Source organism: Raphanus sativus, chromosome 6 (assembly GCF_000801105.2).
Source record: "Raphanus sativus cultivar WK10039 chromosome 6, ASM80110v3, whole genome shotgun sequence".
NCBI classification, from domain to species: Eukaryota; Viridiplantae; Streptophyta; class Magnoliopsida; order Brassicales; family Brassicaceae; genus Raphanus; species Raphanus sativus.
In genome coordinates this window covers 27,079,630-27,213,837 of record NC_079516.1, presented here as the reverse complement: position 1 = coordinate 27,213,837, position 134,208 = coordinate 27,079,630, and the positions used below count along the sequence as shown (strand labels likewise).

Below are 134,208 nucleotides of genomic sequence, written 5' to 3'. Positions count from 1 at the left end.
TCAACAAGCTTTTATAGCCTCTTGCATTTTTGTTGTCTTTTTGGATTCTTCATTATATATTTTTACACAATCAATTATACTCGTTTATAATCACCTTTTTACAAAATCTGGTTTTTGTGGTTCGCACATGATTGACTCTGTTGATTCTCGTTAATCTCTCATGATTGCTCTGACAGAATCAAAGATAGATGAAAGTAAGAAATGCATAAGAAACGAACACTTGAAGAGGTGAACATCAGCCTCTACATGCAAGCTTACAAATCAACCAAATAAGAACATAGTACAACACATGGACAAACGATAAATATAAGAAAATGATTTTGGAATTCACTCAGAGTCAAAGTCACAGATTGTAATTGTATAATCATACAATTATACAAAAAAGCTAATCATAAAATTAATTATTAATGTATTAAAATATTCTTCATTCTTTCCTTAAATAAAAGTTACGAAATTACATAATATAACTAAAATATATATGACAATTAATTATTTTGAATACTAAATATTTGATAATAATTTATATATCCTCTATCATTTTTGTTTCATTTTATTTTATGTTATTTTATGTGGAAAAAACTCTTGAAATACCGAGATAAAGCAAAAGATTTTCATCGTATGGATGTAAGGAATGGGCGTGGTACTTCCTTCTGGTTTGATGCATGGTCAGACTTGGGACGTTTATATGAGGTCGTGGGAGCAAGGGCATGCATTGATATGGGAATCTCTCTGTCTGCAGCAGTAGAATTAATCTGCTACTAGATTTTGACCCGCACGCCCGTGCGGGTTTGTTTAATTTATATATACTCCCTCTGTTTCAAAAAGATAGATGTTTTAGAATTTTCACAATTTTTCGGGTAAAACATATTAAATCTTAGTTATAAATGCATCGTTTTCTGTAATTTTATATTTATTATACTTTTAAACCAATAAGATTTTACGAACTACAATTAATGTTTTTGAACTTTATAATTTTTCATTATTAGTTGAGAAAAATTGTATTGAAAATATAGAACACCTATTTTTTTTGAAACAAATTTTTTCTTTAGAGCATCTATCTTTTAGGAATAGAGGAAGTATGATTCTATCCTAAGAACGATGGTGTGTTTAGTGTGCTAATTAAATTTGTATTTAATAATTAGATTTTTCATTGATTGTAGGGATTATATATCTTGGAATCTTTTTGTAAGTTAGTAACTGGAAAGAAATTTTATAAAGCAATTTATAAAAACTGAGTGTATCGTGTTCCAAAAAGAAGAAAAAATGAGTGTATCACGTCAAATATATATGCTAGATTGTAGGTGTAAATATGTAAAGTATTTAATATTCCAGAGATTTCTATGAACAATCTATAATATTTTAAAATATTTTTATTGTTATTAAAAGCTCGAAAAATATGTGTGTTGTAGGTATATAGATATTGAGTTTTTATATACTGGTTTTGGGATATTTTTTATTAGATTATCAACATAATTAAATTTAGATTTTCATAAATATTTTAGATAGATATCTCAGTATACAAATTGTTTTTTTAATGGTTAGTACATACCATTATTTTGAATTGTACATCAAGTTTGTTGTGAAAACAATTCGTTTGCAATTAATAAACCGGTTTGATCATTGATAAGGTGTTAAAGTAGCAATTGCTAAACCAATTACTCTGTAAGCCATCAACTGATACTATACTTTATAGGCAACGTTTAACAAACAATGCTAAACCGTTTAATAGATTGTTGCAATTACGAAAATCAATTTTATAGAAAAATTAAACCAATTAATCTGCATTCCACAAAATGGATACTATAATCCCAGGCCTTGGATTTATTTTGAAAAACGTCATAATGCGTTATATATGATATGAGCACTTATCAATAATCAAAAGTTCAGAGTTAGACCACGTGTGTAATTGTTACATTCATAGTTTCCATAAATAAGGACCAAGTCCAAGAATGACATGGTTAGCATAGAAAAAAATAGTAAGAAATTAATGGGTTAGAAAAGATGTAAAACTACTGTGTTTTGATTAGTGGCATTTAGTTGTAATTTTTGTGCAAAACTAAGGGAACATATCTAAGTGTACTTCAGTTTTAATAGTTTAGATGTTGCGACGCTTTCGAAGACATAGATATGATCTTTACACTATGATTGAGGAGGCACTTAACAAACAACGGAGCAAGATGAGTGTGGATGAGGATATTGTGCTGTGGAAACATAATACAGATGTCTTCAAAAAAAAAATTGATACAGGAAGAACGTGGTCTCTTCTACAGACCGCAAAGCCGCAAGTTAATTGGCACACCAGCGTCTGGTTCTCTTTCTCAACCCCAAAGTATAGTTTCATGGTTTGGCTTGCTATACATAATCGACTATCCACTGGAGACAGAATGCTCCTCTGGGGTAACATAATTAATCCTGGATGCATCTTGTGCCAACATCAGCTTGAAACAAGAGAGGACCTTTTCTTTGACTGTAGATACTCCAATGAGATTTGGTTTAACTTGACTCGCAAGATCATACCCTCGAGAGCTTCGTCCCGATGGCAAGATATTAGTACCCTATTGACAGACAACTCTCTTCCGAAACTAGAACTCTATCTCCTCCGATACAGTTTTCAGGTGACTCTCTACTCAGTTTGGAGAGAACGCAACAATCGAAGGCACAGCACTCCTCCAACACCGGCCTCTTCAATGATCAAATTTATTGAAAGACAGATTCGAAATCAATGTCTCATATTGATCTCAAAAAGGACTCGACACAATCGAAAAAAAAAATAGAAAGTACTCAAACAATCGAAGTCTAAGAGAACATTTGCAACATATATATTTGGTTAAGTGAATGCAACAAACTGAAGGCTCGCTCTGAGGGACTTTCCTAAAATAGCTTTGAGGGTGATTCTGAAAGCGATTCTAGGGTTTTGAGTTTTCCTCGCATTGTGACGGCCTTAAGGCTCGCTCCATGGCGGCGCAGGTACCGGAGGGCTCTCCTCTGAAGGTTACGGATGATGTGCAGTTTGGTAAAAAGTCTTTTGTTAAAGCGGTTCAACAGAAGCATGTTCTGGTGAGCCATGGCGTAAGAGTTGAAGATGTAGACAGTACTCAAACGGTAGAAATACCTGACGATCTTCTCGTTAATAAAGTCCCCTTGTGAGAGGATTTTCTTGAAGGAAGGTTTCTGGATCCTGCTCGTCACGTGGCTAAGATCCATATCCTTGTTAACAAGATATGGCCTTTGGGAAACAAAAATATTAAGATCGATGTGTATGCCGTGAATGAACGAAACGGTGAAGTTTAGAATCTGTGACCAACAAACTAGGATCCGTGTCCTGCGACGTGGAGTGTGGAATATTACGGGTATCCCTATGATACTCTCTAAATGGGCTCATTTGTCAGAGAAAGAGAATGAAGAAACAGAGGTGAAGATTGTTCCCATGTGGGTTACAATGGAAAACGTTCCGCATAGCATGTATTCCTGGAAGGGACTTGGCTTTATAGCCAGCTCTGTAGGGAAACCGGTTAGATTACACCCGGAAACAGATTTATGTTCTAATTTCGAGGAGGCAAAGGTTTTTGTTAATTCTAATATGACAAAACCACTGCCTTCTGGCATTCGCTTCCGTTCCAAGACTGGGATCAATGCTAACATCAAGTTTTCTTATCCTTGGACTCCTACTAAGTGCTCTCTTTGCGCGAAATGGGGACATGAGGATAAAGAATGCGTCAAAAAAGTAATGAGTGAAACTAAAGAAATACTTGAACAGGGTAAGGAAACTGGTACCCATGAGCAAAGCTCAGTCGAGGAAGTGAGACTCCAAGGGGAAGAAACAGTTGAGGTGATGCACCCAACTAAGGTTATGGAGGAGGTGGTGACAGTTTCTGAGTCTGCCACAGAGAGTGAAGTTGGCAAACATTCAGAGGCATCAGTTGAGAAGGAGGCGCCTATTGTGGAAAAAAGTATAAACTCTGAAGTGCACAGGTGTCTACATGACCAAGCAACTACTAAGGCTGAAAAAAGAATAGAGACAAGAAAAGACTGGTCGAGTGTTTCACCGGGAAAAATTGGACGATCAGTAGAGAAGCAGGAAACTCAACCAGTAATCTCCCCATCCCGATTTCAGCTATTAGCAGAAGAGAGAGATGAGGATGCACAGAGCACGACTCAGGAAACAGAAGAGAAAGATTGTAATCTCTCTACTGGCAACATCATGGAAGATGCAGAGGAGGGAGAAATTCTACAGCATGATGGTGAAAGTAAGGAACTTAAAAAGGACGAGAAGGTATCAAAGCCAATCTGACCACCGAGAGTAACACTTCGTGTAAGCTCACAGTCTGCTGTGTCTAGGAATACAAAACCTAGTGGCACAAGCAGGAAACATTCCTCCAAAAAACACTGATATGTCGTGCTTCTTTTGGAATGTTCGTGGCTTAAATAAATCTATTAAGCATTCTGTAATAAAGAAGTGGTTGGAGGAGAGGCAGTTTTATTTTGGTTGTTTGATTGAAACAAAGGTAAAGGAAGGTAGAGTTCCACTTTTGGTGGGATCAATGTTTAGAGATTGGTCGATTCTGACAAACTATGAGCATCATCGTTTGGGTAGGATCTGGGTAGTATGGAAGAACAATGTGAGGCTCACTCCTTTTTTCAAGAGTAGTCAAGTGATCACTTGTTCAGTTAAGCTTGAATCGGTGCAGGAGGATATCTTTTGCTCCTTTGTTTATGCGTCGAACACCGCGGAAGAAAGGAAAGGATTGTGGAGATATTTATGTGATCATCATAACTCTCCAATCATCGGTCCTAAGCCTTGGATAATTTTAGGAGATTTTAATGAAACTTTGGATATGGCTGAGCATTCAAATTTTGATAGTTCTCCAGCAGTAACTTTAGGAATGAGAAGATTTCAGGACATGGTCAATCATTGTTCTTTGGTGGATATGGTGTACCATGGTCCTCTCTTTACGTGGAATAATAAAAGAGGTAATGATCTTATCTCGAAGAAACTAGATCGCGTTCTCGTTAATGATGCATGGAACCAGAGGTTTTCTCAGGCTTATTCTGTTTTTGAAGCTGGTGGCTGCTCTGACCACTTGTGATGTCGTATCCATCTCACAGTGCCAGAGAGTCAAACCAAACGAAAGCCTTTCAAGTTTGTGAATGCAGTCACTACTCTAGAAGAGTTCTTGCCCAAGGTGAAAATGTTCTGGGCAGAAACAGAACAAATATTCCTCTCAACATCATCCTTGTTTCGCTTTTCAAAGAAGCTCAAGGAATTGAAACCGGTAATCAGAACTCTGGCCAAAGAAAGAATGGGGAATTTGGTCAAAAAATCTAGAGAAGCTCATGAGGATCTTTGTAAAAAACAAGAGCTAAACCTTCAGTTCCCTGCGACCCAAAATCAGGAACTGGAAAGTGAAGATTTTGCAAGATGGGAATTTGTTGCTGGACTTGAAGAAAATTTTCTCAAGTAGAAGTCGAAACTACACTGGCTGAAAATTGGGGATCAGAATAACAAGACCTATCATAGAGCCATTGCCACTCGAGAAGCAGTTAATGGTATCAGAGAGATCGTTGTCGGGATGGAAGGTTGGTAAATGATGATAACGGCATCAAGGAGGAAGCAGAGAGTTTTTTTCCGAGAATTCCTCCAATATCAGCCTGAGGACTACACTGGTATGGGTGTCTCGCAGCTACAGGACCTCCTCTCCTTTAGATGCTCTGATCAAGACTCACAGAATCTAGTGCAACCAGTAACGCCACAAGAGATTAAAGATGTTCTCTTCGCTATGCCTAGCAATAAGTCGCCAGGACCGGACAGGTTCAACGCTGAGTTCTATAAAGCAACATGGGATATCATCGGCCCTGAGTTTGTTATCGCAGTTCAGGCATTCTTTGTGAAAAGATTTCTTCCAAAAGGAGTAAATTCAACCATATTAGCTTTGATTCCGAAAACAACTGAAGCCACTGAGATGAAGGACTATAGACCGATATCTTGCTGCAATGTGCTATACAAATTCATATCGAAACTTATTACGAATCGTCTAAAGCGTCTTCTTCCTCAGTTTATCTCTGCAAACCAGTCAGCCTTTGTTAGTGAGAGACTCTTGATTGAAAATCTCCTGCTCGCTACTGAAATCGTCAAGGATTACCACAAAGACAATATCTCATCTCGATGTGCCATCAAGATTGATATCTCCAAAGCCTTTGACTCTGTTCAATGGCCCTTCCTCCTTAATACTTTAAGCGCTATGAACTTTCCCCATAAGTTCATTCACTGCATATCAACACCATCTTTCTCAGTCCAAGTTGATGGCGAGCTGTCTGGTTATTTCCAAAGCAAGAGGGGATTGCGACAGGGATGTTCTCTCTCTCCGTACCTGTTTGTTATTGTAATGGATGTTCTGTCTAAACTTCTTGACAAGGCGGCACATGCTCAAAACTTTGGCTACCATCCTCGATTCAAAGGTCTGAGTCTAACCCATGATCTTATGGTGGTAACAGATGGGAAAGTGCGATCAGTGGAAGGCATAGTAGACGTGTTTGACAAGTTTGCAAAATACTCAGGTTCTAGAATTAGTATGGGAGGGGTAACAGAAGACATCCAGATGGAATTGGAAAATAAATTTCATTTCAAAACAGATCAACTACTGGTGCGCTACTTGGGGTTACCACCTCTGTTCAAAAACGCGGCCGCCTAACCGCCCCACTAATCGCAAACCGGACACTGCCCGCAACGATTTTAGCATAATCGGTCCACAAAATCAGGGACCAATTACTCGGCCCATTAGACTGATTACTCAGTCTATTTATCGACTAATCAGTTTATTAACCAACTAATCGGCCCAATTAAGGGGTAATGAGGCCTAAATTTAAATTTCAGTTAAAGCCCAATCACTTTGTCATAACCATTACATGTATGCTCTATATATAGAGGAGGATGTGGCCTCTCTTTTCCTAGCTTAGCGATGTGAGACTTTTTCCACTTTGCTATTGATCATGCGAATCCCTATTAATAAAAGATACTTTTTGAAGCTCCAGAGAGCGTCCACATCAGCGGAACATAATAACTCCTTTTTAGGACACGTGGCAGTAAAAATAAATAGAAGTAAAATAAACAAAAAAATAAAAAAAGGATGATATTAACAAAAATATCATGTCTGAAAATGTAAATATTTCCCAAATAAATATTTTTAAAAACGAAATTAATTGTACATATATAACTTAAACAGAAAAATCAATTTTAACATATGAAACTTCACTTAAAATGCTAATTATTAAAATTAAATGGAAAATTAGAAAAAGAAAAAATAACATTAAGAAAACCCTATTAATAAAAGGTACCTTTTGAAGCTCCAGAGAGCGTCCACATCATGGGAACATAATAACTCCTTTTTATGACACGTGGCAGTAAAAATAAATAGAAGTAAAATAGACAAAAAAATAAAGAAAGGATGATATTAACAAAAATATCATGTTTGAAAATGTAAATATTTCCAAAATAAATATTTTTAAAAACGAAACAAAAATATCATGTCTGAAAATGTAAATATTTCCCAAATAAATATTTTTAAAAACGAAATTAATTGTACATATATAACTTAAAAAGAAAAATCAATTTTAAGATATGAAACTTCACTTAAAATGCTAATTATTAAGATTAAATGGAAAATTAGAAAAACAAAAAAATAACATTAAGAAAACCCTATTAATAAAAGGTACTTTTTGAAGCTTGAGAGAGCGTCCACATCATGGGAACATAATAACTCATTTTTAGGACACGTGGCAGTAAAAATAAATAGAAGTAAAATAGACAAAAAATAAAGAAAAGATGATATTAACAAAAATATCATGTTTGAAAATGTAAATATTTCCAAAATAAATATTTTTAAAAACGAAATTAATTGTACATATATAACTTAAAACAGAAAAAATCAATTCTAACATATGAAACTTTACTTAAAATGCTAAATTATTAAAATAAAATGGAAAATTAGAAAAAGAAAAAATAAAATTAAAAAAAATATAATGTTTTTAAGTATAATATATCCAAAGTATATTAAAAGGATAAATTAATGTTAAAGTATATAAAAATAATGAAATTTTCTTCTTTTTATGCGCCTAAATCATGAAACTTTCTAATATATAAAATATTGGTATTATATAAATAGTCGTCAATTTTTTTATTTGTTTGTGACTAATGATGACTCTCTACAATAGATAAAATTATTATAATTCATATGATTATTCATGTTTCTTATTGGTTTTCTAGATTTTTCATATACAATGAAAGAAATGTAGTAATTGGCAGTATCAGAATGAGTAATAGATTGTTGTGTATTAGTTACAGTATATGCTGAGTATAGTAGGATCTTTGATATTTGAGTTAAGAGTTACATGTTAGTTATTTTAGAACTGTTTGGATTACAATGTAATAAAGCTTAGGTTAGACAACTTCTAAATAAGTTTCAAAGACATTATTTTCAGCGTTTCAAACCATGTGAAAGTCCACACAATTGGGAGTGAAATTACAGGCTGTGATATAAATCTGGAAATCTATACTAATAAAAGTCGACTCCAAAGAGCGTCCACATCAGCGGAAGAACTTCTCCTGAAAGATAACACATGACATTATTACCAAAAAATAGAAAAATAAATAAAAAGTAAATGTACAGTAGAGGAAAAATAAATAATAAGTAAATATAACATTTGAGAAATAGAAATATTACATTAAACGTATATCTTAACTGAAAATTAAAATAAATAATAAAAAAATATACAATATAAAAAATAGATAATAAGTAAATATACCATATAAGAAAAAGAAATATTAAATTAAATATCTATCTGAAAAATGTATAATAAATAAATATATAATATAAAAATAGAATTTCAATAAATATACGATAGAAGAAAAAAAGTAAATATACGATAGAAGAAAAAGTAAATATACAATTATTACCAAAGAAAAAAGTAAATATACGATTATTACCAAAAAAGTAAATATCGTGACATTATTACCAAAAAAAATTAAATATACGATAGAAGAAAAATAAATAATAATTAAATATACCATTTAAAAATTGAAATATTACACTAAACGTATATCTGTACTGCAAATTAAAATAAATAATAAAATAAATATACAATATAAGAAAAAATAGATAATAAGTAAATATACCATATAAGAAAAGAAGTATTACATTAAATATCTGAAAAGTGTATAATAAATAAATAAATATATAACATAAACATAGAAATATTACGTTAAATAAATATATAAGAAAAAATAGATAATAAGTAAATATACAATATAAGAAATATAAACATTCTATTAACATTTATAGCAATAATAGAATAACTAAATATACAATATATAAAAATAAAAATAATTAACTATATAATATAAGAAAAATAAATATTATATTAAACATCTAACGTAATATATCATTTGATATAAAATTAAAAAATAGATATATAAATATACAATATAAGAAAAATATAAAAGGTATATACAATATAATAAATAGAAAACAGAACTAAACATCTCTCTGAAAAATATATAGTAAAATAAATGATAAATAAATATACAATATAAAAAATATTAAAATATCTATTATAATAAAATAATAAATATAAAATATCATAAAAATAAATAACAAGTAAATAAACGATATAAGAAAAAAATTACATTAAACATCAATCTGTAAAATGTATGATAAAATAAATAAAAAGTAAATATACAATATAAGAAATAAATATTAATTTAAATGTAATATTACAACTCGATATGAAAACAAAACAAGTAGAATAAGTAAATAAACAATATAGAAATAGAAATACTATATTAAATATCTATCATAATATTATCATTTGATATAAATAATAAAATTAGAATAAATAAATATACAAGATAAGAAAAATTAAGAATAAGTAAATATACAGTAAGGAAATGAAAAAACTAAATTGAGCATCTCTCTGAAACATTTATCGTAAAATTATTAATAATAAATATAAAAAAGAAATAAAAATATTATATTAAGCATTTATCGTAAAATTATTTATAAAATAATATAAATTAAAGAAAAACTAAAAAATAAGTAAATATAATATAAGCAATAGAAACATTAGTTTAATCCTAGAGACTGCATTTTGAATAAAAATATATGGTTTCCAAATCAGTAAGATGGAGAGATTAGTCTGCGAAACATTATCGATTTTTTTACCATGCACATGATTGTTTTCAATTTTCTCCTTTCAGCTCATCACACAAATGAGCAAGAATCATTTTTCCACAAAAACAAAATTAAAAGAAAATATAACGAGTTACAACTTTTTAAAATGATGGTAAATAATATCGAACAATAACTAAAAAACCAAGTCCAGATCTATAATAAACAAACACACCAGCCATAAATACACACAAGTAATGGTAAGACACAACCAAATCTATCATAAATAATTGCAACAAAAAAGAGTCAGAGACACAACCAAATCTATCAAAAACAAATACATCAACCATAAACACAACCGCGATTAATATTTCAAGTTAAATAGCATACTATATTGATCTTCAAGATGTACACATAGTAGGATCTCAAAAGCAACAAAGGACCCCATTGTAACAAACCAGAACTTTAAAAGTTAAAAAACAACAGGATGCTAACAAAGAACAAATGTGATAACCACAAAAGATGTCATAAATGGAGCACGCAGCGAAATCTACTACGAGAAATCACAACACGAAACAGTTATAACGGTGTAAATATAAATATACAAAAATAGAGCCAAAGGATGATAAAAGGTTATACTTATGACATCGCTAAACACAGATCCAATTTTTAATGTTGTAGCCAAACTAAACTTAGTCAAAACTCAATATCACATGAACCTATCAACTGATTCAGATAATTATCCAACTTTAGCTATATAAAAGAGAAGTCAAGGCAGCAATTACGAAAAAGAAAGAAAGAAACTGATCACCATGATTGGGAAAGAACATGAACACACTTGAGAGCGAGAAGAAAGGTGAAGGAGAAGAGCAAACTATGCGCTGAAACCGCTTCCCTACACCAATATTTCTTAACCCTTAAGTCTCTAAATCAATTAGAGAGACCCTTTTTGACACAGTTGTGTATTAGAGATTTTTCGCGGAATTTTTCAAGAAGCAAACACATAAAATAAGAAAAAATGATTTGTTTTTGGAAAACAGTTTATTCGACTCTATCGACAGAGGATGAGTTTCCACGACAAAGGTAAATGATGACAAGTTTAGTTTACGATAATACACTTTTACTTCTTCTGTGTGACTGCGTATAAAAGTGAAGAGAAATTTGAAATTTTAACATTAGATTTATATTAAGGCTACAACTATTAGTTAGATATTTCTATGTTAAAAATAATAGAAGTAATATTGTTAAAAACTAAATTAGAAGAAATGTTTAAAAATAATTCTATTTTTGATTTGTAATTTATTTGTAAAACAATTTGATGTGATAAAAATATAAAGTTTAATTTAATTTTTATCTAGAATTAAATTAAACATTTTAAATATATTTAAATTATTTGTATATTTAAGTACTCGCCCGTAGGGCGGGTTTAACCCTAGTCTATACTAATAAAAATAGCCTTTTGAGGCTCCAGGGAACGTCCACATCAGCGAAAAAAACTTCTCCGAGAATATGACATGTGTCATTAGTACTAAAAAATAAAAAATAAATAAAAAGTAAATATACAATATAAGAAAAAATAAATAATAAGTAAATATACAATACAAAAATGTAAATATTACATTAAACATCTATATGAAAAATTTATAATAAAATAAATAAGAAGTAAATATACAATATAAAAATAGAAATAATACAATAAACATCTATCGTAATATTATAACTTCATCTAAAAGAAAAATAATTAGAATAAGTAATTATAAGATATAAGACAATATAATAAAAACAAGCATAGAGTATAAGAAATAAAAATATTACACTCAAAATATTATTATTTGATATAAAATAAAAATATAATAACTAAATATAAAATATTAGAAAAAATAAAAAATAAGTAAATATACAACTAAAAATGAAAAATAAATTAACATCTATCTAAAAATAAATAGTAGAATAAATAATAAGTAAATATAGAATATAAGAATAATAAAAATCACATTAAACATCTATCGTAATATTAGGATAAAAATAAATAATAAATAAATATACGATATAAGAAATAGAAAAGCTACATTAATCATCTATCTGAAAAGATATATAGTAAATAAATAATAAGTGAATATACAATATAAAAATAAAAATATTACATCAAACATTTATCATAATATTACCATTTAATATAAAAGAAACAAATAGAGTAACTATATATTCAATATAAGAAATGAAAAAACTACATTGAACATCTAAATGAAAAATGTATAGTTTTACATTTTTATTATTTCTAAATATTTTATAAGTAAATATACAATATAGGAAAAATAAATAATAAGTAAATATACAATATAAAAATAAAAAATATTATCTATCTTAATATTAGAATAAATAAATAAATATACAATATAAGAACAAATAAATAATAAGTAACTATAATATATAAGAAACAAAAATATTAGATTAAAGATCTTTCGTAATATTATCATTTGATATAAAAGAAAAAAAAATTAGAATAAGTAAACATACAAAATAAGAAAAATAAACAATAAGTAAACATACAATATAAAAATGGAAAAATTAAATTAAACATATATCTGAAAATATATAGTAAAATAAATAATAAGTAAATATATAATCTAAGAAATATAAATATTACATTAAACATCTATAATAATATTAGATAAGTAAATATATAATATAAGAAAGGAAAAATAATAAGTATGTATACAATATAACAATAGAAAAATTACATTAATCATCTATCTGAAAAATATATAGTAAAATAAATAATAATTAAATATACAACATAAGAAATATAAAAACTACATTAAAAATCTATCGCAATATTACCATTTAATATTAAAGCAAAAAAAATTAGAATAAATAAATATACTATATAAGAATAAAGAAAGAATAACTAAATATCCAATATAAGAAATTGAAATACTATATTAACCATCTATCTGAAAATGTATAGTTTTACATTTTTAATTAAATATACAATATAGGAAATGAAAATACTACATTAAACATATATCTGAAAAATTTATAGTTTTATATTTTTATTATTTTCAAACATTGTTTTGTGAAGAGACTATTTATCTCGCTCTCAACCACATCGTTGTAAATGTCGCTTTCACTCATATGAGAGAGAAACCATCGAAGGTGAAATAGTCACAGGTACACATACTGGTAAAAGATTCACATTCCAAAGAATCATTTTATCTCTAATAGTTTGAGACCATCCATTCAATACTTTAGAGAAGACAATTTCCAATAAGAGTATGGTATGCAATGACCATAAACAAAAGTCAAGGACAAAGCTTGAAATCAGTTATTCTATATTTGTCTAAACCAGTTTTTAGTTATGGCCAGTTATACATTGGTCTCTCAATAGTAATATCACGTGAAGGTTTTAGCATTTTACAAGAAAAAAAAAATCAGCAACTAGAGTGAATAACATTATCTACAAAGAAATCTTCAATAGCATCCCCATTAGTAAACAAATCTATTTATATATATACACAAAAATATTATACATGTATATTCACTTACAAGTTCCTAAATATGATGAGTAAAGGAGAAAATGACACCAACGAAGAAAAAATGAGAAAAAAACAAAATGCAGAGAAGCCCAATACGAAGAAGCCCAGATCTGCTGCGCGTGGCCACTGGTGGTTTAACACGGGGTGATCACCAGCCCTCCTAGATGCTTTAGGCTGGTTCTCTGGCGGGTAATGCCCAGATTTCCGAGACGGTCATTAGGCGCTAGTCGGATTCTTCTCGAGGCATTCAGATACCAGGGTCATCAAAAAAAAAAAAATGCAGAGATGAAAGAAATCTTCCTTTATAGAAGAAAATATTTTTGGACAAGTTCACATGTAAATAGTGAAAAACTAACTTACATGAAGTTTTTCCTATATGACTTCATCACTCATATGATGATAAATAGTATTGAACAATAACTAAGAAACTAAGTCTAGATCTATCATAAACAAACACACCATCCATAAACAAAACCGCGATTAATACTACAAGTTAAAGAGTATATCATATTGATCTTCAAGATGTATACAGAGCAGGATCTCAAAAACAACAAGTAGTGGTGTTGCCATCACATAATAAAAAGGAGCCCACTGCCACAAACCAGAACTCTAAAATTTACAAAATAACATGACGCTAACAAAGAGAAAAGGTGATAAACATAAAAGATGTCATAGATAGAACATGTAATGAAATATAGCACGAAACAGCCACAAGGGTGTAAATATAAATCTGCAAAAAAAGAAAAAAGTCAAAAGATGATAAACGCTTATACTTTATATATCACTAAAACGCAAAGATCCAATTTTTATAATTTGTACCCAATATATTTTTTGACACAGCTCACGATTCAAAATTTGATTGTGTGAAATTGAAGATTTTGCGCAGAAAATTTCAAGAGGCACACACATAAAAGAAGAGAAAATGATTTGTTCTTAGCAAAATATGGTTTTTTCAAGTGATGACAGATGAGGGAAAATGGCTTATTCCCCTACGAACTAGTTGTGTCCGGCTTTTTTACACACGAACTTTTAAGCCATGTCAAAAACCACACGAACAACGAAAATATTGATTATTCCGTTATAAACTAATTATTTCAAGCTTTTTCACACAAAAAATTTTAAACTTTGCCAAAAACCACATGAACTATACTATTTTTTGAATTACATACACAAACTATCAATTTTAAGCTAATTCCTCTAAAATCGTGAATTGTGTTATTTAAACATTAACTTATTTTATGACAGGTGGATAATCGGTTTAATTTGGGTTAATAAAAAAGGATGATACATCGTTTTGTTTTTTTCTTTTTCTTTTTCTTTTCGTCAACTGCTTTTCTTCTTCAAAAATCGCTTTACTCTTCATCATCAATTGGAAATAAAATTTATTATTTTGTAGAAGATTAAATGTTTTACATGATGCATAAAGAAAGAAGAGCAGCAACTACTAGTTTACCAATCCACTATGTTGTTGCTCTTCTTTTTTTATGCATCATATAAAACGTTTAATCTTTTACAAAATAATAAATTTTATTCCCAACTGATAAGAGTAAAACGATTTTTGAAGAAGAAGAGCAGTTGACAAAAAGAAAAAAAAAAGAACAAAACGATGTATTATCTTTTTTTATCAACCCAAATTAAATCGGCTATCCACCTGTCATAAACTAAGCTAATGTTTAAATAACACAATTTACGATTTTAGGGGAATTAGCTTAAAATTGATAGTTTGTGTATGTAATTCAAAAAATAGCGTAGTTCATGTAGTTTTTGGCAAAGTTTAAAAATTTATGTGTGAAAAAGCTGGAAATAATTAGTTCACAAGGAAATAAGCAATATTTCCGTTGTTCGTATAGTTTTTGGCATGGCTTAAAAGTTCGTGTGTGGAAAAGCCGGGAACAACTAGTTCGTAGGGGAATAAGCCATTTTCCCTGACAGATGATGACAAGCTTAATTTATAATAAAACTCTTTTACTTTTTGTGTGTAATTGAGTATAAAATTGAATGACAATTTTGAAATTAACATTAGATTTAGATTAGTGCTACAACTATTAGCTAGGTGTTTCTTTATTAAAAATAATCGAATTGACATATTATTAGAAGATAAACTATAACAAACTTAAAAAATATATTTTATGATTTGTAAAATAATTAGATTATTTTATCTAAGTTTATGATTTATAAAATAAATAGACAAATTTATGTAATAAAAACTTAATTTAATTTTTATCTAAAAATAAATTAAATATTTTAAATAATTTGTAAGTTTGTTTACCCGCCCGTGGGGCGGGTTTAATCCTAGTTAATAATTAAAAACGTAGTCAGGGGGCATCGAACAAGGGTTACTCACTGAAAGGGCAGATCACCTTGCCACTGGGAAAAATCAACTTCTTTGCATTATTACGCATATCTTGATATATATACATATATACATAGAATAAAAATTCAAAAACTAGTCTAGATAAATTTTTGTTTCAATTGTATTGCCAACAATTAAGTTTTATAAAACAAATAAATATAAATCTCTATTATAACATACAAAAACTATTAAATTCTAATATATTTTATATTCTATATTTAATTTATATATTATAATAAATAAAATAATAATTAAAACTAATCCCCGCATATACCCCGATTAATCCTCGATTTTTTGGTAACTCGTTAGGCCCGGGGTCGCCGCCCGACTAGCGCCTAGCGTAGTTTTGAACAGAGGTTACCACTAACCACTAAAATTATGAACAGCTCTGATTACCAACCTCTCATCGAGACAATAAGAACGCGATTAGGATCCTGGAAAACCGGTACCTCTCTTATGCCGGCAGACTTGAGCTCATATGGAGCATCTCCAGTTTCTGGTTATCAGCCTTTCGTCTACCAAAGGCGTGTATACGAGAAATTGACAAGATCTTTTCTGCTTTTTTATGGCCAGGAAGGGAGCTCAATCCACGTAAATCAAAGTTGTGTTGGGAAGAGGTTTGTCGACCTAGAGAAGAAGGTGGCCTTGGTCTTCGTTCGTTTCAAGAGATGAACAAGGTTACCATCTTAAAGCTTTTCTAGAGGTTAATCTCAAACAAAACATCGCTCTGGGTCAGATGGATGCACTCCACTCTTCTAAAGAATGAGTCTATTTGGGCTGCGAAAGAAAACGATCAAAAAGGTTCTTGGATGTGGCGGAAAATTTTGAAAATTAGAAATCTGGCTCGAGAATTTTGCAGAGTATATGTCCATAACGGGAAAGGGATGTCTTTTTGGTATGACAAATGGTCTCCTTTAGGCTGCTTGATGGATAAGTTGGGAACAAGGGGTCAGATTGATACGGGCATAAGGCAACATGATACGGTTCACACCGCCTGGACAAAAAGAAGACGAAGAATTCATCGCTCTGAGGGTCTTATTCAAGTTGAGAACCAGCTCCAGTCTTTATCTCGCTCTGATGAGGAGGACGTTGTTCTTTGGAAAGGGAAACATGACATTTACAAAGACCAGTTTATAACTTCAGAAACTTGGAATCACATAAGAACAAAAAGAGATACAGTCTCTTGGCACAGAGGAATCTGGTTCACGCATGCTACGCCGAAGCATATGTTCTGCACTTGGCTAGCTATCCATAACCGGCTCCCCACGGGAGATAGGATGGAGGCATGGAACACTGGGATAGACGGAAATTGTGTTCTGTGTATGCAGCAGTTGGAAACGGGGAACCATCTTTTCTTCAGCTGCACGTTTTCCTCATCACTATGGAACAAACTTATGAATGTACTTATGGGTAATGGTTATTCGGATGAGTGGATGGATGTTCTGTCCTTCATACAGAAGCCAAACCTAACTAGAACCAGGAGCTTCCTTGTTCGTTATGTTTTCCAAGCCACTATCTACATGATTTGGCGTGAAAGAAACTGTCGGAGGCATGGAGAGAGGCCTCGATCTCAAGAAGTTCTCTTTGCCATGATTGATAGACTGGTCAAAAACAGAGTTATGTCCATCAGAGCACAAGACCAGAGATTTGATCGTGCTTTCCAGTTATGGATCGAAACCGTACGAACATGATTCTTTATGTGGGTTTGTTCAGCAAATTAATTAGCTAAAGTGGCTCATACTGTAAACAATTACATTTTTCTTTTGAATCTAATTTAACATTTCATTTAAAAAAAAGGACTCGACACTATGGAGCTATTCTTCAAGTCTGGATAAATTCCAGTAGATCTGTCTGTAAAAAATATTTTTTTCTGAATAAATTTTACATATTATTCAAAAAAATAAAATAAATTAAAAATTGTTTTACCATAAAATAATTGTTAATAAATTACAATGATTTTTTTTATTTATATGCCTCACAAATTTAGTTATATACATAATAGTTACTGAGAGGCCTCTAAGTTATTTAATATATATTTATTATTTTCTTTTATTTTATAATATGTAAAATAATGTAAATAAATAATAGGACAAATAATTGTCAGCTACACTAAGAATACACCATCACATGGCTATACATTTCACAAAAATATTGTGACTAGAAATACAAAAACTATATGATTCGCTTGAAAAAATTCCATGAACTAATTATATGTTATGAGCAAGGCGTATGATAGGATCGAGTGGGATTTTATTAGAGCGTTTCTCAATAAAATGGGTTTTGACCCTCTTTGGATTAAACTTATGTTGGAGTGTGTATCGTCTGTACAATACCAAGTGTTACTTAATGGGCAGCCACAGGACTTATAATTCCCCAGAGGGGATTACGGCAAGGGGATCTGTTATCTCTGTACCTTTTTATTATGTGTACGGAAGCTCTGATTGCGAATATTAAAAAAGCGGAGAGAAATAAACAGTTGACTGGTATGAAGGTGGCGAGAGCATGTCCATCGATTTCACACTTGCTCTTTGCAGATGATAGTTTTTTCTTCTGTAGAGCACGCATTGAGGAGTGTCAAACCATTCTACGGATATTAAAGGAATATGAGGCTACTTCTGGTCAATTAATTAACTTTGAAAAGTCATCGATACAATTTGGCCATAAGATTGAGGAGTCAAGTCGACAAGAGTTGAGAGATATTTTGGGTATCCAAAATTTGGGAGGTATGGGATCATATTTGGGTTTGCCAGAGAATCTTGGGGGATCTAAAATCCAGGTGTTTAGTTTTCTCCAGGAACGGTATAACAACAGGATAAATGGCTGGACTTTTAAGTTTTTTACTAAGGAGGGTAAGGAAGTGATCATAAAGTCGGTGGCTACAGCTCTGCCTAATCATGTAATGTCTTGCTATCGATTACCGAAGGCGATAGTAAAGAAATTAACAAGTGTGGTTGCACAATTCTGGTGGAGTCCAGGAGGAAGTACTAGGGGTATGCACTGGCAATCTTGGGATAAGGTATGCATCAGTAAAGAGGAAGGTGGTCTGAGCTTTAAAGATATAATGGATTTCAATACAGCTATGCTCGGGAAGCAATTATGGCGATTGATAGAGAAACCTAATACACTCTTTTTACGAGTTTTTAAAGGACGGTATTTCAGGAATGCTTCACCCTTGGAACCGATCCGATCATATTCACCGTCATACGGCTGGCGGAGTATTATTTCAGCTAGATCTCTGGTTAGCAAAGGACTAATCAAAAGGGTAGGAGCAGGGTCATCCATATCAGTATGGAATGATCCCTGGCTCCCAACCACTCGCCCGAGACCAGCAAATAAAAATCATATTCTCAGTCACCCCGATCTTACGGTAGATCAACTTATTGATCCAGATCTGCATATCTGGAACTCACAGGCAATCAGGATCTTGGTGGATCCCAGGGATGTAAGTATTATTGAAAGCATACCATTGAGTAGGTTTCATAGTATAGACAGGGATGGATGGCATTTTACTCAGAACGGAAAATATTCAGTGAAATCTGGATATCAGGTCGAACGGGTTTATCCGGATAAGGGCAAGGCTTTACCAATTTTTGGTCCTACAGTGGATTCCCTTTAGGCACATTGCTGGAAAATTCGCTGCCCACCAAAAATTAAGCACTTCTTATGGCAAATAGTCTCAGGCTGCATTTCGGTGAGAAAGAATTTACACTCACGAGGATTATCAGGAGACTTATATTGTGATAGATGTGGTGCTCCACAGGAATCAATAAATCATGTATTTTTTGAATGTCCTCCAGCGCGTCAGGTTTGGGCACTATCCCAGATCCCATCAAATCACTCTTTCTTCCCCACAGAATCTATTTTTACTAATATGGATTATTTATTCTGGAGAGTTCTTCCGAAACTAGAGGACCATCAGTTTGTATGGATATTATGGTATATTTGGAAGGGAAGGAATAACAAAGTTTTTAGCAATTTGGATGTTGAACCTTTGGACACTTTAAAACTAGCGCAAGCAGAGTCAAGGCTTTGGAAAGAGGCACAAATTATCCCTACACCAGTAATAGGACAACAGAACTCGGATCTACCGTCCATTCCAGGACGGTGGTGCTTTATTGATGGATCTTGGAAGGATAAGGATATGTTCTCGGGACAGGGATGGTATAGTACCCTTGAAGGGTATGATGGACTTATGGGAGCACGGAATGTCAGAACTTCTCTATCTCCTCTTCACTCAGAGATAGAAGCATTAATTTGGGCAATGGAGTGTATGTGGAATCTGAGGCAGTACAGGGTTACATTTGCGACATATTGTTTTCAATTGGTGAAGATGGTTTCGGAACCAGAAGAATGGCCTGATTTTGCAACCTATTTAGCAGATATCGAGACTTTGAAAGGAAACTTTCATAGTTCAGATATTATTTACATATCTCGCACGAAGAATCAAAAGGCCGACAGCCTCGCTAGATGTGCTAGGAATCAACCGACCTTTGTCGTGCATATGGATGCGGAGTTACCAGTTTGGTTTACAGAGTCCTCTTGAATCTGTAAAGTCGATGACAAAAAATAATAATAATAATAATTTGTCGGATTTAGAATCCATCACCAACGTTTGACCACCAAACTCTTAGAAATGAACCATAATACACAGAAAAAAAGATCAGTAAACAAAAAAAAATACATAGATCAAACATTCAAATGCAATGTTATACAACTAAATTTTATTATAAATTGGTTACATTTGTTTAGATTCATTTCTAATTATTTAATTTTTATTTCAATTTATCAAATACCTTTTAAACAAGAAACATAATAATAATAATCTAAACTAATCATAAAAAAATAAATGTTTAGAAATTAAAAGTCAAATGTTATAAAACTAATACTCACTCTGTTTCTATATGATGTTTTAGAAGGTTTAAGGTTAAATTTAACTTTATTGTAAACTGTTTAACTAATTAGATTCTACAGTGTTTTTATAATTGGCTGTATGATTTTAAAACTATATCTTAAAAGTGTTTTTAGAAGAAAGTAAGTTTCTTAATTTGTGCACACTAATCCAAAACATAATATATTATAAAACGCAAGGAGTAAATAAAATCAATATGAACCCAAATCAAATAAACTAGTAAGATAAATTCCCTTATACTACTCACTAGTCATATAATCATGTAAAAAATTGATGTGAATCATGTATCAAGTTGTGTCGTGTCATCGTTGCTGCTACTAGCTTTATCCATTTGATCAAACCATATTTTTAGATGCTTACGATATAGAATTCTTAATTTTGTTTTCCAGACTAAATGTCCGCTTAATCACTGATCACAAGCTTGAATGTCTCTGGTTAAACAACTTTCGAGTGTATTTACGATACAAACCAAGATACCATGTTCTTGTGGGATATCCAACATTAATCAAATAATATTCTTCATTTTGCGGATGTGGAAGGAACAATAAGTCAATTTTTTTTTGTCTAAAGTTCTAGAAACACGAGAAAAATGAAACTAAAAGCAACCCATAAGAAACTAAAAACCAACAGCCAACCTAGAGATTCTGTAATCATAATGCAAATTGCATATATATATATATATATATATATATATATATATATATAGAGAGAGAGAGAGAGAGAGAGAGAGAGAGAGAGGGAGAGAGATAGTAATTTGACTTTAAGCTTTTCTCCAATCGCTGGAAACCCCAATTCTGGTGAAGCAACAGATTGAAGAAAAAGGAAGGTGATAACTTGATAAACAAATGGTAAGGAATAGATCGAGGAAGACAGAGGCGTGGGATAGTAGTAACTTTTTTTTAGAATTAGATAGTAATAAGGTTAATGAAAGTGTTTTGTGATTTTGTAAATAAATGAAGGGTGGTTTTGTCTTTTAGAATTTTTTTACAACAATAAACTAAACAAAGAAGATAAACCTCCTAATTCGGAAAGCCAAACTGGAGGTGAGCAATCAACATAAAGCACAGTTGAAGAAGAATTTTTCGGATTCTTGTGCAAGCTTATCCGGCAATGTATTTTGTACTCTTGAAATATGTTGAAACTTGAAAGTAGGGAAGTACGTCTTACTGCGTCATAATTATTCTAAATGCGTAGAGAATATGGCCATTTGTCTGGTGTCGACACCATCTTCACCAATTGAGAATATTTTGTTACGAAAACTATATCTGAGAACTAGAGGGTCTTCGTACATTCTATAGCCCAAATCAGAGCTTCATATTCAGCATGCAATAGTTATAGACTTCGCTGGAGATTCATCACCCCCATCATCATGTCTTCCGTTCCTAAGGTTATGCAAACCCAGCCCTGGACTGTGAACTGGTTTTGAGTCCTCCATGCACCATATACATAGAAAATTTTGGTATGCTCCAGATACCACTTACCAAACAAAGTGTCTCAGTTTCGAGGGACACTTCAGCTTCCATGAAAAAGCCAACATGGGCCTGATTTCTGGTCCATAATAGATCATCCTAGGCCCCTTATCCGCATATAGGTGCTTTGCTTTGTACCCTAATTTAACTGTATATTTACTAAACTTTGTAAACATCCAACCATATGTATCTGGTTTGTAATTCCTACTAGTCGCCATACCTTTAATGATCTTCACATCTTCCGGATGTATATATGTATTGAGCAAATTCACATTACAAGAATGATCTACCTGGTTAATCAGAGAGAGTAATTTGACTTAAGATTTTCGCCGTCGCTGAAAATCCCAACTCTGGTGAAGTCACATATTGAAGAGAAAGGAAGGTGATAAGTTGATAAATAAATAGTAAGGAATTGATTGAGGAAGATAGGCGTGGGATAGCAGTAACGCGTTTTTTTGAGAATTAGATAGTAGTAAGCTTAACAAAAGTGTTTTGTGGTTTTGTAGATAATCGAATTGTGGTTTTGTTTTTTTAGGTTTTTTTTTGAGACAGCAATAAATTAAACTACAAAGATAAACCTCTCAATTCAGAAAGCCAAGCTGGAGGTGAAGAATCAACATAAAGCACACCTGAAGTAGAACTACTCGCACCTCATGCAAGCTTGTCCACCAATGTGTTTTGTGCTCTTGAAATATGCTCAATCTTGAAACTAGGGAAGAAGCTCTTACTGCGTCAAAATTATTCCAAATGTGTAGAGAATGATGGCCATTCGTCTGGTGTCAATATTCTCTCCACTAATTTAGAACATTATATTGTGAAAACTACATCTGAGAACTTGAGGGTCTTTATAAATTTATAACCTAAATCAGAGCTTCACATTCAGCATGTAATAGTGATAGACTTAGCCGGAGATTCATCACCCCCATCATTGTGTCTTCCATTCCGAAGGTTCTGCAAACCTAACCCTGGCCTGTGAACTTGCCTTTATTCCTCCATGCACCATATAGCAAATTTTGGTATGGCTCAGAGATTGCAAGTCACTCCCTGTTTGCCTCATTGGGAGATTATCCTTAACCATAAGTTGCGCCTCAGTCGACAACGCCACTTGTATCTCAGCAATACACAAAATTTCCTGTGAATTCTCATTCTTATTCTTATAAATCTTTTCATTGCAATTCTTCCAAATGTACCACAATATCCAAGAGAAATAAATCATAATCTTTCGGAAGTCTCCAAGACAAATAATCAATACTTGCAAAGACCGAAGAAGATGGAAAAATTCCTGAGTTTGAGGAGACCCTTGAGAGTTCCCAAGTGTGAAGTACTGGTGGACATTCGCAGAGAACATGATGAATGGTCTCCTCCTCCGCCCCACAAATAATATACCTTAAATCATATTCGAGGGAATCCCTCGTACCCTAAGGTTTTTTTTGAAGCTGGTAAAATACCAAATACCACTTGCCAAACAAAGTGTCTCGGTTTCGGGAGACACTTCAGGTTCCATGAAAAAACCAACATGGTCTTGATGTCTGGTACATAATAGATCGTCCTAGGCCCCCTATCCATATATAGGTGCTTTGCTTTGTACCCTGATTTACCTGTATATTAATCAGACTCTGTAAACATCCAACCATACATATCTAGTTTGTAATTCCTACTAATCACCAGACCTTTAACGATCTTCACATCTTCCGGATGTATATATGAATCGAGCAAATTCACATTCCAAGAACAATCTATAGAGATAATAAGATGTTCCACCATTAAAAAATGATTAAGAAACTGATTGTAACTTTTTGGTAATGCTGACTTCATGTGAGTAGCAGGGGATCCAATGATTATTTTATACTGAAATGGGCTTCCATGTTCCTACTCTTTTGATTAGCCTTTTTTAACTAGAGATCTAGCTGAACAGATAATTTTCCAATCCAAAAGGATGCCTAAGATCTGAAATGATCCAGTGGATCAGAATTCCAAAAGTAGCTTTCATTAAATACTTTTGAGAACAAACATTCAGATTTGTCTATCAACCGCCAAAATTGTTTGGTCAATAAAATTGTATTAAAGATTTTTTTATGGCATGTTTTTGTTGCAACACTGAAATTTTCAGTGATCAAAAATTTAATCATGAAATGCTAGCGTCTTGTTGCCATGATTTACTACAAAACTCGCAACTGAAAAAACTAAAATCACCTCCAATAAAGAATTCTACCCATTGAAGATACTCTAAGGAAATCTTTAATGGGAAACTCTTCCCATAGTCTCTTAAACAAAAAAATTATTATATATATTAAAAGTATGAGAAAGAATAAATTTTTAAAGCAAACGTTTCTTCTTCAAGAAATTTTGAAAGATGAGGGGTACTGATTTTATAGATGTCATTATTTAAATGGCACAAATGGATTTTAACCATTTAATTTTAATATAAAATAAATTTTCTTAAAAATACAAATGAAATATTTCTTAGAAACTAATGTTGAGAAATTAATCACTAAAGATGCTCTAACAACGTTTAGTCACTGACGCTGGTGAAACAAACATTGCCTCTATCTTGTGAAGTCTTACAACTTAGGTGTTCCCTGAACACTGCAAAGTGTGGAACACTACCTTCTCATGATGAGATTTTGCAGTTAATTGTCTTTCTCCTTTTCGGATTCGTACTTGAAGTTTAGAAGTCCTTAACCCTCCTCCCCCTGTCCCTATGCCCCAATAAATTTTGTCTCCTTTTTATAATATTACAGCTAGAAAATTAACAAATTAACAATAACGCTTGTGCTCAGGGTTGCATATACTCCAGAATGCATTTTTTGTGGTTGTTAGCATTAACTATTTTTGGGCCTTGTAAATTCTAGTTGTAGGAAACAACTTTTCTTGGCAATTGATCTAGGATCGACACAACTGTCCCGGAAGAAAACGATTAGTTGACTCTAAACACAACTGTCGTAGTAAATAAGAAAATAAGGTTTTAAAGGTTAGAGTGTTATTGGGGAACTTCACATCCAAGGAAAAATACCCTGGACCATGTGCAATTGGGTAAAAATACCTCAACCTATTATCTTTCTTTGTCTCTTCTTTTTCTTTTGGTTTTTAGGTTTCATTATCATTGTGGCGTAAGTACAAGAATAAAATGACATGACTAATCACATGCTTTTCAAATTTATACTATATATAAATATATCTTAGATTCTTAGAGCTTTTCCAACTCATTTTTATTTTTATCTCTAATATAATATTTACAAGTGATATTACTCTAATTCACATATATTTCTTTTTCGTTAATAGAATATTTTCTATTTATAGAAAAAGGTAAAAATATTCTATTATATTTTAGAGAAATACACTAGAATATATTTATCTCTATTATAGAGGCTTTTTATTTTAGAACTGAAAATAGATTGGAGCTGGTTTTGACTCTTGATCACTAAAGAAAGAGAGCATGTGCATCTAGTGGGGGATAAAAACAATTAAGAAAAGAGTTTTCTTTGATAGTTTTCCTACCTGTCACTCATTTAATGATTAACATTCAAAATACAATAAATAAATACAACGTAAAAGATAATCCACATATTTAAATTGTTGAAGAACCACAAATCTGAAGTTTGAATGATATTTGTACGGTGGATGGTTCATGAACCTTTGGAGTATAATTCAGTGGTATTTTATGGGTTTAGAAGGATAGCATGCAAAAGATCCAACTTATGGGAACACGAAACTTGAGGAGACGTGAGTCAGCACTACATTCGGAACTGAAAGCACTAAAATAGGAATGGAGATTATGCTGCAACATTCGACATATCAGAGATTTGGTACAAATTGCAATGATCTAATATCAATGGTAACAGAACCACAAGCTTGGGCAAACTTCTCAATTGAGCTGGATGCTATTCAAATTTACAAGATGTGTTTTCCAGACTTCAAGATCTACTACATTCCAAGGGCTCAAAATAGAATTGTTGATTCGTGAACTAGATCGCTCGCACTTTTCATAGATCTTTTTGGTTTTTTTGTTGTTTTATTCCGATCTTATTATCCAAACCACCTCAAATATAAATAATACAATAGCCGTTTGATGTTAAAACAAAAAAAGATATTCAGACAAATTTCTCCCCAAAAATAGGTTTTTTGGGTAGAACTCTCCACTAGTGATGGTTTAAGATTAATATACCTTTAATCTATTATATTAAAAGAGAAGTCATGATTTCTTATTCATGTGTGATATTTTAGAAAATGGATTATCTACTAGAATTAGTCAAATTGTATTTTCAATCATTAATAACAAGTAGATTAAATAAAATAAAACACATATCATTAAATACACATATCGACATGTTCACAGATTGTTTGAGTAGCAAACAGACTTTAAACACCTTTGAAATGAAAACATGAACTTCATGTCAAGTTTTGACAGACGTCTTCACATATTATTTGACTAATAGTGTTTTCTTAGTATTGTTTTCCCCGTTCATAAAAGCAGAAGACAATATTTAAATTATGGTCATTTTATACAATTACACTAAGTTAGTCGCAAGTTTCGTTTACTAAAGATTATTTGAATCCAAGCTCCGAACATAATAATTTTTTATGGTCACTTTGATGCATTTTCAGAAGATGAAGTTGGTGCACTGTTCACATCGTTCATATTTTTTAGAATATCTACATTCAGTTGTTATAATAGATATCAAAATCTATCTATTATATTAAAATTTAAATAAATTAAAGATTAATCACTATTCTGTTTTTATAAAATCTAAGCAATATCTAATTTTATATATATTGTTTTCGTGTGTTTAATAAAATGAGGAATATTCTATGCAATGATTTTGAAATTTGGAGATCAAACTCACATATCTATTTTTGCCGTCATTTTCTCAAAATGTTCATCCTGTATTCTCGAAAATTATATATCTTTAAATTTACGTGTGTTTAACAAAATTAGGAGTATTCTATGAATATTCTAAATAATTAAACATTTACTTAGTATAACTTAAATATATATATTTTAATGATGTACTAATATACCTCCATATGTTAATTATTTAAATATTTCTCGATCTTAACTATTAAAATTATAAAAACAAATTAAATAAAAAAAATCATCATTATCTAATAATGATTAAACTATACTACTTTAAACCAATGAAAACAAATTTTAAACTATAAAGTTTATTTTAAAAGCTAAACAAAAATTAAAATTTTAATTATTTATTCGATAATATAAATCTAGGGAAACTAAAGTTTAATTTTTAAAAAACTTTATAAATATGTAAAATGTTAAATTATCTCTGAAGATGACAATAAAACAATATTTTACTAATATTTATATATATTTATGATTTCAATAATAAAATAATAATCGAAAAACATATATAAAAAAAGATACTAATACATGTGAAAGTTTGAAACATTCTATTCAAAGGAAAAAATACTATAAGACTATTATGTTTTAAAAATAAATGAAAACAAACATCCGCACGGTTGTGCGGATCGAGATCTAGTGATTTTTATGTAAATTGACTTCATTTCAGTGAAATATTTTATCAAAATTAGGTTTGACCCAATAGATTTCTGTTTTGAACTTTCAAATACAACCACAAATTCATAATATATCCGTTATATTAAGTTTTTTTGTTTGGACAACATCCGTTCCATTAAGTTTAAATACGTTATCTATAATGAAAATCATTTTCAGATCTGCCACTGTGAGCACCCTTGATTACGTTTCAGGAAGAGTAATTGGAACTCGAAGATTCAATAACATGTCATATAGAAAATATGATATTTGCAAGGTTTGCATACATGTGGATATACGTCTCTATAAATATCGTATGTGAAGAGAGTGAAAAACATATCAGAAATATCTACTTATCGCTCACTTCTTTGTTCTCTCATACTCTCTAATGGCTCATATAAAGCTTATTTACCATTACCTCACTACCCACTTTTCCAAGCTCTGCATGTTCCCGTTAACGGCACTTGTGGCCAGTAAAGCATCAAGCCTAAACCAAGAGGACTTTCAATACCTCTGGTACCATCTCCAACACAACCTCGTACCCCTAACCATTCTCTTTTCGTTCTGTCTATCGGGTCAGCCGTCTACTTCGTGACCCGACCTAGATCTGTTTACCTCGTTGACTACTCCTGCCATCTCCCTCCTGCGCAACAAAAGATTACAGTTCAAAAGATCATAGATAACGTCAAAAAGAATCAAGAAATGAACCAATCTATGCGTTCACTGGACGAAGGGTTGGACGAGGGGTCATCACTGAACTTCATTTTTAGGGTTTTGGAACGGTCCGGCCTGGGGGACGAAACCTACGTCCCAAAAGCAATACTAAACGTCCCACCACTTCAGAAAATGGCGGCTGCACGTGAGGAGACAGAAACAGTCATCTTCGACGCCATCGACAATCTCTTAGCCAACACCAAAGTCAACACACGTGAAATAGGTATAATCATCGTAAACTCAAGCATGTTTAACCCAACTCCTTCGCTTTCAGCGATGGTAGTTAACAAATACAAGCTTAGGAGCAACACCAAAAGCTTCAGCCTCGGCGGTATGGGTTGCAGCGCGGGCGTCATCGCTATGGATCTAGCCAACGACTTGTTGCAAGTTCATAAGAACACTTATGCTCTTGTAGTGAGCACGGAGAATCTCAGCCGCAGCATGTACATTGGTAGTAACAGATCTATGCTTCTCAGCAATTGCTTGTTCCGTGTTGGTGGAGCCGCAATCTTGCTTTCTAACAAGTCGTGTGACCGAAGACGTTCCAAGTACAAACTGCTCCACACGGTTCGTACTCATACAGGAGCAGACGACAGATCATATAGATGTGTGCAGCAAGAAGATGATGACAAGGGGATAACCGGGATCTCATTGACCAAAGATATAACCACTGTGGCTGCCAGAACCATTACCAAAAACATCGCTACTCTGGGTCCGTTGGTTCTTCCCGTGAGCGAAAAGCTTCTCTTTTTCATTTCTTACATCCGCAAGAAATTCTTTCACGACAAGATCAAGCTTTATGTTCCGGATTTCAAGTGTGCCATTGATCATTTCTGTATCCATGCGGGTGGGAGGGCACTGATCGATGAACTCGAGAAAAGCTTAGGGCTATCACCAATACATGTGGAGGCGTCGAGGTCAACTCTGCATAGGTTTGGGAATACCTCTTCGAGCTCTATTTGGTATGAGTTAGCTTATACGGAGGCTAAAGGTAGGATGAAGAAAGGAAACAAAGCTTGGCAGATTGCTTTGGGGTCAGGGTTTAAGTGTAACAGTGCGGTTTGGGTTGCATTACGTAATGTTGAGCCGTCTGTTAATAGTCCCTGGGAACATTGCGTTGACAAATACCCAGTGAAGCTTGAACTTTGATCTCTATCACCGTGTGGTCCGTCGGCATTTATGTATCCAAGATCTTCACTATGAACAATTTTATATTTGGTAGACATGTTATAGTTAATTAAAAAAGAGATAATAATTTTTTTCCAATAAATTTAACGACAACCGAAAACAGAACTAAGAACATCAATATCCCTAGGACTAATTTGGAGGCCCTTAGAGTATTTTAGTAGGTTAAGGGTCATATTAAAAATTAAGATTATTGGAGGGACTTGCAAATGTCCCTTAAGTTATTTTTTAAAGTAATTAAAAAAAAGAGTAGAGATTGAAAAAACACGAAACATTAATTTTTAATGGAAATACAAATTACAAAAAGGAAAAACAAATCACAAAGTTGAAATACAAATTACAAAAAGGAAAAACAAATTACAAAAAATGAAAAACAAATTACAAAATGGTAAAACAAATTACAAACATTTTATTGAAATCATGGAAGATGTCCAAATTTTTGCCAAATATGTTCGATCAAATCTTCTTTTAAATTTAGATGAATATTTGGATTCCGAACTTCTTTGCGAAGAGCAATTCTGCTGCCGTGTTTTGTGGTTTTTTTTATCACAAAAGTTTGATCGCCATCTTCAAATTCCTCGAGAGTGTTTGAATCTCGTTCATCTTCGACAATTATATTATGGAGAATGATACAAGCTCTCATAATATTTCCTATCTTGCTTTTATCCCATAATTTAGATGGATTTTTAACAATGGCGAACCTAGATTGGAGGACTCCAAAGGCACGTTCAACATCTTTTCGAACGGATTCTTGGGTTGTAGCAAATTTTGAATGTTTTGGAGTCTGTGGTAGTCGGATTGATTGAATAAAAGTCGCCCACTTTGGATAAATACCATCCGTCAGATAGTAAGCCAAATTGTACTCTCTTCCGTTGACATAGAAATTAACTTCGGGAGCTTCTCCGTTAATTATATCATCAAAAACAGGTGATCTATCAAGAATATTGAGATCGTTCATAGTACATGGAGCTCCAAAAAAAGAGTGCCATATCCAAAGGTCATACGAAGCAACCGCCTCCAACACAATTGTTGGTTTTCCGGATCCACGAGAATACATCCCTTTCCAAGCGGTGGGGCAGTTCTTCCACTCCCAATGCATACAGTCAATGCTTCCAATCATCCCGGGAAATCCACGTTCTTCACCCTTTAGCAGTAGTCTTTGTAGATCCTCCGGTGTGGGACGTCTTAGGTATTGATCGCCAAATAAGTCGATTATTCCGGCTGTGAAATTGTGCAAACAGTGTTGAGCCGTTGTTTCAGCAAGTCGTACATACTCGTCAACTGCATCAGAGGCACTACCATAGGCCAATTGACGAATTGCTGCGGTACATTTTTGGAGTGGAGTTAGACTCGATCGTCCGAGGGCATCTTCAGTTAGACGAAAATATTCAACTTCTGTAGAGAGACGATGCACAATTCTCAAGAACAAGCGCTTGTTCATTCGGAACCGTCGGCGGAATAAATTGTGCGGATATGTTGGAGTGTCTTTGAAATAATCATTCCAGAGTTTTTTGTGTCCTTCTTCCCGGTTTCTCTCAATATAGATACGTTTTTCCTCTCTTTTGGTTCCGGAATGAATTCGAGCTCTTCATAAAGATCATCAAAAACAGAATCAAATTCATCCTCCTCATCATTGTTGTGATAATGATAGTGAGAAGATGATGCCATGAAGCAATTCTGGATTTAAAAAAAAAGAAGGCTGGATAATGTTAAGAGAAGAGGGATACGTTGGATGTTTGAAATGAGAGAACAAGGATGTTATTACTTATTATATAGATAAGGAACATGTGAATTTGGTGAGATCATGTGACTTATTGGTAGAACTACAAAACATGTGTTTTTGGTGGGATGTCACTTATTGGTAGGAAGAAACTAAACTTGTGATTTGTTGGTAGAAAGGAAAAAAACATGTGAATTTGGTGAGATCATGTAACTTATTGGTACAAACTGAATAAAGAAATAAATGAAAGAATACAAATTACAAATACAAGAGTACAAATACAAGAGTACAGATTACAAAGTCAAGAATACAAATTACAAATTAATTACAAAGCCAAGAATACAAATTACAAATTACATGTCACAAAAATCACATGATCCGAGACATGTTAGGAAAACAAATTACATGTCACAAAAGTCCACTACATCCTATTACAACCTATTACAAAGCATCTCGACTACAATTAGACCACCATGGCTACCACAACCACAACAAGAAGCATGGCTATTACAAAGCACTGAAATCCATACTTCTCTAGGCTACTCAACCTCAGCTCTGATTTATCCACCACTATATCACCCACAGTCTTCTCTAGGCTACTCAACCTCTGGTCAGTCTCATAGTCAGGCAAAACAGTCAGATTATCTACCTTCTCAGCTAGCTGAAGCACGTGTCTATCTCTCGCTCTCATCTCCTCCATGATGGCCTCATCCCACCACTTCCAGACATGGCATTCGCCGTCGTCAACATTCGCGCAAGTGTAGTATAACCGACCTGTATCACATATACAATACTCATAACCTGTATCACATACCACCTACTCATTACCTGTATCACATATTCAATACTACACTTACCTGGATCAGTACGACTGTTGCGGATGAGTGGCTCAGAACCACAGTAGCAAACCTGTGGGCAGCCAAACTCAACCTCCGGTTGCAGAGGATACTGAACCTCTGAACGTCTTTCCAAGCTTAGCTCAGCTTGATCACGGCGTATTAAATCCTCCGTCTCACTGTAGTCACTGTCGTCATTGTTTCCAAATAAATCTTCCGACTGAGATGGCTGCGAATAGCTGTAAACTCCCATCGCTTATTAAACCTGCCATAAACTTCATTAGAGCAACATCATTTATTGAAAACACTAAAGATGACAGATACATAGAGCTACAACTAATTATAGCAACTTCATTTATTGAAAACACTAAAGCATTTCGATACATAGACCAACAACAAACATAAAGACAAGCATAGAGCAGATTTTTCAAACATACAGACAAGCATAAAGGCAACAAACAGCAAACATAAAAATAAAGACAAGCAGATTTTTCTTTCAGAAGTACTGGGCTAGTAGCTTATTCTTCACCGCTTCTTCCGCCTCAGTCAATGGTTGCACCTTGGCAAGTGCAATGAGACTGTCTAGTATACCTAGCTTCGATAGTGTCTCCTTCTTCTCCAAATCCACCTTCTTCATATCCCAAACGGCCGCATACTCAGCCACAAACTTCCCTTTAAGCGTGTTTCTTTTAGCCTTAGCAGCCTTGATCCCTTCTGGCCTGCGCTCAGGCTCAACGAGGCCTTGTGGCGTGCTCTCAGGTTCAACAAAACCTTCAGTGGTAGAACTTTGGGTACTTGTCTCAGTGTTCTTCCTCTTCGAACCTGGTTTAGGTGTGTTAAGACTCATCCACTTCTGTTCATACTTGAGCATACACCACGCGTGTTCAAGGGTGAACTTGTGTCCATGATCAGAGTGGAAAATGTCATGCGCCTTCTTCAGAACGTCAGTGTCACTCTCACCACTCCTCTGTTGTCTCTCTGCTGCCGCGTATGCGCCACAGAACTTGTTTATCTCATCATTGATTCTGTGCCACCTCTTCTTGCAATGAACCCACTCTCTCTCACCATCCTCTCTTCCGTGTGGACTTGATGCATAATAAGCAGCAACTCGGTTCCAGAAGGAACCCGCCTTCTGGTCATTTGACACTATAGGATCCTTAGAAGTGTTAAGCCAGCCACTTATCAGCACCTCGTCATCTGTTGGGTTCCATTTGCGTCTCACAGCACGGGCCACTGGTGTCTCTGGAGGTGCGTCTTGAGTTTGTTGAGAACTGAAAGCCGGGATAGGTTCGGAATCTCCAAAGTTAACACTAGAATGAAAACTTTCATAAGGAAAGTTTTCATTGAAAGCACTACCATCTTGACTGTTAAGCAGTCCTACGTAACTAGAGGATTGAGCATGATGATAATTTGGATCCATATCAGAAAGAAAAGAGATGAGAGATGTGAGAAAGTGGGTGTGTGTGTCTGTGTCTATTTAACCGAAGTGAGTTGGTGTTCAATACGCGGAAGTGAAGAGATATCAACCCACATAAATGACTAACCATTACCAAGAACTGTCTAATCTGAAGTAATTAAACACAACTTAAAGCTATCAACCACCACCTAAAGCTATCCACCACGACTTAAAGCTAACAATAACATTGATAATATAAAGCTATCAAGCACGACTTAAAGTTAACAATAACATTAATAACATTCAATCTCACTACAATGTAACTACAAGGAGTAACCATCACTTAAAGCTATCAACCAACAATACATCAGGACTTAAAGCTATCAACCAACAATACAATGAGGTCAACTCAGCTATATCAAACAAAGAATCATATAATCTATAGTCGGCAATATCAATACGAGCATATCAAACAAAGAATCATATAATCAAATCAAAATATGAACAAACTATAACACTATAACACAACCCTATCAAGCCACAAATCAAATCGAATTACTAGAGGACCAATATCAAAATATGATCAAACTATAACACAACCCTATCAAGCAAAGAATAATTACTGTCTTAGCACAAATCCTATCAGATTTTAATACCATACAAAGCAAATCAAAGGACGTGAAACACATACCTTGAGCTTTGGATTTTGAACTGGAGATGGAGCACTCGATCGAGACGAGAACGAAGTCGAGATGGAGCACTCGATTTCGTTCGAGAACGCCGAGACGAGAGCGAAATGGAAGAGCCTCGCCGAGATGGAGTTGAGCTCGAGATCAGGAGGACGAGAGCGAGATGGAAAGGACGAGATCGATATCGAGATGGAATCACCTTCTATCGCAACCGAACGAGATCGAGAATCGAAGACTTCGTCGCTTCTAGGGATGTTTGGAGAAGAGAGAAGAAGACGCCGATTGAGTTTTCGAGAACACAACGACTCGACGAGTCTTCGGTTTCATCTCCCTCTCCCGTGCTGCCACGTCGCATAGAGGACGATGAAGAAAAGCCCTTAGATAAGGCACTTTCGCGTCGTCCCCCCCTATTTTTCATTTAACTTCGACCCATTTAATTAGAAGGGCCGGGCCTAAGGGCCGGCGTTACTGATGCTCTAATACATTAAAATCCAAGTCTATAGCAAGGCTTAAATAGATAACGATTGGTAAGCGACTCTCAAAGTGTGGACGGAGCATAACGATTGGCTACAAGTTGTAGCCTACCACTATACTATTGAAACAAATTCTACACCTCTTATGCAAACGGGAATAATAATAATGGATGAGAATATATTACAAAACATTTTTGGTTTATTGCTTTTCAATTTAGAGATTTAATTTTCTACTTTATTATAACGAATATACTTAATTATTGTGGAGAAACTATATATGAGGAAAAGACTGAGCGTAGTAACACGCAACAAGAAAGTTGTTGCAAGAGTGGAAAAGAAACAAAAAGACGGCTGAGCTGAGCTCATAGCTAAGAGAGTGCACGACTATGAGCATGAGGCTAAGAGTAGACTTCCAAGTACTTTTTATGGGACAAAGAGGCCAGATCGCGAGAGGTGAAAACCTCATGACCTAAAGGCTTCTCAGGATGATAAAAAAAATGATGCTCAGTTTGGTTTCTAATATAATCAACCAATCAGCAAAAAATCTTCTCCAAAGCCACTACTAGAACAAGTTGAGAAGATGCAATTGGTCCTAGATATGTCAATGAACAAAGACTTGGAAAGATGGCTTCAATCTCCCAAAGAAGAGTCATCGTTCACTGCCAGAAGAACGGACAAAAAGAGAGAACCAGAACTGGTTACTCAGTGTCAAGAAGACTGAAAAGTTGAAACAGGAGGAGAATCAAGAAACTTTGAGTGATTATGTTTATGACCTAAAGTGTTTGATAAAACACATAGTTTGTGGCGCTTGCAACTGTGATTGAGCAAGATGGATTAATTATACCTTTTTCTTGTGGTTTACAAATTAAACCTCCGTATGTATTCAGTTCAGTCTCCTGGAACATATGAGGTACACTACAAAAAAAAACGTGGACATAACAACCACGTATTATGACTTCAATTGTGTAGTGGTAATTTTACATCGACCTAACGACAAACTGACTGACAAAATAGAAAATTGTCGTAAGTTTGATGTAAACAAGCCGTAAAGTAACGACTCCTTTACTTTACTACGACCGTTGCATTTCGTCGTAAAAAATTTGTTATTTTAGTACTATCTTACATCGATTATTTATCTAACTGATGACCCTTTTACAAAGTACTGTATGTAGTTGTAAATTAGCACTAATGTTTATGGTGTAGTAAATTCTTTGTAACATTCACATCTACCAAAATTGAAAATTTCTTATAAATATTTTTTCTATTCTCATTCTTAAGATGCACAAAAAAAAAGAAAAATAGTAAAAAAATATCTCAAAATATCTATGAATTTCGGAGTTGGATATATGCATATAATAAATTCTGCGGGAAGAATGACAAACGAATTTCTCAACAGAACAAAGATATTCATGTACCAGACTGGAAATGCGTCTCTCTTGCAAGAAATATATAAAATATTTTGTCCATGTCGTAAATGCAATAATACCAAGTTTTCTCCTAGTGAAATGGTTTGGAAACATATAGTAAATAGAGAATATACCCCACATTACTACATTTGGTTTCATCATGGAAAGGGTGATAGTAAGAATGAAGTTAGTAGTAGTAATCAGTTTGAAAATGTTCATAATAGAGATTAACCGAGTCATTTGCCTTCTGAAAGTTACACTCAGGAGGATCATATGGTAGATCATGATAGGATGCATGATATGGTTACAGATGAATTTCTTGAAATAACCTCAGTAGTAGAGGAAGTAGAAAATGTAGAAGGGCCTAACTTGGATGCAAAAAAAAATTATGAAATTCTAGCCGCAGCTAATCATCTAATTTATGAAGGTTGTAAAGAATGTCTTTCTAAATTATCACTGGCATCTAGGATGATGAATATCAAAATTGATCATAATTTACCTGAAGTTTGTATGGATGCATGAACTGAGTTGTTTAAAGAGTATTTGCCTGAAGATAATTTGTGTGATGAATCTTATAATGAGAATTAGAAACTGGTTCATAGTCCTGGCTTACCTTCAGAGATGATAGTTGTGTGTATAGATAACTGTATGATCTACTGGATGGACGAAGCAGAATTGTTGGAGTGTAAATTTTGGAAGAAACCACGATATAAACTGCAAGGACGTGGGCATAATAGGGTACCGTACCAGTGGATGTGGTACTTACCTATTAAGGATAAACTGAAGAGATTGTATAATTCTGAAAAGACTGCAACCGCGATGAAATTGCATTCATAACATACTCAGAAGAAAGGCAAGATCAATCATCCCTCATATGCAAAAGCGTGGAAACACTTGAATTCGGTGCAGCCTGATTTTGCAAGCAACATTCACAATGTTTATCTTGGCATGTGCACATATGGATTTAGTCTTTTTGGAATATTTGGAAGACAATACTCGCTTTGGCTAGTCATCCTAGTGCCATACAACCTTCCACCAGAGATGTGTGTGGAAAGGGAATTTCTTTTCATGAGTATATTGATACCTGGACTTAAACATCTGAAGCGGTCCCTCGATGTTTTCCTACAGCCTCTGATAGAAGAATTGAAGGAATTATAGTCAATTGGGGTGCATACATATGATTGTTCGAAGAGAACAAACTTTACAATGCGAACAACTCTTTTATGGACCATTAGTGACTTTCCTGCATATAAAATGTTATTAGGTTAGACTACGCATGGGAGACTAGCTTGTCCTTATTGTATGGGAAGCGCAGGTGCATTTCAGCTGAAGTATGGTAGTAAGACGTTTTGGTTTGATTGTCATCGGAGATTTCTTCCCATTAACAATCCAAACCGACGAAACAAGACATTATTTAGGTCAAAGGTGGTTGTACGGGACACCTCACCACCTTATTTGGTCAAAAGTGGTTGTACGGGACACCGCATCACCTTATTTATCTAGAGAATAAATCGAGAAGGATGTTGATTACTATGATGCAATATATACAATCAACAAATGGGGTAATTGGCATACTCCTGCAAATATGGCTGATGGTTACGGGACACAACATAGTTGGCACAAGAAGAGTATATTTTGGTAACTCCCATACTAGAAGGATCTACTTCTGCGACACAATCTTGATGTGATGCATATAGAGAAAAACTTCTTTGATAACATCATCAATACAATATTGAACGTCCCCAGAAAAACAAAAGATAATAAGAGCTCAAGGTTGGGTTTGCATGAGCTGCATATTAAAAACGATGAGAAAATTCCAGTTCACATATTGATTGTCGGTACGTAGAAGAAAAAGCGGCGTTGTTCAAGTGGTTGGCATCAGATGTGAAGTTTTCTGATCGATACGTTTCAAATCTATGAAGATGTGTTGAGCAGGGACAAAAATTTAGAGGGATGAAGAGTCATGACTGTCTTGTGTTTATGCAACGACTTCTACCATTTACATTTACGGATTTGCATTTACGGAGTTGCTTCCAAGAAAATGTTCACAAAGCACTTGCAGGTAACAAATTTACTTCTTAATGCATAAGATACTTATCGGATTTTGTTAAAAACATTTATCTTATTAATTCTGTTTGTACATTAATATTATTTGCAGGTATTAGAGTTTTTTTCAAAGATCTTAGCTCACGTACCTTAACTGAAGATGTCATTAAACAATTTGATGAGAATATCCCGATCTTAATGTGCAATTTGGAGAAAAATTTTCCTCCATCATTTTTTGATTTCGTGGAACATCTAGTTGTCTACATCCCTTACGAGGCATTTCTTCTTGGACCTATTCATAATGGATGAATGTATTCTTGTGAACGATCCATGAAACATTTGAAAGGGAAAGCAAAAAATCTTGCAAGGATGGAAGATTCAATAGTTGATGGGAGTTTGAATGAGGAAACATCTCACTTCACGACTTACTACTTCGGGTCACAATTCCGGACACGGAAAAGAGCTCCGAGTAGATATGATGATGGTTGTGTTATGCCGACATATGTTGTTGAAGATGTTTCACACATATTTTTCTCAGATAAGACGTGTAGGTGGGAAACTGAAAGAATTTTGGTTGTCAAGTACAAAAGACACTCATAGTGCCCACACATATATACTCCGTAACTGCAAGGAGATGCAATAATTTGAAAGGTAATTAAAATTATTTTCGCTATGAAATTTTACCTTGTATATAATTATTGCAATGTATTTAATTAATGATCATTTGCAAAAATAGCGATTTTGTTGCCCAAGTTGAAGAAACTATACCAGAAATATCAACTAATGATCTCAACAAAAGGAAAGACCAACACTTTGTGAAGTGGTTAAAAACACATATATAAATCACAATATAATAATTAATTATGTTAGTTATTTTAATATAATATTACATATTAATGAAGTTATATATAAATTACAGATTGATTATGATTATCATTTCTATAGTCAGTGGGTTCATGAATTAATACAAGGTCTGGTCGGTAAGATCACCATATAACCTATGTATTTCACACGAGGTTACATTTTTCACACTTACGAGTATGGAAGTCGTCGAGCAACGCTGAACTATGGAATATGTGTGAAAGGTGAAACATATTTCTATGGGATCTTACAAAAGATTATCAAAGTGAAATTCTCTGGTTTATTGAAGATGAAATGTGTCCTCTTCAAATATGACTGGTTCGACCCCACCGTCAATAGAGGTGTTAGGTATAGAAAGTTTGGAGTAGTGGATATCAATGCTACACGGAGGTACAACAAATTTGAACCCTACATATTCGCATCTCAAGGAGACCAAGTTTGTCTTATTCCATATTCGAGGATCAAACAATCTGGAATATCTTGGTTAGCCGCTATAAAAATACTTCGGGCCGAGTATTTAGTGATGAACAACCGCCTTTGTAGGAAGATGCCGAAAATGAAGTGGAAATACCTGAACAAGCTACAGATGAAATCTTACTTGTTGATCCGCAAAACCCGGGATATGAAGATTTTCCAGATGATATAACGGACGAAGCCAACAAAGATGAAATTGAAGAAAGTGATAACCCAAATGATGGTACTGATGACGAGTGTATTTATTTATGTTACAACTTAATTCATGTTTCATTTATTGTTAGTCTCATTGTATTGCATTTTTTTTTCTTTATCTTGCTCAAGTATGAACTTAATGATAAAAATATTTTACGTTAAAGCAAGTTATAAGACTTTGTAGTTTGGGGTTTAGAAGTGTATAATTTATGATGTTTGGGGTTTGAGGTTTCAGTTTTAGGGTATAAACACAAATTGTCTGTAAATCATCGTAACATAACAATCGTCGTAAATTTGAAGTAAACTTAGGACGACATAGGGTCAAAAATACACAAACGTCCCTATTTCGTCGTAATATGTTTTTAACCCTTTGTCGTTGTAAATTTACTTCGGCTTTACGACGATTACTAAGTTGAGTTGTTAATTCGTTTCAACATTTCCTATAACTATGCACCATTCTCATTCCAAAAATGCATAAGTAAAAATATAAAGAAAAGTTCTAAATCTCTTAGAGAGTTTTATCAGACGCCAGAGGATTCTTCCCAAGAAACTGGAGAAAATTTAGTTTCTTCGGGCAAATCCTCGGGGTTTGATAAATCTCTTTGAAGCATTTTTCGTATAACCATTTCCGCCGTAATTGATTTGTTAATATCAAGTTGTTCCTAATTCGTCATAATTTTAAGTCCCTAATTCGTTGAATATCGAAACGAGTTTCGTCTCAATTTCGTCGTAATTTCCATGAGTCGTCCCTAATTCGTCGTAATTTCAAAATGATTTTCGTCTCGGATTCTTCGTAAAACGCGGTTCATCCCTTATTAGTCGTAACTTTACTTCTCCATTACGACGAAAACTAAATCCCTATATAAACTCGGACAGCCAAAGCCATTTCATTGCTTCTTCCTCTCTCTCTCTCTCTCTCTCTCTCTCTCTCTCTCTCTCTCTCTCTCTCTCTCTCTCTCTCTCTCTCTCTCTCTCTCTCTCTCTCTCTCTCTCTCTCTCTCTCTCTAACATCAATTTCCCTTCTCTCTACAGCTATGTTTTTTTTTCTTTTAGTTTTAGGTTGTTAGTTTAGGATGAAAGTGATTAGGTTTGGAATTAGTTTAGGATGAAATTATATTAGGTTTAAAATTAGTTTTAGATTATTTTTAATAACAGATTTAAAATGTTTATAACTAACCATAATTATTTTTTAAAGATCGATGATATGGCTAGCGGTAGAAAGAGAATTAGGAACAATGCGGCCAGACCCTCTTATGCAGATACATTTCTTGGTCAGACGGATCCATCAGCTTCTAGCTCCGGCACTGCATCCGCCCAGGAGCATGTCCCTGAGAGCCAATCTCAGGGAAAATCACCGAAGACAATTCCCCCGTCTATGCCTCGTCCTCCTCCTGCTCCGTATGTGCCTCCTGCTCAGTATGAGCCTCTTCCATACTATCCTCAGTATGAGCCTCCTCCATACCATCCTCAGTATGAGCCTCAATACCAGCATTAGTATGATCAGCCTCCTCCACACCATCCTGATCAGTAGCCTCCACCCGCTCCTAATCCTGCCCCAGCTCTCGAAGCTGCTCCGGCTCCTGCAGCTGTCCATGCGGATTTGATGGTGCCACCGAATACTCTGTATTCTAGATATACAGTGGAAGACCTCCTCCAGATGCCAGGACGAGAGGGTTGAAACATCATCGACCCAAATCGACCATCCAACACTTTATGGTAATTTTTAATATATTTTAAATTGTTAAATTTCAATTGTATTTATTACAGTTATATATAAATATATCGGTCTAATATATTCTTTTAAATTTTGTAGGTTTCCAACGGACAATTGCCTGGGACGGATCGTTTCAGACCTCATCAATGCAAATTTCCGGGAAGCGCATCCGAACTGGTCACTTACATCGGACCAAGTTTGGAGGACGTGGTTCAAGTGATTTGCGGTAATTAAGTTTTAATTATAATTTTTATTTATTTATTTAATTTTTTGATGGGACATTTGTGCATCCTCAAGCACAAAAGGATCTACAAAATCTGCAAGACGAACTGGTCCGGTTGTTCATCATCGAACAAGACCAAATTTTTGAGCAGGTAAAAATATTCAATATTTTAATTATTTATATGTTTATTTATATATATGTGTGTGTGTGTGTGCTAATATTAAAATTTTAATGAAGGTTATCCCGAAGAAAAAGAGACGGATGGTCGGAATCGGTTTGGTGAACGATGTCCCAAGGGCGAGATGAATATGCTGCAAGAATACATGAAGATTCTCAGCTCCGGACATATTTGAAGGCTGCCAACCGAGTCATATCAGGGCTCCGAATGGACAACGTGGCCAACAGGACCCACATTAAGGCCATGGTGTCAATGTTCAATGTTATTGCAGAGACAAACCCGGCCCTTGCACATATAGACTATACGTCCGACCATTAACCCCAACCCCACTCCGGAAGAGCAGGCAGATATAGAGCAACAGGCCGGACAGCATAGTTCCCAGCTCTTTGACGACATCAACCTTAATAATTAGTTTTTTTCTTTCAGTTTTGTATTTTGAATTTTATTATTATATTTTTAATATTATGTTTTTGGATATATTAATATTTTCTTTAAAATTTTACAAATTAAATATTTTTATAAATTTTAATTTTATAAAATTTTAAATTAAAATTAAATTTTTTTTTACCTAAATTAAAGATAAGACGTAGATTGATCGTAAAGCTTACGACCAATTAACATTGATAAGTTGTCGTAAAAGTTATGACCATTTTATGTCAAAGGCTGATGTTAATTCGTCATAATCTTTACAACCTTTATGCTTGATATTAATGTTTATTTTTATGACTATTTAACGACGACATATAACGATCAATGTACGACTAAAATTAAGGACGTAAGGTTACGTCTTTTTGTTTAACGAAGAAGTAACGACGAATTCTATTAGTCATAAATTTATGACCACTTCTATTAGTCATAAATTCTATTAGTCATAAATTTGTCCATTACGACAACGAATTTTGTTTCTTTGTTAGTTGATGCTAATATATTTATTACGACGAACTAACGATTAATACTGTAGTTGTTATGCTCATGTTTGCTTATATTGGTATGTCTAGGGACTGTAGAACCTCGTCTTTGAACCAGGAGGGAAAGCGTATATGCATAGTTACTGGCAACGCTCTGTTCCAAAGAAGAATTAAAAGCTGATATTGGATAGTCTATTCATCCTTAAAGAACTAGATTTGAGGACAAATCCTTTGAAATGAAGAGGGGATAATGCGACTTGGCTCAACCTTAACTTCATGGATTTGAAGACAATAGACCCACTTAACTTGGACCAGGAAGAAGATTTCCATCGACCAAATGAGTCTAAGGAACAAGTTAGTCGTGCTAAATTTTATAATGGACGAGCCCAATATGGATATAGTCGAGTATGCACCATATAGATCCAAGAAGTGGAAAGATTGATCGATTTGGTTCAAGATAGCCAGTTAACTTAATTTAGATGTGTTTTGTTTTCTCTTCAGTATAAACCTATCAGGATTAAGTTTTGGTGTCTATAAACCAACTAGAACTAAGATAAAGATTAGGTATTCTTAAACCTATTAGGATGAGATTTTTGTTTTCATATTAGGAATATGAATAATGTTTCTAGTTAGCATTTTCAGTCTTGTTTTATTATAAGCCTAACCATGCACGATTTATAATGTATCCCATCTTTTAATAAATATCAAGCTTCATGCTACCAAAGTCTCTTGTAGACATTCCACCCTTGTTCACAGGTTGAACACTTTAAACAATGAAGAGGTCTCCATAAGTGTTATTAAAGAACTATCAAGTGAGGTGCACTCGTAGGTTATTGAGCTTGAACAACTTTAGGGTATTCCAGAACCTATTGTGAAGATCATCCTCACCTAAGAGGTCCCAATAACTTTTAAGATTACCCCCATACCACTTTCAAGCCATGTTCGAGAATAAGCTAGACGTGAGTTAGATGATCCCTAGCAAGTTAGTAAGAAATTGGATATTAAACGTAGATTAATTAGGCAGTAGTTTTACTATTATATATTTGTTTTGGTAGACATAGTCAATATACTCACATAGTCTAGTGGTCAGAAGATTTTTAGTTATGCATGTGAATAGACACTCTTTTAGAATTATTTCATTAAATAAAAATTTATGATTTTTTTTCGGTTTACAACCTTAAAGTATGTTCAACGCATAGGTACATTAAGAGTTGCTAAAAGACAGAAAATATTAATATTATAATAATTTTTTTTTCATTTTTCTGTTAAAAGGAGAACTAGTCATTGAATGCCATGTATATTAATTATGTTAGCAACCATAGCTTGAGATGCTTGTTTTAGCAAAGTTTTTCTTCTTCTTTCCTATTTTTGCTTTATTTTTAATTCTTTTATTATAAGAAATGTTGTTTAGCAACCTGCATTGCACATGCTCTTAGTCACCAGACTTTCGGACCAAAACTACACGAATTTGATGTAATTATGTGCTGATTTTTTTTCTGATTTTGAAGTAAACTCAAAAAAACTTGTTCAACCGTCAAAGCACGCCGATCTGCTCCATCCTACCACAGTGAACACACGAGCAGCGAATAAGTGGCCGATAACACGGAAACTCTGGCATGTTTCCGATCAAAGCTTTCATGTAATTTTGGTACGAGGCTTCAATTGATGACCTAAGCGAAAGCTATCAAGATCTTTAAGCTATTTGAAGCCGTTTCACAACCTTGTATATATGCATGATTATACACATGTTGTCCTGCTACTAGTTTTTTTTTTTGAAAAATTCTCTAAGATAGTCTCTTTTAATTGTTTTTTTCACCAAAAGAGTTCCGAGATAGAAAATAATCAAAAAAGTTTATTAGAAGTAAATATACACTTATATTCCTAAGAATATCTAAATCGGACTGATGGTTTAAAGTTAAAAGTTAAAATTTAAAATTAAAAATATATATTAAAAATTTCAATTTTTTTTAAATAGTTTCAAAAATCATTTCCAGTTTAAAAAATGAAATAAAATTTTGAAAAAGCTTTTCGGAAATTTTTATATAAAAGTTCGAATTTAAAAATATATAATTCAAAACTATATAAATATTTATATTATTTTTATTATTTATTTATCTTTATATGTAAAAGGGGTAGAATGATCTTTTGACTCTTTAATGAGATTTATTTTGGTTATTTTCCTCTTCAAAGATTATTTTAGTGACATTAACTTTGAAAAAAATATCTAAAATAATTGCCTTTCTTATCATACAACTCATATTCCAGATTTAGCATATGACATCAGACACCATCATGAAATCCATTTTTCAAAAAAAACTATTTGAAAAATCTGAACTAAAAAAGATAAAGCTGTTTGATATTTTGGTGACTGCTTAGAAATTTTGGATTTCAATATTTGAAAAAAATCTGAACAGGAAAGATAAAGCTGTTGATATTTTGGTGTCTACTTAGAAATTTTGGATTTCAACGTCTACTTTTATGTTAATGCTTGTATACTGACACACAAACCTTTATATGAAGGTTACTCTGTTTCAAGCCATTTACAAAGGATCATGAGCCGTTTAGAAAAGGGAAAATTCCTTAAAAATACACAGACTGAATTTCTTTTGCTGAAAAAATACACGAACTTTTTTGGCTTCCCAAAAAATACACAAACTAATTTTGATTGTCCATAAAATACACGAACTTTTGAATTTTGAAGGTTTCACACCTCGATTTTAACGGTGTAAACAGTGACTAACAGAATAGTAAAACGCCGTTAGACGCCGTTAACTCTGATTAAAAAGTTCATGTATTTTTTGGACAACCAAAATTAGTTCGTGTATTTTTCGGGAAGCCTAAAAAGTTCGTGTATTTTTTCAGCAAAGGAAATTTAGTATGTGTATTTTTTAAGGAATTTTCAAATGAAGTTTGGATATTTCATATACTATTCAGAGGCTAAATATCTGGACCCAAAACATATCCAAAATTTTATATTTGTAAACTTTCGGTTTGGTTTTGGACCAAATATTTTCGATCTGAAAGATCCAGATCCGGAAAAAAGGCCCTAATCCGACCCAAAGACCTGGAAAAAAAACACATTCTCTATCACATGATACATATCCGAAATTTTATATTTGTAAACTTTCGGTTTGGTTTTGGACCGAATATTTCCGGGTCAGTTCTGATTCAAGTTTTTGAATCCGGCTAAACATTTTAACCGGATTCAAAAACTTGAATCAGAACTAACCCAAAAATATTCTCTCCAAAACCAAACCAAAAGTTTACAAATATTTGTTGAGTCCACTTTAGTCGAAATCTATCATATATATCTAAAAATTCACAAACAACTCTAAATTTTACATTGAAAGTTTCATATTAATTAAAAATGTTTCTGTTACAAAAACAAAACTAAAAAATGTTGCAAAAATAATAACAAAATTGTTAGCAGAAAGATCTTGTCGGATTGAATCTATTCGTATCGATTTTATTAGGCCCATGTCTATTCAGATCAGTTCTTTTTGGTTTCAATTCTTTCAAGTAGATGAGTTTTGGACCCAACAAATATTTGTAAACTTTCGGTTTGGTTTTGGACCGAATATTTTCGGGTCAGTTCCAATCCAAGTTTTTGAATCCGGCTAAAATGTCAAGATTAGGTCTAGATATTTTAGCCGGATTCAAAAACTTGGATCGAAACTGATCCGAAAATATTCGGTCCAAAACCAAACCGAAAGTTTACAAATATAAATTTTGGATCTGTATTGGGTCAAGATATTTAGCATCTGAATAGGATATGAAATATCCAAACTTCATATGAAAATTCCTTAAAAATACACATACTAAATTTTCTTTGCTGAAAAAATACACGAACTTTTTAGACTTCCCGAAAAATACACGAACTAATTTTGGTTATCCAAAAAATACATGAACTTTTTAGTCAGAGTTAACGGTGTCTAACGGCGTCTTACTATTCTGTTAGTCACTGTTTACACCGTTAAAATTGAGGTGTGAAACCTTCAAAATTCAAAAGTTCGTGTATTTTATAGACAATCAAAATTAGTTTGTGTATTTTTTGGGAAGCCAAAAAAGTTCGTGCATTTTTTCAGCAAAAGAAATTCAGTCTGTGTATTTTTAAGGAATTTTCCCTTTAGAAAAGGATGTTTTATCTTTCTTCTTGAAACAGAAAAGGATGTTAACTATTCTTAACTGTATGGGAAGATAAGATATTTGCAACATGACACGTATAACAAAAAATAAATATCTAGATACATGACAGTAAATGTTGTGATATTATTGTGCCCATTTGCACTAAACATGGCAGGAAAAGGAACACGTCATTTTTCAATTAAATTAAGTTCTGAATATAATACAAAAAAGAATTCGAGAATAATTGTAACTCGTTGATAGTGTACTATACGAAATACGAGGTTTCTTTTTAACTCCTTGTCGTAGAAGAGATATTCGCCTTCTTCTTCTTGCTCGTTTCCTTCTGATTGTTTTCTTTTTCTTTCATCAAGAAGAAGAAGACGAAGAGATACTGTGATAAATTGTGGTTAAGACTTTTCCTTTTCTTGAGAGAGAGAGAGAATAAATCGAGCTTTCATCCTTTGTTGTTATATATTCGTTATTTGGACAGTGCCACTCCACGTATTCTTCTGATCTCTGGTAATAATCTAAACCTCAGATTCTCTTAATGATAAAATCTGCTCATCGCGTGCATAGATTTATATGTTGTGTAAGTGAAAACTTATGCATATTGCTTGTCTTTTATGTTGGAGAATAGATTGAAAGACAAATATGTTGATATTTTCTGTAATCGTCCATGAATTTCGAATCGAAGTTTATATATCTGTGTTAAATCTTGAAACTTGATGAGGAAAAAATGATCATTTTTCTAAAATGTTTTAGAAAAGAAACTGTAATTTACTTACATGTGGTTTGGTCAGAACTTTTGCAGAAGATCTGTTGGGTTACAATGTCTGAACATGGCATGATTATAGAGGGGAAAAAAATGAGCAAAGCTTCTTCAGTCCAAGGTCATGAATCTGCTTGCTTAGGTCGTTGGACTCAGTTAGGTAATGAAGTGAAGTTTCATGATCAGTCCAAGGACTTGATCAAGCCTGAAGATAAAAGACCTGACCAAGAGGTATTGCCGTTTCCTATGTTCAAGGTTTCTCAGAAGAGAAATCGTATCAAAAGCGATGTGGGTTCAAGCTCAAAAGCTGTGGTGGGTGGTAATAGAATGTCCTGGATGAATGCGCAAGGAGACAAAGAGAAGTTCAGTTCCAGTAACCATCTTGATTTCCCAGTTCAAGAAAAGACTACACAGAACCTGCTAGAGTTGATGAGACCGGTGAGGTTTTACGCAACGGTTGATTCGGTTCAACGAGTCTCGGGAGAGATCAACTTGCCAGAGGAAGATGGTCATCAGCTACTGAAGGGTTCCATGAAACTGAAAGGGAAGATTTTTGGTGGCTATCTTGATCTGTTTCCTAACGTAGATCACCAATATAGAGGTGGAGTAAGGCTGCAGTCTCTAGAAAGCTCAAAGGACACCGAGGAAGATGGGCCGAGACAAAATGAATCATCTGCAGAGACTGATATCTTGGAAATGGATAAACTTCAGACAATACATCTTTCAGGTATATTGAAAGTCTTTTCATTAGCTGTTTACTTTTTCTATCCTCATACGTTTCTGATTCTTATTCTTCTTGACAGGCTCTATTTCATCATCATCAACTAAGGTACGCATTGGTCAATCTACTCAAAAAGCCCATTTGAGACCATATTTATTGCTATTTGAAAATATCTGTAGGGCAAAGGAAGAAGAGGCGATTCAGCCATTCCTAGAACTGAAATACCTGACATGAATGAAGAGCCTCCTCTAGTTCCGGATGGAGAGAACTCAGTAGATGGGCACCAAGGTGAAACAAGCAACTCGGCTACTCTAAGTATGAACGTGGATCACTTTCTGTCAAGAGACTGCAAACGAGTGCGGTTGGAACCAGAAATGGAACCCAGCAGTAGATGGGTGAAGCGTCTGAAAACAACAGCAGCCTCGGATTCCAGCGGACACGGTGAAACCAAGAGCCTGATGAAGAATGAAGTCGCATCTCCGGGCCAAAAAGGGAACAACAATAATAAACTTTTTCTTGAAATCTTGAAGTCTGGGATCAACAATCTCCAACCAAGAAATCAAGAACCCGTCACTCCAGAAATTAACCAGGGAGGAGAAGACGTTACGCTTCAGCATCCATGGATCCAGAGGTGGTGCAAGAAGAAAGCTAATCAACCAGAAGGGCAACAAGAAGTTAACTTTGAGCCAGAGAACCAAAAGGAGTTGGAGAAGAAACAGTATCCGAGTATTGCAGCCATGGCACTGATGGGGAAGGCTCTGAGTGGTTTAAACCCTTATGGTCTTAAAAAGACCGGTTCTCTCATGGTTTGGAATGCTCGGGATTTAAGGTAGGAAAAAATAAGCAAAATCATCATCCAGATCATCCTCGCTATCATTACAACATAGAGACAAGAAAGCCAAGACTAAGATATCAGAGGCTTCAGTTGAATTCCAAACATGTAAGATTTTGACAAGACTTCCTATATCATCTAGTCTCCGCAGACGTCGATCGGTCTCACTATTTTTATTAATATCTGTTATTTGTAACGTAAAACTTCTGGTAGACAGTAGATATATAGTAGAACACTATTCCATTTTGTCATTGGTTTAGAGTACCTAGGCAATCATTATATCACATTCCAGTTAAGGTTATTTACTAAGAAAAGCAAGAAACTTATTGAACCATCAAATCTCGAGAATGGGTTGATTGAGGGGAAATGGATAAACATCTAAACTTTGAGTCCAGGAATTTAGAAACACATGGGACAAACGAGAGAAAACAATAAAGGAAGCCTTGGTCTAAATCTGCTTGTTGAGACCATCCTGTTAGTTTCTTTAGCCATCAAATCTGTGAGCGCCTTCAAATCTGTCGAGGTTCTGAGAGGTTAGGAATGTGAAGAAAGTAGGTAAACTGATGGGTGTTGTCATGTTCGGTAGCGGATCTAGAAAATAAATGTAGTGGGGCAAAATATGAAATACAATTAAATAAAATTAAAAATAATATTTTATAAGAAATCCAACAAATAAAAAACAATTCTTATGTGAAGCCTCTTTGATCCAATGATTTGATTAAGGGTTTATTAATGCTTCTATACCAGTAGGTCTGGGCTTCGAGTCCCAGTGAAGACGAAATTATGCGAATTAAAAGAGAGAAGGCTTAAAAGAGATTCTGCAGCATGGCACAAAGAATAGAGTCAGGCATAGATACGATAGGGTGGTTCAGGGAGGTGATATAGTCAGTGACGGGTAGAATTGTCGCTCATTCATCATATGGAATTTTTTAATCGTTTTCTCATTTGAAACTGAGTCAAATAACTCTTTGTCAATAAAGAAAACTGTACAATCACCTAAAAACTGATCTCCAATTCGGTTACCTTGCAGCTGTCTTCACTAATTTCATTGCTGAAAAACATATTTCAACACTTGCGGTAGCAATTGGCAAAGTTAGAACCAACTTTAAATGTCTGTAAACAAAGCGATGTGCTAAATGCTTTTGAGTTTTCACCATCGAACATGAAAAATCTCCAAAATATTCTACACTCTTAAACCTTTCGTCTCTATGTATATTATCCATATAGATATCAAGTTGTTGCTCTAGAGGTAAAATCTCACCATAGCTAAAATCATCTGGATATAACTTAGATCACCAACAGCTTATCTTTGTCAAATCCATGAAATAATTTAATTGGGTTTAAAGCCGCCATACAGATAAGTAATTCAATGGTTATCTCTGTAAAACGAACGTTGTATTCTTGAATTTGAAAATCTATAACCGTGCAAAAGCAGTTGACCTTATAATGATGCATATTGCTTATGTTGGTTCTCTTTCTTGGATTCCTAAGATCAACAAAATCTTCTTCCATGATGAGCATCTCAACATTTGGTTTCTTACAGAAAGAAGCAACTTTAGCCATAAGCGAATCCCAACCATCATCTCTAAACTTTTGAAACTCTCGCTTAGTGGATTCTACCAGTGACATAGCATTTAAAATATCTTGATCTTTCTGTTGCAAAGTCAATGACAAATTCACAGTGAGCCCCAAAATATGTAACATAAGATGCAAATAGAACACACAGTTAAATATGTGAAAGTATTTGAGAAGACCACATGCTTGACGTTTCTGTAAATCTTCCCAACCCTCATCTTGGATATACTCAAGAACTTTAATGGTAGTAGAAAACAATTCTTACAACCTCAACAATGTTTTGTGATGGGTACCCCAACGAGTAGTTGCAGGTCTTGATAAAGAACGTTCCTGATTTGTCATGTTCCAATCTTAACGTCACCATTTTTTATTCCTTTTTATAATTCTTCATGCTGAATTTCTCGAAACATATCTTGTCGTTTACAAGAAACCCCAACAACATTCAACAATGTAGAAATCATATCGAAAAAATCATCAATGTCAAAGTTCCTTTTTGCAACAGCCACCACAACTATCTGCAGCTGATGAGCGAAACAGTGATGCTGAACTGCTTTCTCTAGCAACCAATGATCTCAACCCATTAAACTCACCCCTAATATTACTAGCTCTATCATAACCTTGCCCGCACCTTTGTAATGCTCATCTGATATCTAGCAAACAAATCATCTATAGCAGACTTCAGAGTTAATGAAGATGTTTCTTTTACATGAACAACTCCAATAAATGTTCTTTGATTGCTCCCCTTTTATCAACAAACCGAAAACACATCCATTTGCTCTTATGAGAGACATCAGTAGACTCATCAACCAGAAAACCAAACACACTATGACCAATTTCTTCTAAAATAGCTTGTCATACTTGATTCTGCAAAGGAATGGACAATATCTTTTTGAATCTTGGAAGAAATAATCTGGTTATTTTCTGGAGCATTTTTCAGAATGACCTCACTTATATCATCATTCTGTTCTTCTGTGTATTTCAAAAGCTGCAAGAAGTTTTCTTTGTTCGCATCCTCTTCTTTCTCACCATGGTCACGAAAAGGTAATCCATGTCGTAATAAGAATCTTGAAGCATCAATCGAAGCATTTAAGCGAATACGAAACTCATTTTTCACCTTATCATCTTGCTTAAACAGAGCATGTACTATAGATTGATGTTGGTTCATCAAATCCTCACATTTCTGAGCAGCAATAATGTGAAAACTGCTGGGGGGTTTACCCATATGAGTAAGCAATATCTATTTGGCTTATTCCAACTATTAAACACTTCTTTCACAGATGCATCACTTGCACCTTGCTTTCGTACCTCATCTTCAAATAAGTAGCAATACAAGAAAAATGCACCTTCTTTAGATATGCTATACTCTAGTGATGTAGCGTACATAGGCTTTCTTGGGCCCAACGGTTTTCTTTTTATTTTGGTGTTTTGTTTTCGGTTTATTAGGATAGATATAAATCTTTTGTAGATTAGGATGGATTTTAGTTTCAAGGTCTTTTATAAACGACCTGCAACGTTTTGTAATGAACAACTTATTTTGATTAATAGCAATTGCAATTCAGAGCTTGATAGCACTTAGAGGAGTACTCTAATTCATTTGATCTTGACGAGAGCATCGCCAATATCAAAACCCTTCCTTGTCGTGAGTTGAGAGTATCAACGACGACGAGACTCTATTGATTCTTCAGGACTTCCGCATCTTGTTGAGTCTCTGTTTCTTGTAGCTTCCGCATCTCTATCAGTTGGTATCAGACACGAAACGTTCCGGGAAATCAAATCCACTTGTGATAATGCCTCCAAAAAGAACTAATGATGCCCCACTTTGTGATACTCCTGAATGGGCTGAGTTACGTACTGAATTGGCGGCTTGGAGAGAAGATATTCAACGAACGATTCAAGCGTCACTTCATGAGATAGAAGAGACGATGAATCAACGCTTCGCAGCACTTAACCCTTTGCACACAGAGGAAGAAGAAGACGACGATAACCCGTTTGCCTGGTTTGGTCCTTTAGGCAACCAACGCCTGATACACGTCGTCGTGCGGAGCCTATCAATCGCGACCATCTTCCAGACCTACGTTGGGAGACAGGTTTCAAGATTGACATCCCTGAGTTCAATGGTGGATCACGAGGAGAAGCTCTTCTCGATTGGTTGGTCACTGTTGAAGAAATACTGGACTTTAAGCGAGTACCAGATGATCGACGTGTTCCCCTAGTGGCTATGAAGTTTCGTGGGCACACAGCATCATGGTGGAAACAAGTTAACGTGACTCGTCACCGTAACGGCAAGGCACCCATTAATTCGTGGGAAAAGCTGAAAAAGCATCTCCGTGCTACCTTTTTCCCGCATAACTATGACCGAACCGTCTATAACCGTTTACAGAACCTACGACAAGGGTCAAGGTCTGTTGACGACTATGCAGAGGAGTTCTCCCTATTGCTCACACGAACGGATATCTTTGATAGTCCAGAGCAACTCGTGGCAAGGTTCATCGGTGGTCTCCGATCACAGTTGCAGACAGCAATGGCGCAATTTGATCCTATGACGATCGCTGAGGCTCACCGACGAGCAGCTACTTTCGAACAGCAACAGAAGACTTCGAGTTGGAGCAACCAGTCCAATCGCTCGCGCACCTCCGGGTCCACTGCTACACCTGCACAAGCTAAGGAAGCAGAATCTTCTTCTCAGGCGAACCGTCCTGCAACACAGCCAGAGGATCAGAATTTGAGGCGTTCTACACGCCCTGCTACTATCAAATGCTATGGTTGTGGCGAAACTGGGCACCGTTTGTCCGCTTGTCCTAATCAGACACGTCGGGGTTTACTTGCTGATGACACAAAAGAAGATCAAACTCCTGTGTATGACTCGTACGAGGATGAGGATGATATCGATAACGCCAATAAGGTTCTTACAACGACGGGCGATACAGGGCATTTATTGGTGGTCCGTCGTTCCTGCACAATTCCTCGTCGCCAAGATGAACAGTGGCTCCGAACAAATATTTTTAAGTCAACCTGCACCATCAGAGGGCGTGTGTGTACGTTCATCATCGACTCGGGCAGTTCGCGGAACATTATATCTGACGATGCAGTCAATAAACTAGGTTTGATTCGCGAACATCATCCTGCTCCTTACTCGCTCGGTTGGATAACAGAATCTAGCAGCATGCGTGTCACTCAACGAGTTCTAGTTCCCTTCTCTATTGGTCCTCATTATAAGGATCACACATATTTTGACATCGCATCAATGGATATTAGCCATCTGATATTTGGGTGTCCTTGGGAGTTCGATAGAAAGATCATTCACGATGGTGCAGGAATACATATAGTTTTATCTGGGAGACACATCAGATTGTTTTGACCCCTTCTCAAGAGGCGATTACTCCGCCACCTCCTATTCGCGATCAGCAGCTATCACGCCCGACAACGTTACTCTGTTCTTACACGACTTTTATGTTAGAACTACAAACGGAGGGCTTCGCACTGGCTTTATTCCCTGCTTCTGATTCCCGTGTGTCCACACTTCAGCCAGCTCCACTTTTGTCTGCGGTACTTGGTGAATTCGAGGATGTGTTCCCTGCGGAATTGCCTCAAGGCTTGCCTCCCCTACGCTCGATCCAGCATCATATTGATCTGGTACCAGGAGCTACGCTACCTAACAGGCCCCATTACCGGATGAGTCCGGCTGAACATGAGGAGCTGCGACGATAGGTGGAAGACTTATTGCGCAAGGGTCATATTAAAGAGAGCCTCAGCCCGTGTGCAGTTCCTGCGCTATTAATTCCGAAGAAGGATGGAACGTGGAGAATGTGTGTTGACAGTAGAGCTATCAACAAGATAACGATTCGCTACAGGTTTCCGATTCCCAGGCTGGACGATCTCTTAGACCAAATCGGAACCGCCAAGGTCTTTTTCAAAAATTGATCCCAAAAGTGGATATCATCAGATCCGTATTAGGCCTGGAGATGAGTGGAAGACGGCGTTTAAGACGAGAGAAGGTCTATTTGAATGGCTTGTCATGCCGTTTGGATTATCTAATGCGCCAAGCACGTTCATGAGGATCATGAATCAGGCCTTGACACCTTTTATTGGTCGCTTTGTTGTCCTCTACTTCGACGATATCCTTATTTTCAGTGCATCGTTAGAAGATCATAAGGACCACTTGCGCAAAGTGTTGACAGTGCTACGCTCCGAACAACTCTTCGCTGCAAAACAGAAGTGTGAATTTGGTGTTTCTCAGGTCCTTTTTCTCGGATATGTGATCTCTGATCAAGGCTTGTCAGTTGACGCTAGTAAGATAGAGGCTGTGCGGTCATGGCCCATTCCGAAGACGGTGTCAGAGGTGCGAAGCTTTCATGGTCTCGCCTCCTTTTATCGCAGATTTGTCAACAACTTTAGTGCAATCATGGCACCAATTACTAACTGCATGAAGGAAGGCAAGTTTGACTGAACAGAGGACGCGACAAAGGCTTTCGCACTCATCAAACAGAAGCTCACATCGGCTCCTATTCTGGTTTTACCGGATTTCTCTGCCACCTTCGAGCTTCATTGCGACGCCTCTAAGATCGGCATTGGGGCTGTACTTAGCCAAAACGGGAGACCAGTGGCGTTTTACAGTGAGAAACTTGCAGGCGCGCGTGGACGTTACAGCACTTACGATGTTGAGTTTTACGCGATTGTGCAGGCTATTAAGCACTGGCGTCACTATCTCGTCCATCGGGAGTTTGTTCTCTTTACCGACCATGACGCTCTGCGCCATCTTGATAGCCAGGCAAAGGTTTCAGCTCGCCATGCTGCTTGGATTTCTTATTTGCAGCAATTTACTTTTGCAATACGGCATCAGTCGGGAAAGACGAACAGAGTTGCAGTCGCCCTAAGCAGGAGACACGGGTTGTTAACTACACTCCATTCGACGGTGCCTGGCTTTGCTGTGTTCGCTGATTTGTATCCCACAGATCCTTTTTTCTCCAGATATTTTCAGAAACATCGCAGGGTCCATACTCGGATTACACCTTGCAGGATGGTTACTTGTTCAAAGCGACGAAGCTATGTGTTCCAGAGTACAGTCTTCGTCTGCAAATAATTCAGGAACTACATAATGAGGGACATGTGGGGAGAGATCGCACACTCCAGCTTGTAACGGCGTCCTATTTCTGGCCTACGGTTCGTCGTGATGTGGAAAGATTTGTTGAGCGCTGTAGAGTGTGTCAACAGAATAAGGGCCGCACGAACAACTCGGGTCTGTACCTTCCTTTGCATATCCCTACACAACCTTGGACTTACGTTAGTATGGATTTTGTTATGGGTTTGCCGCGTACTCAGCGAGGAGTACCAGTGTTATTAAACCCGGACCGGACCGGCGGTCGGACCAGGTTCAACCACGAACCGGACACAAATGCGGGTTGGGTTAATGCCAAAACCCAACTATAATTGAACCGGTTAAAAACCCCTATCGAACCGTTAAAAACCCATGAACCGGCGACCCAATAAACCGGTTAAACCCTGGTTCTTGTATTAAACCAAAAATTTATTAGTAAAACAATTAAAATTTCCTTTTTAAAATAAAAATAGGATTCAGATTAATAAGGTAAAGCCATCTCATATTTTTCTCTTGAGTCTTTGACGTCTATGCAAGACTGCAACTCTCAAGGTATCTACTTCTCAAGGTATTGTTTTTGTTTCGAAGATTTTAAAAATTGAAAACTTAGATTTGAAGAACTCAATCATGGTATAATTTTTAATTGTTTCATAGTATAAATTTTTAACTAATGTGTCTATAATTTTTGTAAAGGTGATGAAGATTTGGAGTGACAAAAACCAGGAGAATAAAATTTAAATATGTTTTTCTATTGATTTGAGATTTGGATTATTAAATTGTTTTATTACTTTTATTACATTTTTAGTTTGTTACTTTTTAAAAATTTCTAAACATTATGATTATTGAAATATTTTATTTGATATGATCTTTATCTTTGTAAGAATATACATATTCAAAATATCATTAAATTTAGTTTAGTCTAATTAAATCCGGATAGAACCGGATCGAACCTGGTCGAACCACATTGACCCATGACTCAAAAAAATCTAGTTCGCTTGCCGGTCCGGTTTTAACAACACTGGCCAGGACATGACTCCATTTTTGTGGTCGTCGACAGGTTCTCTAAAATGGCACACTTCATTGCATGTAAGAAGACCACTGATGCTGTAAATGTTGCGACCTTGTTCTTTTGGGAAGTATACAGGTTACATGGTCTTCCTACGTCCATTGTCTCCGATCGCGACACGCGCTTTCTTGGCCATTTCTGGCGTTCTTTATGGAAGTTACTTGGTACTTCGTTGGATATGAGTACTGCTTACCATCCTCAATCAGATGGTCAAACGGAGGTTGTTAATAGGTCTCTTGGGAATCTCTTACGGTGCCTAGTGGGTGATAATATCAGATCATGGGATTCCAAGCTTGGGCATGCGGAGTTCGCCTACAACCATGCCCTCAATCGGAGCCTTGGTTACTATCCTTTTCGAGTTGTCTATGGCATCGTTCCGCGTTGTCCGCTTGATCTTACCACTGCACCCGATCGTGTACGACACCATGGAGAGGCTATTGATTTTATTAAAGACATACAGGGTGTTCATCGTCAATCTCAGGAGAATTTGTCTTCCTCGGCAGCGAAGTATAAGGATGCTGCTGATACTAAGAGGCGGGAGGTACTCTTTGAACCTGGTGATCTTGTCTGGGTATACTTAACTCGTGACAGACTTCCTCTCTGCGAGTACAATTAGCTCAAGTCAAAGAAGATTGGACCGATCAAAGTGCTTGAACGCATCAACCCGAATGCGTATCGCGTCCAGCTACCGCCTCATTTGCGCACTTCAGACGTCTTCAACGTCAAGCATCTGTCTCCGTTCCATGGCGAACCAGACCATCCGGATTCGTGGACGAATCCTTCTCTACCCGGTGGAACCTGATGTAGCGTACATAGGCTTTCTTGGGCCCAACGGTTTTCTTTTTATTTTGGTGTTTTGTTTTCGGTTTATTAGGATAGATATGAATCTTTTGTAGATTAGGATGGATTTTAGTTTCAAGGTCTTTATAAATGACCTGCGACGTTTTGTAAAGAACAACTTATTTTGATTAATAGCAATTGCAATTCAGAGCTTGATAGCACTTAGAGGAGTACTCTAATTCATTTGATCTTGACGAGAGCATCACCAATATCAAAACCCTTCCTTGTCGTGAGTTGAGAGTATCAACGACGACGAGACTCTATTGATTCTTCAGGACTTCCGCATCTTGTTGAGTCTCTGTTTCTTGTAGCTTCCGCATCTTTATCATCTAGCCAACTACCATTCTGATCAAACCAAGCTGGATTGAAACTCCTTGTTGCACCTCCTGTCGATATTTGTTTAAATTTATGACCATAAGGTTGACATGGAAATTTATTTAGATATCTACGTCTAACTTCGTCTCTTTGATTTGCAGGGTAATCCACTAGAGTCAAATGGAAAATCATCAATATTGGCCTCATGTACTGGAGGAGATTTTCTTTTGTCTTTCCTTTCATCGGATTTATGTGGCAAATCATCAATATTAGTTTCAGATACTGAAGAAGATACTTTTTGTAGTATTTTTATTGATTTCTTTCTGGAAAAAAGATGTGTTAAATAATATAATCGAAAGCTATGAATTTTAAATTTCACTTTGACAATGAAAAAGAAGAAGATGTTGACCGAGAACTTTATAATACTTCATCATCATCATCATAACATCAGAGAAACCAAGTCAACCATTCCACTTTTAAAATTACTCAAAGGCACAATTTATTAAAAAATCAGTACAATTGTATAAAAGATTAGTTTATATAACTACTAGGATCGGCCCGCCCTACGGGCGGGAAGTTACGATATAAACGATTTATATGAATGTATATTAATTTTTAAAAAAAGTTAAACAATATTGTAATTTTTTACAACAAACGGCAAAAAATATTACAATTTAAAATCGATATATCGTAACGATTTATTGTTATTTTTAATAATCATTTTGGTTTGAATTAAAGTGACAATAATCTTCATTAGTCTCTATTTTTTAGAGTAAATAATTTAATTAATCAAAGTAAATATTTAATAATGATTGTTACTAATTAAAAATATTCATATTAGTTTAAATATTGTATATGTTATTATATTTGAAGACTAAATAAACCATACTATCTTAATAATTAGTTATGGTATTTTAAAATAAATATTATTTGTTATTTTTAGAAGATGATTTTTATTTCTTTATAATGTATGTTTTCATAATAAATTAATAACTGGAATTGAATTTACATAATTTCTTGTGATTTTTCAAAAGTTTGATAACCCAAAAAAAATTCAGAACAGTATAAGAATCCAACAAAGAAAAGTTTGAAGTGAATTTACGGATCAACTTGGATTATAATTTCTCTCTCTTCAATCTTTTTTCTTTTTCTTGTATTTTTTTTAGAAAAACAACTTAAACCGAAATCTCAGTTTTTTCACTAATTTATCTTTTTTGAAATCATCACTCATCACCAAACTAAAGAACTCTCCCCCCTCTCTCTCGTTTATATTCAGTTTTCTAGAGTATATTGTTGTTTTATAAATATTTTTATACTGTTTACAAATTGTTATACAGATAAAAATACATAAACTTGTTGTATCGTGCTGCTCTTCTTCCTCTACATATATTCTCGTAAAGGGTTTAACCAACTTTGACCCTTATTAAGATTTCAGAGAGAGAGAGAGATTTTGGTTCCCAAATAGACTATAATATATTATGCCTTCAACAGCTGAAACTCTATCCTTGGTCTAAAGCTCCCCAGACTAATTAAAAGTACATAATTGCATATACTGAGAAAACAAAAATACTATAATTCCCATTTATTGTTATTATAATTTTGATTGAATAATCTCTAGAGATTAACAATATTGGGTTTCTCATCAAGACAATCAAGAATACAATCATAGGTACCATCACCACCTGCCACCTATCAGCATCTTTATTGCCACAAACTTGATAAATCCAATTCTCATTGCCAAAGGATATATTACTCACAATGATCTGCATCATTATCTTCCTTCTCTTGCACAGTCATTTCATTCTGCTGCAAACGTCTCCAAACACACTAAACCATACAGTACAAATTCACGGGGTTTCGCTTCCGTCAGATTAATTACCTGCAATTGTATAACCACCATAGCTCACAAAGGAAATACAGTTACTATAAAATCAAACAACAACAATCCAAGTAATAAAGTTCTGAATAAAAAAATCAAAACAGATGACACTGCCATGTTCTTCGCTCATCAACTGTTCAAGTCTCTCTTAAGAACATATCCAAATTAATTGAGAAGAATGAAATAATGAATTTGACTGCAAGAAACTTACATATTTATATCGTGGAATGAGTGGAAAGATGGAGTCAATTAGAAGGTTGATGACAATGATTCGTAACCGTACCAGATTTCTAAAGCAGGGAAAAGAAATTTCAACTGACTCGACTGTTGATGCCTTCATCATTCTATCCATGCTTCCTAAGCGGGTCAATGTCAAAAACACAGTCTCTAACAATTCTTAAAATAACAGATGATCTAGTGAAAGATTGTAGAATATAAGATCTAGAGTAGGGATCAAGTTGCCAAGGCAATTTGTGGACTGGAACCTTTAAAAAATCATACATGAAAACACGTTGATTATGAGCTATCGTTGCTTCTCTAGCTGTAGCCATAAGTCGTAAGTTTAGAATTGGTTGCAGTCTGTCTAAAATTAAAATTGCAACCAGAAGAAGCAAGATCACCTTATAATGTGGCTTGTCTGTTCATCATCACCATTGCCTTTATCATCTTACGGCTGTTTTCCCAAAAACTCAAAAGTCGCACTTCAACGGCGGATCTGGTTTTCAAAACAGCGAGTAGTTAAGAAGCTTTTGCCATTTAAATCTCTGAACTTGGAAAAAGGTATTTAGAGGAATGAACTGATGTAATTCACGGAAGAGAACTCACATATTTATAGCTCTGGATTCACACAATGGAGGAAAAGAGGATGTGAATTGAATGAGACATGTGTTAGGAAGGAGAATCAATGTCAATGCTCGCGTTAATGACGATGCATTGAATCTGATCGACTTACTTAACGGCGACAGATTTCAGTGCGGATTTGAAGAACTCAAATCGATTAGCTTCTGGAATTTCTGGTCATGGTGGTCGAATTTTGGTTATTTGCTTCGGCGGTGAGTTTTGCAGAAGCAATTAACTAAACCTGACGATTACACACAGAAACATTAAGGTAAGACGAAGCCCAGTTGAAAACCATAAAAACCCAAATAAAACAAACGTAGATAACACAAAACATAAGTTTAGATTAAATGAAACGATGAGTTTCATCTTTCTAGGACACGTGTCATTCGTACAGAATATGAGTTTATGACATGGAATCTGACGTGGAGCCCTTAGGAGTGAGGGAACTCTACTTTATAATTTATATAACTATAAGAGGTTGCTTTTCTTTATACTATCAGAACTAAGATAAGACATGCGTCCTGCACAGGACATTTTAACTTGAAAATGTTTCAATCAAAAAAATTTCATATTAAAAGGGACTAAATTGGATTAACTAATTGAACTATAATTTTCTTGATAAAGTACATTATAATCACGTTCAATATTAAGCAATTAAAAATTCTTGTAAAACACATTCTAAATGAACTACTTTTAAGGTAAAAATTTACTTGGAAAATAATCGCAATCAATTCCCAAATAAGAGTCAAAGATTTGAATTGCACATCACGAATCATGCAATAAATTATATGGTTTTATAAGGTAAGATATATTTAGAACTAAGGAAACTTAAATTTGCATAGTGCTAATTTTAGTAAAGTTTAATTGTATATCACGAACCTTAAATTCACAAAGGACCATCAGTGTCATTTTCACAGCACTATGGTTTGAATAGTTGCCATATATACATTCATACGGTCAAATTGAATAGTTTGAAACTGGTAGAACTATATATAAGCTTACCTAAAATAAACGATATTTCAGTTACAAAACATAATAATAGATAAAAGACATGAATAAGTCTGCATTAATCACATGGGCATAAGACCATATGCAACGGGGTAATGTCACGAGTCCTTAGCGGCTAATCTTATGTTTATGTGATTATAATAATAATATTAAAGCAAACATAAGTAAGGATCAGTCCGTAAATAAGGTTTCGAAGGACTTGATCCTTAGTGCACGTGGCGGTGAGAGATTGGCTCCGTGAGCTATTGGGTTTGGTTTTGCAAAAAAAAAATTCATTCTCGACCTAATCCGCGAAAAAAGCTCTCGACGATGAAAAGGCGATTTCGATCCGTCGTGGAGATTTCGATCCGTCGTCTTTCGTCTTCTTCCGCGATCTTCGAAGGTAACTCGAAGCATTAGATTAGGTTCCTTGTTGTTCTCGTCTCACTTTAGGGTTCGTTTTTCTGTTTCAATCGATTTAGGGTTTTAAAACGATTTCGGTTTTCAATTGATATGAGGATCTTTTGGTTTGTAATTAGGGTTTCAATCGATGTGGGGATTCTTTCGATTTAGGGTTTCAAAACGATTTTGGTTTTCAATTGATATGGGGTCGTATGTATGTATCCGTGTTAATCATTGGATCTCATTAAAAAATGATTCCTTTACTTGAAAAAAAACTATGCATTTAGTCTGATTTTGTCTAGGGCTTATCTGATAATAGATAGCTGTTATGTGAATCATTTAATCTTCAAAGATGAGTAGACCAGTTTTCCTTTATTTGAAAAAACTATGTATCCGTGAATCATTTAATCTTCAAAGATGAGTAGACCAGTTTGATGATTGTTGTGTCTAGGGCTTATCTGATCATAGATAGCTGTTCTGTGATAGAAGCATGTAGCTTGTCTTCTTCTATTGATACTTGTTGGAAAGCTAGTTTATTGGAACTTTATGGTTTACGTTTTTGTTCATAGATAAGTCTGAAGAAGCCTTGCTGCTGTTGTATATAGGTGACTATAACAGCTTGATGATGACTGTTGTGTCTAGGGCTTGTACTGCCTGAGAAAATAAATGGCATTTAACACTCTCATTTAGGCAATGATCAAAAATCATGGTTCAACACTATGGTTAACTTAAATATTCACTCCATCTTTTCAAATTTATAACCGGTACAGTTTAAAAATCATGCAGCCAGGGAACATGTAGTTGAAAACAAATATAATCGGTACTGTTCAAAAATCATGCAACCGACAAACATGCTACCAATAAAACCATACACCATTTGTTTGTTCTTTTTGAAACTTACACGATCTGTTTATTGTTATTTTGTAGAGACTAATCACAGTTTGATATAAACAATACACGACAATATATATGAATAATAATATAAATGTTTTTACTTATACTTAAGGTAGAAGCTACTGCTACGGTAGACTGTAAATATAGTAATCTTAACATTAAGGTAATGTTATTTTGATAAGAATATTAAAGGGACAATTGCCTAAATACTCATATAGAACGTGTATATTAGGAGTTTGCCCATGACAAGACAGAAATATAGAACACTGTTATTTTTTCTCCCCAAATTTTCAAAAATACCCCTACTATCATCTTCATTCTTCTTTCTTCTTCTCCTTCGTTTCTGTTTCTTCCTTTTCTATTTGAAAATTTCCAGAAAATTATATTACCTCTCATGACCACAAAGCTTTATCATTTCTTATGTTTTTTAATACGGTAATGATTTCTCTTCATTTTTATTGGCTTGACAGCTTCTCCAAAACACTGTTGTATCCATTTTTAAGGTCAGACCTCCGTCAATTTTTTTCTAATCTCAACCTTGCCGCTGTCACTACAGAAAACCAAGGTTTATTAACATACTAAGAAGATAAGTTAATTGTAATCTGTTAATTATCATGTCATATGAATATGAAATCAATATAATCCATAAAATTAAAAATAGTACTACCAAATTTCTCTATATTTGATACAGTCAACAAAATATATACTCAAGTCTAAATGAATCATGTTTCTAAAGAAAAACAAATCAAAATACATTAACAAACTATGTAACCACTAACAAACTATATAGCGACTAACAATCCATGTCACATCTAGGGATACTCTTTCGTAACATCAGGACATCCATTAACAAACCATGTAACCATTAACAAACTATGTAGCGACTAACAATCCATGTAGCATCTTGAGATAACTGTTTCGTAACATCAGAGCATTCATTAACAAACCATGTAACCACTAACAAACTATGTAGCGACTAACAATCAATGTAGGATGTAACAACTAGTATTTTGTAACCGCGTGTATAGAAGTAATAAAAGCATGTATCAACTGGCAACAACTACTTGTCACATATTCGTAGTGGTTAATAAAACTTGCATCATAAACGACAAATAAACCGCACTATCTAACCAATATTCACTTGTGATAACAAATTTTGTAACAACTAACCAAAAATGTATCTAAAGCAGAAATTCCCGATCAGAAACATCACAATTCCATATTTGAATTGTCTTGGTCATGAATCACAAACTCGTATGAGATGACAAATCACGAAAAATATTTCAAATGAATACCTCGACGCGGAGTCGGTAGTGACGATGATAAGATGAATAATTAGATCTGGAAATGTCGTTTCTCCCCCCGTACCATTACCTTTGATTGTATTATATCTATACTTGCGGAATGAGGATCTGGATATTGAGGTGATGTTAAAATTTTATAATTTGTAAGAAGAGTTTTGTCAAGCAATAGATGGGAAGGTGAAGATTTACTGTGATTTGGTTAAATATTAGCATAATATATAATTAATGTTTACATGGTAATTGAAGATAAATCGAAGATGAGTAGAAGTTTGAACAACAAACATAATTGGAGAAAATATGCAATTTTAAAACACATAAAAAAAAGAGAGATAAAGAGACCGTGGAGAAGAAACAAAAGTGAGAGAAGTAGGGAGAAGAAAGAGACTACTGAGATATGGGCATTTCTGGAATAAAAAAAAGAGTGAATAGTTTTGAGGTAGAGACCAAATTAAGGCTCTCCATATGGGTATACTCGCCAATTTTCTCAATATTAAAGAGCACCACAATTATATGAATAAACTTGATAAATGGCATTTGATGTAATTTCTCTCGTGAAACAAGGGGAATTTAATATATGGGCTGAGAGTGATTGTGGTGTTGACAACTCAATATTACATCTTTGTAAATAACTTACACATTGAAGGTTTTTTTTTCAAAATATCTCTGTTAATAAGAAATGGATAAACTATTAGCTATGAAATATTAATAAAAAAACAAATTAATAAAGACAAAAAGTTACCACTTGTTCGAGAACGTCAAAGACGACGTACAGAGGAAAAATGAACTTGATTAGGGTTTTTAATTTCTTAACAAAAAAAAATGGCAGCTGCCCCCACCTTCACCTACGTAGGTTCGCCACTGGTCATGCTACTTCTTGACTAAAAGGTAATCACCATTATCTTTTATTAGCATTCTTCACGGTAACAACAATTCCTATGTGTAGGTAATAGCAGGCCCGGTCCAGCATAAGCTACTGCCTAAAGAACAAAAAGTTTTGGCACCCAACAACATGGGTGAACCTACGTTGGTTGAGGAGGGGGCAACTGCCCCACAATAATTTTTATTTTATTTTCTTTGGTTAAAAAAAAAATTACAACCATTAATTTTTATTTTTGCCCCCACAGACCACAGCTCATTCTATCTAAAGCCCACTTTAGAAATATATTTATTAATTTTACTAGATATACATAATTATACTAAAATTATTTAACTAACTTACCAATTAAAAACCCTAATCAACTTTTCTCCTTGTGTTTGTCGTCGTCTTCTACTCCTCCCTCGAGGTAATTTTTTTTGTCTTTGTTAATTTGTTCTGTTTCATAGTTACTAATTAATTCTAATAGTTTAAAGAAAATCAACTTCTTATAGTTATATAAACTGAATTTTCCTCTTAAAAGTGGAGTGGTTGACTTGATTTCTCTGAGCATGATGTGATGATGATCATGATAAACTATTCTCGGTCAACATTGTCAAAGTGGATTTTTAAAGTTCATACGTTTCGTTTGTATTGTTTAACTAACGTACACATCTTTATTTTTTCAGAAAAAAAAATCAATGGAAAAATACTACAAAAAAGTATCATCTTCAGTACCTGAAACTAATGTCGAAGATTTGCAACATCAATCTGCTGAAAGGAAAGACAAAAGGAAATCTCCTCCAGTATTTGATACCAACATTGATGATTTGTCATTTGACCCTGGTGAAAGGAAAGACATAATGGACTATCCTCCAAATCAAAGAGACGAGGTTATATGTAGATATCTAACTAAAGGTCCATGTCAACCTTATGGTCACAAATTTAAACAAATATCAAAAGGAGGTGGAACAAGACGATTCAATCCAGCTTGGTTTGATCAATATGGTAGTTGGCTAGAGTATAGCATCTCTAAAGAAAGTGCATTTTGCTTATATTGCTACTTATTTAAAGATGAGATACGAATGCAAGGTGGAAGTGATGCATTTGTGAAAGGAGGGTTTAATAGTTGGAATAAGCCAGAGAGATTGAAGACTCATATGGGTAAACCACCCAACAGTTGTCACATTGTTGTTGTCCAAAAATGTGAGGATTTGATGAACCAACATCGATCTATAGTACATGCTCTATCTAAGCAAGATGATAAGATGAAAAATGAGTATCGTATTCGCTTAAATGCTTCAATTGATGCTTCAAGATTCTTGTTACGACAAGGATTACCTTTTCGTGGTCATGGTGAAAAAGAAGAGGATGCGAACAAAGGAAATTTCTTGCAGCTTTTGAAATACACAGGAGAACAGAATGACGTTATAAGTAAGGTTATTCTGAAAAATGCTCCAGGAAATAACCAGATGATTTCTTCCAAGATTCAAAAAGATATTGTTCATGCCTTTGCAGAAGAAGTACGACAAGCTATTTTAGAAGAAATTGGTCATGGTGTGTTTGGTTTGCTGGTTGATGAGTCTGCTGATGTTTCTCATAAAGAGCAGATGGTGTGGTTTTCTGGTTTGTTGATAAAAAGGGAGTAATCAAAGAACGGTTTATTGGAGTTTTTCATGTAAAAGAAACATCTTCATTAGCTCTGAAGTCTGCTATAGATGATTTGTTTGCTAGATATGGGAGGGCAAGGTTATGATGGAGCTAGTAATATGAGGGGTGAGTTTAATGGGTTGAGATCATTGGTTGCTAGAGAAAGCAGTTCAGCATATTATGTTCACTGTTTTGCTCATCAGCTTCAGCTAGTTGTGGTGGCTGTTGCAAAAAAGCACTTTGACATTGCTGATTTTTTTGATATGATTTCTACATTGTTGAATGTTGTTGGGGCTTCTTGTAAACGACATGATCAGTTTCGAGAAATTCAGCGTGAAGAATTAGAAAAAGGAATCAAGTGTGGTGATATTAAGACTGGGACAGGACAAAATCAGGAACGTTCTTTATCAAGACATGCGACTACTCGTTGGGGTACTCATCACAAAACATTGTTGAGGTTGGAAGAATTGTTTTCTACTACCATTAAAGTTCTTCAGTATGTCCAAGATGAGGGTTGGGAAGACTTACAGAAACGTCAAGCATGTGGTCTTCTCAAATACTTTCACACATTTGATTGTGTGTTCTATTTGCATTTTATGTTACATATCTTGGGGCTCACTTCGAATTTGTCACTGACTTTGCAACAGAAGGATCAAGATATTTTAAATGCTATGTCACTGGTAGAATCCACTAAACGAGAGTTGCAGAAGCTTAGAGATGATGGTTGGGATTCACTTATGGCTAAAGTTGCTTTTTTCTGTAAGAAACATAATGTTGAGATGCTTATCATGAAAGAAGATTTTGTTGATCTTAGGAATCCAAGAAAGAGAACCAACATAAGCAATATGCATCATTATAAGGTCAACTGCTTTTGCACGGTTCTAGATTTGCAAATTCAAGAGTTCAACGATCGTTTTACAGAGGTAACCACTGATCTACTTATCTGTATGGCTGCTTTAAGCCCGATTGATTCATTCCATGGGTTTGACAAAGAGAAGCTGTTGCGATTAGCTAAGTTATATCCAGATGATTTTAGCTATGGTGAGCTTTTATCTCTAGAGCAACACCTTGATATCTACATTGATAATATACGCAGAGACGAAAGGTTTAAGAATGTAGAAAATCTTGGAGATTTTTCATGTTTGATGGTGAAAACTCAAAAACATCTAGCACATCCCTTGGTTTACAGACTTTTAAAGTTAGTTCTGACTTTGCCAGTTGCGACAGCAAGTGTCGAAAGATGTTTTTCAGCAATGAAACTAGTGAAGACAGCTGCACGTAACCGAATTGGAGATCAATTTCTAAGTGATTGTATGGTTTGCTTTATTGAAAAAGAGTTATTTGACTCAGTTTCAAATGAGAAAGTGATTACGAAATTCCAAATGATGAGTGAGCGTAGAATTATTTTGTAATAGTTATTTTTTTTTGTTGGATTTATTATAAAATAATATTTTTTTTATTTTATCTAGTTGCATTTTATATTTTGCCCCCATTATATTTATTTTCTAGATCCGCCACTGCCCAACAAGGTTCAAACCCAGCACTTGGCACTCTACAGAATGATACACAACCACTAGGATACTTGCATATGTTACAGATTATGGCGCTTTTTAATATTTGGTCTACTTTGGCGCTTAAAATAACTGCTTCCCAGCTTTATGCCAGGGCCGGCACTGGGTAATAGGTATATAAAAAAGCAGGATTTCTTTGCTCGATATTGTATCGGAACATGATATGAGAAGTGTGATCAAAGCCTCTGCAGCTAAGTTTGGCACCAAGATCAACAAGCTTCTTTTTTTATTTGCTGTTTGTACATTATGACATCAACTCATTCTATTTTCAGTCTACTGTATTTGTTGATGATTATCAATTGACTATGGGATATCAAGACAGGCGTTTGTCTGCAACCAGGTCCAACCCGACCATATTGTAACAGAGATTTGTTGGGAAGAAGGAGCTCGGTTGCAGTATCTATGTCTGTTTTTATTTGATCATATCCACCATCAACTAACTTGAATTTAGATGTTCATAAAATAGTAATAATGATGTATTCAAGATGTGATTTTCCTTACATGACACCAGAAATACATATTTGTCTTCATGCGGGTCATTTTGAAGGCTCATTGATAATATATCTCATCTTACCATATTGTAAAGTAATTTTTGCTTCTGCGTGACATGTTGTATATAACCTATTGTGTGTAGATTAAAAAAAAATAGTTATGGAAGTGATCTTATATAGAATCCCCAAAGCAGCTTGAGCAGTACCTAAGTGGAAAACCAAGTTCCAAAGCTTATTTTTTAGCTAGCCAAGTATGGCAGATACGACCAACCCTTTGTCTGGAAACTTTTAAACCATGAATGAGTTTCGAACTCATGTGTTGCTCAGTTCAAGGTTATGAAATTGTCAAAAGATAAAGTAAACCCTGCTTTACTTAACAAGATTTCCCTGTAGAAGGTGAATGCCAAAGAGTGATCGAAGCTTCAAGCTATGTACATGCTCCAGCAATCTGGCAGATCTTGATTTAAATAAAACACAGAATTGCAGATGGGATTAGTGGAACTGTTATCTTCAGTTACTAATGTTCTTCATATTTCTTTTACTAATTTACTAGGATAAGAGGCGCGGGTTGAAGTTGTTATTTTTATTATGTTTTGGAGAATGAAACAATAGTTCGGTTTCATTTAGATTAGGAGTGTTCAATCCGGATATCGGGTTTGTTTCGGTTATGTTCGGTTTTTACTGTATTTCGGTTAGTAAAATATAACTACTATTCTAAATTCATATTTACTTCGGTTCGATTTAGCTTATATACCGTCGGTTTTCAGTTTATTCGGTTTTATACCAAAAATAATTATTTAGTTTGAGATCATATTATATATTATACGAATTTTAGAGTCATATTGTCAAAAAGTCATTTATTAAAAAATATTATATATTTAAATAAAATAATAAAAAAACAAAAAAAAATGCTTCTATCATCTAATAAAATAATCAAATCTAGAATTAATATCAAAGCTCTAAATTTTGAAAATAAAAATAAAAGACAAAACTGAAGCATGAAATAAAAGCTTTTATATTATTCCATATTTAGTGTTCATCAAATTAATATGTTTTCGATTGAACACAGTTCTGTTTGTTTAAAGATAAAAAAAAGTTGTAAAGAATTTCAACTAATTATTGATCAAATTTATAATCTTTACTTCAATTTAGTTATTGTTAAAATAAAGCAAAAATATCGAAAAAGAAAGACTAAGAAAATAAGAAGCCTCAGTTGCAGTAAATTGTTACTTAATTATAATTCAAGTGACTCAAGTGATTTACAAATTATAATTATGGTTCAACTCATATAACAAATAGATATTCATGCGTCGTTATAAATATATACATATTTACATGTTTCAGTTTAATCGGTTATAAATCAAACCATATCCAAATCCTACGGTTTTTATAAAATTACATCCATTTGGTTACGACGGTATATACCAAAACAAAACCGTATTATCTATTTCTGTTCGGTTCGATACTCTTCGGTTTAGCATATTGAACAACCCTAATTTGAATATTAGTTGGTTTTGGATTGTTTTTTTATCATATATTAATATCCTATCGTAGAATTGGATTTTAAATTCATATTTTTTGGAACCTTACATGTGAATTTTATATTAAAAATAAAACATAAAATACATAGTTTGAACACATTTATGTAGAGTGTGAAAAAATTTATTAGAGTGTGAATGTTCATTCTTAAATAATTGTGAGACTGCCACATTCCATTATAGTGTGAATAAATTTCTTAAAATGTTTCTCCTTTAATATATATATACAATAAAACCTCTATAAATTAATAATTTTGGGACTACACCAAAATTATAAATTTTTATTAATTTATAGAGATTATTAATTTATCGATATACTAATTGAACCAAAAACTCAATTTGGGATTATAAAATTATATTGATTTATATAGATTTTTAGTGTATATTAATTATTGATTATTAATTTAAAGATGTTATACTATATATAGGAGATATGTTGGGCTGAACATTTGTAATTGTAATTGTTTACTGAAATCTATTTTGAATTTATGATGAATCTGATCAATTTGGGCTTAAATTTTTTATCACCATGTTTATATCTATAAAACTATAATAAGATCAATAAGTCATTTTTATTACAAAAACATGTTTTACAATTTTTTAATATTTAACTTTCACATTATTGAGAACTATTTTAATGATTTTAGAACCATCATCTTATTATTTCCAAAATTAAATTACTTTGACTTTAGTCTTCCACATAGTTTTGAAAGCTTTCAACTGAACGAATAAAATTGATGCATCCAATATATATATATATATTATTTAATTTGAATATTTATAAAATAAAAATTCAAGTTAATACAATTTTATAATTATTTGTATCTTATTATAACAAAACAAATTAAGCTATTGATCACAAATTTTCAAAGTGATATATTCAAATTTCTAATAATTTATAAATGTTTTGAAAAATTCAAAAAATAACATATAAGAAAAAATCTAAATGTTTTTATTATATAGTTAATGTGATTTTTAATATCTTTTAATAATATAAAATAAAAAAACTAAGATAAAAAAATTGCTATCAAATATTCACTATTCATAATAATTAATTTTCATATATACGTTAATTATATTAGGTAATTTCATAGCTTTTATTTAAGGAAAGTGCGAGATTGTTTTTGTACATTATTTATCAATTCGATAGTTAGTTTAATAAAAAGTGTAATATAAGTTAAGATTGACCAATTTACTTTTCTAAGAATAATATATTTTATATATTATATTGTATATAGTTATTTATTAAATGAAACTTCACAATCATACGGTTCTATGATCATTTATATCGTTTTATAACAAAATATTTAAATCATTGATAACAAAATTTTCAATGTGAAAAATTTAATAAGTTTATAATTTATAAATGTTCTTGAAAACTCATTGAAAGTTTTGAAATTAAAATATTTATGTAATCTTATATGGTATATAGTTTAATCTATATATTTATTTGTTTTATTATTAATGATACTTTTTATTAATATGGTTTTAAAATCATGTGTATCTTTTTATAATAAAAGTGTTAAACCATTGATCATTAATTTTTAACATAATAGTTTAATAGTTTTAGTCATTTATTGTCATTTTTTAAAATTCGAAATATAACATATACAAAAAATCTAAATTTTAATTTTATAGCTAATTCGATTGTTTAATTTATTTTAATAATATAAAATTAAACAGAAAATTATGGAGGAGATATAAATTGTTATCAAATATATATTATTAGATACATTAATTGTCATATATATATATATATTAGTCATTTATGGTAATTTCGTAGGTTTTATTTAAGGAAAGAAAAGAAAATAGTAACTATATCTAGCGGAACAATCATAAATGCTTCTATCGTAAATATCATATCATATCATATAGTTTGACCAAAGAATGTATCTAGCGACATATAAAAATCGAATGTATCTACCGACATATAAAAATCGAATGTTGGTTTAAAATCATGTGTATCTTTTTATAATAAAAGTGTTAAACCATTGATCATTAATGTTTAACATAATAATTTTAATAGTTTTAGTCATTTATTGTCATTTTTTAAAATTCAAAATATAACATATACGAAAAAATCTAAATTTTAATTTTATAGCTAATTCGATTATTTAATTTATTTTAATAATATAAAATGAAACAAAAAATGATGGAGGAGATATAAATTGTTATCAAATCTTTATTATTAGAAACATTAATTGTCATATATATATATTAGTCATTATGGTAATTCCGTAGGTTTTATTTAAGGAAATAAAATAAAATAGTAATTATATCTAGCGGAACAATCATAAATGTTTCTATTATAAATATCATATCATATTATCATATCATATAGTTTGACCAACGAATGTATATAGCAACATATAAAAATTGAATATGGACCTACTTATTTTTCAATTGAATGTAATTGACTATCTAATTGAGTGACACCTAAGCATTGGGGCCTTTTTTAATTATTACAAAATTGAGGTTACAATTTTTCAAATGTTTCTCAATTAATATATAGGGGATTTATTTTACATATGAAAGAACAAATATGACTTGATTCTCACTCAGAGTCTGAAAAGAATATATAACCTAGATGACTCGAGAGAACTTTCCTAAATGATATACTCATGAATTCAAAATGTAACAAGCGATTGATACATGTGGTATAGTACAGATATCAGGAACTTCAGCATCTCAAAATGCATTTAAAGTTCAAAGTGCATGATTTGTTTTTTTTTTATACTGGCTTTCATTAAAATTAAAAATGCAGAAAAAAATAAAAGTTTACAAAAGCCTATTGGCTATAGTCAAAGAGCCTAGCCCAATTTATTCATATTTTGGAACCCGTTTAGAAGCCCATAGTAAAGTTGAGCCCAAGAGGGAATTGAAGAGATGAGCCCAAGAGGGAAGTGAAGAGACGAGGAAGAGGCGGTTGGTGAGAGCGTAGTTGAGCGTGCGACGAAACGAAATAGCAGAGAGTACAGCGGCGATCCATGATCGAGTCAACAACCGGTGAATGACAGTCAGCTATCGGATCCAAAACTGCATCATGGCTGAGGCGGCTTTTGGGATAGTTTCTCTATAACTATGTGCTTTGTTTCTCAGCTGATGATCAATGATTGAGAACAGATAATCAATTGATCTAAACTGATTCGCTTGCAATCGCTGATTCCTTTCGTTCCAGATCCAGTAGAGTGCTGCCTGCCACGCAAGAAGAATCAGAGATCGAGAAATCTTTGGAGGGGGTAATGATATCATCTGATTCAAACTGTCCTCCCAATTCCTTGTGGGTCTGATCCCGCATCTTCCAGCAATCAGAGTCCATAGGTCATAAGCAAAGTTGCATTCCCAAACTCACGATTCTGCCATCACATTACATAGGAGGCAAGTAAGCGGTACCTGGAGCCCCCAGCTGATCATTCTATCCGAGTAGGCAAGCAGTTTTGTACTAGGATCCAGGCATTACATAGTGCATGATTTGTTGTAGATGAATATTTACATTAGAACTGCATATTATCAAATTGTTGTCCTCCAATTGCTGGGGTTCGAGCTAATTGAGATCTCGATGACAATTGCAATCTCAAGATTTCAGTGAGTTTTGATGATAAAAAAATAGTTATTACTTATTACATGATTCACCAAAAGAGTTTGTTAATATATTAGATTTTTATGATGGGTACCTAATTTAAAATATTTCTGTATTACAGTGAATTAGATATTTTATTCTTTTCGTTTTATCTAAATTTACATTTTCCTAAAAATATATAAAAGTAAAAAAATTATTGAATTCAAAAAACACAAATAACAAAAGAAAAATAATTTATGTAAGATTTATAAACTTTATTATACTTATTATTATGTTCAAATTAGGAAAATATTTAAACAAAAGAAACAAAGACATTTTCAAGTACATGATTTTAAAAATTAAAAAAAATAAACTAATAATGAAAATGGTTAAGAAAAATATATATTTAAAATTATTATTACTTTTAATATAATTTAATTTAATCTTTTATATTGTACTCCCACATTTGTTCAGCCGCTGACCAAACCCTAGTAAAGTATAAAACTAAGCATGTGGTACATATGGGACTAAAAGGAGAGCTTTTTAGAAGGGTTATTATCATGAACGTAGCGCTAGGTCTGGGGTCGGTTTGATAATAGTTAATCGCAAAGGACCTTGTGGTGTTCCAAGGGACTATGGTAATAATTTTAATTTACCAAATAAGCTTTCTCGATTAACCTAGTTTTCACCCACACAGAATGAAAGTCATGGCCTCCATGAACCTCCAAGATGAACCACCGGAGAAGAAGAGGTCAAGGAAGAAGAAGCGGACTACACATTCTTCTCCACCAGCATCATCATCATCTCCATCGTTTTCTTTACTTCCAGACGAAATCGCCCTGAACTGCCTAGCCCGGATATCGAGAGCCTACTACCCGAGATTCTCAATTATTTCAAAAAGCTTCCGCTCACTCCTCTCTTCCATGGAGCTCTACCTAGCTCGATCTCAAATCGGAAGCACCGAGCAGTGTCTCTACGTCTGTCTCTCCGATGAAAGTTATCAATATCCCCAATGGTTTACCCGATGGATTAACCCTAATCGAACCCTACCAAACTCCACGATCAAGAAGAAGAAGAAGACACTCAGACAATCATCGTTGGCTCCAATTCCGTCGTCTCATTTTCCTTCAGTTTCAGAATCAGCCCTAGTTGTTGGTTCAGACATTTATGTTATCGGCGGACCAATCAAGACAGAACCAGTGTCAAAAGAGCGATCTAGGTTATGTCCCTCATCAGCCGTACGAGTACTTGATTGTCGTACTCACACGTGGCGTGATGCCCCTAGCATGATCTTAGCCCGGAAGCATGCTCTCACATGTTTCCACAATGGAAAAATATATGTCATGGGAGGATGCAAAGCTCTGGAAGAGCCATGGGCTGAGGTGTACGATACAAATACGCAAACTTGGAAACCTCTCTCTGATCCTGGTACTGAGATAAGTAAGATATCTAGATGTACCTTTTACAGTATCAAAGAGAAAAACGGAAAGATTTACTTTGGGAATGCTTACGAAACACATGCTTATGATACAAGCCAAGATAACTGGGAGAGTATTGCGCAGTTTCAGAGCTCAACATGGTTGACTGATGGTGGTTTCTGGTTCCACCGTATTCCCAAGCCAGCATGTTTGATGGATGGTGTATGGTATAATATAAGTCATGGTCCCTTCCACTGCTGGTGGTCAAAGGATGGAAGATTTTGGAAAGGTGTAAAAGGCTTAGAACTGTGTTTAAAATGGCGAGCGCCTTTTGCGCCATGGCGCAAGGCGCACCCAGGCGACGGACCCATCGCCATGCACCCCCTAGGCGAGGGAGGGGTCCCTAAGGCGCACGCCATGTCCAGAAGGCGAGGTGATCAAAGGCGATGGCATGGCGCGCCATGGCGACTCTACACGTAAACCGGACTAAATCAGGTATAAAACCAAACCTTAATTAATAACCAAACTTGGACGTCTAAATAACTATGAAAACCCTAGCTTTCTCTTTATAAAAGACAAGTTACATAACTTAACAAAAAGATATTAAGGTTTTTTGCTTAAGGTTAGAGTTGCCTGATCGAAGTTAACAACAAGCGGTTAGTCGGAGTTTTGAAAAAAAAATGTTTTGAGTTTTCTTCATTCACGACTCTGAGTTCTATTGCAAGTTTAACTTCATCAAATAATAAAACTTGCATTTAAATTATATGACTTGTATGTGAATCAATAATTCCTTAAGTAAAGTATTCCCTTTTTCAATACAGGACATACCTTATAGCTTCTCCAAGTGGTCTGCAAGCCTTGTTGTTGTTGTTGAATGAATTTAAAACAGGAGAAGCTGTTAGAAGAGAAGGGAACAAGCTGTCTGAACGGCTTCCCACGTTAGTCATCAAGGCGAGCGCCATATTGCGCCATGGCGCAAGGCGCAAGGCTCGGACCGTCTCGCCTTAGAGCGCCATGCGCCATTTTAAACACAGGCTTAGAATCATTAAGAGAGATGTACAATAGAAATGGTGGCTCTAGTAGAAATAAAACTGTGTTAGTTAGTTGTGGTGGGAAGCTCTTACTTTTGTGGGAAGGTTATATGGAACATAATCCCAGTAATAGGCAGAAGATTTGGTGTGCGGAAATCAATTTGGAAACTGATGCTAAAGGTGAGGTTCGGGGGAATGTTGAGTGGATTGATGTTGTGCAAACCGTCCGTACACAATGTGAGCTCTTGCATTGCCTCGTTGTGTCCGTTTGATTGACTTGTATCAGAGGTATGATCTAATTAAACAAATTATAAGTCAGTGCTTCGAGTTAAGGTATTCGTATATATGCATGGATCCATATTGGCTAAACTCAACGGAAAGATGAGTACATTTTATTTGAAAAAAGTGTTTATGCTTCTTTTGTACCATTTGCCAAAGTTGAAGATTAGAAAGTATATTGTCCCCTTATATATATATGAATGTATTCTTGATCAGTGGGAGAACGGAGAAGGAAGCAGAAGCAAATGGAGAGCAACAAGAGTTAATGAGAAGAATTAGAGGGTAAAACAGTCACCTTTATGGACATGGAATTTTATCAAACTAGCTCGGCAACTTTGTTATCTTTGGATATATTTATCTAAGCCTTTGACTGATCAGTGTTGTAGTAATCATAGTGGTGACTCCAAATTATGTCAATGCTAGGACTGAAACACATATCAGATTGTCTCATTCTCATAAGGTTCGCCAATATATTGATTTGAGCTCCTACTTTCACTGAAACAGAAGAAAAAAAAAGACAGAATAGAACAATCTGTCTTTTTGAAACGTCAGATGCAGGCGGATGAAGATGCCGTCCACCCCAGATGCAAGACATTTCATCAAAACACTTTAAAATCACAATAATAATGGATTTCAAAATATTTTGTGAAATATCAAGTTCAATAGAAGTAGATTTTAAAATCCATATTTGAATAAAAATAGATTTATCATTTTAATATAAATTACTTACAACTCTCAGTTGAATACTATACCCATTTATACACATACCATTTATGTCTTTTTAATTTTAAACATGTTAGATCAAATGCTCGTTGAAACTCGTTTAGACCCTTTATGTCTTTTTCTGAATACAATTTTTTTTCTTCAATATTATTTTTTCATATCTTTATATAGTTTTTGATAACAAATTGTTTTTATTTGATTTAAAAACTTTATAATAAATAAAAATTCAAATTACATCAAAATTTTAAAATTTAAAATACTTTAGTTTTTATTAAGTATTAATCAATTCATTGTATCATAAAAATATCAAAAAATTCAAGTAGGTATTAAATATAATTATAACATAAACTTCTTTTCCAAAAAAAAAACCACAATATAAATATAACATACAGTATTCTGTTTGTTTCAAAATACAAATTATGAAATTATGACATGTTTTAAAATTACCTTTAAATTAGTTTTATATATTCTAAATATAATTCTCTGTCCTCTTCTTAAAAATAATACTCATAAAAAGGTGCCCATTTGTTTAGCGGGTATGTTAGTTAATGAAATAGACATATACGGACTGACTTTGTATAAACACGTTTATTTTTAAATGATAATAAACTGTCACGGGTCAACAATTTAACACTCAGTCTGTCTAGATTCACGGACCTAGCGCCCATTTTACATCTCTAATTGTAAGCGATGTTGAACCTGAGATCCAAATGAACAAAAACTCGAATCTGTGTCCGATCAGAGATGTTGAAATATGATCCAGAGATGTAAAAATATATATATATAGGTGTCATGTAGGATATAACAAAACATATCATAATATGAACCCGAACAACCGAAAAAAATTTCGGAAAACCTGATCCATATCTGAATTAATATTCAATACAAATATTTTTAAACATTAATAAATACTTTAAATACTAAGTTATCATGTTTATTTTGATATATTATCTGAAATAAATATTTCAAAATTAAATAAATATCTTAATTATCTAATTTATATTTATTTTAATAAGATATCTAAAAATATTTGAATATGAACTGAAATAACTCGAATCTTAATAATATATGGCTATAAAAAGTTTTAGCATGTCTTATAATTAGAACCATATTTAATGAAACCATTGTTGGTTTGTTTTCCCTTTTTGATGGATCTGAGGGTGATAGGGGTTGTGTTTTGCGGATTAGGATAAGGATGGTATTGTCTCCTTGTAAGTTGGTGAAGTGGTTGATGGATTGAGATAGATATGGTGGTGATCTTCAGTGTAGATCGATGGAGAGATCAAACACTTGTATAGAAGTGCCAATGATCGTGAGTATTACGCCCACAAACAAAGATCAGAGGCAAAGAGCCTTGCAGAGAATCAACTCCTAGGCAAACAGTGTTCAGAAACTGAACAAAGGATTCACAAGAACAAAGGAAAGATTTTTATTGAAAAAGTGAATGAATCATACACAAAATGTCGACAAGGTTTATGTAGAAAACTAGTCAAAGACTTGTGAAAACTTGCAACAAATAATTGTATAAAACTTAGAAGAAAATTAAGAAAACTAGGTTGTCTTGAAGACTGAGTAATTAAACATCTCCTTGACTTGGTTTGTTGTCGAGATTGGTTCTGGTTTGAACTGAACCAAGGCTGAGATGGCTTTCTTCAATTTCTTGGTTTGAGATCTTGTAACTGGGCCTGAGATAGCAAGATGGTCTTGATCGAAGTCGGTTTTGGTTTGAGCTGAAAGAGTTCCTGTCCCCTTTGCAGCAACACTTAGCTCAGCTGCCTCTTCTCTAGTAACACTCAGCTCAGCTGCTTCCTCCTCAGTATCATTCAGCTCCTCTTTCTCCTCCTCGGTATCACTTAGCTGAATCAGCTCCTCATGCGCCAAGTTGAGCTCTGGTTCAGTCAGGTTTGCATCATCCCCTCCTCCTTTGAAAGGATTTGACCTCAAATCCAAGTGATCTGCACAAAAAGGGATCAAGTCAGCAATATTAAAAGTAGAACTGATCGGATACTTACCTTGAAGATCTATCTTATAAGCATTGTTGTTGATTCTTTCCAACACTTCGAATGGACCATCAGTTCTTGGCAAGAGCTTGGACTTTCTTTCCAAAGGAAACCTTTCTTTTCTCAAGTGAATTGTCACCAAGTCTCCAGGCTCTAGTATCAGCTCTCGTCTACCTTTGTTGGCGTGCCTTGCATACTCTTTAGTCCTTTCCTCAATGTTTTTCTTGACATGCTCATGAAAAGACACAACAAACTCGGCCTTGGCCTTACCATCAAGATTAATCTGCTCTTTGTATGGTATAGGCAACAAATCAAGAGAAGTCAAAGGATTAAACCCATAAACTATCTGAAAAGGTGAGAACTTAGTAGCTCGGTGCACAGAGTGATTATAAGCAAACTCAACATGAGGTAAACAGTCTTTCCAAGTCTTAATATTCTTTTTAATCACAGCACGCAAGAGAGTAGCCAAGGTCCTATTAACTACTTCAGTTTGCCCATCAGTTTGTGGGTGACAAGTAGTAGAAAACATCAGCTTAGTTCCTAGCTTAGACCAAAGAGTTTTCCAGAAATAATTCAAGAACTTGGTATCTCTATCAGAAACAATACTCCTAGGCATGCCATGAAGTCTAACCACTTCTTTAAAGAACAAATCAGCAATGTTGAGAGCATTATCAGTTTTGTGGCAAGCAATGAAGTGAGCCATTTTAGAGAACCTATCTACCACCACAAAAATCGAGTCCCTGCCTCTCTTAGTCCTAGGCAATCCTAACACAAAGTCCATTGATATGTCTACCCAAGGTGCATCAGGAATGGGAAGTAGAGTGTACAAACCTTGAGGCCGAGCTTTAGCCTTAGCTTGAGTACAAATGACACACCTACTGCATATCCTCTCGACATCTCTCTTCATGTTTGGCCAGTAGAAGTGCTCCTTTAGAATAGCATAGGTCTTAGCAACACCAAAATGCCCCATCAGACCTCCACCATGTGACTCCTTAACATAGAGCTCTCGCAAAGAACAATTAGGCAAGCACAATCGATTTTCAAAGAATAAGAAACCATCAGCTTGATAGAATTTGCCACTAGCATGTTTCTCACTATCCTTAAAGTGTTCTTTAAAATCAGGATCATCAGCATAGTAAGATTTTACTTGATCAAAGCCTAACAACTTAGTTTCCATGGAAGCAAGCAAAGTATACCTTCTTGAAAGTGCATCAGCAACAACATTCTCCTTACCTTGCTTGTAGGGGATAACATAAGGAAAGGTTTCAAGAAATTCTACCCACTTGGCGTGCCTCTTATTCAGCTTGTGCTGCCCCTTTAGGTGCTTGAGTGATTCATGATCAGTGTGGATCACAAATTCTTTTGGCCACAAGTAGTGCTGCCATGTCTCCAAAGCCATGATCAATGCATAAAGCTCCTTATCATAAGTCGGATAGTTCAACATAGCACCTCCAAGCTTTTCACTAAAATAGGCAATGGGTTTCTTCTCTTGCATCAGCACTGCTCCAATACCTATACCAGAAGCATCACATTCAATTTCAAATGTCTTAGAAAAATCAGGGAGTGCAAGTAAAGGTGCTTCAGTCAACTTCCCTTTTAGGTTCTGAAAAGCTTCTTCTTGTGCTTCTTCCCATCTGAACCCCACATTCTTTTTGATAACTTCAGTGAGGAGTGCTGCAATAGTGCTGAAGTCTCTGACAAACCTTCTGTAGAACCCAGCTAGTCCATGAAAGCTCCGGACTTCACTCACACTCTTAGGAACTGGCCAATCTCGGATGGCTTTCACTTTCTCTTCATATATCCACCCTGATCCCTTGAGCTGAAACAACAAAGCCTAGAAACACAAGGTGATCTGCTCCAAAAGTACATTTATCAAGATTAGCAAAGAGAGATTCTTTCCTAAGCACTTCTAAAACAATTTTCAAATGTTCAGTGTGCTCAGACAAACTCTTGCTATAGATCAAGATGTCATCGAAATAAACTACCACAAAGTGTCCTATGAAGGCTCTCAAAACATGATTCATCAGTCTCATGAAAGTGGTAGGAGCATTAGTTAAACCAAAAGGCATAACAAGCCACTCATACAATCCATGTTTTGTTTTAAAAGCAGTTTTCCATTCATCTCTTTCTCTCATCCTAATCTGATGATATCCACTCTTTAAATCTATTTTAGAGAAAATGCAAGACCCATGCAATTCATCAAGCATATCATCAAGTCTAGGGATAGGATGTCTGTACTTTACAGTGATATTGTTGATGGCTCTGCAGTCAACACACATGCGCCAACTTCCATCCTTCTTTGGCACCAGTAGTACATGTACAGCACAAGGGCTCATGCTTTCTATAATGTGTCCTTTAGCCATTAGCTCATCAACCTGCCTTTGCAACTCCTTGGTTTCGTCTGGGTTGGTTCTATAGGCTGGTCTATTTGGAAGAGAAGCGCCTGGAACCAGATCTATTTGGTGTTCAATCCCTCTGAGAGGTGGCAAGCTAGCTGGACTCTCTCCTGGAAAGACATCACCATATTCCTGCAAGATAAACTCAAACCCTTTCGGAAGCTCCGGTGCACGGTCAGAAGAAGTTAGTAGTGAACCTTTAAAGATAAACAAAAGCAAAGGTTGTTGAAGAAACAAAGCTTTCTTGATCTCACTGTTTTTGGCCAAAGGATTAGTCCCTTTCTTTGATTCATATGAGTTCTCTTTGGCTTCTTGTCGCCTGAGCCTTAGTTGTAGCTGATCTTCATGTACTTCTTGAGGTGACAAAGGTGCAAGCACAATCTTTTTATCCCTGTGAGTGAAGGAGTGGCGATTTGTAAACCCATCATGGATAGCTTTCTTATCATACTGCCAATGCCTGCCTAAGAGGATATGACTGGAATCCATGGGTAGAACATCACACACTATCTCATCTTGGTACCTCCCAATGGTTATAGGAACCATAACTTGCTCAGTGACCTTCAGCTCGCCACCCTCATTAAGCCATTGAAGTGGATAAGGTCTAGGATGCTTCCCTGTTTTTAGCCCAAGCTTTGCTACAAGAGATTCACTAGCCACGTTAGTACAACTTCCACCATCTATAATCAAGCTGCAAACTTTATCATAAACAGTACAACGAGTGTGAAAGAGATTCTCCCTTTGATCAATGTCTTCTGGTTTGGATTGGACCTGAAGAGACCTTCTTGTAACCAGGAGCTGTCCTCGGACTGGATAGTCTATCAACTCTTCCTCGGAAGCATCAGCATTCTCTTCCTCAGATATAATATCACCATTATCCAAGAGGATCATCACCTTCTTATTAGTGCACTCATTAGCATAGTGACCAATGCCATGGCACTTGAAACACTTCACATCTCTTGATCTGGTTGCTGGTGCCTTTCCCTTATCATCACGCTGATAGGCTTTGTGTTCTTCCTTGGGTTTAACTAAAGCTTTGTCTTCCTTTGTCGATCGGAAGTTGTTGCTGCTGTAAGTCCCCTTGTAGTTGCTCTTTCTTTTCAGCTGCTGTTCAATGAGAATAGCTTTGTGGAGAAGCTCATAAATGTCTTCATATTCTTGCAACTCCAATCTATCTTGTATCTCTCTGTTAAGTCCAGCTTGAAACCGAGCCATAGTAGCTTCAGGACCTTCCTCAATAGCAGCCTTCATCATAAGTATCTCCATCTCCTGATAGTAATCATCAACACTCTTGGTTCCTTGCGTGAGCCTCCTGAGTTTCCGATGTACTTCTCTGCTGTAATGACTTGGCACAAAGCGTTTCTTCATGATGGTCTTGAGCTCAAACCAAGAAGATACTTGTGGTTCTCCTGTCTTTCTCCTGCTTGTCACGACCTGATCCCACCAATGCAGAGCATACCCATTGAATTCCGTAGCAGCCAGTCTAACCTTCTTTGGCTCTGAGTAGTTTTGGCAGTCAAAAACAAGCTATATCTTCTTCTCCCACTCTAGGTACGCATCAGGGTCATTGGTACCACTAAAGACTGGTATTCTGAGCTTGAGATTGCCTAATCTGTCATCTGGTTTGTTTCTTTCTGTACGGTTGGTTCTGGTCTGAGATGGTGCTCTAACTGATCTTACTTCATCTGAACTCCTTCCGGAAGAGGTGAGATCATCCTCAGTTACACCAGTAGCTACTCTCTTGCCTCTCCTTTTCTCTCTGGCAGCTTTCCTAGCCTGAGAAGCACTACCCAAAATATTATTAGTAGCAAACGAATTTCTTTCAAATTCAAGTTTCTTATCTATTGCTTTCATCAGAGTTGACATCATAGCTTCCATCTGGACTTTGTTGAAAAGGTTTGGATTATCATCTCGCTCATGCTCTTCCTCCGACATGATTCCTATTAAGAAACTCAACAAGAAAGGTTAGAACACAAATATGATAGCCGAAGCCTCACTGGTGTTTCTCTCAAGTGTTTCAGTGTTTCTCTCAAGTATTTCAGTTTGTGAACCCAGAAGTTCAATAGCAAACAAAGTTCAAGCCTTTTGAAATCAATTCCCTACCCCAAAGAGAAGAAAAGATAGACAGTATTAAGAGATTTAGTTTGCAAGAGGCTTTACCACCAGAGAATGGATTTCTCTTCAGTCTGGCTGGATTTCTCTTCAGCCTTAGATACCTTGATCTTTCTTATTTTTTTTTTTATATACTGGTCGGCCCCCTCACACTTTTTAGATAGATAGAGAAGAGATGGATAGATTCACAGAAACAGAATGATCAAAGGTTCCCAAAGAGAAGAAGAAAAATTCGAGAACAAACCCTAGATCAAAGCCCTCAATCTGCTCTGATACCACTTAATGAAACCCTTGTTGGTTTGTTTTCCCTTTTTGATGGATCTGAGGGTGATAGGGGTTGTGTTTTGCGGATTAGGATAAGGATGGTATTGTCTCCTTGTAAGTTGGTGAAGTGGTTGATGGATTGAGATAGATATGGTGGTGATCTTCAGTGTAGATCGATGGAGAGATCAAACACTTGTATAGAAGTGCCAATGATCGTGAGTATTACGCCCACAAACTAAGATCAGAGGCAAAGAGCTTTGCAGAGAATCAACTCCTAGGCAAACAGTGTTCAGAAACTGAACAAAGGATTCACAAGAACAAAGGAAAGATTTTTATTGAAAAAGTGAATGAATCATACACAAAATGTCGACAATGTTTATGTAGAAAACTAGTCAAAGACTTGTGGAAACTTGCAACAAAGAATTGTGTAAAACTTAGAAGAAAATTAAGAAAACTAGGCTGTCTTGAAGACTGAGTAATTAAACATCTCCTTGACTTGGTTTGTTGTCGAGATTGGTTCTGGTTTGAACTGAACCAAGGCTGGGATGGCTTTCTTCAATTTATTGGTTTGAGATCTTGTAACCGGGCCTGAGATAGCAAGATGGTCTTGATCGAAGTCGGTTTTGGTTTGAGCTGAAAGAGTTCATGTCCCCTTTGCAGCAACACTTAGCTCAGCAGCCTCTTCTCTAGTAACACTCAGCTCAGCTGCTTCCTCCTCAGTATCATTCAGCTCCTCTTTCTCCTCCTCTGTATCACTTAGCTGAATCAGCTCCTCATGCGCCAAGTTGAGCTCTGGTTCAGTCAGGTTTGCATCAATATTTGAAGTGTTATTAACCGATCCCGACATATACTATAGCATTGACTGGCAAAACATTTGCAAAAACATCATTCTCCTTATTATCCAATAAACAATTATACCTTGATTGTTAGAGGTGATGATAAAAAGTAGTAGAATGCTGTATAATCAGAGATGTTGCTAAAGATGTATGCTCTCATTAATATGATTGGTAAATGGTTCGTATATAAAAAATCATCAAAAATTAGTATCTAATATATAATTTATTTACTAAATAATATATATATATATATATATATATATATATATATTTATATTTAAAATAAAAATATATATAATAATTTTTGAATTTATACTATTGAAAATAATGAATTATATGTAATTACATTACTTAAATTATATATTGAATGCATAATAATTGTTTAAAAAGATAAAAATATTTTAATTGTATATGTGTGTGTGTATATATATATGTAATTATGATATAGACATAAAATTTAAAAAGGAGAGGTTTTAGAAGGGTTATCAGAAACATGTCATAAGTTGCATGATCGAAGAGAACCATGTTTTTCACTTTCTCTTTGTTTTTTGTTTTCTGTTGAATCTGTATACGGTGTACTAGATAAGAGGAAGATCTCGATTTGAGGTTTAGAAGAAGTCTGTACTAAGATCTGTTGAATCTGTATTAAGATCGGAACTTGTTCAATAAACATAAAAATATATTTTATTATGTTCTTAGAGAGCCTCAGCTTTCTGTAGGAAAGTGCCGAGAGTCTCGGAATTCCTTTTTGTGTTTGAGGTATTTTGCATTTTGTTACCGACTTCTTTTTTACGTTGTTTTTCTTTTCCTTTTTGACTTCTTATTCTTTGCCGACTTGTGTTTATCAAGTGGGACTATTTGAATTTAAGAAGAGCTTTAACAAGGGTGCTACACTTGTCTCCCTCAGTCCGTTGATCGAATATTTTGCATGATTGATGAATTTGTAAGAGACTAGTTCGGTATAAATTGTTATCTGCCAATTGCTTGGAGCATAGGAGCTTTCGTTGCGAGAAACTCTATTGTACACATGTAAAAGTTATTATTAATAGGCTGTCATAGTTAGGCTGCCATAGACGAGACATAGCTGATGGATTGTTGTAGACGAGTTGTCGTAGATGTGATTTTTATTCCAATCAAACTTCTTACTCAGTGGACAGCTGCATGAACGGTTTGTGTGGACAGGTTTATCAGTCCTACAGTGTTATGGATGAGCCGTCTGGATAAACCATCATAGATTAAGCGTTTTTTTTGAATCGCTGTCAAGGATAGGTTATCGTAGACATACCGTCATGGATGAGCCATCATGAACAAACCATCATGAGTCGAAATGTAGGACGAGTTAACGATATTAACTCGATCATTGTAATGGCGCGATCAGTGTATTGCGTAAATCGATATGGAGCTGTAATTGGTATATATGATGCTGTAATAATAAAATGAGTGAGTTGTCATAATTGAACAACGAGCCTAATGGTTAAGTTTCAAACTCTATATAGAAAAATAAATCTATATTACTAAATAAAACCATTTAAAATTACCCTTAGTTTTTACACTTATTTACATTGTCATGCCACTAAAAATTAAATAATATTACCTAATTTAATGTTTTGTCTTTTCCACATAGATTAATGTGTTTTCCTAAATTAAATTTGAATTAAATACATTTCATTCACTTCTCCATTAAATAAATGTCAAAAGTATGGACTCATTCTTTCACTGATGTACCAATACCACAATGGATCCATCAGAAATTCCTTTTGATATGGATCCATCAGAACTTCTTTCGGGATGATCCAAGGTCCATCCAATATTGTTATCTTTTTTTAACCATTTAAATAAAATTAGTACAAACAAATAATAAATGAATGAAAACAGGTCGAAACTAAAAAAATGAACAGATCTAATTTTGTTTATCCAACTTTAGGCTGTTGCGGAAGATGGCCAACAAAAGGAGTAAAGAATCTTAGCGTGAAAGTGAAGGAAAAAAAAAGAAATTCATATGCAAAGTAACAAGTGTTATACCAAGGACGGCAAATTCAAGGACGGATCGTTTAGCACGCAGGCCAGACAACAATCGTTTTTTGTCATCCACATGGATGCCGAGCTACCAGTTTGGTGTACAGAGTCAATATGAGTCTGTATGTTTGATGACAAAAAAAAAATAAAAAAGTAACAAGTGTTATAACTTAAAACTTAGGAGTAACAAGGAAAAGCCTTTGAATTCTCGGTTGGATGTTCTAATGATCATAAACGGGCCTTGGGTTTTAAAACAAACAAAACAGGGCCTTTGGACTATTACGCAGGAAATGAACACTCCCTTGCCGGAATTGGAACCCGAGTCTCTCGGGTGAGAGGCCACTTAGACTACAACGGATTATCTTCTAGACTATATTTGAAAAGTGATTTTGCTAGATGTCCTCTCTACCATTCTTTTCACAAAAATAATATGACATGGTTATTAAAATTGATGATATGTCTTATAAATTAATATGACATGGACAATTATATTTATTTATATTTTTGGTAACTTTTTAAAATATGGCAATAATTCATATATTACATTTATTGTCGATTTACATTTTTAGATTTTTTAGAATATGGTAATAACTCATAAATCATCATTAAAATAAATATATTCAACTATGGTCTTTTTAAATTTCGAAATATCATTTAAATTATAAAATTTTCAAAAATGTATACATTTTCAAAAGATTATAAAAATTAAATCGTAAAATCCCGTAGTCTAGAAAAGTGATTTTGCCAAATGTCTTCTCTACAATCATTCTTACAAAAATAATATGACATGTCTACTAAAATTGATGACATGTCTTATAGATTAATATGACATGGACAATTATATTTAATGTTAATTTATATTTTTGGTAAACTTTTTTAAAATATGGTAATAACTCATATATTACATTTATTGTCGATTTATATTTTTGGACTTTTAAAAATATGGTAATAATTCATAAATCATCATTAAAATAAATAATTCAATTATGACATTTCAAATTTCAAAATATCATTTAATTTAAAATATTTCAAAAATATATACATATTTTAGAAAATTATAAAAATTTAATCATAAAATCAAATTAAATCATAAAATCAAATTAAATCGTAAAATCATTAGTTTCTTATATACATCTACAATTTTTTTATAAATATTGTTTAATTTTAATTTCTGGCAATTATGAAATTTTTACATATTTATTTAATTTACTTAGTTAAAATAAATAGATATAAAAATCTACCTAAGATTATAATTTTAAATATATACATGCACATTTTTAAATATAATTAAAATAAACAAAATTATTTTTATCTTAATTTTAATGTTTATTTAAATCAAATTTATCTTAAAATATTGATAAGAAAAAAAAATTACAATATTAATTAAAAAAAATAAATATAATTTATATTATATATTAAAAAATATTTTAAAAAATTTTAACTGCACATGGTACAAGAAAACACCTAGTTGTTAATAATTAACTACATCATAAAATATTTCTTCCTTAATCTCCTTTAAGCTTATGCTTACGAAATTATATGATTGTGTGAGAAGTGTAATCTTTTATTGACTAGGATATCTTGATTTGTACAGTCTCTACCAGCGGAAGAGAGTCCATGCTTAGCTATGAACAGTCCCATCCTGAATGTGTCTATCGATGATCCAATCAAATCGAGAATCAACTTCGAAGTTTTCACAATTAGAACTTATAAACGAAAATTCACATGGTTAAGATTAGCGATACAGAGATGAAGCAAGAAACCAAAATCCTTTACTGGCAAAACTGGCTGGCGGATTTCGATTCGTTTATAATGGATTATAGACAAACCTCATGAGCTTGTCTTTGCTCTTTTCCATACAATAACAACACCGTAGAAATCAGACGAGGCCAACAAGTTCTCTCCATGGTTCCACGCAACGCACATTACTGGAAACCTGTGACCCTGTAGCATTCCCAATTCTCACAACTCGTGAGTCTAACTTTCAATACATACATAAAAAAGTTTCAGATGTTAACAAAAGAACTATCTCACCTGTAGCTTGTTTACACACGTGTGTTTCGGTTTCGTTAGATCGTAGAAGTAGACATTCGAGTCTTCACTCCCAGCAACTATAGTTTCAAACAACGGGAAACGCAGAGACAAAAAGATGAGTTGCAGTTTTCAAGAGACCTATGCATCCTCCAAAGTTAAAAGTAAAGGTAAGTGAACGGTTGGAACTCAGACCTATGTACTCTCCTTTCTCTAGGGATAAAAGCGGGCAAAACGATGCTTGGATTCTGTGTATCCTCGGGGCCAATTTGAGGGAGCAACGCAATGTCAGGTAGCCTTTTATCTGAAGCGCAACACTGAAATACCAAGGTACAGCAGAACAATCGATTAATACATGGGGGGGGGGGGGGGGGGGGGGGTCTAGAAGGAATAAGTGAGCAAATCAGGAAAGAAAGAAAAAAAGTTGTGTTGCCGAACCTGAAGAAACATAAGTTTCCATCCTGAGTACATGTGAGAAGTACAGGACCTGATGCCAGGAGGGAGAAGCTTCGATACTTCACAGTTGTGACCGGAGATTTGTGATTAGTACGATGGCGATGAGACCGGGATAATGAACCTGTATGAGAATCCATGCTCACTGAATATACAGTTCCCTGCAATTTGTTTTCAGTACCTTGTAAAATGACGTTCAAATGCAGATAACTTTTATATAATTTTTGGTCAAAGTCACCATGTCACCCCCCTTTATGGGGCAAGCTCGACAATGTAAAAATTGATTTCAGATTTGACCCATCATAGGTAATGGGCATAAAACATTGGCATATCTACTACCCTAACAGACCATCTCCCTAGTTTACATATTTTTGGTCAACATAGAGAAAAGTTACCTGTCCGTCACCACAGAAAATGATTTGGCCAGTGTGGTCATGGTCCATAGCTGTCACCTCACCCTCGAACGACAGTGTTTTAATAGTTCTCCCAGTGCTGAAATTGAACACCTAGTTTGTCAAGCAGAGAGGTGTTAGTTCTCAAACAAGTCAACAGTTGGAGAACACAAAAACAATACAAAGTAGGGTGGAGTTACCGTGACTTCCTTGTTTGCATTTCCAGCAGAAAGGAAATTGTTATTAACCTGTTAAAAAATCATTAAAAAAAATGGAATATCTTCAATAGAGAAGCAAGAATATCTTATAAATAAGAAGATCTTCTTCACTAAGAAAAGAGGAAGTAGGGCAAACTTACAGGGTGAAAACGTATACAAAACTGTGCGGAGACTCCATATATAACTCTAATACAAACACCTCTTGACAACTCCCATACTCGTATTGTCTTATCAAGTGATGAAGACGCAATGTACTGATTGTTTGACGAGAAGTCAAAATCTGAAAGTATTTTAGAGAAACAATTAAGTAAGATGCTCGAATTATAATTTGATATAGGATCCAATAAAAATTAATGTCATAGATACACCCGTTATGACAGATAATTCTTTTTACAATTGCCAACTCAAAACAAGCCATGAATTCTCTAAGTAGCCAAGATACAGAAAGAATAGGAGTGAGTCGAACCTGTGACATCTTTAGAGTGGCCTGTCAACTGCTTAAGGACAGAAGGCTCTTCGGAGAGAGTACAAACAGTTAAGGTTCCATCTGATGCTCCATATGCAAGTAGATCAGAACTCATATGGCCAAACTTCAGAACAGTGACTACACACAAGAAGACTTCACTCACTCCAAGAATTAAAAAAAAAAAGCGAGTGGACTAAATCCAAAAAAAAAAGAAATACCAGAAGATTTGCATTGGTCGAAGATGCAATGCATTCCAACAAAAGAATAAGCATGTTCAAAACCACCACCGCGACGAAAGGAATGATCACCATCACTCAAACTCGAGCTGAAACTCAACCTCCGGCTCGAAACCTGATTAGCACTCCGTAAATCCTATGAATAAACAAACAAACAAGCAGCTGGTAAGTTAAATGAACTTCCTTTCTATAGTAACTGAATATGAAAAGTCTACTTACTCTACTAGAACTGAAGCTCTCGGCTTCAAATTGATGGGAGAGTGGGCCTGGTGAAGGTAACCATCGACCACTGATGCCATTTGACCAGTAAATTTAGTTTAAAAAACCAACTTTGTAGTCTAAGTCAAGTAAGTAGAATCGAACCTGTTCCCTGGACTACTTAAGAGGCTTGGCGTTCTGAGATTCTCCCATTTTCTAGGTCTGCTTATGAAATTACGATACGCTACATATCCTTTACCATTGCATCTCCAATCCTTCAACGAAAACAACAATCAGATTAGTCAAGAACCTCTTCAACGGTTTTGAAAGTGAAGAGATTAAAGAGAGAGCTCTCACATAACGACGAGAGATAGCGCCCGATTCGGATTTTCGGTGGAGAAGAATTCGGCGGATTCCGATGTACTGTGGATCTGATTCGGCTGTTGCCGGTTGCATCATACAGCTCAGAAACTCCAGATCCTTTGATTGCTTCGGCTTCTCTTCATCTTTGTCGTTGATCTCTACCTCTGATCCGTGTTTCGCAAGGATCCGTGTCTCCTTCTCCATTGGGAAAATGATGAAGATTTACCATCCCATTCCCATCAGAAACGAAACTAACTGATTCATTCATAGCGCTTGGAACTCGACGTATCATTAATTATTTGTTATTACATATACAACCCTATTCTTTCTTTTAGTTCCTTTTATTCTCTCATGTTTTTATCTGAGTTTTGCCAAATTTTTATAAAACTCCATTATTTCTTGAATGTTAAGCTTAAAATCATGTTCCATATGATGGCTAGTTAAAACGACCAGAACGAAAGATCATTATAGTACTCTCGAAGCTTCATTTCCAACAAATCTATTGAATATATAAAAATATAGATTATACAATATTCAGATGTGAATGTTTTGTAATCAAAGTTATGCATATAGGATAACACCCACATGATTGTATGACATAGGAAAATATTTTTAAAATATAGAATTAATCAGTCATAAACCTCATGAATTTTTTTTTGTTATATGAACAAATAGTTTTCAAACAAGTACGGTTTATCAGTTTCAGTTGACCTTAACACATTAATTTTGGAGATGTATATTAAAAACATGATTTTCGAGTTTATGCACCATATCCTAGATTCCATAAATCTGCCAGTTAGAAGTTTTTAATGAATTATGAATATGCTATTCTTTGGCGAGACGGTAACCGTTATTTATGCCTTATTACTATATGGAAATTCTGAACAATTTTGTTAACTTCTTAAAATTATGCAATATCCTTAATTATTGGTCAAACTATAAAGTGGAGATTGGTAATAGTAATATAATACTTACCAATTAAGAATCATTGTGTAAATTTCGGCTTAATTAGTAAGATTTGATATACAGAATATTCGTGGTTTAATTATCAAGTACCTAAACCCTTGATCGACTATATATTATCCTCTAAACTCATTTGTACTTCACCACTACCTACATAATAACAAGCAAAACGCAATCATCAGTTTTTGAATTATATTTTACACATTTGTTCACCCCACGCAAAAGCGTGGATCTCCACCTAATTACTCTTTGAATTAAAATGTTCAAAAGTGCTCTAGGCTCTATGCAAACAGTCGACCAGGGAGCCGAATCATTAATTAATTTCATAACATTACGAGCTTAATTTCATTAATCAAAAAAGTGACATTGACATTCGAGACGTTAAATTTGTTTAATTCTCATGTTTGACCAATTAAAATACATCTCACCCTACTGTAATCTAACTAAATTTGACCAATGCAAGTGAAAAGAAAGATAATGAAAGCGTGTGGGGTCAAATTTTAGTTAAATCATGGTCGGATGGGTCGGATTTTAATTGATCAATAGGATAATGTGAAGCAGAATAATTGCAGAAGAAAAGAAGATAGAAATGACAAACAAAAATGACTGCATATATTGTCCATTCAGCTATTAAGTAGAACTAAAATTAAATAATAATATATAGTTACTTTTGATTTATTTAGGGTTTGAATGTGAAACAGAAGAAATGCAAGAGAAATGCAAATAGAAACAATATGCAAAATAGACTGCAAATATTGTCCATTCAGCTATTAAAATACAGAACTACAAATATATATATATTGTATACAGAAGAGTTTTATGTGTTATTTGTCTTGTTTTGTAGTTAAAAAGAGGAAAGTGGTGGTGATGGGCAGAGGCCTAACGCATATGCATCTTTATTTATAAATGTTTTATTTTAAATATACAACAATTCTCATTGTTTACATTTGCAAATTAAGATTTCGCTGTAACAAGTAAGTTTCTGTAGTTTTTTCGTTTTTATATATAATATTTTCACAATTTTTTATATAAAATAAGATAAAGATTGGTGGTTATGTGAAGTATTAACACCACAATGCTAGCTATGCAGACTAAACTAATATATACCTAGCTATACAAATCATATATTATGCACAACATCTCTCAACTTTATTATGTTATGTAATAATATCATGATCTTAATTTCATTTGTCCAAAAAGTGACATGGACGTTGAAGACGTTAACTCTATTAAATATTCTGATGTTTGACCAATTAATATCCGACTCACCTGACTGTTATTTAACTAATTTTTATTAATTTGAGTGAAAAAGGAATATTATGAAATCGTGTTAGGTCAATCTATACTATTAAAGTACAAGCACATTTGGATTTTTTACTAAACATACCCTTTCTTTAACTCACATTGCTTATTTCATTAAGGGCAATCAAGTAATATTAATAGCACATTTTTATTGGGTCAATTTTTTTTGATCCAGCCCACTGCCCACATCATATCTCTTGGGCCATTTGGGCTGATTAAGAAATCAGATTCAATTCTTTTTTTTTCCCTAATTCAAATAATTTATTTTCAACAATTCTTGATATTTTGTGTAGTGAACAAAAATTAATAACTTAATTATTATGTTTTTTATTTTTAATATAATTTAAAATTCATAAAAATTTGAATTTTTTCATTGAAAAGTATAAGTCTTTATTAAAAGTATATAATTTTTATTAAAAAAATTAACCACATAATAAAATTAATTTATAAGAGTTATACCAACTTAATTGATTAAAAATAAAGTTTAATTTTCTAAACATAAATACTCATTAGACCTTGACGTTCGGGTATCCATTCGGATACGGATCGGTTCTTTCGGGTATCGGGTTTTGAAATTAAACTCCATTCGGGTATTATAAAATTTTGGGTTAGATTCGAGTCGGATCTTTCCAGGTCCGGGGGGATTCGGTTCTCATTGCATAAGAACCTGAAAATAACCAAATAACCAAAGTATCTAAAACGGGTTCGGTAATTTAGAACTCAAAGTAACCAAAGTATCCGATTCAGTTCAAATATTTGTATCTAAATTACTCAAAAGTAACCAAAAGTAACCAAAAATATCCATTCTAAACAGTTTTTTTTGGGTAATTTTTTTATCCAAACTATCATATTTTATCCAAAAATACTAAAAAGTACCAAAAATAACTACTATAGTTAACTTATAATATTAATTTAAAATATTAAAATAATTATAAATATAATTATAACATATATTTTTAGATATATATTCACATTTCGGATATCTTCGTATACTCATTCGGTTCTCGGTTCGGATCGGGTTCGAGACCGGTTCTTTGGATATAGTAATTTAGAACTCATTCGGATATTTACCCCGGGTCTGATCGGGTTCGGGACCCTGATTTCGGGTCGGTTTCGGGTTGGTTCTTCGGGTCCGGATATTGTGCTCAGGCCTATACTCTTTTAAAATGAAACACGATAAAGAAAGATAAAAAGCTTAAGTCTTTTATAAAAATATATATATGAAAATAAGACATTTACTAAATATTTGTCAATTTTAAAAAATAAAAGAAAATAAACCCGCGTTTTGAAAACGCGGGTCAAAATCTAGTCTATACTATTAAAGTACAAGCACATTTGGATTTTTACTCTATTTACCCCTATTAAAAAGACTTTCTTTTGTATTCATTAATGACATTTTGGACATTCTGCATTGGTTTCTTTTTTAATTGTTTTTGGTTTGTCATTAACCACCGGTTTCCTAATTCAATTTTGGTATGTGATTATTCCGTGTTTGATACTGCATTATTTTAATATTTTTTCAACCGGACATGTTTGAAACTGCATCGTTTTTTCTCAAACTATTTAATGGTTTGGTTTTAAACTGCTTTTTCCTAAATATAATCCCAACTATCTAACAAAAATTATTTATAAAAAATAAAAATTGTTTATTGGTTCAACCAGTGGTTCAACCGGTAACTGGATTTCGATTTTAGTAGTTTTTATTGGATTTTTAAATTTTGTTTTTTTTTTTCAAACCCAAACTGAATTTATCTTTGATCAACCGGTAATCCGTTCAACCGCAGGTCTCAGTCGAATTTCAAAACACCGATCAAAACTATAAAACTGTTATATTGATTTATATTTAAAATATCTAATTCAAAATTAAAAACCTAAAAATACATGTATAATATAGTTTTACCGAACATAAATCTGGATATAAAATACATATATGAGACGGATTATATAAATACATATACAAGATAAATGTGATTATATAAAATTTTCACCAAACATAAATCCGCGCTTTGAAAGCGCGGGTCAAAATCTAGTTTTAGTTAAATTACGATCGTGTATGTTGGATTTTAATTGATAAATGGGATAATGTGAAGTAGAACAATAACATGAGAAATACATATTGAAATGATATGCAAAAGAGACTGCATATATTATCCATTCAGTTATTAAAGTGAAGAACTAAAAATGAATAATAAATTAAGATAATTTTGATTGATTTAGGGTTTCAATGTGAAGCAGAATAAATACAGGAGAAATGCAGATAAAATGACATGCAAAGGGACTGCATAAATTTTCCATTCAGCTTTTACAATGCACAAGTAAAACAAATAATAAAATATAGATATACTCCATGAAAAAGAGTTATATGTGTTATTTGTTTTGTTTGGTAGGTAAAAAGAGGAAGGTGGTGGTGATGGGCAAATGTCCAATGCATGTTTTTTTTATATATAAATGTACTACATTTAAATAGTCTTTAAATACACAATAATTCTCATTGCTTACTTTCCCAAATAAAGAATTTTCAATAACAAATAAGTTTATGTAGTTTTCTCATTTTTTAAATATAATAATTCTCACAACTTTTTGATATAAAATAGGAAAAATGATTGGTGGTTACGTGAAGTATTGACCATTATATGGCTAGAAAAGCAGAATAAACTAATTTACACATGAAACATATATTATGCATAACAACATCCGTGAACTTAATGCTATGATGTAATTAACATCATGAGTTTAATTTCATTAATCCAAAAAGTGACGTGGACATTGAAGTGGACATTGACGTTAACTCCCCGCTTAATTTTCATGTTTGCCCAATTAAAATCCGACTCACCCGACCATAATTTAACTAAAATTTGACCAATGAGAATTAAGATAGAAGATTATGAAATTGTGTAGAATCAAATTTTACTTAAACTATGATCGTGTGAGTTAGATTTTAATTGATAAATGGGATAATGTGAAGTAGAATAAATACAGGTGAAATGAAGATTGAAATGATATGCAAAAATGACTGCATATATTTTCCGTTCAGCTATTACAGCGAGGAACTAAAAATATATAATAAAATATAGTTAATTTTGATTTATTTAGGGTTTAAATGTGAAGCAGAATAAATGCAGGATAAATACAAATAGAAATGACATGTGCAAGTGACTACATGTATTTTCCATTCAACTTTTAAAATGCAAAACTAAAAATAAATAATAAAATATAGATATACTGCATGCAGAAGAGTTTTATGTGTTATTTATTTATTTTGTAGGTAAAAAAAAGAAGGTAGTGGTGATGGGCAGAGGCCCGATGCATGTGCATCTTTTTATGAATGTATTATTTATAAATAAAAAAATTTATCATTGCTTACATTTGAAAATTAAAAATTCTCTATAACAAGTAAGTTTATGTAGGTGTTTGGTTTAAAATATAATAATTTTCACAATTTTTTATATAAAATAGGAAAAATGATTGGTGTTTACGTGAAGCATTGACTACCACATGGCTAACCATGCAGACTAAACTAGTATATACTTAGCTATACAAAGTATGTATTATGTATAACAACATCCCTCGACTTAAGACTGTTATATAATTAATATCATAATCTTTATTTCATTAATCGCAAAATAAAGTGGTGATTCTAGATGTTAACTCTGTTTAAATATTGTAATGTTTGACTAATTAAATTTGACTTATCCGACCATAATTTAACTGAAATTTGACCAATGAAAGTGAAAAAAAGAAATATTATGAAATCGTGTAGGGTCAAATTTTAGTTAAATTACAGCCGTGTCATTCAAGTTTTAATTGGTCAAAGGGAGAATGTGATGCATAATAAATGGATGAGAAATGCATATATATATAATCAAAAACAGAATCAAAAACATAAAAAATAAAGTTAATTTTGATTTATTTAGGTTTTGAATGTGAAGCAGAATAAATGTAGATAGAAATGACATGAAAAGATGTTGGAATTGAACCTTTGATTAAACAAACAAAGAGAAGGTAAAATAAAGAGAGAAGAAGAAGTGGAAGCAAGGAAGCTTGCCACACAAGAAAAGAAGAATGAAGAAGAAGAAAAAGCTTGGAGCGCAAGCAACAGAGGAAGAAGAAGAAATAAAAGCCAACGACAACAAGAAGTCAAAGTGAGTTGTGTAACTAGAAGTTATGCAACAAGAAGAATGAAAGTCTAGTTAGTTTAGTTAAGCAACCAAATGTGTGAAGTGTTGGTTAATGTCTAGCTAGTCTAGAGTTGTTGTTTGAGTTGGTAAGAGTTGTTAGTAGAGTTAAGGCTAAGTTGTAGTAGATGAAGTGCAAGTGTAGTAGTTAGTAAAAGACTACTATAAGTATTTATGTGTTGGTGTTGTAAAAGATATCTAAGTCTAATAAGAAAAAGATTTGGAAAGTAAAAATGTAGACATACAAAAATTACTCTCTTCTCTCTCTACAAGAACAAACGTGAGTGAGAGAGTCAAGAGAGAAAGTGTGTGCTTGTGTTAAAGATAAAACACAAGTAGAAACAAAGAGTTGAGAAGAGTGGAGAGGTCAAGCTAAGAAGAAGACCAAAATCACAGCAAAAGAGGACTGCATATATTTTCTACTTAGCTATTAAAGTGCAGAACTAAATTAAATAATAAAATATAAATATACTGCATGCAGAAGAATTTAATATGTTATTTGTCTTTTTGTAGGTAAAAGATGAAGGTGGTGGTGAAGGCAGAGGCCCAATGCACGTGTATCTTTTTATTATAAAGGTATTATCTCTAAATAAACAACAATTTTCATTGCGTTCTTTCGCAAATAAAGAATTTTATATAACAAGTAAGTTTATGTAGGTTTTTTGGTTTTTATATATAATATTTTTTATAATTTTTAAATGAAATAGGAAAATTGATTGGTGAAATACGAAGTATTGACCATCATATATGGCTAGCCATACAGACAAACTTATTTACACCTGAAATATATATTATGCATGAAAACATCTTTCAACTTAATGATGTTATGTAATTAACATCGTGAGTTTAATTTCATAATCCAAAGAGTGATGACGTGGATGTTTGAGACGTTAACTTTGCTTAATTCTCATGTTTGATCAATTAAAATCTGATTCACCCGACCATAACTTAACTAAAATTTGACCAATGAGAGTAAACATAGAAGAATATGAAATCGAGTAGGGTCAACTTTTAGTTAAATTACAATTGTGTTGTCGGATTTTAATATGATAAATGGGATAATGTGAAGTAAAATAAATACATGAGAGATGCAGATTAAAATGATTTGCAAAAGAGTTAATTTGATTTATTTAGCTATTAAAATGGAGAACTAATAAAATATAGTTAATCTGAGTTATTCAGGGTTTGGATGGAGCATAATAAATATAATTAAAATATAGTTAAATATTTATCAAAAACATTTTATAGTTAATTTGATTTATTTAGGGTTTGAATATGAAGCATAATAAATGTAGTAGAAATGCAAATAGAAATGACATGCAAATAAGACTATATATATATTATTCTTTCAACTTTTAATGTGCGGAACTAAAAATAATAATAGAATATAGATATACTACATGCAAAATAGTTCAATGTGTTATTTGTTTTGTTTTGTAAGTAAAAAGAGGAAGGTGGTAGTCATGGGAAGAGCTCCAATGCATGTGCATTTTTTTATAAATTTATTATTTATAAATAAACAATAATACTCATTGCTAACATGCACAAATTAGGAATACTCTATAACAAGTAAATTTATGTAGTCTTTTTGTTTTATACTTAATAATTTTCACAAAATTTCAATGTAAAATAGGAAAAATGATTGGTGGATACGTGAAGCATTGACCACCACTAAACTACTATAAACCTAGTTATACAAAGCATGTATTATGCATGACAACATCTCGAAACTTAATTATGTTATGTAATTAATATCATAAGCTTGATTTCACTAATCCAAAAAGTGAAGTGGTAGTTCAAGACGCTAAATATTTTTATGTTTGACCAATTAAAGTTCGACTCATCCGATCATAATTTTACTAAAATTTGACCAATGGTAGTGAAAAAGGAAGATTATGAAATCGTGTGGGGTCAAATATTAATTAAATTACAGTCAGGTGGTTTGGATTTTAATTGATCAATAGGAGAATTTGAAGTAGAATAAATGCATGAGAAATGAAGATAGAAATGACATGCAAAAGGGATTGTGTATTTGTCCATTCACCTGTCAAAATGAAAAACCAAAAAAAAAGAGTTAATTTTTTGATATATTTAGAGTTTGTATGTAAATCAAAATAAATGTAGAAGAAATGCACACATAAATGACATGCGAAAGGGACTGCATATATTTTTCATTCAGTTATCAAATGCACAGTTAAAATTAAATAATAAAATATAGATATATATGCAGAAGAGTTTAATGTGTTATTTTTTTTTGTAGGCAAAAGACAAAGATGGTGGTGAAGGGCAGAAGTCTAATGCATGTACATCTTTTTTTTTTATAAATGTAATATCTATAAATAAATAAAAATTATCATTAATTAAATTCACAAACTAAGAATTTTTTGTAACAAGTAAGTTTCTGTAATTGTTTTTGTCTTATATAAATAATTTTCACAATTATCATAAAAATAGAATAAATGATTGGTAGCTACGTGAAGTATTGTATTTGAAGAAGACATATTGAGATTTGGAAAATAATTTTCAATCGAAGGACAAGACAAAAAAAAAATTTGGGCCTAGCAAAACCGAAGAAATATTTAAATAGCTTGCCATACAGAATAAACTAATTTATACTTGAAATAAATATTATGCATGAAAACATCCCTCAATTTTAAGATGTTATGTAATTAACATCATAAGTTTAATTTTATTATTCCAAAAGTGACGTGTACGTTCGAGGGAAAAAATGGCCGATAATACCCTAACTAGGGTCATATCGACTAATCGATACCTAAATTATTTGCATGTGCGAGATGATACCTAAAATGGTAGAAAATTTGAATTTAATACCTAAATTTAGAATAAAAGGTTTTTAAATATCTACGACCCCTGTTCAAAAACGCGGACGCCTAACCGCCTAGGCGCCCGGGAAATCGCAACTCGGACACCTTCCGATGCGATGTGGGACTTTCTAAGTGAACACTAGTAATGCGAAAATAAATTAAAAGCACCAAGTGAATATCAAACCCGGGTTGCTTTGTAGAAATATTAAAGCCTCCGCCACTAGGAGACATCGAAATCTTATTTGTACTACGCATATGTTACTATATATACATATAATTCTCGATTAATTTCTGTTTCAATTATGTGATATTTATTTTTGCTAACAATTAACTTCTTTTTAAACTAATAGATATAAATTTTAGTAATAACATACAAAAACTATTACATTCTAACATATTTATATTAATATATTTAATTTAAACATTATAATTAAATAAAATAATAATTAAATTAATCCCCGCGTATACCCCGAATTAATCTTCGATTTTTTAGTAACTCGCTAGGCCCGAGATTGCCGCCCGACTAGCGCCTAGCGTATTTTTGAACAGAGCCTACGACTGACAAATTATTTTACAATATTACAATATTCAATACTATTAAAATTATTATTGCCTCGACTGAATAATAAATGCAAAATATAACACATATTTAATATTAGTAAGTAATTCAAAATTTAAAGATACAATTTTAACAAAATATTAGAAAAATAAATATTTAAATATATAAATATATAAAAATAATATATAAAAATAAAATATTTTTATTTATAAAATAAACTTCTATTTGAAATTTTAGATCTATTTGTTTAACATTTGTTGCTATCGATAAAAAAAATATATAATCACCAATTTAAACGTTAATATAGTTTTCTTTTGCATACATAAACGAGGTTTTTATACTAGCATAAGTGGTTAATGGTGCATTGTTTGTTTATTTGAGACCCGAGTTATGTCCTTGACAAGTGTTTTTTTTCCACTGATTGAAACGACATCGACTTTTCCATGTCAGCATATCACAGATAAATATTACAGATCACCTAACACTTTGTCAGTCTTAGGTATTTAAAAGCTTTTTATTTTAAGTTTAGGTAATAAATTCAATTTTTTTTACTAGTTTAGGTATCATATCATAGATGCAAATAGTTTAAGTATCAATTAGTTGATATGGCTCTAGTTCAGGTACTAATCGGTCGTTTTTCCTACATTTGAGACATGAACTCCGTTTTATACTCAGGTTTGACCAAATAAAATACGATTTTGAAATAGTGAACTAAAATATGACCAATAGGAGTAAAAAAGGAAAACGATGAAATAGTGTATGGTCATATTTTAGCTAAGTTACGGTTGTGTGAGTCAGATTTTGATTGATCAATGAGATAATGGAAAGCATAATAAATGCAGGAGAAACGCATATAGATATCACATGCAAAATAGACTGCATATATTGTTCATTCAGATATAGAAGTGCAAAAGTAAAAATAAATAATAAATATAGTTAATTTTGATGTACTTAGGGTTTGAATGTGAAGTAAAATAAATGCAGGAGAAATACAAATAGAAATGACCATGCGAAAATACTTTATATATTATTCTTTCAACTTTTAATGTGCGGAACTAAAAATAATAATAGAATATAGATATACTGTATGCAAAAGAGTTTTATTTGTTATTGGTTTTGTTTTGTTTTGTAGGTAAAAAGAGGAAGGTGGTAGTGATGGGCAAAGGTCCAATACATGAGTATTTTGTAAATATATTATCTATAAATAAACAACAATTCTCATTGATTACATTTGCAAATTAAGAATTCTCTATAACAAGTAAGTTCTGTAGTTTTTTCGTTTTACATTTAATAATTTTCAGGTTTTTCAAAAATAAACATATATATATATATATATATATATATATATATTATAATTTTCAAAAAAAAAAAATATTGATTGATGGCTATGTGAAGTATTGACATCCCAATTCTACCTATGCAGACTAAACTAATATATATCTAGCTATGCAAAATATATATTATGCACGAAAACATCTATCAACTTAATTATATTATGCAATTAATATCATGAGCATAATTTCATTAACCCAAAGAGTGACATGGTAGTTCGAGACGTTAACTCTGTTTAAATATTCTAATGTTTGACCAACTGAAATCCAACTCAACCGACCAAAATTTAACTAAAATTTGAACATTGGGAGTGAAAAAGGAAGATTATGAAATCGTGTGGGGTCAAATTTTAGTTAAATTACAGCCGAGTGGTTGCGATTTTAATTGATCAATTAGTATGAAGCAGAATAAATGCAGATGACATGAATAATAAATGCAAAATATAACACATATTTAATATTAGTAAGTAATTCAAAATTTAAAGATACAATTTTAACAAAATATTAGAAAAAATAAATATTTAAATATATAAATATATAAAAATAAAATATTTTTATTTATAAAATAAACTTCTATTTGAAATTTTAGATTTTTTTGTTTAACATTTGTTGCTATTGACAAAAATATATATATAATCACCAATTTAAACGTTAATATAGTTTTCTTTTGCATACATAAACGAGGTTTTTATACTAGCATAAGTGGTTAATGGTGCATTGTTTATTTATTTGAGACCCGAGTTATGTCCTTGACAAGTGTGTTTTTTTTTCCACTGATTGAAACGACGCCGACTTTTCCATGTCAGCATATCACAGATAAATATTACAGATTTACCTGACACTTTGTCACTCGTAGGTATTTAAAAGCTTTTTATTTTAATTTTAGGTAATAAATTCAATTTTTTACTAGTTTAGGTATCATATCATAGATGCAAATAGTTTAAGTATCAATTAGTTGATATGACCCTAGTTCAGGTACTAATCGGTCGTTTTTCCTACGTTTGAGACATGAACTCCGTTTTATACTCAGGTTTGACCAAATAAAATTCGATTTTGAAATAGTGAACTAAAATATGACCAATAAGAGTAAAAAGGAAAACGATGAAATAGTGTCTGGTCATATTTTAGTTAAGTTACGGTTGTGTGAGTCAGATTTTGATTGATCAATGAGATAATGGAAAGCATAATAAATGCAAGAGAAACGCAGATAAATATCACATGCAAAATAGACTGCATATATTGTTCATTCAGCTATAAAAGTGCAAAAGTCAAAATAAATAATAAATATAGTTAACTTTGATGTACTTAGGGTTTGAATGTGAAGTAGAATAAATGCAGGAGAAATGCAAATAGAAATGACCATGCGAAAAAACTATATATATATTATTCTTTCAACTTTTAATGTGCAGAACTAAAAATAATAATAGAATATAGATATACTGCATACAAAAGAGTTTTATTTGTTATTTGTTTTGTTTTGTTTTGTTTTGTAGGTAAAAAGAGGAATGTGGTAGTGATGGGCAGAGGCCCAATACATGAGTATTTTGTAAATATATTATCTATAAATAAACAACAATTCTCATTGATTATATTTGCAAATTAAGAATTCTCTATAACAAGTAAGTTATGTAGTTTTTTCGTTTTACATATAATAATTTTCAGGTTTTTCAAAAATAAACATATATATTTATATATATATATATTATAATTTTCAAAAAAAAATATATATATATATAATAGGATATTGATTGATGGCTATGTGAAGTATAAACAGCCCAATTCTACCTATGCAGACTAAACTAATATATATCTAGCTATGCAAAACATATATTATGCACGAAAAAATCTATCAACTTAATTATATTATGCAATTAATATTATGAACATAATTTCATTAACCCAAAGAGTGACATGGTAGTTCGAGACGTTAACTCTGTTTAAATATTCTAATGTTCGACCAACTGAAATCCAACTCAACCGACCAAAATTTAACTAAAATTTGATAAATGGGAGTGAAAAAGGAAGATTATGAAATCGTGTGGGGTCAAATTTTAGTTAAATTACAGCCGGGTGGTTGAGAATTTTAATTGATCAATTGGTATGAAGCAGAATAAATGCAGATGCCATGAAAAATGGGCTGCATATATTTTTCATTCGACTATCAAAGTAAAGAAGCAAAAACATAATAAAATATAACCAATTTTGATTTATTTATGATTTGAATGTGAAGCAGATTAAATGCAGAATAATACATATAGAAATGACATGCAAAGGGGACTGCATATATTTTCTATTCAGATATTAAAATGCAAAACAAATATTTTCTATTCAGATATTAAAATGCAAAATAAATTATATATATAATGCATGCAGAAACATTTTATGTGCTATTTGCCTTGTTTCGTAGGTAAAAGAGGAAGGTGGTGATGGGTAGAGGCCCAATGCATCTGCATCTTTTTTTATAATTGTATTGTCTATAAATTAACAAAAATTCTCATTGCTTACATTCGTAAATTAGGAATTATATATAACAAGTAAGTTTATCTAGTTTTTTTATCTATTTTATAAAAAAATAGGAAAAATGATTAGTGACTATGTGAAGTATTGACCATTAAACGGCTAGCAATGCAAACTAAACTAATTTATATTTGAAACATATAGTATGCATGACAACATCCCTCAACTTTAAGATGTTATGTAATTAACATCATGAGTTTAGTTTCATTAATCCAAAACGTGACACGAACGTTCATTTTTGTCCATTCAGCTATTAAGGTGTAAAACTAAAAATAAATAATAAACATTTAATCTTGATTTTTTAGGGTTCGAATTTGAAGCAGAATAAATGCATGAGAAATGCAGATAGAAATAATATGCAAAGGAGAGTGCATATATTTTCTATTCATTTATTAAAGTGCAGAACTAAAAATAAATAGTAAAATATAGATATAATGCATACAAAAGAGTTTTATGTGTTATTTTTCTTGTTTTGTAGGTAAAAAGAGGAAGGCGGTGGTGATGGGCAGAGACCCAATGCATGTGCATATTTTTAAAAATGTATTATCTATAAATAAATAAAAAATCTCATTACTCACATTCGCAAACTAAAAATTATCTGTAACAAGTATATTTTTGTAGTTTAATCAGTTTATATAATAGTTTTCATGATTGGTGACTATGTGAAGTATTGGCCACCACATGGTTATGCATATTAAACTAATGTATATTTAGCTATACAAAACATATATTATGTATGATAACATCCATCAACTTAATGATGTTATATAATTAATATCATGAGCTTAATTTCATTAACCAATAAGTGACGTGGATGTTTGAGACGTTAACTCTGTTTAAATTTTCATGTTTGACCAATTAAAATCCGACTCACCCTACCATAATTTAACTAAAATTTTACCAATGATAGTGAAAAAGGAAGATGGTAAAATCCCATGGGGTCAAATTTTAGTTAAATTACAGTAGGGTGTGTCGGATTTTAATTGATCAATGAGAGAATTTGAAGCAGAATAAATGCAGATAGAAATGGTATGTAAAAGAGATTCCATATATTTTCCATTCAGCTATTAATTTCATAACTAAAAATATAATAAAATATAGTTATTTTGATTTATTTAGGGTTTGAATTTGAAGCAGAATAAATGCAGGAGAAATTCTTATAGAAATGACATGCAAAGGAGACCGCATATATTGTTAATTCAACTTTAAAGTGAACTAGATTTTCACCCGCGCTTTGGAAGCGCGGAATATTTTACGATAAAAAAATTCACTAATAACTTAACAAATATTTTGGTAATTTTGAAAGAGTGTGTATTTAAAATATTTTTGCATTTAAATCAGTGTTTTTAAATTCAACCCGATTGTGATTATACAGGTTAATCCGGAGATCTGACAATTCAATTTAGGTTTCTAAAATATTCATATTAAAAAAATCAGTAAAATCCGAGACTAACCGATTGAACTGATGGATGACCGATATGTAATCTAATTGAATTTAAATTGTAATAGTTTCATAATTTGTAATCTTATAATCTAAATTTTAAAGTTTATTATTTTGCAATTTATGAAATTATGACATTTCTACAAAATTTTAAAGAGAAAATGATAGATATAAAATAAATAAGATTAATTATTTTATTGTTTGGAAACATTAATAGTAGTATAAAAAATATATTGTTTGGAAATATTGATAGTAATATAAAGAAATAAGTATATTGTTTGGAAACATGGACAGTAGTATAAAGAGAGAAACATTAGTGATTTAATGTAGGTTTAACTATAAAGTATAAATGTGTATTTAATTTAAAAACTTACAAAATAAATGTTAGGTCCAACAGAATGTTTCTGTTTTAATAAGGGGGAATTTTCAAAAATACCACTTTCAAGGTACCATTATTCATCTTTACCACCACTAAAGACACATTTTCAAAAATACCTTATTTATTAAAATGGTAAAAACTCTTATATCTTTGTTTTTATATGCTTTTCAAAATTCTAATCCCAAATTCTAAATCATAAACCTCCAATACTAAACCCTAAACTCAAAATCTTCAACTCTAAACCCTAAACCCTAAACTATATACCCTAAATTCAATATCCTAAACTTTAAACCCTAAAGTCTAAACTATAAACCCTAAATCCTCAACTCTAAACCCTAAATCCTCAACTCTAAACCCTAAACTATATACCTTAAACCCTAAAACATCAAATCTTAACCCTAAATCCTAAACCTTCAAATCTAAACCCTTCATTAAAAATAGTGGTAAAAGTGGTTAGTGTAAACATGAAAAGTGGTACTATGAAAATTGTATTTTTGGCAATTTCTCTTTAATAAGATAGATAATTAAATAAATATATATATATATATAGATATATTGTAGGTAAAATATAGATAAACTGCATGAAAAAGTTTTATGTGTTATTTGTCTTGTTTCGTACGTAAACAAAGGAAAGTGGTGATGATGGATAGAGGCTCAATGTATGTGCATCTTTTTCTGTAAATGTAATATCTATAAATAAACAGCAATTCTTATTGGTTTCATTCGCAAATTAAGACTCTGTAACAAGTAAGTTTATGTTGTTATCCGTTTTTATATATGATAATTTTCATAAATGTTTTATATAAAATAGGAAAAAGTATTGGTGACTACGTGAAGTATGACCATCACATGGCTAACTATGCAGATTAGACTAATGTATACTTAGCTATACTAAACTTATATTATGCATGACAACATCTCTTAACTTGATGATATTATGTAATTGACATCATGAGTTTAATATCATTAATCCAAAAAGTGACATGGACATTTTAGAGTCAACTCCGCTTAACTATAGGTAATTTCGAAATAAGATTGTTAGGTATCATATGTCAGTCACAGTTCAAAAGTGTTCCTCCTCCAAGAAACAAACATGATTTATTTAATTGATAACATTCATCTTTGTGTTCTATTATTATTGAGAGGACATTTGAAGTTTGGTAGAAAAAAATAGAATATTCTTTGTGACTTTCCGAGATATAATATGCATGTTAAAAAAAAGTGATAACATCAAGAATGATATAACATAATTTACTAGAATTTCAAACTTTCTGATAAAGATTTGGTAATGCTACTTCTATAGTTGAACAAAACAATATGGAAAAAGCGGAAATTGAATAAGAAAATCTTACGGCAAATATTAGATAAATCATTCCAAATACATTATAGATAAAAAATGCTCAATATTAATTTGTTTAGTTTCATTGTATATTGTAATTGTATTATTTTAATTAAATGTTTATTTTTTTTTAAAATTTATTAAAATGATAAAAATAATTATATAAGAATTTGTATTTTTGTTTTAGATATTTACCTTTTTAACAAGAAATCCAAAATTTTGGTTATCACCTCCAAACAGCCTTTGGAAGTAGCTTGATTCGTGCCAAGACAAGTCATATAAGCCGATAACAATTTGCGGACCTTAAATCGGAAAGAATCAGGTTAAAATCGCAAACAGGCAAAATGAAAGCCGACTTGTCATCGCAAATCCTTAGTCCGAGAGTAAACCTAGGTCTTGCCCTAAACCCAGCCATGCTGGATCTTGACATCTCAAAGGCATAGTATCAACACCCCGATACGAGATCCCAAAATTTGTCTCTTCATTTATATATGTACGTTTATGAGTCTCCGCGAACCAAAAGACTTCGGGAATTCTCATCTTACACAACGACAGGTATGGTGATCATCTGAGAGGCAGGAATGAGATAACAACTCACACCCTGTCCCTCTAACTTCGAAAAACAGAAGTTCTCTCAATTTATAAAAATCACGATTTTATAGATTTGAGAGCAAAATATTTTTAACAGGCCCTGAAACGGGTAGGGATTCAGAGCTACCAACAGCCACTCCCGAAAACATAAAAGAACAGGCCAAACCTGGCCAAAATAAACAGCCTCCAAGGCTACTCTTGTGGCCGGCAAAGGTCCAATACGAAATGCCATCGACAGCAACATGCTCGAAAGTCTCTACACGACACATAACCAGACTATGAAGTCTCGCTGGAAAACAGGTCACAAGGGTCTTAAACTCCAAAACGAACTACGAAAGGCTTGATCCCTTCTAAAAGGGTACGTAGGCAGCCTTAAAAAGGTGCAGCCCCAATCTTACCACTTTTAACGGAGCTTTTCAACAATTAATTCCGCCTATCTTACCTAACATGTCTTACCACTCGCAAGAACATCGCGAAAGTTCTAACGAGCTGGGAGACTAAATATTGGGGTCAAAATCGGTCATGAAGGAATCAATGCCTGAAAGTCCCTGGAAAGTATTTCTCGGAACAAAAAGTCTCGTATAAATTGAAAAGAAGTTATACGAAAAGTTCTTGAATTAGAATATCCAATCTCTTCGACAAACAACTCTCGGGAAACAAACGGCAAAACGAAAGGAGGTCGGAGCATGGTTTTACCAGGTCAACTCGCCATGGGTCGAGCTCAGTCTTCCCAGTTCGCCCTAGGACAAGCTCACTTTGTTCTCCTTTGAGTCTAGATAAAAATGGCTTTCGTTTCGCCTCAATCGGAGTTTTCGTTGAGATTTTACAAAGAGAACAAATTCAATGTGACCCGACCGAGGTCACCACGCCCATGGCCACCTCTCCTAGGACAAGCTCACTTTTTTCTCCTTTGAGTTTAGATCTAAATTGCTTTTGTTTCGCCTCAATCGGAGTTTCCGTTGAGATTTTACGAAGAGAACAAAGTCACTGTTCCGGACACCTCGCCCATGGACGAGGAGAGCTCCGTCATGGCAACCTCGCCCATGGCCACCTCGCCTAGGAAAAGCTCACTTTGTTCTCCTTCGAGTCTAGATCAAAATGGCTTTCATTCCGCCTCAGTCGGAGTTTCCGTTGAGATTTTATGAAGAGAACAAAATCACTGTCCCGGCCACCTCGCCAATGGGCGAGGAGAGCTCCGTCATATGCTACCTCGCCCATGGCCACCACGCCTTGGGCAAGCTCATTTTGTTCTCCTTTGGGTCTAGATCAAAATGGTTTTTGTTTCGCCTCAATCGAAGTTTCCGTTGAGATTTTACGAAGAGAACAAAGTCACTGTCCCGGCCATCTCGCCCGTGGGCGAGGAGAGCTCCGTCATATTCAACCTCGCCCATGGCCACCTCGCCTAGGGCAAGATCATTTTGTTCTCCTTTGAGTACAGATCAAAATGTCTTTCATTTCGCCTCAATCGAAGTTTCCATTGAGATTTTACGAAGAGAACAAAGTCACTGTCCCGACCACCTCGCCCATGGGCGAGGAGAGCTCCGTCATATGCCACCTCGCCCATGGCCACCTCACCTAGGGCAAGCTCATTTTGTTCTCCTTTGAGTCTAGATCAAAATGGCTTTCGTTCTCCTCAATCGGAGTTTCCGTTAATATTTTACAAAGAGAACAAAGTCACTGTCCCGGCCACCTCGCCCATGGGCAAGGAGAGTTCCGTTTTGGCCACCTCGCCCATGGCCACCTCTCCTAGGGCAAGCTCAATTTGTTCTCCTTTTAGTCTAGATCAAAATGGCTTTTTCGCCTCAATCGGAGTTTCCATTGAGATTTTACGAAGAAAACAAAGCGCCGTCCCAAACCACCTCGCCCACGGGCGAGGACCACAGAGTCCAGGTCACCTCTCCTAGGGCGAGAACGGTCCGTCCCGACCGTCCCGCTCTAGGGCAAGTTCGGTTTTTTTTCAATACCATGCAACCTTGCCTAAGTTTTCGTAACTCGATCCTCGAATCCGTGAGCTTATTCTTCCTATTTCGTTTTGATTAGGATCATCGAGGAAAACTCCGGGAAAATCATGAAAGATTCGGTCGACGAATGGATTTCGACTCGTATAAAACGATTACGTTTACGTTGAACACCAGTCTTCTCAATTGTACGAGGAGTTGAGATCCTTACGAGGAACCAATATTACGTTAAAGGTGATTTCTTAGGAAAAATCGTAAAAACGTCCGAAGTCTGAAACGGCCTGGAAGGACTGGACACGACCAGACGGCCCACTTACGATTTTAAAATAAGATTAAGCCCGAGACAGATATGACGGTCTATTTTCTATTGTACACGAAAAGATAAATGTCAAGTTTCCCGAAGATAAATGTCAAGTTTCCTGAACATAAATGTCAAGTTTTCCGATAAACATGAAGATTGATGAAAAATGGAAAAAACCCGGCTCGCGACAGATTCGGCCCATGGGCAGAAGAGGAAGAGGGTAAACCGACCTTAAGGGAGTATATAAGAAGAGCTTGGGGCAAGGGGCAAAGGAGAACAATTCTTTTACTCTAGAGCTCTGCATTTAGAAACCCTAGGCATTATTTCCAACATGTCTGTTTCTATGACCTGCGGTCATACTAGACGAACTCGCCCAGGCAGTTCGTTCTCTTGTTCAATTCTTTCTAACTGAACTACATCCGACTTGATCCTCGAAAGGGGTACGTAGGCAACCTTTCATAAGGTCCAGTCCCAAATATTAACAAAACCTTTTTCATATCTCTTTCGTTTTTTGTTATTGAGCTGCGACTCGATTATGTTTAAGGTTTTAGGCGGCTAGAAGTACGAAACTCGCCGACAGCTCTCGCGGCCTAAGCTTTTATTATCTTTTGTAACCATCGCAATTCTCTTACGCAAACTCGAAATAAAGATCTACTTTTCCAAACTCGTTTTGTTGTCTTTCTATATTTTCCGCATTTATTTGGTCACTTGTCGTTGGCTCTCGCAGAGAATCCGGACTTCAAGGAAAGTAGGGTTTTCTTTGGTTTCCTCCATCATTACTCATTAAAATCGGCGGTGTGAATTTTGGTTCCCACAAATAGCGGCCCGGAGTACAAGCCATGGAAACATGTGCTTCCGGCCATTTTTAAACTATGTATTATTTCGGCCTTCAGTTTCTCTAAATCTTTGATAGCTAAGTTGGTTTAGACTCAGTTTTAATGTGTTGAAGGAGTTAGGTTCGAAACATCTTGGTTACATTTTTAGCTTTTATATTTTGTTGTTTTTAGTAATAAGTCTAAAAAATACTTTTTTGCTTTCAGTCCTTAATTTTTTCGGGGCGGGCCTGTGTTTTGATCTACCGATCAAACTCAACATAAAGACGTTTTGAAGCTTTCATTACTTTTTATGTTTTTTATCAAAGCCAAAGTACTTCTTGTAATGAATTATAAAGCCAACATGCCAGTTTTGATGCATCTGTAGTCCGGTAGCTTAGTATGTTACAATGAAACACTAGAGTTTTGATCCAACCATCCGTACAGATATTATTTTTCATTTTATAAATGCATAATTTTGATATTACCGTAAACATTTAAATATATAATTTAAAATTTAGTGTTATATATTGCATAACTCTATAATCTTATTGTTTTAAGTCTTTATTCAATATTATTAATATATACTGATTTGTTGTATACATTAAAGTTTGTTATTAATTATTATTACTTACTAATATATTTTCAAGTTCGGTACAGTAAATTCAGAATCTAAAATAATCGAATAGAGAATCACATACAAAAATATACATTAGCATATATCAATATTGTATATAACAGGATTTTATAAGTAAATACATTATTCTATTTAAATAGTCCAGGCCTAATATTTTGGTAAATTTTATATATAGTAGCATCTATCATATTATTTAAGTAAAATTTATCAATATAAGATATTTTGATTTTATGGTATTAGTTTTCCAATTTTTTTGTTATTAAATTAAGATTTCAAAATATTATACTATATTATTTTTTACAACATAATTTGTTTTCTTCATGCTGCAAAAATATACTTTAGAATCTATTATTTTATATATTGTACAATTTGGAATATAATCATTATGAGTTGAAATATTGAGAATTTTCATGTTTACCATTTTGTTGTTACCATTATTAATGTTTACCATTTTGTTGTTACTTTAGAATCTATTATTTTATATTTTGTACAATTTGGAATATAATCATTATGAGTTGAAATATTGGGAATTTTCATGTTTACCATTTTGTTGTTACCATTATTAATGTTTACCATTGATATCTTGCATATTTACATTGTTTTAGCCATTCATTCTTGTAAATTTTGATCATATAGATGAGGATTTAGTCATCTTTAGGTTACATTTTGCATACATGAGTCTTTATTAGGTGTTGGAGTGTGCTATGGAGTTTTTGGAAGTGTTTAGAGACATTTGTGGTGCAAAAGGTTGAAAGCTGAACATGGATTGAGCCCTTAAAGATATCTTTTGAAGCCCATCTTCTGGGAGGACATTGGAAATTGAGATAGCTTTCTAATGGAAGTGGTCTCAAGTCATTTGGAGCTATATTGGAGGAGTTATGATCAATCTAATGGAGGCATATCAATACCCGACCACAGTACGCATGGAGCGGGGTTACGGAGCGGGGTCGCAACCCCGCTGTGTATCCAGAGCGGCCAGACAGAGCGGCGTCACATACCCCGCTCGGGTTTACACAGAAGTGGAGGAAAAACGGCTGGAGCGGGGTTGTGACCCGGGTACGGAGACCCGGGTACGAGGGTCGCTGCATGTTTTCATCTTAGGCGATTTTTAATGTTTTTAAGGGTTTTTTAGACTTTTTAATATCACCCATTAGGGTTGGAAAGGATCATATAAATACTTTTGAGATCCCAAAGTGGGGATTAACTTTTTTTCTCTCAAAAACACATTTGTAAACCTTGAAGAAAGCATGGATCTTTGATCCTTTTTCATCTTATTTTCTTTGTGTTTGTTGGATTATCTTGTTCACTAGCATATTTAACTTTGAATCATCTTTGGTTTTTGGGTTAATCATGTCTATTAGTGAGTAGATCTATCTAGGATTCATGGGCTAGGTTGATTAAGGGTGATTAGTGAAGATCTAGGGTGTTTAGTGTTAAATCTACTTCTTTCCTTGCTTGTTGAGGGTTCTCAATGCTATTTTGGTCTTGATCATACTAAAATAGATCCTTAGACATTTCCTGCCCGAAAGGTGTATGATGAAATGTCTGAACCAACTCTTCAATGCTTTTAATGCACTTTGTCAAAAAGATTTGTTGTTAAAGGTGTTAAGATTGCTAGTAGACTTGGTCTCGATGATTGCTTTAGTCACATTCAACCAAAGGGATTTTGATGCTTGAGTTCTTTAGCAAATGAACATTCATCTAGGGATAGAGCTTGTTTAGTATTGTGTCTAGGCATAAGGAAACTGCTTGATTGATAGCTTGTCACCTTTAGATTGGATCTACATCACCCAAGATCAAATGCCTAGCCCCATGAGTCCACTTGCTTCATATTGAGAAATAAAGTTCACTCTTTTATTGCATTTCTAGTCTAGTTTTAGTTTACTTCACTTCACTCAATTGGTTGCACTTAGATTAAGCATAGACTTGCATTCCCTTTGCATTAGAATCACTTAGGATTGGTTCGACAATCTTTTATATTACAACATTTGGTTAGGGACCCTTGAAAAGTCCTAACATCAAATTGGCGCCGTTGCCAAGTTCTAAGTTGATTTTGACATTGGGATTTAGTCACTTGCTTGAGACTAAGTCATTTTTATTTTTATTGTGATATTGGCTCTGCTTCTTCCTCTTTTTGCATTTCAGGTGTATGAACTTGAGAAGTGGAGGCACTACAAACCTCACTCCATTAGTACCAGACATCAGAACTTTGGAAAGAGAGAATAGAAGGAGAAGGAGAGAGGAGGAGCAACAGGCTCATTTAGACAGATTGGGTTTTGAGATGGCTCATCATCAGAACCTGAATCAGGCTGGAGAGATCCCCTTGGAAGCTGCCCAAGAGGGAAATGGTCAAGGAGCTGCCAACCTTCGACCACAACACCCACAGCGCCAATCTCGCGCCATTGGAACCTATGATCGCCCTCACATTCATGGTCATAGGTTGGGAATCAGAGCACCAGCTGTGGAGAACAACAACTTTGAGATCAAGTCAGGGCTGCTCAACACCATAGAGAACAACAAGTATCATGGCCTTACTGCTGAAGATCCATATGATCACTTGGACAAGTTTGACATATATTGTAGCTTGTCCAAGACCAATGGTGTTTTTGAAGATGCCTTCAATCTCAAGTTGTTCCCTTTTTCTTTGGGAGATAAAGCACACCAATGGGAGAAGACTCTTCCAAGTGACTCCATCACTACTTGGGATGATTGCAAGAGAGCATTCTTAGATAAATTCTTCTCTGCCTACAGGACAGCCAAGATAAGGAATGAAATCTCTACCTTCCAGCAGAAGAACCTTGAGAGCTTTAGTGAAGCATGGGAGAGGTTCAAGGGCTATTGGTCTCAGTGTCCACACCATGGATTCACAAAGGAAAACTTGCTGAGCACATTCTACAGGGGTGCTCTACCTGAGTACAGAACCAGATTAGACACAGCAAGCAATGGATTCTTCTTAGGCATAACTGAAGAAGATGCAGAGGAGCTGGTTGACAACATGGTGAAGAGTGACTCAATCTACAGTGGAGAGCACGACAGGGCCAACAGAAGTGATGATCAGCACACAAGGAAGGAAATTAAGTCTCTCCAAGAGAAGCTAGATATGCTTATCAAAGAGAAGGCTAAGCACGGACAGTTGAACTCTGTTGTAGACCAGAAACAAAAGCAGCATGTAGGGATCATGGAGGTTGATGGATTAGAAAGCCAAGAGGAGTTGTGCTTAATCAATTCTAATGGCACCTGGTATAGGAAAGAGCCAAACTTTCAATACCAAAACAACTACCAGCAAAGACCTCACTACAACAATCAGCAAGGAGGATACCAGGCCACGCAAAGCTACCCTCTTGGTTTCAGCAACCAAAGTAATCAGTCAACTCAAGCTCAAGGCAGTTCTTCTCAAGCTCCAGCTTCAGATTCAAGTGTGGATTCTATGTTCAAGAAACTCTTGGAATTTCAAGCCAGAAATGAGAAGACAATGGTTTATGAGTTCAAGAACATCCACACAAAGATTGATGGGAACTACTCTGACCTCAACAACAAGTTCTTACAACTTGCATCTCGCTTCAACACTTTGGAGAGTCAAGTCGCCTCTATGCCATCATCTTCCAAGAGCTCAATGGGATCTCTACCAGGAAAACCAGAAAAGAATCCCAAGGAGTCTTGCAATGTTATCATCTCTACTACTTCTTCAGAGATTGAGCTGAGTGATTATGACAAAAAGGTAGATGAAATTGAGAAGCTAGTGTTTGGGAATTCGCTTAGGAAAGTTGAGAAATTGGTTGTAGCAACAGCTGAAGCACAGATGGTGGATAAAGCTATGGAAAGGGTTCAGGTACAAGCTGAAAGGAAGGATGAAGCAACGAATCTGCAGAGAGCTGAGCCTAGGGCTGAGAAACCGGTTGAGAGGAGAGCTGACCAGAAGCTAAAAGAGGTGAAGAAAGAAGACACTGAGATTGAACTGTCACCATATGACAAGCTCCCTTTCCCACAAAGGGTTCTCATCAAAGCTCAGAAGAAGGTGCTCTCCAAGTTCAGGAAAGATCTTAGTGATGTTGGGGTCAGGCTCCCAGAAATCTCTGGTATGCGTGAAGCTCATGTCCAAATGATGCTCATCAAGGACATTCTAGACCACCAAGCAGAAGTGGCTGAGCTTTTGGACATCTCCATTTTGAAGATTGATCCACCAGTCCCTCCACAGTCTCTCCCTAAGCTAGAGTCTCAAGGGAAGTTCACATTGTCTTGCTCCCTTGGTAAGATCACTGTGAATGATGCTTTGGTTGATTCTGGTGCAAGTGTGAATATGATCTCATTGGAAATGGTGAAAAGTCTTGGTATTGAGAGCATGGAGCCAAACACATCTTCTCTCATGTTTGGGGATTCATCTTCTACAACCCCCATTGGTCTCATCAAGGACTTCCCTTTGAAGATTGGAGCATGCACAATTCCTATAGACCTCACTGTTCTGAAGATGGCAATTGAGAAGAGAGTTCCTTTGATCCTTGGCACTCCATTTCTCACAACAGTTGGAACTTGCATTGACTTCCCAAACAAGAAGGTCACACTCCTCAATGTGAACAAAGTTGTCTCCTACCCAATCCAATCTCCAATGGATGTTGGGTATTGTGGAACAGTGAAGAACCATCCATTGAGAAGACCCAAGCTAAAGTGGCTATACCTGAGAAAGAAGATCTTGTTGGAGAGTCCTCTAAAAAGATGTGTGATGAGCACTTGGAAAGTGCTAAAAAGGAGGAGGTGAGTAGAGCCACAAAGGCTGCTCATGACAAGAAGAAGATAGTGAAAGAACCTCATCCTCAACCTCTTGATAAGACTCTTCACACTCTCACTCTCCACCCAATGAAGCTCAAGGATGGAGCCATTGAGTACAAGATCAAGTGCAAGGGCCATCATCACTCCTCAGCTTCAAAACGACCCCATCAAGCTCCAAGAGCTCCTCTCTCAAGTCCTCACCATCACTCTTGAAGGTGAGAAGGATCCTCCTTCTCACTAGTACAAGAGAAAAGGTAGTCAAGCTAGTGACTCAAAACAAGCTCACTTGGGAGGAATTCCCATGGTTATCCTTGTATATAAATTTTCTATTTCATTTCTTTATGTTTTCAATAAGTGTGGCAGAATTTTCAGGCCAGCTCAAAGCTCAAGCTCTAGACACCCATTACCACACTTCACTCTCCACTTGAGGTACCACTCCAACCCTTCTTTGTACATACCATTGCTTTTATCATATTTTCGGTATCTCCTTCTCTCTTATTCACACAGAGACTATGTGATTTAAGTGTGGGGGAGGTACCAAGTATTTGATCATGTTTTCTTTGTTGATTGTGAGTCTCATGCATCGCATTGTACATTCATATATGCATAGAAAAACCATAAAAATTATTTTTTTTTGAAAAGTGCATAAAGAATCATGTAGTTGCATCACTTGCATTCTTAGGATTGAGTCTAGACCATATAGATTGCATTCACTTGCATATGGAGCAGCTGTTGATAATGCCTTGTAAAGAACACTTGTTTGCACTGAGTTTGACACCCTAGTTAAACATATCAAGTAGCTTAGGCATCTCTTTAAAGCCTTGCATGCTTCGAGCTTTGAAAACTCTTCTTAAAACATGTGCTTGCTTGATATTGGCATTGTTCTTGAAACCAGCTCCAACCTGAATCTTGATTTAAATGAACTTAATCTTTCTTGCATATGGGCATTTGCATACTTGATCATGGATCTCATACACATTTGGGTTATCTTTTCCATTGTACCACTCTTTGTTAACCCAAATGGCACTCCCTTGCCCTAAGACCCTTACCATTCTTTGAAGCCTACATTGATTTGTATGAGTGAGGCCTCTTTTGATAGTTTGTCATGTGCAAAATCTTGAGAGTATTGGGAGCGACATGGATTTGTTCTCATCTCTTGCTAGCATAGGGTCATCATTTGAGCTAGCTTCTAGGATGGTGGTGGGTCTATGTTTCTTAAAGGTTTAATGTCTTGGGTCTGGGGTGTGAGAAATATGAGCAATAGAGTGTTATGAGAAAGAAAAGCCCTAAGGACCTAGAATAGAAAGAAATGTAAGCTCTTGTTTGTATTGTTTGAGACCTTCCCCCTATATATAAAATAAAAATAAAAAATAAAAAAGAAAAGAAAAGAAAAAGAAAAGAAAAGAAAAAGAAAAAAAAAGATTCAAAAAGATAGTGGGGAAGAGAAAATAAAAAGAGTTAGAGCTTAGAAAAATGAATAAGAGGTCCTTAGTGGTTAAGTCATAAGAAAAGAGAGTTTTTCATTGGGTGAGTGATGTGAGTGTTTGTTATTTTGGGGTATGAGATGAATGAAAGGGGTGTAGAATTTGTAATCACTTAGGAATGGGTAGAATGATGAGGATGGATCCATGTATGCATGAATTGCTCCTAGTCTTAGATAAATTTTGCATAATGATCAAACTCCTTGATTCTTGAGTGATTGCCACCTGAAAATGATGCATCGAACCCTCTTTTTCATCCATATTAGACCATTTGATCACCTAGCCAAATGATTGAGATCATGTGCCCATTTGTGAGAATTCACCTTGTGTGTGTATGTGAATCAATGTGAGGGCTGGTTAAGAGGACTTGTTGGTTGATGAGTATTGCATCTTGTGTAGAGGCATAAGAGTATTGATAGGCCTAGAGAAGCTAGAGTATAATAAGAGTGTGCTCATGCTATTTGCTATGTTTCTTTAGGATGTCAAGTTGAGTGCTATGAGTGTTTCTTTTGGTTATAAGCTCCCATCTTTATATCTATCCTCATTGAGTTTTTGAAAAGTTTACTTAAGGACAAGTAAATGACTAGTGTGGGGGAGTTGATATCTTGCATATTTACATTGTTTTAGCCATTCATTCTTGTACATTTTGATCATATAGATGAGGATTTAGTCATCTTTAGGTTACATTTTGCATACATGAGTCTTTATTAGGTGTTGGAGTGTGCTATGGAGTTTTTGGAAGTGTTTAGAAACATTTGTGGTGCAAAAGGTTGAAAGATGAACATGGATGGGGCCCTTTAAGATATCTTTTGAAGCCCATCTTCTGGGAGGACATTGGAAATTGATATAGCTTTCTAATGGAAGTGGTCTCAAGTCATTTGGAGCTATATTTGAGGAGTTATGATCAATCTAATGGAGGCATATCAATACCCGACCACAGTACGCCTGGAGCGGGGTTACGGAGCGGGGTCGCAACCCCGCTGTGTATCCAGAGCGGCCAGACAGAGCGGCGTCACATACCCCGCTCGGGTTTACACAGAAGTGGAGGAAAAACGGCTGGAGCGAGGTTGTGACCCGGGTACGGAGACCCGGGTACGAGGGTCGCTGCATGTTTTCATCTTAGGCGATTTTTAATGTTTTTAAGGGCTTTTTAGACTTTTTAATATCACCCATTAGGGTTGGAAAGGATCATATAAATACTTTTGAGATCCCAAAGTGGAGATTAACTCTTTTTCTCTCAAAAACACATTGTAAACCTTGAAGAAAGTTTGGATCTTTGATCCTTTTTCATCTTATTTTCTTTGTGTTTGTTGGATTATCTTGTTCACTAGCATGTTTAACCTTGAATCATCTTTGGTTTTTGGGTTAATCATGTCTATTAGTGAGTAGATCTATCTATGATTCATGGGCTAGGATGATTAAGAGTGATTAGTGAAGATCTAGGGTGTTTAGTGTTAAATCTACTTCTTTCCTTGCTTGTTGAGGGTTCTCAATGCTATTTTGGTCTTGATCATACTAAAATAGATCCTTAGACATTTCCTGCCCGAAAGGTGTATGATGAAATGTCTGAACCAACTCTTCAATGCTTTTAATGCACTTTGTCAAAAAGATTTGTTGTTAAAGGTGTTAAGATTGCTAGTAGACTTGGTCTCGATGATTGCTTTAGTCACATTCAACCAAAGGGATTTGATGCTTGAGTTCTTTAGCAAATGAACATTCATCTAGGGATAGAGCTTGTTTAGTATTGTGTCTAGGCATAAGGAAAGTGCTTGATTGATAGCTTGTCACCTTTAGATTGGATCTACATCACCCAAGATCAAATGCCTAGCCCCATGAGTCCACTTGCTTCATATTGAGAAAGAAAGTTCACTCTTTTATTGCATTTCTAGTCTAGTTTTAGTTTACTTCACTTCACTCAATTGGTTGCACTTAGATTAAGCATAGACTTGCATTCCCTTTGCATTAGAATAACTTAGGATTGGTTCGACAATCTTTTATATTACAACATTTGGTTAGGGACCCTTGAAAAGTCATAACATCAACCATCACTAAAATGACTTTTTCAGAAATACATTCATTTAAAGGCAAAAAAACTCTTATACCTTTGTTATATATATAATTATTTAAATAAATGAAAAGTAAAAAATAAATTTTTGTAAGTTTTCGAATTATACTTTTCTCAAAATTCGAACCCGAAACCCTAAACACTAAACTCTAAAGCCTAAAACCCCACCCATCAACTCTAAACCCTAAGGGTCATTTGTTGATATGCCATATTTTTAAATGACAATGTCAAAATGGTACATTTTCAAAGGAAAATTGTCAAAAGAGTCCATCATTTTTTGGCAAATCACCATTTAACCCTTTCTTAACAATAAAGTTACTATTGATTAAAAAAATTATAAAAAATAAAATACAACATTTTACCATCAATGGCTTTCTTAGGTATCAGATCTAATAAGTTGATGTTCATATTGTTAATGGCTCTCTCACTTTGCGATATACATTATTTCTTTGCTGAATTGTCACATATGATTGCTATTGCATTGCCGCAAACCTGCTGTTTACTTTTGTCTTGCCTTGCCATTATATTGTTTTTGCCTTGCCATTATATTGCTTTTGCCTTGCCATTTTGGTCAACGTTTGCTTTTACCTTGCCATTATATTGCTTTTGCCTTGCATGAACCATGCAGCCCGTCTGCGATGCATCGGCCTTGCCATTATATTGCTTTTGCCTTGCCATTATATTGTTATTGCCTTGCCGCAAACATGCTGTTTGCTTTTGTCTTGCCTTGCCATTATATTGTTTTTGCCTTGCCATTATATTGCTTTTGCCTTGCCATTATACTGCTTTTGCCTTTTGGCCAACGTTTGCTTTTGCCTTGCATTATATTGCTTTTGCCTTGCATGAACCATGCAACCCGTTTGCGATGCATCGGCCTTGCCATTATATTGCTTTTGCCTTGCCATTATATTGCTATTGCCTTGCAGCAAACCTGCTGTTGCTTTTGCCTTGCCTTGCCTTTATATTACTTTTGCCTTGCCATTATATTGCTTTTACCTTGCCATTATATTGCTTTTGCCTTGCCATTTTGGTCAATGTTTACTTTTGCTTTGCCATTATATTGTTTTTGCCTTGCATAAACCCTGAAGCCCGTTTTAGAAAAGATGATAAATTGGAGTGAAAATTCAAAAAAAAATCGGAGGGAAAATTCGAAAAGCTGGGTGGGATTTTATTAACAATTTTCGTCTTTGAAGTTTCATAAAGTTTGTAGTTTTACAAAAACCTTCAAAGTTATACTTTTGTATTTTTTGCTAATTTCTTAGTTTTACTGCACATAGATAAACAATTTTATGGTTATACCAACTATATAATGTTTCTTATATGAATTTATTGTGTGTCTATATACAAATATCATTGATTCCATGATTTATAAAAGTTTTCACAACACACGAGGTAAAGTTTAGGAAAATAACTATAAAAGAGTCTTGTGTTTCCTTCCCGCGAATAAAAAACAACAAAATTCCAAAATAAAAGAATTATTCTCATTTAAATTTTATAATTTTAATATTTTAGTCAATACTAAATTTAGATTTCTAATTATAAATTATGATATCAAATTATTTAAAGTTTTATAACCTTTTTATAATAGCTAAAAGTAAATAAAAAGATAATTGTATTGTTTTTTTACCCATTGATTGATTTAGATCAAAGGTCCAAAATCACTCTTCTATCTATCTTCACCCTTTCTTCTTATTGGTTCATTTGTTTATGGTATGGATTCCACTAAATCAATGGCTCACAACCACTCATTAATCTCATCCAGTGGACACAATTAAACAGATTATTATTATTTTAATTATTTTCTTCTTGTTTCTTTCATCGTGTTATTATTATTAATCCGGTTTGTATGTAAACTGAAAATATTTGTAATCTGGTTTAGTTTATAAACCAAAATCAGTTGTAAACCGGATTTTTAATATAAACCAAAATCATTTATAAACCAGTTTAATTTATGTATTGAAATCAGTTGTAAACCCTAAACCCTAAACCCTAAACCATAAATCTCACCCTCAACACTAAACAATAAATCATAATAACTAAACCATAAACCATACCCCACCTCTTAACTCTAAACCCTAATTTTAGATTAGTTAATCTTAGAATTATAAATGGTTTCCCCTCTTTAAAAGTGAGGATAATAGTGGTTAGTGTATTTTTCAAAAAAAAAAACAATAGTGGTTAGTGTAAAAATGAAAAGTGGTATTATGAATGTGGTATTTTACCATTATTCATCTTTACCACTACTAAATTTTCAAAAATATCTTATTTATTAAAATGTTAAAGACTCTTATATCCTTATTTTTATATGTTTTTCAAAATTCTAACCCCAAACTCTAAATCGTAAACCCCCAATTCTAAACCCTAAACCCTAAATCCACAAATCTAAATCCTAAACCCTAAACTCTATAACATAAATTCAATACCCTAAACCCTAAAACCTCAACTATAAACCCTAAATCCTCAACTGTAAACCCTAAACTATATACCCTAAACCCTAAAACATAAAATCTAAACCCTAAAATCATAAACCTTCAAATCTAAACCCTTCACTAAAAGTGGTGGTAAAAGTGGTTAGTGTAAACATGAAAAGTGGTACTATGAAAATTGTATTTTTGGCAATTTTCCCTGATACTACTTTATCATTCGCTCTACCAATCAAGACATTTTTCATCGACAAATCCGCCTCTGACATCAATTCCTCATGTATGTATTCTCAATTCGCAATTAGAACAATTGTGGAATGTCACACCTAACCGCAACAGTTACTTTGTAAAATATTTATGCATTATTGTAATTGGCTTGTGGCTTCATTTATTATCTAATTTAGCTCACCTGGTTGAATAAATAGAAAAATTCCGGTTTTGATACAAGTGACATATTTCTATAGACTGTGTTTAAAATTTTTAAAATTTTAAAATTTGTAAGTTTATTGGGTTTTAACCATTATGTGTATGTTTTTTTAATTATGTGTATGTTTGTTTATGAGAAAATAAAAAGCGACGTGTCTATTGAAGAATTGATCGTTTTCCCCTAGGCGTGATGACTATATCTATGTCTATGTGCTTGTCGATAAAAAAATCGCAGCAGTTGGGTTTGAACTCACATTCTTAAGAAAATATATTGTGCTTAGTTAACAAGTTTTGCTAGAGTAATACATTACATTATTTACACATGCTAATTAGTTTGTTATTAAAATGTGTGGCACATCCCCAATATTGTTTTCCTTTTAAGAAAATTGACCCAATATTCACAACAACATATTTCATTATTCTTATCAGTGTTCCTCAACCACTTCTTTACCTTCCTTCGTAACATTCTTCTTCTTGTTTGCAGTGTAGCTTCCGAAAAGACTCTCCATCTCTTCCAAAGGCATACCTCGTGTCTCTGGAAGGAAAGTAAAGAAGAAGACCCATGCAGCGGCAGCAACTCCAGCAAAGAGAAGGAATGCACCACCAATGGTTAGACCTTTAGAAAGCGATAGGAATGTCATTCCGATAATACCACTCATCAATCTATTCAACATCACTCCCAAACTTGCCCCTTGAGCTCTTAGCCTCACAGGGAATATCTCTGAGCAGTAGACCCATGTCACTGGTCCTGCCCCTATTGAGAATGTTGCTACAAACGTCATTACCGTTGTAACGCTAAGCCCAATAGCCCACTTGAGGGTCTGTCCTGGGTTTCTGTCGATGGCAGTAAGACTAGTCCCAAGCGCGGTCAAGGAAAGAAACATTCCCCCCATACTCGTGAGTAACAAGGCGCGACGTCCAAACCGGTCGACCACGCAAGTCCCTACAACAATAAAGAGTGTTTTGACAACTCCAACAGCGACAGTTGCCAAGAGCTGGTCATTCTTGGATTTCAGTCCAGCCTTTAGGAAGATGGTCGGAGAGTAAAGGACGACCGCATCAATCCCGGAGGCTTGCTGAGCGAAATGGATACCAAGACATGCTATTAGGATATGTCGGACAGCAGGGGTTGGTCGGACAAGAAGATCCTTCCACACACCTTTTCCTGCACTCTTCCTGTTGGGAACAACTATAACATCGTCTGTCATGTCCTCAGGAATTCCGGCAGCCCGTTTGATGTCATTGAGCCTAGAGATGGCTTCTTCTTTGGTGTTTGAGGTTTTGTCCAGAACTTTAAAAGCATCCCCAAGACGACCCTGGAGGACGAGCCATCTCGGAGACTCAGGCATCGCCAACACTCCAATGGCTAGGCACACCGCGGGAATCGCTCCGATACCTAACATGAACCTCCATCCAAGATGTTCTGGAAGCTTGGAGAAAAAGTAGTTCGATACGTACCCCAAAAGTATACCAATGTTGATAAATATCTGCATAAACACACAACATATCATCATTAAATTTCATTTACAATGTGCAGTTTATCATATTTAAAATTAGAAGGCTTCAAAGTAGTGTAGCGATTGGTTTCTAAAAAAAAAATAGTAAGAATAATAACAGAAATGTCAAATTTTAGACCTCAGGGAAAGAGCTGAGAAAACCACGAGAAGAAGCAGGAGCAACTTCAGCGGTGTAAACTGGTGCAATCATCATAGCATAACCGACACCAATACCAGCTACAAAACGGCCAACCATAATGAAAGGATAATTTGTGGCAAAACCCATGAGAAGGGCACCACAAAAGAAGAAGACTCCTGCCAACACTATGGTGTATCGTCTCCCGATCCAATCAGAAGTTCTACCCGCAGCGCCTGAACCTACCAGAGAGTAGATGTTTAAAATTCCCATAAGGATCTCAAGCTGTACGTCAGATAGTTTCAAATCGTCTTTTATAAAAGTTGCAGCTCCACTCATCACTCCAATGTCTGCAATATCCATAGATATGTAAGGACGGTTACAAAAACCTACTATGACATGGATTGTTAGAATTAAATTGTACCGTAACCAAGGATGATTGAAGTCATGGAGGCTAAGATTGCACAAGCAAAAGCAAACCGGCTTCTATTTCCCCTTGGTGGCTCGATTTCTTCACTGACAACACCTTTTTCTATTCCATAGGAACTCATTGTCTTTGCGATGATTGCAATACAATACAATTAGTTAATAGAAGAGAGAATGAAACTGGCAGATGAACTTTGTTTCTTGTGGATGATGGAACATTGGGAAGATGAAATGGTTTAAATAAACATGTAATGTTCACAACAGAACCTAACTAATATCGACTTTTAAAAGCAAATAATTAGTTACTTGATTACCTGTTAAATGGTTAAACAAGATTTTAGGTATAAAAATTATATTAGAAGATGTCAAGAGTCATTTTTTTCCTCTCATCTACAAGTTTTGTCCTAAATTGGTTGTTTACAGTAAGAATGGATTTAACAAGATTTATCTCTTTTTGTTTGTTTGCTTTTTCTATCTATCCTAACGTTGAACAGAAATGAATACGATTTATTGTAATATATATATATTTAGTAATAAGAAGAGATATATATTTTAAATTATTTTAAAGAGTTTTAAACTATATAAATATAAAATGAATAAATATGATATGTTAATAAAAATTCAGAATCACAATATAGTATAATATGCTTTTTTACTAATGTTTTTCTTTAAGCTTGACTCGTTTTAACTCTTTTATCTCACTTATGGTTTTTTAGAGTTTTGTTTCATTCTATTAAACTTATCAGTGGGTCACTATTTTTCATTTTATGGGGTTTTGTATCACCCTTATGGGTTATTATTTTGTTGTTCTTGTTTCTAGATTTGGAAGGTTAATGATCAATATCGTTAATTACATTTACTTATGTTTTTTCTTTCTGCGATTCGTTGATTTCTATTTTGGTGGTGGATTTGGTTCTATAGAGATCATTTAGTTTTGTGGTTCTAGTGATATGACCAATCGTGCTATTTTAAGGAGTTCTGAATTTTATTATCTTCTTCCATATCCGACTAAATATAGGATGATTATCTGGCAGAATTTAAGTAGCTGCTGGATGAATCCATTGTTAGTGTTATGGTGATTTATGCATGCTTATTTCAATTTTTTTCTTGTCATCGATTTAAACAGACTCATATTGACTCTGTAAGCCACATTAGTACCTCTACATCTATGTGAACGACAAAAGACGGTTGTTTCCTGACACATCGTGCTAGACTATTCGCCTTCAAATTCTACGTTCGTGGTACATAAATGATATCTGAGCTGAGAAAACTTTCTTATAGGTTCTTGATGTCTTCCAAATAACTTGCAAAGACAGGTCATCCTTCTGGTTTCGAAACCATCTTCATCAATTAAGAACAATCTGTTGAAAACATAACCCGAAACTGACGTAAATTCCTCATACATTCCACTGCCCAAAGTAACTTTTCCACCTCTGAGTGAAGAGGGGAAAGACTAGCCCTGACATTTCTTGCTCCCATTAAGCCAATGAATCCTTCTAGTTTACTATACCAACATTTTACTGAAAAACTCATTATCCTTCCAAGAACCATCTGTAAAACACCAACGCCCTGGAATTTGCGATAAATTTGGGGACTCTACTTGTCATGCTGCCATCTGTATGGTTAGTGCTTCTGCTTCTTCCCAAAGCACTGAATCAGTTTTTGCAAATTTATGTGTTTCCCTAGGATTCGTGTCCAGATTACTAGAAACCTTGTTGTTCCTTCCTTTCCAAATATAACACAGAATCCATACCAATTGATGATCATCCATTTTCGGGTAAACTCTCCAGAATAAGTGATCCATATTCGTGAAGAGAACCAATGGGGAAAAATAGCTGGATTGGATGGTGTCTGTGATAGAGCCCAAACCTAACATGCTGGAGGATATTCTTTTGATTCTTCTAAAGCTTCACATCTAGCACAACAAAAAGAAAAATATTTCACAAATCTCTTTTATTAGGATTTTAGAAAAATAAAACTATTATCACATAATTGCTTTAAAGTTTCTAATTAACATGATCGTGAGACATGAAAATATATATTTTACGATCGTGACACATGTTTAAATTTTTTTATCATAAATACATAATTATCTAATTCAAAAATATTTCAAAAATATTTTTTTGAAAAAAAATCCTAAGAACAAAAAGTAATTGTAAAAAGCTATTTAAAAATAATTTTCCTTTTTCTTAAAAGTTATAATTTTCCTTTTTAAATATAGCTATAAGATAGTTATAAAATAAAATATTAAAATAAAAGAGTAACTTTTAAAATAATATCTTAAACAAAATGAATTATAAAATTGTACAATCAATTTTCCCAAAACAAAATCCTACAAGTAGCAGAAATTATTTAATAAATCATAAAGAAAACTAGTTATAAAATAAATAACATTTTTAAGAAAAAAATTCTCAACAAAAGAAATTTGTAAAAGTACTCCTATTATTTTCTACAAATAACTAACATTCCTTTTTAGTATATAATTGTATGTTATAAAGAACAATAAACCAAAACTAATTACAAATATTCACATCTATTTTTAGGTAATATTACTTTCACAAAACACAATAGTATTTACAAAAACAAATTACATGAGTATATTTTTAATTCTTTGATACAACTCAACTTTTTAAATTATCCTTACTAGATCTTATGATGCTGTCATAATTTTTTTTAATTATGATGATTTTTTTATACATGGGTATGTGTTAATGTGATGAATATGTGTTTGTACATATGAGACAAAATATATAATTAATTAACAAGAAAATTATTGAAAAGAATAGTTGTTTGAAAACTTAAACCAAAATGAATTATAGAAACAAAAACGAATTATAGAGTCCTACAAATATAAGAAATATTTTAATTAAAAAAACTTAACTAAAATTAATTATAACAACAAGTAATTTTCCTTTTCAAAAGCTTAAATAAAATAAAATTTTAAAAGTAATCTAAGTTTTCTTATAAATAACTAAATATCTTTTTAATAGATAATTTTATGTTTAAAAATTATAAACCAAAAATAACTTCAAATATTTCACCTAATATGATTGTAACACCTGTCAATAAAAAATTATATTGTAAAATGTTTCAATAAAACCTGTCGTTATGTGAATAACATTTTTCGGACTAGAATAACTTTCATTTTCTAAAATCCTAAATAAGTGATATTTTAAAAATAACTTTCTCCTTTTTAAATCCTAACCAAAAGGAAATTAAAAAAAATCGTGACAGAAATTATGATAAACATGATACTAAAAATTATATAATTAAAATTTAATGATAAACATGATATTGAAAGGGAATTTTGAAAATATGACAACTTTTAAAAATCCTTAATATTTACTGGATTAAATATTTGATAGTAATTTTACTTTTATAAATCATAGACAAAAGATAATTGTATAATCTAATGTAATTTTAGTTTTTTCTCTCAAAAACTAAGAAAACAGTAAAAGAATATTATATAGTAATTTATTAAATATTCTAAAAATATATATTTGTATCATATTTTTAAGTCCTAAGCAAAATAAAATTGTAAACAAAATTGGTAATATTTTTAAAAGGATAATTTGATAATGAACATGATATTTAAATTTATGTAATTAACAAAAACAAATTGTAAGAGTATTAGTGATATGAATTGTAATATAATAATTATAAAATTATTTAATAAAAACTTGAAACAATGAGTGATATTAATTTATTTTCTGAAATTCTAAACAGAAGATAATTGTAAGAGATTAAATGATAGTATTTCTTCCTTTTACAAAAAAACAAATCTAAATTACAGAGATTCATAAAATATAATATTTTCATTTTAAATCTTAACAAAAATAAAATTTTAGAAACTTATTTAATAATAATTTTAAATAAGAGTTCGGTGACAAACATGATCCTAAAACCATTTAGTTAACAAAAAAAAACAAAATTAAAATGTTTCTGTGATTGGTCTTTCAATATGTTTGTCTATATGAAAATCAAATGCATGTTTGATGTACAATTTCATGTTTGGTCATGAATTTTTTTATTTCTACTGTAGGTGATTTTTATATGTTTTTTGGTCAAAAAGAGATCAAGTTTCATCGTCATTGTATTACGTTTTTTGCTTTTAATATGTAGTATTGTTTTCTAATATATTTTAGTTAAACTGTTATTATGAAAATATATCATTGAAAAATAATGAAATGAGATAATTATTTAACATTGAATAAGTTTGATAAAATAGTCTTATTGTTACTAAAAATGAGAAGAAAGTAATTTGAAAATAATAATAAAACACATATAGGAAACTAGAAATCCCGAATAGAAAAAAAACTAAAGAAATTGCTTGAATTTCTATAAATTGGCACAACTTTTTAATCTTCAAGAAAAATACTATAACATTTGAGCCTAAGATTTAGTGATTATTTTTTACGGTTTAGTATTTAGGAATAGGTTAGATTTATAAAATTATATAAAGTTTACAAATGATATAAATGATATTGAAACTCATATATTTAAAATAAAATTAGAAGAACTCCTTAATTACCTCAAAGATTATGTCTTCCTCAGTTTTATTACAACATATAATAAAATATTTGTATATTTATTTTATGATATACCACCACCACAAAATTATAGTTTTTTTTTTGAAAAAAAAACTAGAGTTAAGAAGTTATGTTTCTATATACAAACAATCAAGATTCAAAGTTATGGTCTTTAATATGCACATAAATTTGTGCGGCTCTAAAATGCATGTATTGATAGTTTCATTATAATTAATTATATCAAAAAATGATGATCTGACATGATTTATATTGGTTGAACAACTAAACATTCATAGATCACGCAACCAAAAATATATAAATGATAAAAAAATGCAGACAGTTTTTTCAAAGATCCTAAAATGATTATTTAAACTTCAATAAATGACCAGAAATTAGTATATATCTAAATTCAAAAGAATAACATATAGTAAGTTAATACAAATATGAAATTAGTACATAAAAATGTATGATGCGGTCACAGACTCGACGGACCTTATTTAAATTTCAAGTATTTTAATTTCACTAGAATTCTTATTTTAGGTTGGATTCGGTTTAAGCTTTTAGGTATGAATATTTTCTTAACCTTTAATACAAAGTCGATAACAATTCACACTACGCAGAGAGAGACCTTAGCTGGTCTCTGATACCAAATTATAAGACACGACTCCCCAAAAACCGACCGGGGTTTATAGCGCGGACTTAGGGTCCTGTGTCTACACAAAAAGGCAAGCCATTGGGTCCTGCATATGATCCAAGAATCACCAAACGTGTTCCTTCGATTCAAATCCACCAACCTAACCGATATCCAACACTTCTATTTACAGTCCTGCAAGAGGGATGGGAAATGGAAAGGGAGGAGAGGCCATGAGTAGATGGATTACTCAGTGATATGACTTCTAGACCAGCCTCTCCGCATGGCCACCCATATAGCTCAATGCACAACGAGGACTGACTAGCGCACGCACATTAAACAACTACACATCGCGATAACATTTCCACTTTACTACACTACACACATACTATTAACACTTCACATTTCTACACAATTCTCAACTCATCACATTTCCACACATTTCACATTTCCACACATTTTACAAGACAACCGTCACAGAAAACTTGTAACGGTCCAGTGGGCACAACACACCCCCACACGGTGGATCCTACTGCACCCGTCGATGCCATTCTACCTCTCGCATCGACCTCTCGCCTCAGGGCGGCCCTATCAGATACAACCACGCCACTGTGGGACGGAATACTAAACGTATCGCCTACCAATCACACACAACACATATTCCCATCCTAGCGTTCTTTCCTCTATCTAGTTCATTCCATTCATAAATTAACCTAGTCACTCAATTCTTCTAAAAACCTAGCTCTCAATCAAGTCATGAACAATCATCAAGCAATAGCACAATCAATCTCTCTCATCAACACAATCAGTCCATTAAGTCCTTTAACAGTATGGGTGTTTTATGCAGTATGTTATATGCATCCAGCAACCTAGCAACCACTATGATCTAACAACCTAACAAGCAATCAAGACTAACCATACCTAATCCAGCATTTAATGATATAAGAGGTCAAGAGAAGAAACTAGTTTCAAGACCAACCCACCTGGATGGAAGATCTGGAGATTGATCTGTCTTTGATCTAGATCTGGGATGTGGATCTGAACACGTGAACAGGCAGCAGCGAACAACAATAACATCAGCACCACACGACATCTCAGCTCGGCTAGAGGGGATGGACAACCGGTGGCTCCTCCTGGTGGCGGCGCATTGGCTCTCTGGTGGCGCTCTGGTGGTTTTCCGATGACTAGACTCCAATAGCAAAGAGATAGAAAGAAGAGAGAGATCAACGAGAGAGAGGAGGAGAGAGGCCAAGAGAGAACGAGAAAGTAGAGAAAATGAGACACTTCAATTAGGATTTTTTAAACTCTTTGGAATTCTGGAAGACTTCACTCTGGATTTCCGATGGAGAAGAAAAAAGAGTAAAACTTCTTATTTATAAAAGAAGGAAGAGAAACCGTAGGTTTAACCCAAATGGGCCATGAACCTAGCATGTCTTCATTTTAAAACAAATAAATTTTGGATTTATGGAATAGGGATTTTACAAAGTGTGTGTTTCATTATGAGACATATTTTGTACTTTTTGACAGTTTAAGACACATGTTGGTGGAGGAACACTTTTCCTCATGACTCAGCAAATTTCAGACCAAATTGCCCTCTGCTTGTTGAACCAAGACAGAACGCTCGTTTGGAGTTTTATTTTTTTTATTCCGTCTGGTTAGTGAGGACCACAATATTGTTAGACATTTTTCTATTTTATTTGTTTTTTCTCAGACTTTAAGATACAAAAAACAAATATAATAGTTACTATTAAAATGCAATTTCTTTTTCTTCATATTTTAATATCCATTTCCATATGTATATATTTTATATATTTTAACAATTATATAAAAATGCATGGATATAAAAATTGTGGACGAAAAATGTGTGGACGGCTAAAATGCAGACATGTATGTGTAGAAGAAAAACATGTACAAATATGTATACAAAATTAGTTAGAATTGAAGGAAGAATATACAACAACTAAAATGTGGTTCAAGAACTAAAAATGTTACAAAGAACTTAGATGAAAGAGGCTTATACAAGATGCAGATATATGTGTGTGGATATAGACAAAAGTGTTGTGGATAGACTAGTGTGGACGCCGGGGTTGTGGACAAAACAAAGAGCATGTAGATCTGGATGGCTGTGAGTTCTACCCATGAGTTCCACCATCATACCTTAGAGAACCATTTTCCAATTCCAAATCACCTACTTTTAAATTCACACAATCACCATCTTTCATGCCCTAATCAGTTATATCTTGGAATTATACTGATCTTTTTCTAAATACAGGTCCACATACACCATGTAAATTTTCATTATCCGTCACAGCCACTGTATCTTTTCCCGTTCTTCATCATAAGCTTCGCCTTGTATGCCAAAAACTCTTTTAGTTTCTTCCTCTTGTGGTCGAACGGCACCATGTCCACAGGAAACATCGAGCCCTTTGCATATTTGATGAATCAGAAGGTACAAGCAATCTCAGATCAAGCAAACTGGGTGGAGGTTCTGATGGATTGTCTCTAAGAAACGACGGGTTCAAGATTCTCAAAAGTTGGGCTTCCGGATTTTGTGTTGAAGAGGAGGACAACATCACCATTGTTGTTTACGATGAAGAAATACAAATTAAAAATTTTGAGTGACAAATTAAGCTTTTTGTATTCTCTCTATTTCCACCTATATCTCTTTGACGCTATTTCCATCACATACACAAACACTCGTTGTATGAATTATAGATAATTGGAGAAAGTAGAAATGAGTTTATGGTTAGATAATTGGGAAAAGTAGATCTGATTTTTGAGAGTTGGAGAGAGAATATAGATGATTTTCGAAATTCAGAAATTAATTTATGAATTACAATTTATATATTATTATTTTATTAGTTAGTTAGAATTGGAGGAAATGCTACCGTAAGTTAGAGTTAGAAAAAAATGTAGTTGAGTGTAATGGAGGGCATATAGGACAATGCACACAGATAAAGTGTGATTCCAGCAACAAGTGTCTCATTGTGCAATTGGAAAGATATAATGTGT

General features: G+C 33.8%; 7 protein-coding genes, 1 long non-coding RNA gene, 1 other non-coding gene and 3 pseudogenes across 12 annotated transcripts; 6 read left to right on the top strand and 6 right to left on the bottom strand.

The window, feature by feature from the left end:
* The first annotated feature begins 28,309 nt into the window (after window positions 1-28,309).
* Window positions 28,310-29,799, top strand: LOC108809288 (3-ketoacyl-CoA synthase 18-like; annotated as a pseudogene).
* A 3,088-nt stretch (window positions 29,800-32,887) lies between these two features.
* LOC108808245 (glutathione S-transferase T3-like) lies at window positions 32,888-33,811 on the bottom strand. The gene has a single exon (XM_018580419.1). It carries the CDS (start codon window positions 33,809-33,811, stop codon window positions 32,888-32,890), a length of 924 nt encoding a protein of 307 aa, XP_018435921.1.
* Window positions 33,812-47,335: 13,524 nt separating this feature from the next.
* LOC108813279 (F-box protein At2g16365) lies at window positions 47,336-49,652 on the top strand. 2 transcript variants are annotated; one of them, XM_018585797.2, is made up of 4 exons: window positions 47,336-47,598; window positions 47,891-48,575; window positions 48,652-48,677; window positions 48,749-49,652. In XM_018585797.2, the coding sequence occupies exons 2-4, from the start codon at window positions 47,909-47,911 to the stop codon at window positions 49,400-49,402; spliced, it is 1,347 nt and encodes a 448-aa protein (XP_018441299.1). In that variant the 5' UTR covers window positions 47,336-47,598; window positions 47,891-47,908; the 3' UTR covers window positions 49,403-49,652. The 2 variants fall into 2 exon arrangements, with proteins under 2 accessions (XP_018441299.1, XP_018441298.1); XM_018585796.2 differs by having other exon boundaries at window positions 47,337-47,598; window positions 47,880-48,575.
* A 227-nt stretch (window positions 49,653-49,879) lies between these two features.
* Window positions 49,880-52,967, bottom strand: LOC108808243 (uncharacterized; annotated as a pseudogene).
* Window positions 52,968-53,194: 227 nt separating this feature from the next.
* On the top strand, window positions 53,195-56,056 carry LOC130495688 (uncharacterized). Its single transcript, XM_056987151.1, has 4 exons — window positions 53,195-54,284; window positions 54,434-54,609; window positions 54,920-55,331; window positions 55,428-56,056. Exons 1-4 carry the CDS (start codon window positions 53,195-53,197, stop codon window positions 56,054-56,056), a joined length of 2,307 nt encoding a protein of 768 aa, XP_056843131.1.
* A 3,762-nt stretch (window positions 56,057-59,818) lies between these two features.
* Window positions 59,819-61,309, bottom strand: LOC108808972 (uncharacterized). 2 transcript variants are annotated; one of them, XR_001942756.2, is made up of 3 exons: window positions 60,997-61,309; window positions 60,383-60,886; window positions 59,819-60,171 (listed from the first exon to the last, which is right to left on the bottom strand). It is a non-coding gene; the product is annotated as an uncharacterized LOC108808972 (long non-coding RNA). The 2 variants fall into 2 exon arrangements; XR_001942755.2 differs by having other exon boundaries at window positions 59,819-60,886.
* Window positions 61,310-66,152: 4,843 nt separating this feature from the next.
* On the top strand, window positions 66,153-68,513 carry LOC108808242 (uncharacterized; annotated as a pseudogene).
* A 6,252-nt stretch (window positions 68,514-74,765) lies between these two features.
* Window positions 74,766-77,465, top strand: LOC108810227 (F-box/kelch-repeat protein At4g19870-like). 2 transcript variants are annotated; one of them, XM_056987139.1, is made up of 3 exons: window positions 74,766-75,976; window positions 76,713-76,997; window positions 77,205-77,465. In XM_056987139.1, the coding sequence occupies exons 1-2, from the start codon at window positions 74,959-74,961 to the stop codon at window positions 76,979-76,981; spliced, it is 1,287 nt and encodes a 428-aa protein (XP_056843119.1). In that variant the 5' UTR covers window positions 74,766-74,958; the 3' UTR covers window positions 76,982-76,997; window positions 77,205-77,465. The 2 variants fall into 2 exon arrangements, with proteins under 2 accessions (XP_056843119.1, XP_018437859.2); XM_018582357.2 differs by lacking the exon at window positions 77,205-77,465 and having other exon boundaries at window positions 74,766-76,173; window positions 76,500-76,715.
* An 11,539-nt stretch (window positions 77,466-89,004) lies between these two features.
* LOC108806490 (uncharacterized) lies at window positions 89,005-91,969 on the bottom strand. Its single transcript, XM_018578631.2, has 12 exons — window positions 91,684-91,969; window positions 91,492-91,601; window positions 91,348-91,417; window positions 91,111-91,264; window positions 90,893-91,030; window positions 90,567-90,706; window positions 90,409-90,456; window positions 90,212-90,322; window positions 89,802-89,977; window positions 89,559-89,680; window positions 89,367-89,443; window positions 89,005-89,276 (listed from the first exon to the last, which is right to left on the bottom strand). Exons 1-12 carry the CDS (start codon window positions 91,891-91,893, stop codon window positions 89,163-89,165), a joined length of 1,470 nt encoding a protein of 489 aa, XP_018434133.1. The 5' UTR covers window positions 91,894-91,969; the 3' UTR covers window positions 89,005-89,162.
* Window positions 91,970-98,016: 6,047 nt separating this feature from the next.
* On the top strand, window positions 98,017-117,796 carry LOC130495687 (uncharacterized). Its single transcript, XM_056987150.1, has 3 exons — window positions 98,017-98,096; window positions 115,403-117,386; window positions 117,470-117,796. The coding sequence occupies exons 1-3, from the start codon at window positions 98,017-98,019 to the stop codon at window positions 117,794-117,796; spliced, it is 2,391 nt and encodes a 796-aa protein (XP_056843130.1).
* LOC130497188 (small nucleolar RNA R71) lies at window positions 115,578-115,684 on the bottom strand. Its single transcript, XR_008936199.1, has one exon. It is a non-coding gene; the product is annotated as a small nucleolar RNA R71 (small nucleolar RNA).
* Window positions 117,797-124,403: 6,607 nt separating the features above from the next.
* LOC108810880 (putative polyol transporter 2) lies at window positions 124,404-126,161 on the bottom strand. Its single transcript, XM_018582954.1, has 3 exons — window positions 126,035-126,161; window positions 125,614-125,960; window positions 124,404-125,465 (listed from the first exon to the last, which is right to left on the bottom strand). The coding sequence occupies exons 1-3, from the start codon at window positions 126,159-126,161 to the stop codon at window positions 124,404-124,406; spliced, it is 1,536 nt and encodes a 511-aa protein (XP_018438456.1).
* Window positions 126,162-134,208: the final 8,047 nt, after the last annotated feature.

Bases quoted from the DNA above. Each gene is read 5' to 3' on its own strand.
- LOC108808245 (XM_018580419.1), bottom strand. From the start codon at position 33,811: ATGGATCCAAATTATCATCATGCTCAATCCTCTAGTTACGTAGGACTG.
- LOC108813279 (XM_018585797.2), top strand. From the start codon at position 47,909: ATGTCTGAACATGGCATGATTATAGAGGGGAAAAAAATGAGCAAAGCT. The intron at 48,576-48,651 runs GTATATTGAAAG...TCTTCTTGACAG, and splicing joins TCAGACAATACATCTTTCAG to GCTCTATTTCATCATCATCA. The intron at 48,678-48,748 runs GTACGCATTGGT...AAATATCTGTAG, and splicing joins TTTCATCATCATCAACTAAG to GGCAAAGGAAGAAGAGGCGA.
- LOC130495688 (XM_056987151.1), top strand. From the start codon at position 53,195: ATGAAGTTTCGTGGGCACACAGCATCATGGTGGAAACAAGTTAACGTG. The intron at 54,285-54,433 runs GTGCAGGAATAC...CTTTTATGTTAG, and splicing joins TAGAAAGATCATTCACGATG to AACTACAAACGGAGGGCTTC. The intron at 54,610-54,919 runs GTACCAGGAGCT...GGATATCATCAG, and splicing joins TCCAGCATCATATTGATCTG to ATCCGTATTAGGCCTGGAGA.
- LOC108810227 (XM_056987139.1), top strand. From the start codon at position 74,959: ATGAAAGTCATGGCCTCCATGAACCTCCAAGATGAACCACCGGAGAAG. The intron at 75,977-76,712 runs GCTTAGAACTGT...TTTTAAACACAG, and splicing joins ATTTTGGAAAGGTGTAAAAG to GCTTAGAATCATTAAGAGAG.
- LOC108806490 (XM_018578631.2), bottom strand. From the start codon at position 91,893: ATGGAGAAGGAGACACGGATCCTTGCGAAACACGGATCAGAGGTAGAG. The intron at 91,265-91,347 runs GTAAGTAGACTT...GTTTATTCATAG, and splicing joins AGAGCTTCAGTTCTAGTAGA to GATTTACGGAGTGCTAATCA. The intron at 89,277-89,366 runs GTGAGATAGTTC...GGAATGCTACAG, and splicing joins CGTGTGTAAACAAGCTACAG to GGTCACAGGTTTCCAGTAAT.
- LOC130495687 (XM_056987150.1), top strand. From the start codon at position 98,017: ATGAAGAAGAAGAAAAAGCTTGGAGCGCAAGCAACAGAGGAAGAAGAA. The intron at 98,097-115,402 runs GTGAGTTGTGTA...CATATATTGTAG, and splicing joins AACGACAACAAGAAGTCAAA to CTTGTCCAAGACCAATGGTG. The intron at 117,387-117,469 runs GTGAACAAAGTT...TCCATTGAGAAG, and splicing joins AGAAGGTCACACTCCTCAAT to ACCCAAGCTAAAGTGGCTAT.
- LOC108810880 (XM_018582954.1), bottom strand. From the start codon at position 126,161: ATGAGTTCCTATGGAATAGAAAAAGGTGTTGTCAGTGAAGAAATCGAG. The intron at 125,961-126,034 runs GTACAATTTAAT...TGGATATTGCAG, and splicing joins TTCAATCATCCTTGGTTACG to ACATTGGAGTGATGAGTGGA. The intron at 125,466-125,613 runs GTCTAAAATTTG...GTGTTTATGCAG, and splicing joins TTCTCAGCTCTTTCCCTGAG to ATATTTATCAACATTGGTAT.